Genomic DNA, 144,179 nt, shown 5'->3' on the forward strand with positions numbered 1-144,179 from the left:
CTCCAACCTATCCCTTCCAAAATCTAGTTTCAAACCAGGTGTCCTTCAAAAGATTTCTAATCTTTCCTAAAAGAAAGCCTTAAGTTTGTGGGGGAGAAGGGGTGGAAAGGGGAAAACATCGGTTGACAGCTTTTAATTTCTGGTGTTGATTTTGCTAATTGCTTTGTCGTCAGGGGTAGAAGAACCTATACCTTTAATTTCCCTGCCCACGTGACAATGTTTTTGTTTTAGGGTAATTTTTACTGTACAGGAAATTCTCAGAGAGCTTATGTCACCGCCAACAAGTTACAGCAATTACCGTATTGACGCTACTTGTTTACAAAGCGTGGAAACTCGAGCTGCCGCCAGGGGACAATTTTAGTTGACTTTAGAGTTCAGACTTAAATTATTATTTTTCTGTGACTTAAGTTTTAAGCAGTGTTGACACTGGGAGCCTGAACAGAGCTAGTTTTTTTTGCTTTTTGTTTTTAAATCTCTATTGATATATTTCCCAGGTTGTGCCCAGGGCGTAAACCACAGAATACATTACATTCACTTTCCTTTCTGGGGAACTTCAGGAAGCAGTTATTGCAGTAGTGCGCCTGCGCAGTTGCTCTCCACCAACTCGCCCGCGTTCCCCCATCCGGCTAGCAGGGGGCGCTAGGAGGTAATGACTAGTCTTTTCCTCGGGGCTCTGGAACGTAGCATAAAAGGGTAGGAGGCGAAGCGGGCTGAGGGACGTTCTATCCTCGACTGCCCTGGTCTCTATCACCCTTTGTCCTCCAGCCTCCCCCGGGAGCTGGGCCTGCGGGCCCGGTTGCTAGGCGGAAGCGGGGCGCGGCGGTGGCCGCGGCGGCTGCCCGGGCGTTTGAAAAGCTACTACGTAGGCGGCAAAAGGTCCTCAGGCGGCGGGCTCGCGTCTCCTTGCAAACAGGCCGGGCCGGGTGTCTGAGCTGCCTTTGCGTTGCGTCGGGGCCGGGTTGCGGGTGGCCTGGCGGCCGGGGCCCGGGGAACCGGGCTCGCTGCAGGTGGACCGCAGAGCGGGGTCCGGGCGTCCCGGGCTGCAGGCGGGCGGCTGGAGCCTCGCCGGGAGCCCCGCCGGGGGTCGCGGGCTACCCGGCACTCACCCCGGCCCTTCTTCCTCCCAGCAGACCCTGCCTGCGGGCCGCCGACCGCAACCATGGTCTCCAAGTCCGACCAACTGCTCATCGTCGTGTCCATCCTAGAAGGTGAGCGGCCCGGGACTTGGCGTTTGCAGCTGCTGCTTTCTGAATTTTAACAGAGTATAGTGTGGGACTGAGGCTTTGTTAACCTGAAGAACCCTGTCATCTTTGCTTGTGCCGTCCCCAGAGACTTGTTCAAAGTTCCAAGTAGTGAGATCTGTTGGGCAGTTGATTTAAAAATCCCCCAAGGGAGTATGAGAACTACTAGGGGTAGGTGAGACTTAGCGTGACTAGCCGTAGACCCAGGGAATGTTGGAAAAACGATTTCCATCGGAAGCAGCATGTCGATGACTTTTGTATCATGAACTGAAAGTGTGCTTGGAAAGCACGTTCTGTTCAGCGACCTCCTAAGTAATACCATTGGTGAGAACTTTGCTTTGACTCAAATACATGTTTCCTGCGTTTTCAGAAGTGTTGCGGTGGCCATTTCCTTGACAGGTGTTGACGGGCGCTTAAAGGAATACAACTGTCGGGAGGGTCTGTTACACGTCTCGAAGTTTGGTTTGTTGCGTGACATTTGTTGATTTGGAGACTCATTGAGTGTTAGGCACTGTGCTGGCAATGTAAGAGTAAAACAGTCCTGGTTCTAAAAGCTAAGGGTGTAGCATGGAGAACAACAGATAATTCAATTAATTCATCATGGTGTGGAAGAGAGAATGACCACCTCTGTCTGGGGAAGTTGGGAAAGGTTTCCCAGAGGAGGTGACATTTATTTAGGTCCTAAAAGTTGATTAGAAATTTGACAAGTGAAGAAAAGGAAGGAAGGGCATTCTGGGCAAAGGGAAGAGCCAGTGGCATGTTTAAGGTATAGAAAAGCAAGGCATGTTCTTTTCTTAAGGCATGTTCTTTGATTGCTTGAATTCAGTGTGGTTGGAGAGCAGCTTGCAGGAAAGTGAACGGTATAGGAGTTGATAGGTAAATTGAGGATGGGTTTTGAATAACATGACAAGAAGGGAGGTGTCTTGTGGAGGCTGGCACCATTTGGGTGGTAAGAGGAAAGAAAACATCATAAACCCAATTTTTGAGTTTTGTAAGAGAAGAGTGACCCGAAGCCATAGTGTTGGCACATTTAACTGTTAGGTTACTGACTGTTTAAAGACTGACATCTCATTGTAATTTGGTGAACAGAAGCTTTTGGAGTTGGAACTGTGCCCCATGCTATGAGATAACAGAAACATAAGACACTCTCCTTCCCTTCACGGTTGTAGGGTTCTGTCTCCTTGGGGAGGTCAAATTAATGTGCAGGACATACTATTTTGGGATGTAATATAAATAAAATAAAAATAAGTGATACAGGCCCTACACGCAGGTTTTTGAGGTGGGTGAGGATTATGGCTGAAGTGCCTTGAGTGGTAGGTAAGCTGTAGATAAGCGAGGATAGAAAAAAGTCATTCCAGGTGATTATAGACAACCCAGGCCACTGTGGGATTGAGCATGGTGGGTGGAACAGTGAAGAGGTCAGCACGGTGACCAGAACCAAGGAAGGGGAATATTTAGGAATATTGTAGTAAGAAATAAACTTGTATAGATAGAGTGAATAGGTTTTGGAGGATCTTGAAAGCTGAGGAATTTAGATTCAGTGTTTTAAAAAGTAAGGAGCCAGCATGTATTCCTAAGTAGGAAAGCATTTTTTTGCACATATAGTTTAGTAGCAGCATGCAGGAGTCAGGAAAACCTGGAGTCAGGCAAGTCAGTTAGATGTTGCTACAAACAATATGTAAAACTGGTGTCTGGTGCTCTAAACTGTTCCTCCTCTTCTGTTTATATTTCCATTCATCATAACCACGCTGTTGCCTAAAGCCAAGACCCCAGGAGTCATCATCTTCCTGGGTTCCCTCTCCATCCCCAACTTCTAAATGGTCACCAAGTGTTGATGTTATTTTTAAAATAATAGTAGGTGCTTCATGTAAACTTTTAAATGAATGAGTTTCCATTGTGGGTGCCTTGCTTTGGGGCCCTCATTATCCACCAATGTACTGTAGTCATCTTGTCAGAAGTCTGTTCCATACGTGTTTTCTTTTCAGAAAACACTATCCACCTTACTGTCTGGGGATAACCTTTCTGAAATGCCATCGGATTTTCTTGAAATCCTTCGGTGTGCTGAGGGATAAGATCTATACTTAGAATGGCATACGTGGCCCTTTATGGTAGACCTGTTGCCTACCTTTTCAGCCTCAGCTCCCCTCCTGCCATATGTTTATATGTTCCCAGTCCTTCAACTATATTGAGCTGCTTGCAGTTTCTTGACTACATTTCTAGAATGCCCTTTATTCAAAAGAAAATGATTGGGTTTCTACCATGAGCAAACTTTGGGCAATTTACTGGATTTCAAGGATGAAAATGACAGGGCTTTTGTTCTCAAGATATTGGTTGTCTTTGGGTTGAGGCAGGCACCTGTTTGTTCTACTGCTTATCCTCTCTTTTCAAGCTTATTGGAGGCTGTAGTTAGGATAGTCTGAAAATACAGGGTTTTTTTTTTTTGACATATATGAAATTCATTTGGGAAACTTAGTGATCTCTTAGAGCAGCTGAAAGCAGCTCCAGCGAGAGGCCTCCGTGAATGCTAATTGCGAGAGCCTGCCATATGTGGTAAGACTCTTTATAGGGAGTTTGAAATGAGAACTTCAGGTTGAAACTCACAGGTTTGCAATCAAGGTCTTTCTGGCCAGCTAATTCCTTACTAAGTAGCTTGTACCAGGGCGAGTAGCAGCAGGGATGTATTTACTTAATAGTGGTTAAAACTCCCCTCACTGAACCCCCCTCACCAGACCTGTAGACATGTGGGCTGTAAGGTTGTTAGTGCTTCTTTTTTAGTTTTTTAGCCTTCTGCTTTCAGTGTTTTGTCTCTTCCCACTAGACTCTCACTGACAAGTACTCTTGTTTCACTCTTTTTGCATCCCATTTTCTGGCATAATACCTGACTCTCAGTATGCCTTCAATAAACAGTAAAGGGATGAGGTCAGGCAGTGCGAATGAACAGTAATGTGTAGATAGAATATTTTAATATTTCTTGAGAATATACAACGTTGTCCTTGAAAATAACTAGAATGAATAAATGTGTTTATTTTCCTTTGGCTAATTTGTAAGGTATTCTTAACTGTGTTAGCAGGAAAATTAAGATGCAGGTAAATTTGTTTTTGCTTATTTATTTCTCAACTCTCCAGATGATTTAACTGTTCTGTATTAAGTAATGGTATCATAATATCTAAAATTGGTGTAATCATCAATTTTTAACTTTAATTCTAAATGTTATTGAGATCATTGTTGCTCAAACTGTGAACCAAGGACAACACCATGGACATCTCCTGAGATCTTGTTAGAGATGCAGACTCTCGGGCCCACCCCAGACCTGCTGAACCAGAATCTACATTTTAACAAGGTTCCTGAGTGATTCATTGCACATTAGTGTTAGAGAAGCACTAATTAATTATGGCTTTCAATTTGATTAATGTTTTTTATGAATCATGAATTTGAGTGTATATATGACTATGTGCTAGTGAGGTAGTTTATGGAATGTATGTCAACCATGGCTAAAATATGTCAGTTTTTAAAACACATGCTGAGTGGAACTTCCTAGGTGGTGAGTGGTTAAAAGTCCGCCTGCCAATGCAGGGGACACGGGTTCAATCCCTGCTCCAGGAAGATCCTACCTGCCTCAGAGCAGCTAAGCCCATGCGCCACAACTATTGAGCCTGTGCTCTAGAACCTGTGAGCTGCCAACTGTTGAGCCCATGTGCCATAACTACTGAAATCCACACACCTAGAGCCTGTCCTCCACAACAAGAGAAGCCACGGCAATGAGGAGCCCGTGCACCACAACGAAGAGTAGCTCCTGCTTACCACAACTAGACAAAATCCGTGTGTAGCAACAAAGACCCAACACAGCCAATAAATAAATAAATAAATAAATAAATAAATAAATTTATAAAATAAAATAAAACAACATGCTAAGTGATCATATTTGATTTTTGTACACTTCCGGTTAACCTGTATAGTCTTTTTTCCTAGGTCGCCATTTCCCCAAACGTCCAAAACATATGCTTATAGTAGAAGCAAAGTTTGATGGAGAACAGTTGGCTACTGATCCTGTGGACCATACTGACCAGCCAGAATTTGCTACTGAGTTAGCCTGGGAAATTGACAGGAAAGTGCTTCATCAGCACAGGTGACTGTTATTTTCAATTTGTTCGGCTCTTTTTGTCTGTCGTAAATAAATAGATATATGTCTCTAAGTAGATAATATTTGTTGAGTGGTTTTAAATTTGCAACAATAATTCATTTAAACAGCAGAACAACCCTATGAAGTAGGTATTATTTCTCCCATATTACAGATGAGAAAACTGAGGCCTGAGAGGTTAAGTAACTTGCCTTAAGTCAGTCAGCTGGACAGTGGTAAAGCCCAGGAGCCAGTTTAACCACTACACTTAGCTTAGCTTGCTTTTTTTCTTCCTTCCTTCCTTCCTCTCTCTCTCTCTCTCTCTTTTTTTTTGCTAATGTTTAAGGGAATAAATATTCTAGAAGTGCCATTATGAAGCCTACCCACTTTTAAATATGGGTTGAAATTGATTGTAATTTCTATTAGTAAATTTATTGTATATTTTACTTGGCTTGCCAAAGGGGGGTGTGTGTGTGTGTGTGTGTGTGTGTGTGTGTGTGTATAGTAATTATACAAGGGATTCTTTCTAATTTTACACTTGATTTTAGACCTTTAAACAATTTATTGGTATATAAAACATATTTAAAGTTATAGCTTCTTCTTATTTCATGAACTCTGATGACCAGAAGCAGGCAAGAACACTAATACTTTTATTTTAAAAAGAATTGAACATATGTTTCCTCTGGGGAATATAGAGTCTCTTCAATATTTGTTCTTTCTTAGCACTAAATCAAAAGTACCAAGTTAAAAAAATGAAAGCAAGGAGAAATTTAATTTCTTCTATTGTTAGAAGAGTCCATGGACCTATTTGAAAGGGTATTAAATTCCTAAAGGATATTAGAATTTTCCACTTCATCTCTGTGACTTCTGGAATACCGGCTTAGACAGTCTTGATATATTACTGCCTGCATTGGTGGTTGTGTATATAATTGTGTTAGTGCAGAGTGGTACCACTGTATATTTTGTAGGCTGAGAAAATAACGCAGATAAATTAAATATATAAATGATGATTTTTGTGCCAAGTGCAGGTTTCATAGTTATTCCATTAGATGACAGTAATGGCCAAATCCAATCAGCTTACTGTATGAGTGAGCCAGTGTAGGGTTCCAGACTCAAAAGAAGCCATGTTATACCAGTCAAGGTCATACTTACATGACCTTATCATGTATTACATTGAATTGTTGTTTACTTAATTTTAATGCTTTATGATATTATGGCATTTAATTCTTAAGTTTATTTTTTTTAGCAACAGAAAGAGCTGTAAGCATATACGTATGAGTATTTGAAGCTTTATGTATATTGGACAGTCTAAGAAAAACAATTTAAAATCAATCTTGAGGATTCACAGCAATTTTTAACTTTAAAAGAGTTCTATATGTTATAGAAGCTTGCGAAACATTGACATAGATGTTAGCTTCTTAGATGAGAGAGACTAAAATTTTTGACATGTTTTGTATATTACTTAGTTGGTGTATAGATAAGCAGACATAATTAATAGTTCATGCCAGTTGAAGAGTTTTTCAGAAAGTATAGAATAGGTACAGGTTATTCAACAAAATTATAATTGTCTTGATAGTAGTAGGCGGCTTTTCCAAACCTAATAGGAAGTTCAGTATTAAGCAAAAGTGATTTTATTTATCACATAAATTGTTATGTTACAGGCTACAGCGTACTCCTATCAAACTCCAGTGTTTTGCCTTGGATCCCTTATCTTCAGTCAGGGAAACTATAGGTTACATTGTTCTAGACTTAAGAACTGCTCAAGAAACAAAGCAGGTATGGACCTTTTGATGTTTTATTACTGATTATGTGAAACAGTTGGTTATTTTCAATAGGTATCAGATTGATGGAAAGGACGTGGAATATTGGACCTAATAGCTTGAGCCAGTATAGTTCTTAGTTCTTATGATGAACTTAATTTAGAAAATCCTGACCTTTTGGTCATTCTTTGGGCCTAGAACTAACTTTCTCAAAGAAACTCCCCTCTGAGTTCAGATCTGTGTTCACGTTGCTATTACCTTTAACATGTTCAGCTCCTACACTTCGCTTTCAAAGGTGCTCCTCTTTTTGAGTTTCTTGCTTCTGTGAATGGTCACCACCCTCTTTCCAGTTAGGTGAGCTAAAAATATAGAAGTCTTCCTTGACGCCACCCTTTCCAGTTGGTTTTCCTTCCTGATCCAGTGACTATTCTGCATTTTCACGCTGCGGTCTCAGCTTAAGCCACTATCATTCTTGGCTATCATAGTAGCTTTCTGATTGGTTTCCCTGCTTCCTGCTTCTTGCATTCCTTATGTAGTAGACTAAGGGAATTTCTTGAAACACACTTATTATGTAAATAGTACTTCCACCGTGAGAAAGAAGAACTCAGGGTTTTGATTCATGTGCTTTTTGTTATTGAAAATGCTTATGTCTTTTAAAATATGTTACAACCTTTTTTGTATGTTATCGATTTTAGAAATTCTTACTTTCAGTTTTTTTTTTTTTTTTGGGGGGTACACCAAGTTCAATCAGTTTTTCTTAATGACTTTTTTTTGGTCTAACTTTCTTAAGAAAATAAAGTAAAAAAAATTCTTCTCTTTTATTTTAAAGTCCTTGATTGGTTTGAATCTTAAATTAGGATTCTGTGAAGAAAAATTTATCTGTTACTAACATTTTTGCTGCTGATAGCAATGATAGAGGCATACCTCGTTTTATTGCACTTCACTTTTTTGTGCTTCACAGATACTGCATCTTTTTTTTTTTTTTTTAAACCAGTTGAAGGTTTGTGGCAACCTTGTGTCAAGCAGATCTGTTGGGGCCGTTTTCCAGCAGCATTTGCCCACATTTTGGTATTTCTTGTAATATTGCAGCCTTTTCATTGTTATATTTGTTATGATGATCAGTGATCTCTGATGTTACTAGTGTGAAAAGATTACGACTCACTGAAGGCTCAGATGATGGTTAGCATTTTTTAGCAATGAAGTATTTTTTAAATAAGGTATGTACATTTTTTTTGGGCATAATGCTTCTGCACACTTAATAGACTGCAGTGTAGTATAAACATAACTTTTGTGTGTACTGGGAAACCAAAAAACTTGTGTGCCTTGCTTTTTATTGCAATAGTCATTTTATTGTGGTGGTCTGGAAATGAACTTGCAATATCTCCAAGGGTTTGTGTGTATTTGCAAATGAGCCAGTCAGCCTGGCCCAAATTTTGAATTATTCAAAAGAAACTGAAGTGCCTTAAAAGAGCACTTATTTCTCCTTCATTCTTGGGTACTCATCAGGTCTCTGCCCCCAAGTCCTGAAAAAGGTTTTCCTTCTTTAGGCTTAGACATGAATACTTCTGTAGTCACTTTGGTTAAAGAGAAGGTAAATCCTCTTAGGAGGAGGATATCTGAGCTGAGATCGTGTCTCCAAATGCTCTTGGCATTCCTTTTCCCCTGTCTCGTCCTTTAGGGCAGTTTGTCATCATGTTGGTGAACAAAATTAAGGAGAAATGTGTCAAAATCATGTTAGTTTTGGGAAAACCAAATATTGTCTTGTTTGATGTCTTCTGTTTGCCAGCAGAAATATTTGAAGTTGGATAGTAGAATATTTGAATTTCAAGATAAATTGATTCTCTGTAAATAAACACAAACAGAAGAACCGAGGTTTATTTTTCTGAGTTAATAACAGAAAAATATATCATAAATCCTGTGAGCAGCTAAAAATCTTTTTTTTTCAGGCTTATGCTTAAAATTAGAAAATATCTGTCATAAGAAATACAGCAACAAACTATGAGTTTTTGCCTTTGAAAAAACTTGGTTGTGGATTTTTTAAAATACGTATGGCCTAGTTGACCCTGTTTACTTACAAACATAATTTGAATATAAAGCTGCAGTTTTTGATTTTGATCATATTATAAGCACCAGTTCCTATGCCTTTGTATTACAGTGATCAGAGTAAGAATGCTGTTTATGGGTATTGAAATGGTGCCCCTGCACTAATGATACACGTGGTCTGGACCATGAGATTTTGCAGGCTGATTTGGGTATAAGAATTCTTGAGGTTACCTTGGGGTTAATTCAGGTAGTTTAGAATACCTCATTCTGTGAGAAAGCCTTTATATTTCAATATCAAATACATGATGCATATCCCAGAACTCTACCATTAGACCTTACTTTATTATTTCTTTAGTATTTTTATTAACACTAAGCTTTTCTTTTCCTGATTTGATATAAACAGAACAAAGCAGAAATGTGGCAGGCAGAAAAGGTATAACAGAAAAAGTGAAAAATTAGGGGTTAAGAAGTGGAGAATTGAGAGTCTGTGGTGTTGTTGTTATAAGGGATGAAGTGAGATTGGGGGTGTAAGAGTGAAGGTAGAAAGAAATACTCGTATTGCGTTTCCTCCTCTTTAATATGTTGTTACTTGTTGAAGCACAGGAGTAGAAACAAGGAAGGCAATCTAAACTTTTACCTGGTTTTTTCAAGAGGAAATTCAGTTAGTTTCTTAAGCAGGGTTAATTTCTTTTGAGGAAATTGTGGGGGAAAAATACTTTAAAAGAGGAGGAAGTATTGAGAAACTATAGGAAATATATTTAGAACCTTACAGAACATTTCCCACTGCTGTTTATTTCCTATTAACTATTAAGAAGTTTTGCTTTTGTTTTGTTATTACTCTCTAGGCACCAAAATGGTACCAGTTGCTGAGTAATAAATACACCAAGTTCAAGTCTGAGATACAGATAAGCATTGCTTTGGAAACAGATACAAAGGCACCAGTGGATAGTTTTAAAGCAAAGGGAGCGCCTCCCCGAGATGGAAAAGGTTTGTGTATCATCTCTAAGGTTATTCTCTGAGAAGTTAAATCTGTGGACTAGCACTTCAGGAAGGGAGGGGAGAGGAGGTATTAGAGGAAGGTAAATGCACCAGTGTAAACAATTTTACTGTAGAGCAGCCGCAGCCGACAAATGTGACATTGCTACACATGAACACTTGTTGCTCTTAGCTCTTGTTTATAAAAGTTACAAATAGGGAAAGATCGTCTTTGATAGTTAACAGAACAAAGCAGAATTTCACATTGTTTATAAAAATTGCTACTTAGGAAAATTTTCTTCCTTGGATGAGTGCAGGAAAGCCAAAAATGCTTATACTGGTCTGTATTAACTCAGCTGTAATTTAAGAAAACCCTCATTTTTTTTCATTTTTTAATTAATAAACCTTTTTTAGAGTGTTTTTAGGTTCACAACAAAATTGAGTGGGGGGTACTAAGTTTTGCTGCCCTAAAAATCCTCTGTATTCTGCTTGTTCATCCCTCCTGCCTCTCTAACCCTTGGCAACTACTGACCTTTTTACTATCTCTAGTTTTGCTTTTTTCAGAATGTTGTATTGTTGGAATCATGTAGCATGTAGCCTTTTCAGATTGGCTTCTGTCACTTAGTAATATGCATTTAAGTTTCTTCCATGTTGTTTTGTGGCTTTATAGGTCATTGCTTTTTAGAGCTGAATAATATTCCCTTGTTTGTATGTACCACTGTTTATTTATCCACTCAGCTACTGAAGGATGTCTTGGTTGCTTCCAAGTTGGGGCAATTAGGAATGAAGCTGTTACAGATATCCCTGAGCAGGCTTTTGAGTGGACCTAAGTTTGCAATTCATTTGGGTAAATATGAAGGAGAATGATTACTGAATCCTAGGGTAAAAGCATGCCTAGTTTTATAAGAAACTGCCAAACTGTAAGAGTATATGGTTAAGAATATATTTAATTTTGTGAGAAACCAATACACTGTCTTCCAAAGTGGCTGTACCATTTTGCATTCCCACCAGCAATGAATGAGAGTTCCTGTTGCTCCACATCCTTGTCAGCATTTGGTGTTGTCAGTGTTTTCGGTTTTGTTCATTCTAATAGATGTGTAATGGTATATCATTGTTTTAATTTGCATACCCTAGTAATAAATGATGTTAATGTCTTTTCATGTGCTTACTTGCCATCAGTATATCTTCTTAAGTGATGTGTCTGTTTAGCTCTTTTGCCCATTTTTTGATTGGTTGTGTGTTCTCTTTTGCTGCATTTTAAGAGTTCTTTGTATATTTTGGATAACAGTCCTTTATCAAATGTCTCTTCTGCAGATATTTTTTCCAGTCTGTGACTTGTCTTCTCGTTCTTTTGACATTGTCTTTAGTAGAGCAGAAGTTTTTAAATTTTAATGAAATTCAGCTCATCAGTTCTTTCATGCATCATACTTATGGTGTTGTATCTATAAAGTCATTATCGTACCCAAGGTCATCCAGGCTTTTCCTATATTGTCTTTTATGATTTAATAAAGGTTTGTGCTTTACACTTAGGTCTATGATCCATTTTGCGTTAATTTTTGTGAAGGTTTTGAGGTCTGTGGCTATATTCATTTTTTCACATGTGGATGTCCAGTTGTTCTAGCACACTGTTGAAAGACTATCTTTGCTCTATTTTCTTTGCTGCTTTGTCAAAGATCAGTTGACTGTATTTATGTAGACCTATTTCTGGGCTCTCTATTCTATTTCATTGATTTTTGTGTCTGTTTCACCAGTACCACACTGTCTTGATTACTGTAGCTTTATAGTAAGTCTTGAGGTTGAATAGTATCAGTCTTCCAACTTTGTTGTTCTTCAATATTGAGTTGCTTGTTCTGGATCTTTTGCTTCTCCATGTAAACTTTAGAATCATTTTGTCCATGTCCATAAAATAACTTGCTAGGATTTTGAATGGGATTGCATTGATTGTATACATCAAGTTGGGAAGGACTGACATCTTGACAATATTGAATTGTCTTATTTATGAGCATAGAATATTTCTCCATTTATTTAGTTCTTTTTGATTTTGTTTATCACATTTATAGTTTACGTCATGTAGATCTTCTGCATATTTTGTTAGATTTATTCCTAAGTATTTGTTTTGGGTGCTGATGTAAATGGTATTTTATTTTATTTTTTGATAGTAGTTTAAAAAAAAATTTTACTTTATATTGAAGTATAATTGATTTACAATGTGTTACTTTCAGGTGTGGAGCAGAGTGATTGCGTTGTATGTGTATGTATACCTGTTCTTTTTCTCTTTTTTTGTTTTTGTTTTGGGTTTTTTGTTTTGTTTTGTCTGCACTGGGTCTTTGTTGCTGCGCGCAGGCTTTCTCTAGTTGTGGTGAGCAGGGGCTACTCTGTTGTGGTGTGTGGGCTTCTCAGTGCAGTGGCTTCTCTTGTTGTGGAGCACGGGCTCTGGGTGCGCAGGCTTCAGTAGTTGCAGCATGTGGCCTCAGTAGTTGTGTCATGTGGACTCTAGAGCACAGGCTCAGTAACTGTGGTGCACGGGCTTAGTTGCTCTGTGGTATGTGGGATATTCCCGGCCCAGGAATTGAACCCGTGTCCCTTGCGTTGGCAGGCAGATTCTTAACCACTGCACCACCAGGGAAGTCCCTCTATACTTTTTCAAATTCTTCTCCTGTTTTGGTTATTGCAGAATATTAAGTAGAGTTCCCTGTGCTATACAGTAAGTCCTTGTTGGTTATCTATTTTATCTATAGTAGTGTGTATATGTCAATCCCAAACTCCCAGTTTATCCCTCCTCCCCACCTTTCCCCTTTGGTAACCATGAGTCTGTTTTCTAAGTTTGTAAGTCTGTTTCTGTTTTGTAAATAAGTTTATTTGTATCATTTTTTTTTTTAAGATTCCATGTATAAGCTGTATCATACGATATTAGTCTCTCTGTCAGACTTACTTAGTATGATAATCTCCATCCATATTGCTGTAAATGGCATTCTTTCATTCTTTTTTATGGCTGACTAATATTCCATTGTATATATGTACCACATCTTCTGTATCCATTTATCTTTATCTTTCTATGTTTATCTTTATCCTTCACCTGTTGATGGACGTTTAGGTTGCTTCCATGTTCTGTCTATTGTAAATAATGCTGCACTGAACACTGAGGTACATGTATCTTTTCAAATTATAGTTTTCTCCAGATATATGTGCAGGAGTGGGATTGCTGGATCATATGGTAATTCTATTTTTATTCCATTGGTTTATTTTTGTTTTTATTTCCATTGCTCTAGGAGATTGATTGAAGAAGATATTCCTGTGATTTATGTCGAAGAGTTTTTTTTCCTATGATTTCCTCTAATAGTTTTATAGTATCTGGTCTTACATTTAGGTCTTTAATCCATTTCGAGTTTATTTTTGTGTATGGTATTAGAGAATGTTCTAATTTCATTCTTTTACATGGCTGTCCGGTTTTCCAAGCACCACTTATTGAAGAGACTGTCTTTTCTTCATTGTATATTCTTGCCTCTTCTGTCAAAGATTAATTGACCATAGGTCTGTGGGTTTATTTCTGGGCTTTCTATCCTGTTCCATTGATCTATATTTCTGTTTTTGTGCCACTTCTATACTGTTTTGATTACTGTAACTTTGTAGTATGGTCTGAAGTCAGGGAGCCTGATTCCTCCAGCTCTGTTTTTCTGTCTCAAGATTGCTTTGGCTGTTCGGGGTCTTTTGTGTCTCCATACAAATTTAAAAATGTTCTGTTCTAGATCTGCAAAAAATGCCATTGGTAATTTTATAGGTATTGCGTTAAATCTGTAGATAGCCTTGGGTAGTATAGTCATTTTGACAATATCGATTCTTCCAATTTAAGAATATGGTATATGTTTCCATTTGTTTGTGACATCTTTGATTTCTTTCACCAGCATCTTAATATTTTCAGAGTACAGGTCTTTTGTTTTCTTAGGTTGGTTTATTCTTAGGTATTTTATTGCTTTTGATGTGATGATAAATGGGATTGTTTCTTTAATTTCTCTTATGATCTTTCGTTGTTAGTGTATAGAAATGCAAGAGATTTCTGTGTATTAATTTTGTATCCTGCAACTTTACCAAATTCATTATTGAGCTCTAGTAGTTTTTTGGTAGCATCTTTAGGATTTTCTTTGTATAGTATCATGTCATCTGCGAACAGTGACAGTTTTACTACTTCTTTGCCAATTTGGGTTCCTCTTATTTTTTTGTCTTCTCTGTTTGCCATGGCTAGGACTTCCAAAACTATGTTGAATAGAAGTGGTGAGAATGGATATCTTTGTCTTGTTCCTGATCTTACATGGAATGGTTTCAGCTTTTCACCACTATGAATGGTGTTAGCTGTGTGTTTGTCATATATAGCCTTTGTTATGTTGAGGTAGGTTCTCTCTTTGCCCACTTTATGGAAAGTTTTTAATCATAAGTGGGTATTGAATTTTGTGAAAAGCTTTTTCTGCATCTCCTGAGATGGTCATATGTTTCTTATTCTTCAGTTTGTTAATGTGGTGTATCACACTGATTGATTTGCAGATATTGAAGAATCCTTGCATCCCTGGGGTAAATCCTGCTTAATCATGATCTTTGACCCTCTTAATTTATTGTTGGATTTGGTTTGCTAGTTTTTTGTTGAGGATTTTTGCCTCTGTGTTCATTAGTGATATTGACCTTTGTTCCTCCTTGGGTTTATCCTGCCTGGGACTCTCTGTGCTTTCTTGAGTGAGTGTTTCCTTTCCCATGTTAGGAAAGTTTTCAGCTATAATCTCATCAGATATTTTCTCTGGCCCTTTCTCTCTCTCTTCTGAGACAGCAATAATGTGAATGTTTTTGCCTTTAATGTTGTCACATGAGTCTCTTAGACTGTCCTCATATCTTTTCATTTTTTTTCCTTTATTTTGTTCTGCAACACTGTATCTACCATCTGTCTTCTGGCTCACTTATCTGTCCTTCTGCCTCATTTATTTTGCTTTTGACTTCTTCTAGTGTATTTTTCATTTCAGTTCTTGTATTGTTCATCTCTGCTTGTTCTTTAGATCTTCTAGCTCTTTATTAAATCTTCTACTCTTTCTTATATCTTTTTCAGTCTCTGCCTCCATTCTTTTTTTGAGATCTTGGTTCATCTTTCCTATCATTACTCTGAATACTTTTTCATGTAGATTGCCTATCACCACTTTCTGGGGTTATCTTGTTCCTTTGTCTGGGACATATTCCTCAGTTGTGTCATTTTGTCTGTCTTTTCTGTGATTGCCATTTCTGTTCCACAGTCTGCAGGGTTGTTAACTCTTCTTGCTTCTGCTGTCTGCCCCCTGGTATCATGTCATCTGCGAACAGTGACAGTTTTACTTCTTCTTTTCCAGTTTGGATTCCTTTTATTTCTTTTTCTTCTCTGATTGCTGTGGCAAGGACTTCCAAAACTATGTTGAAGAGTAGTGGAGATGGTGGACATCCTTGTCTTGTTCCTGATCTTAGAGGGAATGCTTTCAGTTTTTCACCACTGAGAATGATGTTTGCTGTGGGTTTGTCGTATGTGGCCTTTATTATGTTGAGGTAGGTTCCCTCTATGACCACTTTCTGGGGAGTTTTTGTCATAAATGGGTGTTGAATTTTGTCAAAAGCTTTTTCTGCATCTATTGAGATGATCATGTGGTTTTTATCCTTCAATTTGTTAATATGGTGTATCACATTGATTAATTTGTGTGTATGGAAGAATCCTTGCATCCCAGGGATAAACCCCAGTTGGTCATGGTGTATGATCCTTTTAATGTGTTCTTGGTTTCTGTTGGCCAGTATGTTGTTGAGGATTTTTGCATCTAAATTCAACAGTGATATTGGTCTGTAATTTTCTTCTTTTGTAGTATCTTTGTCTGGTTTTGGTGTGAGGGTGATGGTGGCCTCATAGAATGAGTTTGGGAGTGTTCCTTCCTCTGCAATTTTTTGGAAGAGCTTGAGAAGGATGGGTGTTAGCTCTTCTCTAAATGTTTGATAAAATTCACCTGTGAATCCATCTGGCCTGGACTTTTGTGTGTTGGAAGATTTTTAATCACAGTTTCAATTTCATTACTTGTGATTGGTCTGTTCATGTTTTCTATTTCTTCCTGATTCAGTCTTGGAAGGTTATACCTTTCTAAGAATCTGTCCATTTCATCCAGGTTGTCCATTTTATTGGCATATAGTTGCTTGTAGTAGTCTCTCATGGTGCTTTTTATTTTTGTCGTGTCCGTTGTAACTTCTCCTGTTTCATTTCTAATTTTATTGATTTGAGTCCTCCCCCTCTTTTTCTTGATAAGTCTTGCTAGAGGTTTATCAATTTTATTTATCTTCTCAAAGAACCAGCTTTTAGTTTTATTGATGTTTGCTATTGTTTTCTTTGTTTCTATTTCATTTATTTCTGCTCTGATCTTTATGATTTCTCTTCTTCTGCTAACTTTGGGTTTTGTTTGTTCTTCTTTCTCTAGTTGATTTAGGTGTAAGGTTAGGTTGTTTATTTGGGATTTTTCTTGTTTCTTGAGGTAGAATTGTATTGCTATAAACTTTCCTCTTAGAACTGCTTTTGCTGCATCCCATAGGTTTTGGGTCATCATGTTTTTTTGTCATTTGTTTCTATTCAATTTCCTCTTTAATTTTTCAATTTCCTCTTTAATTTTTCAATTTCCTCTTTAATTTCTTCAGTGATGTCTTGGTTATTTCGTAGCGTATTGTTTAGCCTCCATGTGTTTGTATTTTTTATAGTTTTCTTTTCACTGTAATTGATTTCTAATCTCATAGCATTGTGGTCAGAAAAGATGCTTGATAGATACAATTTTAATTTTCTTAACTTTACTATGGCTTGATTTGTGACCCAAAATGTGATCTATCCTGGAGAATGTTCTGTGAGCACTTGAGAAGAATGTGTATTCTGCCACTTTGGAGTAGAATGTCCTGTAAATATAAGTTAAATCTGTTTTGGTCTCCTATGTGATTTATAGATTGTGTTTCCTTATTTATTTTTTGTTTAGATGATCTGTCCATTGGTGTAAGTGGGTGTTAAAGGTCCCCCACTATTATTGTGTTACTGTCAATTTCTCCTTTTATGGCTGTTAGCATTTGTGTTATGTATTGAGGTGCGCCTATGTTGGGAGCATAGATGTTTACAATTGTTATATCTTCTTCTTGAATTGATCCTTTGATCATTATGTATTGACCTTCCTTGTCTCTTGTAATAGTCTTTATTTTAAAATCTGTCTTGTCTTATATGAGTATTGCTACTCTAGCTTTCTTTTGGTTTACATTTACATATAATATCTTTTTCCATCCCCTCACTTTTAGTCTGTATGTGTCTCTAGGTCTGAAATGGGTCTCTTGTAGATAGCATATATACAGGTCTTGTTTTTGTATCCATTCAGCTAGTCTGTGTCTTTTGGTTAGAGCATTGGACCTGAGTCTTGACCCTCTCAGGGGGGTCAAGGGCAGGGCTGTGTAAAGGGTTGTGTTTAGTTGGAAGCTGTGGGCTCAGAGAGACTTTAGACAGTCTGTCTGCTGATTGGCTGGGCTGTGTTCCTGTCCTGTTGGTTGCTTGGCCCAGCACTGGAGCCTACAGTCTGTTGGGTGGGGCCAGATCTTGGGGAGAAAATGGCAGCCTCCAGGAGGGCTCACACCAATGGGTACTCCCCAGAAATACTGCCACCAATGTGTTTGTCCCTGCAGTGAGCCACAGCAGCTCCTCGCCTTTACTAGAGACCCTCCAATACCAGCACGTAGATCTGCCCCAGGCTTCTGTGAGATCACTGCTTTTCCACCTGCTTCCTTGTGCGCATGAGACCTTGTGTGCACCCTCCAAGAGTGGAGTTTCTGTTTCCTCCAATCCTGTGGATTTCCTGTGATCAAACCCCATTGGCCTTCAAAGTCACTTTGCTCTGGGGTCTCCTTCTCCCCATGCCAGACCTTCATTCTGGGTATTCTGACTTGGGGCTCAGAACTTTCACTCCTGTGGGAAAACCTCTGTGACATAAGTATTTTCCAGTTTGTGGGTCACCCACCCAGTGGGAATGGGATTTGCCTTTATCGCTTTTGTGCCCATCCTACCCTCTCTTTGTGGCTTCTTGTCTTTGGATGTAGGATTTCTTTTTTGGTAGTTTCCAGCAGTTTTATTGTCAGTGTTTGTTCATCAATTAATTGTGATTTTGGTGTTTTCTTGAGAAGAGGTGAGCCTACATCCTCTACTATGCCATTTTATCTCTGTGATGGTTAATTTTCTGCACATGTCTTTTTTTTTTTAAGAACTTTTATTGAGATATAATTGACATACAATAAACTGCATATATTTAAAGTGTACAATTTGAGATGTTTTTCTTATTAGTAATGTATATATGGCAATCCCATTCTCCCAATTCACCCCCCCAGCTTTCCCCCTTGATGTCCATATGTTTGTTCTCTACATCTGTGTCTCTATTTCTGCCTTGCAAACCAGTTGATCTGTACCATTTTTCTAGATTCTGCATATATGTGTTAATATACAATATTTGTTTTACTCTTTCTGACTTTACTCTATATGACAGTCTCTAGGTCCATCCATGTCTCTACAGATGTCCCAATTTCGTTCTTTTTTATAGCTGAGTAATATTCCATTGTATATATGTACCACGTCTTCGTTATCCATTCATCTGTTGATGGACATTTAGGTTGCTTCCACGACCTGGCTATTGTAAATAGTGGTGCAGTGAACATTGGGGTGCATATGTGGTTTTGGATTATGGTTTTCTCTGGATATATGCCCAGTTGTGGGATTGCTGGGTCTTATGGTAGTTCTGTTTTTAGTTTTGCAAGGAACCTCCATACTGTTCTCCATAGTGGCTGTATCATTCCCACCAACAGTGCAAGAGGGACCCCTTTTCTCCACACCCTCTCCAGCATTTATTGTTTGTATATTTTCTGATGATGCCCATTCTAACCAGTGTGAGGTGATACCTCATTGTAGTTTTGATTTGCATTTCTCTAATAATTAGTGATGTTGAGCAGCTTTTCACGTGCCTTTTGGCCATCCATACGTCGTCTTTGGAGAAATGCCTATTTAGGTCTTCTTCCCGTTTTTTGATTGGGCTGTTTGTGTTTTTGATATTGAGCTGGATGAACTGTTTATATATTTTGTAGATTAATCCTTTGTTGGTTCATTTGCAAATATTTTCTCCCTTTCTGAGGGTTGTTTTTTTGTCCTATTTATAGTTTTCATTGCTGTGCAAAAGCTTTTAAGTTTCATTAGGTCCCACTTGTTTATTTTTGTTTTTATTTCCATTACTCTCAGGGGTGGATCAAAAAAGATCTTGCTGTGATTTATGTTGAAGAGTGTTCTTCCTATGTTTTCCTCTAGGAGTTTTATACTATCTGGCCTTACATTTAGGTCTTTAATCCATATGGAGTTTAATTTTGTGTATGGTGTTAAAGAGTGTTCTAATTTCATTCTTTTACATGTAGCTGACCAATCTTCCCAGCACCACTTATTGAAGAGGCTGCCTTTTCTCCATTGTATATCCTTGCCTCCTTTGTCATAGATTAGTTGATGGTAGTTTATCTCTGGGCTTTCTATCCTGTTCCACTGACCTATTGTTCTGTTTTTGTGCCAGTACCATACTGTTTTGATTACTGTAGCTTTGTAGTATAGTCTGAAGTCAGGGAGTCTGATTCCTCCAGCTTCGTTTGTTTTTCCCTCAAGATTGCTTTGGCTATTTGGGGTCTTTTATGTTTCCTTACAAATTTTAGGATTTTTTGTTCTAATTGTATAAAAAGTGCCATTAGTAATTTGACACGTAGTGCATTGAATCTGTAGATTGCTTTGGGTAGTATAGACATTTTCACAATGTTGATTCTTCCAAACCAAGAACATGGTATATCTCTCCATGTGTTTGTGTCATCTTTGGTTACTGTCATCAGTATCTTACAGTTTTCTGAGTACAGGTCTTTTACCTCCTTAGTTAGGTTTAGTCCTAGATATTTTATTCTCTGTGTTGCAGTGGTGAATGGGATTGTTTCCTTAATTTCTCTTTCTGATCTTTCGTTGTTAGTGTATAGGAATGCAAGAGATTTCTGTGTGTTAATTTTGTATCCTGTAACTTTACCAAATTCATTGATTAGCTCTAGTAGTTTCCTGGTGGCATCTTTAGGATTTTGCATGTATAGTATCATGTCATTTGCAAAGAGTGACAGTTTTACTTCTTTTCCAATTTGGATTCCTTTTATTTCTTTTTCTTCTCTGATTGCTGTGGCAAGGACTTCCAAAACTACGTTGAATAGTGGTGGAAACGGTGGACATCCTTGTCTTGTTCCTGATCTTAGAGGGAATGCTTTCAGGGTTTCACTGTTGAGAATGATGTTTGCTGTGGGTTTGTCATATATGGCCTTTATTATGTTGAGGTAGGTTCCCTCTGTGCCCACTTTCTGGAGAGTTTTTATCATAAATGGGTATTAAATTTTGTCAAAAGCTTTTTCTGCATCTATTGAGATGATCATGTGGATTTTATCCTTCAATTTGTTAATATGGTGTATCACATTGATTGATTTCTGTATATTGAAGAATCCTTGCATCACTGTGATGCCATTTCTATGTGATTTATTAAATTGAAGTCAAAGGAAACCTTACTGAGATATTACCTGTGTTTGTGAAAACTGCCAAGTAAATTAAAAAGTGTAACCAGCTTTCTAAATATTATAATGGTTTATGGTAAACTACAATGTAGTTTGTTTTTTTTCCATAAAGTACCTGCCAGCCTATCTGGACTTGACCCAAAGGACATTGTGGCAGTGCTGAATGAGGAGGGAGGCTACCATCAGATTGGACCAGCAGAGTATTGTACTGACTTCTTCATTATGTCTGTGACCATCGCATTTGCCACCCAGTTGGAACAGGTGAGATTTGTGATTCACAAAGAACTTGAAAAACATTTTATTTTTAAAATCTGTCTTTTAGATATTAAAAAAAACTTCCATGTGGACTTAAAAAATAATTTAGAAAAATGTTTTCTTTCATATCAGAAAGCATTTTTGTTTTAGGAAAAGAATAATTTGGGGTGATCTTGATAGTGAGATAATAAATTAAGTCAGAGTTTAGAAGAAAGACTATAAATAAGCATTGTTTCACATTGTATTGTGTGACATTATAAAGACTGGTATGAAATGGTTTTTTTCTAAGTATTAAAAACTTTACTTTTTGGAGAAATATACAATATTGGGAACATTATCTCAGTCATACCTTAATAGCTATCAGGTCTGGGGTTAAATTTTACTTTATTTACATACTAACAAATTAGCCTGCATGCTGCCAGAAGACAGAAGATTCTTGGGTCAGAGACAAAGGAGTATATTACTCAGCACAGCAAGCAACATGAATATCAGCATATTTCTTTCAGTTCCCCCTACTCCAAGTCCCATGGAGGCAACATGGAGGGGCCAGGTGGTTGTTCCATACTCCACTGGGCATGTGTCACAGCTGAGGAACACAGAACTTAAGGAATGTACCACTTTTACTACGAGCAGTGTTGGTATTTGGGAAGACACGTTACCTTATCAAAGTTATGAGCTGCATAAACAATGCTGGGAGATGGCCTGGGTAAGAGTGGTCAGAGCCTTGCAGTCTTGGTACACTTAAGCACAAATGTACAGGGATGCTCAGGGCCCATGGCCAATTGCCTCTTCCCAGCGATAGCTCAGCACAAAAGTAGCTGGTATTTCATTGTCCTTTTAAGGATCAAGTCTAGTTTTTTTTGACATTATATCGACCTGTAGCACCTGAAATAAATTAATACTTTTAAAAATAGAGAATATGACATGACTTTAAAATTTTTATCAGACTAGTCACTTTCTTAGAGGTATATATTTCCCAGATAATCCACATTCATAAGTGAAATAAGAGTTAGTCACCACACTAAATTTTAGTAAGATTTAGCAGGTAAAGATTTTTCTCAGAAAATATGTTAAGCTTTGTCACACTGAATTCATGTCCACTACAGAAAGTACTTTTTGTATATACATATTCTTTGAGCTTTATTTTTTCTCTCCCAATTTGGTACTGTCATTTCCTCACTGACAATATATATGTGCTTTTTTCTTTCTCCATCAGTTTCCTTATTTTTTTCCTTCTCTTCATAAAGCTCTTATTGTGGATTGCCCTGGCTTTATATGCCTTGCTGGTTGCAGGGGGAAGCTCTGTGTCCACTGTCTGTTCATTAACCACATCAGAACGTACATTAGATAATGAGTCTACTGTGTTTTTGCTATGTTGTTAAATACCTGCAAAGTATTAAAATTTGCTACTTTATTTTTAAAATATTTTTTCAACTCTCTAGAAAGGCATAATTGTTTATTAATCACTTGTGTTTTGTGAAATAGGCGTGTGCTAACTACTTTGTGTCCTAGGAATTTCTGGCCTTATGGTCACTCTCCATATTCTGTTTTTCCTATATTTTACTCTCTTGCCTCTGAAGGGGTTTTGGAGTCAGATCAATTTGAGTTGGACTCTTATTCTCACTACTTGCTAGCTTCTTTAATTTAGGCAACTCACTTAACATTTCTTAGGCTTGAACTTTCTCACTTGTATGGTGGCAACAGTACCAGCTTTGTGGGTGTGCATGAGGAATGAGAGAAAACTAACGTGCTTAACATGTAGTTTGTATGTGTGAACCTATATTTATACTGTGAAAGCTCATTGTAGGTAATTCACCTACTGAATCCACAACTAAAACTAATGTAGTTCTTGGCAATACAAAGTAACTTATTAGGACAAATCACTCGGTTTAGTTAAAAATAAAAAACAGATTGATGTCTGCTAAGTTATTTTCTATCTCAGATAAAAATTAAGCCAAGTAGGTTCCTCAAAAGACTAAACAGGGGCTTCCCTGGTGGCACAGTGGTTAAGAATCTGCCTGCCAATGCAGGGGACACGGGTTCAATCCCTGGTCCAGGAAGATCGCACATGCCGCAGAGCAACTAAGCCCCATGCACCACAACTACTGATCCCGCGCACCTAGAGCCTGTGCTCTGCAACAAGAGAAGCCCCTGCAATAAGAAGCCTGTGCACTGCAATGAAGAGTAGTGCCCCCTCCACAACTAGAGAAAGCTTGCGTGCAGTAATGAAGACTCAGTGCAGCCAATAAATTAAAAAATAAGTAAATACATAAAATTTTAAAATCAATAAATAAATCAGTTTATTAAAAAAAAAAAGACTAAACAGAATTACCATAGAACCGAGCAATTTCAGTACTGGGTATTTATCATAAGAATTGAAAACAAGGCATTCAAATAAAAACTTGTACATAAATGTTCATAGCAGTACTGTTCGCAATATCCCAGAATATCACAGAAATAACCCAGATGTCCATCTATGGGTGAATGGTTTAACAAAAAATATATATATACACACACACACAGTATTATTCAACTATGAAAGAAATGAAGTACTGATACATGCTACAACAAGGATGAGTGTTGTAAACATGCTGAGTGAAATAAGCCAGACACAAAAGGTGACATACTGTATGAGTCCATTTATATAAAATATCCAGAATAGGCAAACCCATAGAGACAAAAAGCAGATTTATGGTTACCAGGGGTGGGAGAAATTGTGGGGGAGCAGGATGGGAGTGGCTGCTTAATAGTTCTGGTGTTTCTGTTTGGGGTGATGGAAAAGTTCTGGAACTATGTAGTGGTGATGGTTGTACACATCGTGAATATTCTTAATGTTACTGAACTGTATAGTTTTTAATGGTTAAAATGATAAATTTTCTTTTACATGTATTTTACAATAATTTTTAAAAACACAAAAAATTAAGCCCAACAGTTTATTCATCCCTTGATACTTGTTTGCTTTTTTCATTTTTTATGGACAGGCCAAGGATTTTTAAAAATGGCAATTTTGTTTTGTTCTTTTCAAGCTACTCAAAGGCAGTGTGAGAAAGCATCTAGTGATAAACAAACAAACATACCTTTCAGATACAAATAAGTGACTTAGAACATTAATACTGTAAAGTGGTAGAATGCAAGAGTGAGGTTAGAGTAAGAATACTGGATGATGATAATCTTGCTTCCTTTTTAAATATTGAAATCAGGGCAAAAAAACCTGTTTCTAACTCCAAGGATGATAAAGGATTTTTAAAAGCATTTCTTCTCTTAAGTGGGAATTACTTAGAATTAAATGTACTATGAAATATAAAAGGGCTATCTTTATTTCTTAAAATTTTTGTTGCTTTCTGACTATGGAAGAAAGTAAATGAAGTCTTTTAATTAAACACCTCAGAAACAGTTACCCATAAAGGCAGTATATTTTTTTCCTCGGGTATCTTCCCATTCACATAATAGCTGTGTGCTAGGCAGAATTGTAGAGCTGAACATATATTATCTCTTTTAATCCTTCCAATAAACCTAAGAGAAACAGAGGTACAGAGTGATTAAGTACTTGTCTAAAGTCTCATAGCAAGCCATTGGTGGAACCAAGGTTGAGGGTTGAGGCTTACTCCAGAATTTGTGCTCTTAACAACTACAGGTACATAGGTCCTGGCTCTCAATAAATATAAATCTACATGATTAAAGTCTAATCAATTAAACAAATACATTTTGAAGTATAGGATTAAAATAACTTATTTTATGTAAGTTATTATTTAATACAAAATAAGTAACTGTTGACTAGTATGCACTCAGTAGTACTGCATTGTTTTAATCTAAGTGGTTAGTACTTTTATTTCCACAAATGATATAAACTGTCATGTAAGGTTTTTTTGACCTAAAAATGTCTTAGATAACTTTTATGTCAGTATATCATTATTTAGCAGCCATATCGTATGATAACTATAATATATTTAAGCCATCTCCTGTTGATGAACATGTCAATTACTTATAGTTTGTTACTTTTAACAATGTGCTAGCAAACATTAAAGGTCTGTTAGAAGGTATTTTGCATTTTGTGGGACAAGAATCCCATGTTTTCATGTCATGTGGCCATGAAACTACCAGCTTTGAGAAGTAACACTCCTAGTTTGGAAGACATCCCCCCCCCTTTTTTTTTTAATTTTATATTGGACTGTAGTTGATTTACAATGTTGTGTTAGTATCAGGTGTACAGCATAATGACTCAGTTATAAATATACATATATCTATTCTATTTTAGTTATTACAGAACATTGAGCAGAGTTCCCTGTGCTATACAGTAGGTCCTTGTTGCTTATCTATTTTATCTATAGTAGTGTGTTTATGTCAATCCCAAACTCCCAGTTTATCCCTCCTCCCCACCTTTCCCCTTTGGTAACCATGAGTCCTTTTTCTAAGTTTGTAAATCTGTTTCTGTTCTATAAATAAGTTCATTTGTATCATATTTTTAAAGATTCTGCATATAAGCTATACCACATGATATTTGTATTTCTCTGTCTGACTGACTTCACTTAGTATAATAATCTCTAGATCCATCCATATTGCTGCAGATGGCTTTATTTCATTCTTTTTAATGGCTACTTCATCTGTTGGTGGACATTTAGGTTGTTTCCATGCCTTGGCTATTGAAAATGGCACTGTGATGAACATTGGGGTGTATGTATCCTTTCAAGCCATGGTTTTCTCTGGACATATGCCCAGGAGTGGGATTGCTGGATTATATGGTAGCTCTGTTTTTAGTTTTTTAAGGAACCTCCCTACTGTTCCCTTCTGAACAGATTTGTGTGTGTACCTTTATTTTATGTTTGCCTTTACTGGTGAGCTTTCTCATTTGTAATTTTCTTGTTTCTAGTTGTGTCCTTTTCTTTTCTGCCTAGAGAAGTTCCTTTGGGATTTGTTGTAAAGCTGGTTTGGTGGTGCTGAATTCTCTTAGCTTTTGCTGTAAAGGTTTTGATTTCTCTGTCAAATCTGAATGAGAGCCTTGCTGGGTAGAGTATTTTTTTTTTATTAATTAATTTATTTGGCTGCATCAGGTCTTAGTTGTGGCACATGGATCTTCATTGCAGGATGCAGGATCTTTCATTGCGGCACGTGGCCTCTTCGTTGCAGCATGTAGGCTTCTCTCTTGCTGTGGTGTGTGGGCTCAGTACTTGCGGTGTGTAGGCTCTCTAGTTGTGGCATGCGGGCTCCAGAGCATGTGGGCTCAATAGTTGTTGTGCACAGGCTCTCTAGTGGTGGCATGCAGGCTCTCTAGTTGTGGCATGCAGGCTCCAGAGTGTGCAGGCTCAGTAGTAGCAGCACGCAGGCTCTAGTGGCACGTTAGCTCTAGAGCACGTGGGCTTAGTTGTCCTGTGGCACGTTGGATTTTAGTTACCCAGCCAGGGATCAAACACTCATCCTCTGCATTTGAAGGCAGTGTCTTAACCACTGAACCACCAGGGAAATCCCTGGGTAGAGTATTCTTGGTTGTAGGTTTTTCCTTTCATTACTTTAAATATATCATGCTACACCTTTCTGCTGAAAAATCAGCTGATGACCTTATTGGGATTCACTTGTATGTTATTTGTTGCTTTTCCCTTATTGCTTTTAATATTTTCTCTTTGTCTTTAATTATTGTCAGTTTGATTAACATGTGTCTTGGCATGTTCCTTCTTGGGTTTGTCCTGCCTGGGACTCTGTGTGCTTCCTGGACTTGGGTGACTATTTCTTTTCTCACGTTAGGGATGTTTTCAGCTATTATCTCTTCAAATGTTTTCTCAGGTCCTTTCTCTCTGTCTTTTTCTGGGACCCCTAGACAGTAAGTCCCTTACACATGAACGAGCTCCATTCTAAGAGTGCATTTCTAAGTCCAATTTGTTCGTAATCTTATAGTACAGTACCTTGAAGAGTACAGTAGTACAGTACAATAGCTGGCATACAAGGGCTGGCATCGAGGGAACAGGCAAGAAGAGTTACTGACTGGAGGAGGGAGAGGAGGTGGGAGATGGTAGAGCTGAAGGATCATCAACAGTAGGAGACAGAGGGCAAGCTGCAATTTCACTCATGCCTGACGTTGATGGCACAGGTTCTGGTTCCTTGCTGGAACCAGATGCATATTTGCATCTTTGAAAGTTCGCAACTTGAAGGTTCATATGTAGGAGACTTACTGTATTGAGAACGTTGGTGTGCTTAATGTTGTCCCAGAAGCCTCTGAGACCGTCCTCATTTCTTTCCATTCTTTTTTTCTTTATTCTGCTCTGTGGTTGTGATTTTCCCCATTCTGTCTTCCAGCTCACTTATCTATTCTTCTGCCTTGTTTATTCTGCTATTGATTCTTTCTAGTGTATGTTTCTTTTCAATTCTTGTTCGTTTCTGTTAGTTTGTTCCTCAGATCTTCTAGCTCTTTGTTAAACATTTCTTGTATCTTCTCAGTCTGTGGCTCCATTCTTTTTCTGGGATCTTGGATCATCTTTCCTGTCATTACTCTGAATTCTTTTTCATGTAGATTGCCTATCTCCACTTCACTTACTTGTTCTTCTGGGGTTTCATCTTGTTGCTTCATCTGGGATACACTCCTCTGTTATGTCATTTTGTCTATCTTTCTGTGATTGCATTTTCTGTTCTGCAGGCTGCAGGGTTGTAATTCTTCTTGCTATTGCTGTCTGCCCTCTGGTGGATAAGGCTGGTCCAAGGGGCTTGTATAGGCTTCCTGGTGGGAGGGACTGTTTCCTGCGCACTTGTGGGTAGACCTAGATGTTGACCCTCTGGTGGGCAGGGCTATGTCAAGGGATGTGTTTAGTGGGAAGCTGTGGGCTCAGAAAGGCTTTAGGCAGCCTGTCTGCTGATGGGTGGGGCTATGTTCCTGCTCTGTTGGTTCCTTGGCCTGAGGCATCTCAGCATTGGATCCTACAGGCTGTTGGGTGGGGCCAGGTCTCAGTGAGAAAATGGCAGCTTCCAGGAGGGCTCACACCAATGGGTACTCCCCAGAAATAGCGATACCGCCACCAGTGTCTTTATCTCCACAGTGAGCCACAGCCACCACCTGCCTCCGCAGGAGACCCTCCAATTCTAGCAATTAGGTCCAGGCTCTTATGAGGTCACTGCTTTTTTCCCCTGGTACCTGGTGTACAGGAGACCTAGTTTGTGCTTTCTAAGAGTGGAGTTTCTGTTTCCCCCAGTCCTATGGACTTCCTGTGATCAAATCCCTCTGGCCTTCAAAGCCAGGTGCCCTGCGGGCTCCTCCTCCTGATTCCAGACCCCCAGGCTGAGGATTCTTACATGGGGCTCAGAACTTTTACTCCTATGGGAGAACCTCTGTGTTACAATTATTTTTGAGTTTGTGGGTTGCCCACCCAGCAGGTATGGGATTTGATTTTATCACGATTGTGTCCCTCCTACCATCTCATTGTGACTTCTTCTCTGTCTTTGGATGTAGGATTTCTTTTCTGTTAAATTACATGTTTTTTTTTTTTGTTGATGGTTGTTCATCCGTTAGTACTGATTTTGGTGTTTTCTTGAGAAGAAGTAAGCTCACATCCTACTCTCCCATCTTATTCCACCCCAGTAAACATTCCATTGGTAAAGGGCTCCATGTTCCCCCTGCAGTGGCTCCTTACAGTTGGTGGAAGACAGCCTTTTGTAACTGTTAATTTATAGGTATCCAAGTTTTGTAAGAGTAGCTAAAAAGCTTTTTTCTTTTTCCCATTAAAAGCCCCAGACTAAGAAGTTATAGTAAATAGCCTGGATTAAGATTTTTTAAAAACCTTCTCTCATTTATGGAAAGGATGGTTGTGTAAGGATATGTGGAAATAAGGAAAGCTCAGTGTAAAATATTTGACCACTTTCTTATAAAAGAACTTTTATGGGCTCTTCACTGACTAATTGAATGAAATGTAAACTTTAAAACAACATTAATTGTATAAAAATATTTTAGTCTCTTTGTGCTTGTCTAAGATAAACCTTTAAAAATTAAGCTAGTAATTTGGCATAGATTAGAAGTTTCAAGTTATTAATTTAAGGCTTGAAATAAAAAATAATTTTAGCAAATATTTTTGTAGTTTATCAGACATTTGTAAGCACATTTAGTAGTTTATAAGGTAATAATCTTATTTTTTTCCTTAAATGTTTAGTTAATTCCGTGTACCATGAAACTTCCAGAAAGACAGCCTGAGTTTTTCTTTTACTATTCTTTATTGGGAAATGATGTTACAAATGAACCCTTTAATGATTTGATCAACCCAAACTTTGAGCCAGAGAGAGCATCTGTTCGAATACGCAGCAGTATAGAAATTCTTCGTGTTTACCTGGCTCTTCAGTCCAAACTACAGGTAGGTATGGTAGAAAATTTTTTCTTATGAGATGATTTTTTAAACATTAAACAGGTACCTAAACTCTGTCTTATTTCTGAAGTGGGTATCATCTTTCTGCCACATCTTTTAATTTTTTAGGAATTATCCTGACTTGTAAAGTCATAGCATGGCAGTTACTTCAGAATTTTAGGAGATACACCTCCTTACTTAGTTACTGTGGAAAAAGGTAGATCAGTTATCAGTCATTTATAATAAAAAATTGTACCTGGAGTTTAAAGCTGTGGGCACCAGGCTGGTTTTATTGTTAGTGGAGATTATCTGTCACCACACAGATTACACTCTGGATTTCAGAATTTATACACCTTATTGCTATTAAGAGCAAAGAGATAAAACAACTTTCTGAAACCTTTTCTTGAAATCAGTAGTTTTGTAAACCAGTTTTAAACTGGACTTTATTTAAAAGTGAACCTTATCTAGTCCAGAATTACTTTTCTGTTTGTTGTGATTGATTTTAATGAGACTGAAATGGGTGGTGAAGTAGGGTGGGGTAGTCCTTTGTTTTTATAGTAAAATGATCATTCATTACACTTTGCTTGCGTTTTGCATGGGTATTGAAAGGAGGCATTAAGAAATTGTAGGGGAACTAAATTTTAAAGGTGGTTCTGCTAAATCCAAGGTATTTAGAAAGTTGAAGGTTATATAAAATGATGAAATGCAGGAAAAAAGCACTTTGAATTTTATCTTATATCTAACATACCATTCCTTACCAAAACTATTGACTTACTTATTAGTTTGATTCTCATGGACATTTAAGTCATAAAAATCCATTCTCTCCAGCCCATTAAAAACATCACACCTAATACGTTAAGGCTGTTATAGGTCATTGCTGATACTAGAATTAAAAATATTTTTATATAATGATTGCATATTATTCATATGAATACTAGGTTGCTGAGGCCCCAATGTAGTAAGGGAGAAGAATAGTTATGTAGCACATACCTGAAACAGCCTTTTTTTTTTTTTTTTTTGGTAGTTGCAAAGGGTGGTAATGTCGAAGTTTTGATAAGCTAGCAGTGATTAATGGTACATTCCACCACCCCAGAGGTATTCTCTTTTACCTTTTACTGTTAAGCACTCTGTTTTGTATATGAAGTTGGAAGAGCAAGAAAAAAGAGAAACATTCATAGTGTTTTATGGGTGAATAAAACAGAATTATTTGAGGTTCTTTAATTTCCAGATAGGACTGGATTCACTCACTTATTTTTTAACAACTGTGTTTAATGTTATAATGGAAATAGAAAAAGTGCTTGAAGAATTTGTTTTCTGTTTAAATTCATGTATTCATGATACAATTTGCATATGTAAGATAGCATAATAAAATATTAACCATAGCTCACCAAAGACACAGAAAAGAGAAGGTGATTACATAGGAGTATACAGTACTGAAAGGAAGAATGGAAAGAATAACTTCATTGTTGAGTTCTGGGTAAATTTTGTGCTTTATCGACAGTTTTAACAATCTGTGTGAGTATCTTGCTTAGTCACTGCAGGTCAGTAAGCTAACCTGCATTCTGTTTTCCTTCTGTGGATAATTTTATAACTTTGTTAAGTTTGTGTGTTTAGGATAAAGGAGAAAATATAAAGCCTGATTTTGATTTTCCCTTTCATATTAGATCCATCTTTGCTGTGGAGACCAGTCACTTGGAAGTACAGAAATACCCTTAACCGGATTACTAAAAAAGGGTAGTACAGAAATCAACCATCGCCCAGTCACAGTTGAGGGTGCTTTTACCCTTGACCCTCCTAACCGAGCCAAACAAAAGCTTGCACCTATTCCTGTGGAGCTAGCCCCCACTGTGGGAGTGTCTGTGGCTCTGCAGAGAGAAGGCACAGACGCCCAGGCAAGTAGTGACCCTCCTTCCTCTCCTCCAGCTTCTTTGACATCACTCATGATTGGTCACAAGAATTGAGCTTCAGAAGCATTACCCCACATAAGAAAGTGTTTATTGCTCTTAATTAGTGGCCTTCATTATATGATAACCTCCTCTCCAAAAAGACCCTTCTCAAAAGTGCTGTGGCTTCTGCCGTGCTTCTTAAGTGACACTGTCCAGAGCCTATCATTTCAGTCTTCTTGTCTAGTGGAAGCCATTCCCCACACCCCCGCCTCATGGTCAGTGACTGTGGCAGAAAAGGGACTCCTGTAGAAGAGAACATTTTTAGACCTAGCTTCTGGTAGTCTGCATTAATGGATCTTTTTTGGTTGACTCAACCTTAGCTAAGATAAGGTTCTTGGCTCAGTAGTGCTTTATAGTCCTCATACTGTCTGTAGGCAGTAGAGACATTTATTTGAAGATGTGTTTTTTGATTACATATAGCCCCAGAATCAACTTTAGTGTCCTGTTCTTTTAAAGAACTGATTTTTATGTAGGTTGTGAACTAAAGTGAGAGTTTAGAAAGACATATATATGTATTTTTAGAGGATGGTGGAGCAAAGGAAGAAAATTGTACTAGACCTCTGGGTTTTTTGTTTTTTGTTTGTTTTTTAGTAATACAGACCTCCTTTGTAATGCCTTGGTAGGAATAACCATTCCCAGGGATACCTATGCCTGACTTCTTTTATCGAATATCACTTCTTATGCATTAGGGTTGCATTTTGATACTGAGCTCTGGATATCATATTTCCTTCCTGTTCATCTTCCTTTTTCTGGTCCTAGATGCTATAAGAACATTTGCAAATTTTGAAGAAAAATAGACTAGGAGTATCCAAACTGGGAAAGGAAGCTAATATTTTTTAAAAACAACATCACGTTTTTTGCTTAATTATGAAGGAAAGTTCTTTGCAAATTATGCTTTATTTAAAAATTGTTTTTAGTCTTTAATTGAATTAAAGACCCAGAATGAACATGAACCACACCATTCAAAGAAGAGAGTTTTAACCCCTGTAAAGGAGAAGAGACATACTGGGCCAAAGTCACCAAGCGTGTCCCCTGTTCCACCTCACAACCAGTCACCTCCAACAAAAGATGATGCAACAGAAAGTGAAGTGGAAAGCTTACAGTATGATAAGGACACAAAACCCAATTCAAAGGGTAAGGTATTCTTTTCACAGATCCTTTATGTATAGATTTTTCAGCCATCTAATAAATGCTTGTGACAGTTTTCTTGAGTGCTAAGTAAAAATTGAGTTTTTTAAAGAGCCAATGTAAAAAAAAAAAGTCAGTTTAAAGTAACTGCAATTTATTTAACTGTCATAGTAGAATTTTCTAAAAAGAGAATTTTTCATTTACTTTCATACTAGAAATAGTAGCTTATTCAAAAGAAATAAAATAATATAGTTCTTTCAAATAGATTTTTAGCAAACTCTTCAATATCTCAAATTTATTGGAATTTTAGAGAAGAGATAGTAACTGCTTCTTATATAGTAAACTTAAAATAATCATTTTTGATCCTAAAGTTGAGACAGTCTGAGAAAGCATATTTATCTGCTATTATAAAAATTTTCCATCTGTTATGTAAGAATCTACAGTTATATTTGATAGTATAAGTTGTAAGAACAGTGGTGGATTAGGAGTTAGACGTTTAGGTGCAAGTTATAGGTCTGTCACTGAGTAGCTACAGGACTTGGGACATTCATTAAACATCTTTGGTGTATAATAAGATCAGAATAGATATCTCTATCTTTTTAAGTTTTAGGTTTTTTGTTTGTTTTTAATTTTTATTGGAGTATTGTTGATTTACAATGTTGTGTTAGTTTCAGGTATACAGTAAAGTGAATCAGTTATACATATATCCACTCTTTTAGATTCTTTTTGCATATAGGCCATTACAGAGTATTGAGTAGAGTTCCTGTGCTATACAGTAGGTCCTTATTATCTGTTTTATATATAGTAGTGTGTATGTGTCAATCCCAATCTCCCAGTTTATCCCTTCCCTCTGGTAGCCGTAAGTTTGTTTTCTACATCTGTGACTCTATTACTGTTTTGTAAGTCCATTTGTACCATTTTTTTAGATTCCACATGTAAATGATATCATATGATACTTGTCCTTCTCTGTCAAGTTTTAGTTTTTTGTTAGACTCTGTCATATGTGCCTAAAATAACCAAACTATTTTTTTAAAAGTGATGGAATTATATCTGCAGTAAGTCTCAAAATACAGCCCTTGAAATGATAAGTTATATTCACCTGCCTCTTAGAAATAAGTTAGTGCCTGCCAGGCTGCTATCATACATTACTGCATCGGTACTGTATGCTTTTATGTTTTGCAATATATGTTGAGGGTGAGAGTAAGCTCTTTTTTTACACAGTTCTACAGTGGGAATTAAAGCCTGCATAATGTTGGACAAGTCACTTTAAGAAGTTTATGCCTCAATTCGTATGTTTATAAAATCAAATAGTCTAGTCTGCTTGAAGGTAAATGAGATGATATCTCTAAGTTATCTGAATAACTTAAGAGAAATTGTTAGCAAGTGGAATTTTTTTTTTTTACATATTCATTTCAGCTATCGGTTCTTCTGTACCTGCTTTATTGGCCCAGCCAGTGACTACATCCATTGCTTCAGAAACAGCTTCAGGACAGAAGATTGCTGTTCCTGCAACATCACATCATTTTTGCTTTTCACTAGACTTAAGGAGTATCCATGATTTGGAAGTTGGTTTTCCAGTCAACTGTATATTAAGGTATGGTTTGATTTTGTTTCTAAGTATTATTTTCTGAGGAGAAATGCCTTTCCTCTGTTTGAGGTTTGCAGAGAAATGTCACCAAAGAAGTTATGACACTTGCTAAATCAGTAGACTAAAAGGGTGTAAGGCTATTATGTCCCAATGACTTTGAACTTAATTGAGGGTGGCATTGGTAGTATGAGAGGTGACAATCTTGCCTATTCTGATATAATAATTGTAAGTATTTATAATAATTTGTTAATGTTCCTTTATAAAATACAGTGATTCTTGAACTAAAAATGTATTGTTTCTGGGAAAGGTGCCATAGGTCAAAATAATGAAAGTATAGTATCTGATTTTCCTATAAAACTGTATTACGAGGGTGAGTCAAAAATTATGCACACTCTGGCTGTAGAATTTATTTTAATTAACTTTCAGGAAAGACAAATACTTTTTTGTTTTTTACATAATCTCCATGCTTTTCAATATACTTTGTCCATCTGTCAACAAGCTTTCATATTCCCTCATTAAAAAATGTTTCAGGCTGAGCTGTGAGCCACAAATGCACAGCTTTCTTCCCTTCTTCATCAGAAGTGAATCTTCGTCCTTGTAGGGCTGCTTTCAGGGGACCAAACAGGTGAAAGTCTGATGGAGCAAGATCAGGACTATAGGGAGGATGCTTTAACACCTCAAAACAAAGTTTTTGCAGAGTGTTGACAGTGTGGGCAGAAGTGTGCGGACATGCATTGTTATATAAGATCACAACGACATTGGATAGTAGTCCTCTGCATTTTATCTGAAATATGGGCTTCAGCAAAAACTTTTCAAAACCTGAGTCTGTCGTGGATTATTTCATAGGCAGAGCCATGGCTGATTTGCAAATGATTTGCCACATAATCCACTGTCACTTGTCTATTCACCAGAATCACTTCATGCATATGCTCAATGCTGTCATCAGCCGTGGACATGGCTAACACTTGTGCAACCTTCATTGAACCTCTCTATCCATTCATACACACTTCTCCACGACAAAACACTTTCTCCATACTGTGCACAAAGTCTTCAATAAATAATGGCACCAGGGACTTCCTAGGTGGCACAGTGGGTAAGAATCCGCCTGCCAATGCAGGGGACACAGGTTCAAACCCTGCCCCAGGAAGATACCACATGCCGTGGAGCAACTAAGCCTGTACGCCACAACTATTGAGCCTGCTCTCTAGAGCCCGTGAGCCACAACTGTTGAGCCCATATGCCACAACTACTGAAGCCCACACGCCTAGAGCCCGTGCTCTGCAACAAGAAAGGCCACCGCAGTGAGAAGCCCATGCACCACAACGAAGAGTAGCCCGCGCTCACTGCAACTAGAGAAAGCCCGTGTGCAGCATCAAAGACCCAACACAGCCAATAAAAGTAAATAAATAAATAAATAAATAAATAAATAAAATAATGGCACCAGGGTACACCCTTAGACCACAAAAAAGGAAATCACTGCACACTGCTCTTCTTTGGTGCATTTCACAAGTGGGGCATCCATTTTTGCTTGCATGGCAGTTATAAATGAACTGATGTAACATGTTCACACCTGCACAGCAGTGACTGGGGAGCCAGTAGCCTTGAACAGAAAGCACTGATAAGACAGTGGGGCCAAGAGAAGTTTTACTAGAACCAGAATGCAGATAATTTTTGACTCACTCACGTATAATAGGAGGTTATATTCCTAATATCTACCTTTTATATCTATGAATCTAAAAACCATACCTAATGAACTGGAAGTGGAATGTGTCCACACTGTTCAGTTTAGAGAATTGAAATACATATTTTAGTCAGTTGAATGGCTTTACATAGTAATGGCTTGTTTTTAATAATATTACATTTTCATAGACTTTTTGGCTGAGAAATATATTAAATGTAATATTATTATGTGTTTTAGTTTGGAGTCTTTAGGTCCTCATAAATTACTTTGTAGCAAACATTAGCATTTGTAATAAAATCTTTGGTCTTTATGTGATTAAAATGAGAAAATCAGAAAATCTTTCCATCATCTTGGATTGCCATTCCCAGGAATGTCAGCAACTGCTCATTGCTTCCTGCTGTTATTTGAGGCATATCTGCCTTTCAAATGCATAAATCAACTCCTACTTGTATCTCATTTTTTAGTTCTTTGATTCCTTATCAAGTTGTTTCCAAAGTCCTCTGAGCTTTGGTATGAATAATGGACAGAATCAAAGGGACCCAGCGCTGAGTGTGATGGTGAAGTCATAGAATGGAAATCTGTCCTCACAGCTTAAGTTCTACATCTTAGCTCATGTTAGAGGCTAAGAATCATGACTGAATTGTTGTTTTTATTTAAAAATTGAAAGCCAGAAAAGGTTTTCTCCTATAGACATAGCTTTTCTCACAGGGCTTATATAAGAAAGAACTATTTGTTTTTTTCTTTGCTGTTGCTGGAGAAACTGATCTTAGGGACTTAGAGATGATGTTGGCCAGAAGCACAGGAATGATCTAAAATTGGATGCTGGGCTTCCCTGGTGGCACAGTGGTTAAGAATCCATCTGCCAATGCAGAGGACATGGATTCAAGCCCTGGTCTGGGAAGATCCCACATGCTGAGGAGCAACTAAGCCGGTGGGCCACAACTACTTGAGCCTGTTCTGTAGAGCCTGAGAGCCACAACTGTTGAGCCCACACACTGCAACTACTGAAGCTTGCAAGCCTAGAGCCCATGCTTTGCAGCAAGAGGGAAGCCACAGCAATAAGAAGCCTGTGAACTGCAATGAAGAGTAGCCCCCGCTCTCTGCAGCTACAGAAAGCACGTGCACAGCAATGAGGACCCAATGCAGCCAATAAGTAAAAAATAAAATAAATTTAAAAAAATATGGGACCCTCAGTTAAAAATATTTTTTTAATAAGAAATAAAACAAAATTGGATGCTGTGAGTAGGAAGCCTTGAACAAGCCCACTTAGAAAGCACATATTAGTTTTTTTATTCCTGCTTGCCATAGGGCCATTTGTTTAATCATTAAGTGCCTACAATATGCCAATAGTTTGCGCAGCATTAGGGCATGGGGCATATAAACAGAGAACTCAACTTATTGAAGAAGACAGATTCAGAAATATGTCAATACATGAAGGAGGCTGTAGTTCACTTGACAAAGAAAAGGGGAATGAATATTCTACCCCAAGGAAATAGTTATGATCCACTTAATATTCTATAGAAATCACTTGATGATAAGGACTGCTGCTTCTGTCTTTGATTCATTTTAAGGCAGTTTTTTAAACGTTGGGCATTTTTTGTTTGATGCTCTGCATTGATATGAAACTGTAGTGTGTAATTGTCTAATGGAATTTGTGAGATAACACTGATATTAGGAAAAGTTTGTATTTGCTTTTTTTTTTCCTTTTAAATCATTACATCTGTAGTAGGGGGTTAAATTTTTAGGGGATGAACTCTCTGAGATGACCTAAATTCAGTTTACGTAATTGTGTAGGAATTGAGTGTTTGCACAGGATTCTTCTTGTAGGAAAAGCAATTTCCTCTAGTAGAGTTTAAATTCTAGTTTTATTAACAACAAATTATAAATGAAATTTAAGTGAGCATTACAATGTCTTTATATTTGGCTTTACATACAAAAGAAGTTCAGCAGTAGTCAGACATTGTATTTAATCTGGTGTGACTTATGTTGAAAGAAATAGTGTTATATCACTCTTTGATTCATTTGTAGTATATTTGAGTTGCTTTCATGGTTGATTAGTTCATAGACAGAATGCTATGAAGGTGGGTCAAAACTTATCCACACGCTGGCTGTAGAGTTTATAGAAGTTTTAATATAACCAGAGTGCAGATGGTTTTTGACTCACCCGTATATGGATGCATCCTTTGGAGTTGACTAAGGGTTTTTTTACCTCATAAAAAATCAGGACATTATTATTATTAAGAAAAATAAGTTTAGAAATTAAATTTAGCAAGCATTTCTTGACAGTTTACTATATGACAAAAACTGTTTGATCCTGGGAGTGCAAAGATGAAAAAGATAAGACCCATGCCCTCAAGGAACCCTTTTTTTCCCCCACATTTAAGTTTTATTATTTTTTTCATAAACATATTTTTGTGTGAATTTAATGTGTACAACATGTTAACTTGCTACATTTATATACCTCAAGGAACTCTTAAATGGCAGGTCTTTGTTTAGTGGAGTAATTTTCACTTCTAAACCTTTGTCTTATTTGGGATGTGTCAAAATAACTATCTCTTCCTTATTTGGTATATTGCCTTCAAAATACCAGTATTCTCCTCATTTCCCAGAGGATCATTGGAAGATGACTTGTAATGCAACTTTGGAAACTAGTGCTATGCAGATAATGCATTTTCTCTATAATTTCTGTGATTTTTATATCAACACTGAAAATATTTGTATAATTTTGAAGTTGGTGATAGGAGTAAAACCATAATATATTTGTACCATTTATTTGTCTATTAAAAAATGTTTATTTGCTCATAATATTCATATTACACTTACTTTTTTTTAAACTGACTGTAAATCTCATCTGTAAACTGTAGGATTTTGTTTTTCTTAAATTCTAGGTATTCATATCCTTTCTTTGGAAGTGCAGCTCCTATTATGACTAATCCTCCCGTAGAAGTTCGGAAAAACATGGAAGTTTTTCTTCCCCAGTCTTACTGTGCATTTGATTTTGCAACTATGCCTCATCAGCTGCAGGATACCTTCCTAAGGTAATGTATACATGGTGTGTATGATATTTTCTCAAATCAACTCTTGAAAATTTGTATCTTATTAACAAGAGGAATTCCTATATTTTTAAATCTATGGCAGCTTATGCATTTGAGAATCTAGAAACAAACTTAAAATCTGTGACACTTGTGCTTCCACTATAAAGTTTTATGTGGTTTTGAGGCTCTTTTCACATTTTCTTGTTTGCCTGAATTGAGATGTTAGAACTTACTTAAAACAATATATGAACCCATATATATACTGTCTACAAGAGACTCACTTCAGACCTAGGGACACATACAGACTGAAAGTGAGGGGATGGAAAAAGATATTCCATGCAAATGGAAATCAAAAGTAAGCTGGAGTAGCAATACTCATATCAGATAAAATAGACTTTAAAGACTATTACAAGAGACAAGAAAGGACATTACATAAAGATCAAGAGATCCATTCAAGAGGAGATAACAATTATAAATACTATGCACCCAATATAGGAGCACCTCAATACATAGGGCAAATGCTAACAACTACAAAAGAGGAAATTGACAGTAACACAATAATAGTGGGAGACTTTAACACCCCACTTACACCAATGGACAGATCATCCACACAGAAAATTGATAAGTAAACACAAGCTTTAAATGACACAATAAATCAGCTTGAGTTAATAGATACCAATGGGACATTATTTCCAAAAATAGCAGATTACATGTTCTTCTCAAGTGCACATGGAACATTCTCCAGGATAGATCACATTTTGGGTCATAAATCAAGCCTTAGTAAATTCAAGAAAATTGAAATCGTATCAAGCATCTTTTCTGATCACAATGCTATGAGATTAGAAATCAGTTACAGGAAAATGTAAAAAACACAAACACATGGAGGCTAAACAATACGCTATGAAATAAACAAGAGATCACTGAAGAAATTAAAGAGGAAATTGAAAAATACCTAGAGACAAATGACAACAAAAACACGAGGATCCAAAACCAATGGGATGCAGCAAAGGCAGTTCTAAAAGGGAAGTTTATAGCAATACAATCCTACCTTAAGATACAAAAAAAAAATCCCAAATAAACAATCTAACCTTACACTAAAGAAACTAGAGAAAGAAGAACAAGCAAAACCCAAAGTTAGTAGATTGAGAGAAATCATAAAGATCAGAGCAGAAATAAATGAAATAAATACAAACAAAGAAAACAGTAGCAAACATCAATAAAACTAAAAGCTGGTTCTTTGAGAAGATAAATAAAATTGATAAACCTCTAGCAAGATTCATCAAGAAAACGAGGGAGAGGACTCAAATCAATAAAATTAGAAATGAAACAGGAGAAGTTACAATGGACACGACAGAAATAAAAAGCACCATGAGAGACTACTACAAGCAACTATATGCCAATAAAAGTCCAGGGCCCGATGGATTCACAGGTGAATTTTATCAAACATTTAGAGAAGAGCTAACACCCATCCTTCTCAAGCTCTTCCAAAAAAATTGCAGAGGAAGGAACACTCCCAAACTCATTCTATGAGGCCACCATCACCCTCACACCAAAACCAGACAAAGATACTACAAAGGAAGAAAATGACAGACCAATATCACTGATGAATTTAGATGCAAAAATCCTCAGCAACATACTAGCCAACAGAATCCAAGAACACATTAAAAGGATCATACACCATGACCAAGTGGGGTTTATCCCTGGGATGCAAGGATTCTTCAATATACACAAATTAATCAATGTGATACACCATATTAATAAACTGAAGGATAAAAACCACATGATCATCTCAATAGATGCAGAAAAAGCTTTTGACAAAATTCAACACCCATTTATGATTAAAAACTCCCCAGAAAGTGGGCATAGAGGGAACTTACCTCAACATAATAAAGGCCATATATGACAAACCCACAGCAAACATCATTCTCAGTGGTGAAAAACTGAAAGCATTCCCTCTAAGATCTGGAACGAGACAAGGGTGTCCACTCTCACCACTACTATTCAACGTAGTTTTGGAAGTCTTTGCCACAGCAATCAGAGAAGAAAAAGAAAAGGAATCCAAATTGGAAAAGAAGTAAAATTGTCACTGTTCACAGATGACATGATATTATACAGGCAAAATCCTAAAGATGCCACCAGAAACTACTAGAGCTAATCAATGAATTTGGTAAAGTTACAGGATACAAAATCAACACACAGAAATCTCTTGCATTTCTGTACACCAACAATGAAAGATCAGAAAGAGAAATTAAGGAAACAATCCCATTCACCATTGCAACAAAAAGAATAAAATACCTAGGAATAAACCTAACCAAGGAGGTAAAAGACCTGTACTCAGAAAACTATAAGACACTAATGAAAGAAATCAGAGACGACACAGACAGATGGAGGGACATACCATGTTCTTGGATTGGAAGAATCAACATTGTGAAAATGACTTACTACCAAAAGCAATTTACAGATTCAGTGCAATCCCGATCAAATTACCAATGGCATTTTTCACAGAACTAGAACAAGAAATTTTACAATTTGTATGGAAACGCAAAAGACCCTGAATAGCCAAAGCAATCTGAAGAAGGAAAGACAGAGCTGGAGGAATCCGGCTTCCTGACTTCAGGCTATACTACAAGGCTACAGTGATCAAGACAGTATGGTACTGGCACAAAAACAGAAATATAGATCAATGGAACAGGGTAGAAAGCCCAGAGATAAACTACCATCAACTAATCTATGACAAAGGAGGCAAGGATATACAATGGAGAAAAGGCAGCCTCTTCAATAAGTGGTGCTGGGAAGATTGGTCAGCTACATGTAAAAGAATGAAATTAGAACACTCTTTAACACCATACACAAAATTAAACTCCATATGGATTAAAGACCTAAATGTAAGGCCAGATAGTATAAAACTCCTAGAGGAAAACATAGGAAGAACACTCTTCAACATAAATCACAGCAAGATCTTTTTTGATCCACCCCCTAGAGTAATGGAAATAAGAGCAAAAATGAGTGGGACCTAATGAAACTTCAAAGCTTCTGCACAGCAAAGGAAACTATAAGCAAGATGAAGATTAGAAATTTTCTCCTCAGAATGGGAGAAAATATTTGCAAACGAGTCAACAGACAAAGGATTAATCTCCAAAATATATAAACAGTTCATCCAGCTCTATCAAAAAACAAACAACCCAAGCAAAAAATGGGCAGAAGACCTAAATAGGCATTTCTCCAAAGACGACGTATGGATGGCCAAGAGGCACGTGAAAAGCTGCTCAACATCCCTAATTTTTAGAGAAATGCAAATCAAAACTACAATGAGGTATCACCTCACACTGGTTAGAATGGGCATCATCAGAAAATCTGCAAACAGTAAATGCTGGAGAGGATGTGGAGAAAAGGGGTCCCTCTTGCACTGTTGGTAGGAATGTAAATTGATACAGCCACTATGGAGAACAGTATGGAGGTTCCTTGCAAAACTAAAAATAGAACTACCATGTGACCCAGCAACCCCACTGCTGGGCATATACCCAGAGAACTCCATAATTGAAAAAGACACATACACTTCAGTGTTCATTGCAGCACTATTTACAATAGGCAGGTCATGGAAGCAACCTAAATGTCCATCAACAGATGAATGGATAAAGAAGACATGGTAAGTATGTACAATGGAATATTACTCAGCTGTAGAAAGCAATGAAACTGGGACATTTGTAGAGACATGGATAGACTTAGAGACTGTCATACAGAGTGACGTGAGTCAGAAAGAGAAAAACAAATATTGTATATTAACACATATATGTGGAATCTAGAAAAATGGTACAAATCAACCGGTTTGCAAGGCAGAAAGAGAGACACAGATGTAGAGAACAAGTGGACAGCAAGTGGGGAAAGCGGGGAGGATTGGGGGGGTGTGAATTGGGAAATTGGGATACCAAATAGTACACTCTAAATATATGCAGTTAACTGTATCTCAATAAAAGTTCTTAAAAAAAACAAAACAATATATGAATAATGAAGGAGCTGTGAAAAGTAATCTTTTTCCTAATATATGTGAAGATAAATAGAAATCGTTTAGTTTTTTATTATTGATTCACTTAATGACTCTAATGCATTATTTCCTTTTTCTGTTTTTTCATCCATATAAAATGGCATTGTTGATCAAGCTATCTGAAATGGATTTGTGCAGAAAAGTGACATGTGAAATGTCTTTTTATTTTCTCAGAGTATCACAACTCAAGAATTTTAAAAGAAAGAATGAAGAGTAACTAAACATTATGTAACTATTTGTGGGAATGGTATGTTTGAAGGGTTTTCTTTTTTGCACAGGAAGAGGTGTAAAAAAAAAGTGTAATAGTATTTTCTATTTGTTACCTGTGGAATTGAGCCTTTACGTTCCAGGTAACAAAAACATCTTTGACTACATTAAAGGAATTCAAAAATTTTAGAACAGAAAAGCCTTAGTTCTTTGTTAGGTATGAGAACATGTTTTTCTTTTCCTTTCAGGATTCCATTGCTGGTTGAATTATGGCACAAGGATAAAATGAGTAAAGATTTGCTTCTGGGAATTGCCAGAATCCAGCTTTCTAACATCTTGTCTTCGGAAAAAACTCGCTTTTTAGGTTCTAACGGTGAACAGTGTTGGCGACAAACTTTCAGTGAAAGTGTGCCTTTTATAGCAGCACAAGGGTAATGCATTTCCTTTAGTTGGTCTTGGCTTTGCTTTTTATTCTCTTTAGCTAGCTACAACCTCATCCTTTCATGTCATTTTCTTCTGATCTTTTTCCTTTGACCAAGGGGTGGAGGGGCATTTCCCAATTTGCTCTTTAGCTTTCTGATACCTACCTCACAGAGTGAATCTGTGCTCCTATAATACTGTAATACTCAAAGTGTTGAGTAAGTATTTCTCTCCCCTCTCTTTAGACTGATAATTTTAAGTTCAGGATTTTTTTTTTTTTAATAATTCAAGGTCAAATTTATAATGCATTTTTACATTATTTTGAATTTTTCTACTTGAAAAATATTTAAACTTTGCTACAGTTGGAGAATGTTACAAATGTGACACTTTAAAAAAAAATGAGTATTCTTTTTTTGCCCTGAAATTCATTGCCACAGTGAAAAACTAGAGTTCACATATTTTAGACAAAACCATTTAACAAATGTTATATTTTTATATGTAACAATAGAAATTTAAATTGGTTTTAACCTTATATATCACATTCCTTTATTTTTAAAGCATAGTAAGAATGTATAAGAAAATCAGGCCCAGTAAAAAGCTGAGATATAGAAGTATTATTGGAATTTTTTCCCTTACCTTTCCTCGTCCATGCCACTTCCAGTGAGCGAAGGGTTTAGTAAACCTTATTGACTTGGAGTTCTGGGAACAGGTTTTTAGAGAATCAGTTATTCTGGTTAACTGAAAATTCTTTTAAAAATCAGCATTCTTTTCTCTTATTGTAAGTATAATATAATGAATAATCATTACTTGTTGGAAGTTATTTTAATGCTTATTGCTTTGAATATTAACTTTTACTGCCCTGCTCTGTACACAGAAGTTTTAAGAGATTTACCTAAGTGAAAACTTGATATGATAGTGCCTCATTTTACTTTATTCATTTGTTCTAAAATCTGAGATTAGAAGAAAATGTAAAAGTTGACAGAGAGTTCTAATTGTGTGGGATCCATTCATTAAAGTTTCATTTGATGTAAACAAAGCCACTTTTTTTTTGTTGCCAAAATTTTATTTTCTTCTAACATTTTGTCCTTTTATTTAATGATAAATGCTACATGCAGGTTCTGTGATATAGAGAGGTATTCATTATGATAAATATAACATAATTATACTACTTTTTGGATTTAATCCTGAAGCAGTGCTCATATCCAGTAAAAGATTTATGAACAAGTGTGTTCATTCCAGGAAAAGTAGAAACAGAGTTCAGAATAATCTGTATATAATTGAGTAGGGGAATTAAGTTTTTAAAATTTTACTGTAGAAATTCAATAGTATGTTTTATAGGCATTAGAAATTACATTTTTTAATGAATGCTTGTCATTGCACAGGAGAAAATACTCCTATATAAGTGGGGGAGAAAAGGACAAAACTGTGATTTTAATGTGCATGAGTACATGTGTATCTACATATCTAAAAAAGAGCAGAAGGAAATGAAATTTTAGCAGTGATTGTGATCAGTGAGATTTAAAATTTCTCTTTTATACTTCACAGTTTTTTCAAAATGATAACTGTTGTAGGTCATTTTGTAGTGAATATAGGTAAGTACTTCATACTGTGTTTGTGACCACATAAAATCAGATTTATAGAAGGTCTTGAAGTTTGTAGAAGCTGCTACACTTCCAGCAGCCAGTGTCAGATGCAAGGCATGCTGCCTACTGAATGCTAAAATATTTCTGATTTCATTTGTAGGTCAAATAACAGGATAGTCGATCTTTCTTACACAGTGACTTTAGAAGATTACGGACTAGTGAAAATGCATGAGATTTTTGTCTCTGATTCATCTCAGGTACATGTCATTGAATATTATGAAATTATTCTTTAAAATGGACCTAATGTGTATATGTGTGTGTGTGTTTCAATCTGCTTTTTTCATTCATATCTTAGGGTTTATCTGCTGTACAGCAGAAGCCAGCTTCTGTTCCTCCAGCACCAGAAATCCAGACAGAGCCTCGTGAAACCTTAGAATACAAAGCAGCACTTGAGCTGGAAATGTGGAAGGAGATGCAAGAAGACATTTTTGAAAATCAGGTTGCTTTTTAAATGTTACTTAAAAAGTACTTTTGTCTATTCAGTATATTTTTCCTTCACCATAGTAGGCTTTTCTCTCTTTTCCATGGGTACCCTGTCTAGTCCCTTTGAATTCAAGAATGCCTTACTCTTTAAAAAAATGAATTAAAAAATACTGAAAATGTAATAGCTTCATAGAAGCCACTCAGAAGGACTCTCCTGAACTTGCTCTGTGATTTGTGGGCAAAATTAGCGCTGAAGGTGAGAATTCAGAGGTTAAGAACTTGAAGGTTCTTTTTATTTATTTATTTTTTAATCTTTAATGGAGTATAATTGCTTTACAGTATTGTCAGTTTCTGCTGTACAACAAAGTGAATCAGCCACACGTATACTTATATCCCCATATTCCCTCCCTCCCGAGCCTCCCTCCCAAGCTCCCTATCCCACCTCTCCACTCCAGGTCTTCACAAAGCATCAAGTGGATCTCCTTGTGCTCTGTAGTAGCTTCCTACTAGCCATCTATTTTACATTTGGTAGTGTATATATGTCAATGCTACTCTCTCACTATGTCCCAGCTTACCCTCCCCCCGGTGTCCTCAAGTCCGTTCTCTATGTTTGCATCTCTATTCCTACCCTACCACTAGGTTCATCAGTACCATTTTTCTAGATTCCATATATATGTGTTAGCATACGGTATTTGTTTTTCTCTTTCTGATTTACTTTACTCTGTATGACAGACTCTAGGTCCATCCACCTCACTACGAATAGCTCAATTTCATTCCTGTTTATGGCTGAGTAATATTCCATTGTATATATGTGCCACATGTTCTTTATCCATTCATCTGTCGATGGACATTTAGGTTGCTTCCATGTCCTGGCTATTGTAAATAGTGCTGCAGTGAACATTGGGCTGCGTGTGTCTTTTTGAATTATGGTTTTCTCTGGGTATACGCCCAGTAGTGGGATTGCTGGGTCATGTGGTAGTTCTATCTTTTTAGTTTTTCAAGGAACTTCGAACCTCCATACTGTTTTCCATAGTGGCTGTATCAGTGTACATTCCCACCAACAGTGCAAGAGGGTTCCCTTTTCTCTAAGATCTCATTTAGCATACCCTTCTGGAAACTGGAATCATCAGTTGTTAAAGAAGAGAGGTAGAAAACAGCTTACTATTACCTTTATACTGTCCTGAATTATACTCATATGGGCATCTCAGGCATCCTCTGTTTTATTTTAAATAAAATAGACTGTCTGAAAGAAATGTATCAGTGCTCTGTGTTAATTATTTCACTGAAAACAACTGGTTTGTTTATTTGATATATTTAGGGTTTCTTTTTTTACTTTATTTTTCTTACTTTGGCAGCTAAAGCAGAAAGAACTGGCTCATATGCAAGCTCTTGCAGAAGAATGGAAGAAAAGGGACCGAGAGAGAGAATCACTAGTAAAGAAAAAGGTAATGACTTGTATTAAAAATTGCAGGAGGAAAGAAAGGATATTAATGATAGTATCTTTTATATACATTAAAGAAAATCTCTGGGATGAATAATTAATTATAGTGGTTATGTATTGGCCTGGATAGAGTGAATGAATGGGTCAGGGATAGGAAGAAGGGTTTTCACTGTAAGGTGTTTTGTACTCCTTAGATTTTGAACCCTGCAACTTGTTTAAACAGTAAATAAATATAAGCTCATCTCTATATTTAAAAAGAAAAAAGAACACTTAAGTATATATAAATATTACATTATAATCTATTAGTTAATAAAAAGCACCAAAAATTTTTAAGTTGGTTTAAAAGATTGAATCATGAAATATTATAAATCACATCTTTTAAAATGATAACATGAGACCACCTGATCTTATTCCAGAAAGCCAAAATTTAATATTTACCTACTTATACTCAAGTTATTGAGTAAAACAACCCTGAAAATTAGACTTGTCTCAGATATTCCAAATTTAAGTCTTTAAAAATACTCTCATATTAGTGGTTAATGAAATGTCTATAAGTGGGAGAAGACAGTGGCAGGGTAGTTTGCTATACTAGATCAAGAGACAGGACAGGGTATAGACTAGAAAATTCTTTAAAATTTTTTCAAGTCTGACTTTCAGCCATTTACTGGTACATTTAACTATTGATGTTCTTGTGTTTAAATCTACTGTCTTACTCTTGGTTTTCAATGTATGTCACATTTTTTGTCCTTTTCTCTCTTTTCCTGCTTTCTTTTGTATTCAATGAATTTTTTTTTATGATTCCATTTTATTTCTGCAGTTGTCTTATTAGCAATATCTCTTTTATTGTTTTATGTTTTAGTGATTGCTCTAGGGCTTACAATATGCATCTTTAACTTATCCCAGTATACCTTCAGATGGTACAGCACATTTAGCTTTTAAAACAGGTTAATCTTTGAAAAGCCATTTTTTTTCATGTGATTGATGAGTTTTTCAATGTTGATGCTTATAATGTATATAGAAGCAAAATATATGATGATGATAACACAAAGTATGAAAATGAGGAAATGGGTAAACACTGTTGTAAAGTTCTCATACTATTTCACTAGTTTAAGCAATCACGATCTCTTTCCTAGATTACTACATTTACTTCTTTTTTTATTTTATTTTATTTTTTTTATTTTTTATTTTTGGCCGTGCTGTGTGGCATGCAGGATCTTCCCCAACCAGGGATTGAACCTGTGCCCCCTGCATTGGGAGCACAGAGTCTTACATTTACTTCTTAACTTGATATCCCGCCCTCCATTCCTGACTCCTGTAGATTGCTATACCCATATCAGCCGAGAGCAGAGGAAGTCAGATTATGTACTCCTCTGCTTAAAACCCATCATACGCCTCATCACATTTAGAATAAAACTCAAAGTTCTTACTGGGACCTACAAGGCCTTATGTGATCTGTCCCCTTGCTTCCTCTGTGACCTCATCCTCTGTCCGCCTTCTATTCACACAGTCTGTTCTAACCATCTTGGCCTCTTCGTATTTCCTCAAACATGCTAAGCCACCTCTCTCCTCAGGATCTATAGAGTGCTTTTCTTTTTATTTATTTATTTATTTATTTATTTATTTATTTTTTGGGGGGGAACACCAGGTTCAATCATCCATTTTTATACACATATCCCCATCTTCCCTCCCTTCCTTGACGCCCCCCCCCAAACCCCCCCCACCCTCCCCGCCCCAGTCCTCAAAGGCATCTTCCATCCTCGAGTTGTACTCCCTTTGTTATACAACAACTTCCCACTGACTATTTTACAGTTGGTAGTATATATATGTCTGTGTTACTCTCTCGCTTCGTCTCAGTTTCCCCTTCACCCCCCGCCCCCTCCCATACCTCGAGTTCTCCAGTCCATTCTCTGTATCTGCATCCTTGTTCTGGTCACTGAGTCCAACAGTACCATTTTTAGATTCCGTATATGTGAGTTAGCATACAATATTTGTCCTTCTCTTTCTGACTTACTTCACTCTGTATGACAGACTGTAGTTCTATCCACCTGATTACATATAGCTCCATCTCATCCCTTTTTATAGCTGAGTAATATTCCATTGTATATATATGCCACATCTTCTGTATCCATTCATTTGTTGATGGGCATTTAGGTTGCTTCCATGTCCTGGCTATTGTAAAGAGTGCTGCAATAAACATTATGGTACAAGTTTCTTTTGGGATTATGGTTTTCTTTGGGTATATGCCCAGGAGTGGGATGACTGGATCATATGGTAGTTCTATGTGTAGTTTTTTAAGGAACCTCCAAATTGTTTTCCATAGTGGCTGTACCAATTTATAGTCCCACCAACAGTGCAGGAGAGTTCCTTTTTCTCCACACCCTCTCCAACATTTGTGGTTTCCAGACTTTGTGATGATGGCCATTCTGACTGGTGTGAGGTGATACCTCATTGTGGCTTTGACTTGCATTTCTCTGATGATGAGTGATGTTGAGCATCTTTTCATGTGTTTGTTGGCCATCTGTATGTCTTCTTTGGAGAAATGTCTATTTAGGTCTTCCGCCCATTTGTGGATTGGGTTATTTGCTTTTTTGGTGTTAAGCTTCATGAGCTGCTTGTATATTTTGGAGGTTAATCCTTTGTCCGTTGTTTCATAGGCAATTATTTTTTCCCACTCTGAGGGTTGCCTTTTAGTCTTGTTTATGGTTTCTTTTGCTGTGCAAAAGCTTTTAAGTTTCATGAGGTCCCATTCATTTATTCTTGATTTTATTTCCATGATTCTAGGAGGTGGGTCAAAAAGGATCTTGCTTTGATGGATGTCATATAGTGTTCTGCCTATGTTTTCCTCTAGGAGTTTGATAGTGTCTGGCCTTACATGTAGGTCTTTAATCCATTTGGAGTTTACTTTTGTGTATGGTGTTAGGAAGTGTTCTAATTTCATTCTTTTGCATGTTGCTGCCCAGTTCTCCCAGCACCACTTATGGAAGAGGCTGTCTTTTTTCCATTGTATATTCTTGCCTCCTTTGTCAAAGATAAGGTGCCCATATGTGTTTGGGCTTACTTCTGAGTTCTCTATTGTATTCCATTGATCTTCCTTTCTATTTTTGTGCCAGTACCATACTGTCTTGATCACTATGGCCTTGTAGTATAGTTTGAAGTCAGGAAGCCTGATTCCACCAACTCCATTTTTCCTTCTCAAGATTGCTTTGGCTATTCGGGGTCTTTTGCGTTTCCATACAAATCGTAAGATTTCTTGCTCTAGTTCTGTGAAAAATGCCATTGGTAATTTGATCGGGATTGCATTGAATCTGTAAATTGCTTTGGGTAGTACAGACATTTTCACGATGTTGATTCTTCCAGTCCAGGAACATGGTATGTCCCTCCATCTGTTTGTGTCGTCTTTGATTTCTTTCATCAATGTCTTAAAGTTTTCTGCATACAGATCTTTTGCCTCCTTAGGCAGGTTTATTCCTAGGTATTTTATTCTTTTGGTTGCAATGGTGAATGGGAGAGTTTCCTTAATTTCTCTTTCTGCTCTTCCATTGTTAGTGTATAGGAATGCAAGAGATTTCTGTGCATTCATTTTGTATCCTGCTACTTTACTAAACTCATCAATGAGTGCTAGCAGTTTTCTGGTAGAGTCTTTCGGGTTTTCTATATATAATATCATGTCATCTGCAAAGAGTGACAATTTTACTTCTTCTTTTCCAATTTGGATTCCTTTGATTCCTTTTTCTTCTCTGATTGCTGTGGCTAAAACTTCCAAAACTATGTTGAATAATAGTGGTGAGAGTGGACACCCTTGTCTTGTTCCTGTTTTTAGGGAGAATTCTTCCAGTTTTTCTCCATTGAGAACAATGTTGGCTTTTGGTTTTGCATATATGGCTTTTATTATGTTGAGGTAATTTCCTTCTATGCCCATTTTCTGGAGAGCTTTTATCATAAATGGATGTTGAACTTTGTCAAAAGCTTTTTCTGCATCTATTGAAATGATCATATGGTTTTTATCCTTCAATTTGTTGATATGATGTATCACATTGATTGATTTGCGTATATTGAAGAATCCTTGCATCCCAGGGATAAACCCCACTTGATCATGGTGTATGATTTTTTTAATGCGCTGTTGCAGTCTGTTAGCTAGTATTTTGTTGAGGATTTTTGCATCTATATTCATCAGTGATATTGGTCTATAGTTTTCTTTTTTTGTGACATCTTTGCCTGGTTTTGGTATCAGGGTGATGGTAGCCTCGTAGAATGAGTTTGGGAGTGCTCCTCCTTCTGCAATATTTTGGAAGAGTTTGAGAAGGATAGGTGTTAACTCTTCTCGAAATGTTTGATAGAATTCGCCTGTGAACCCATCTGGTCCTGGGCTTTTGTGTGTTGGGAGATTTTTAATCACTGCCTCAATTTCCGTACTTGTGATTGGTCTGTTCATGGTTTCTATTTCTTCCTGGTTCAGTCTTGGAAGATTGTATTTTTCTAAGAATGTATCCATTTCTTCCAGGTTATCCAATTGATTGGCATATAGTTGCTTTTAGTAGTCTCTCATGATGTTTTGTATTTCTGAGGTGTCCGTTGTTACTTCTCCTTTTTCATTTCTAATTCTGTTGATTTGCATCTTCTCCCTTTTTTTCTTGATGAGTCTGGCTAATGGTTTATCCATTTTGTTAATCTTCTCAAAGAACCAGCTTTTAGTTTTATTTATTTTTCTTATGGTTTCTTTCCTTTCTTTTTCATTTATTTCTGCTCTGATCTTTATGATTTCTTTTCTTCTGCTCACTTTAGGGTTTCTTTGTTCTTCTTTCTCTAGTTGTTTGAGGTGTAAGGTTAGGTTGTTTATTCGATCATTTTCTTGTTTCTTAAGGTAGGACTGTATTGCTATAAACTTCCCCCTTAGAACTGCTTTTGCTGCATCCCATAGGTTTTGGGTTGTTGTGTTTTTGTTGTCATTTGTTTCTAGATATTTTTTGATTTCCTCTTTGATTTCTTTAGTGATTCCTTGGTTGTTTAAGAGTGAATTGTTTAGCCTCCATGTGTTTGTCTTTTTTGCAGTTTTTTTCCTGTAATTGATATCTAGTCTCATGGCGTTGTGGTCTGAGAAGATGCTTGATATGATTTCAATTTTCTTGAATTTGCTGAGGTTTGATTTGTGACCCAAGATGTGATCTATCCTGGAAAATGTTCCGTGTGCACTTGAGAAGAAAGTGTAGTCTGTCGTTTTTGGATGGAATGTCCTATAAATATCAATGAAGTCGAGATGGTCTAATGTGTCATTTAAAGCTTGTGTGTCTTTATTTATTTTCTGTTTGGATGATCTGTCCATTGATGTAAGTGGGGTGTTCAAGTCTCCCACTATAATTGTGTTCCTGTCGATGTCCCCTTTTATAGCTGTTAGCATTTGCCTTATGTATTGAGGTGCTCCTATATTGGGGGCATAGATATTTACCATTGTGATATGTTCTTGGATGGATCCCTTGATCATTATGTAGTGTCCTTCCTTGTCTCTTTTAATAGTCTTTACTTTCAAGTCTAATTTGTCTGATATGAGTATTGCTACTCCAGCTCTCTTTTGACTTCCATTTGCATGGAATATCTTTTTCCATCCCTTTACTTTCAGTCTATATGTATCCCTTGGTCTGAAGTGTGTTTCTTGTAGGCAGCATATAGAAGGGTCTTGTTTTTGTATCCATTCAGCCAGTCTGTGTCTTTTGGTTGGAGCATTTAATCCATTGACATTTAAAGTGATTATTGACATGTGTGTTCCAATTACCATTTTCTTAATTGTTTTGAGTTTGTATTTGTAGGTGTTTTCCTTTTCTTGTGTGTCCTACTTAGAGAAGTTCCTTTAGCACTTGTTGTAAGGCTGGTTTGGTGGTGCTGAATTCTCTTCACTTTTGCTTGTCTGGAAAGCTTTTGATTTCTCCCTCAAATCTGAATGAGATTCTTGCTGGGTAGAGTATTCTTGGCTGTAGGTTTCTCTCTTTCAGGACTTTCAGTATATCCTGCCATTCCCTTCTGGCCTGCAGAGTTTCTGCAGAAAGGTCAGCTGTTATCCTGATGGGTTTTCCCTTATATGTTGTTTGTTGCTTTTCTCTTGCTGCTTTTAATATTTTTTCTTTGTGTTTAATTGTTGTTAGTTTGATTAATATGTGTCTCGGTGTATTTCTCCTTGGGTTTATTCTGTATGGGACTCTCTGTGCTTCTTGGACTTGGTTCATTATTTCCTTTCCCATGTTGGGGAAATTTTCCACTATAACCTCTTCAAATATTTTCTCAGACCCTTTCTTGTTTTCTTCTTCTTCTGGGATGCCTATAATTCGAATGTTGGTACGCTTAATGTTATCAGTGAGGTCTCTGAGACTGTCTTCTAATCTTTTTATTATTTTTTCTTTTTCCTGCTCTGTGGCAGTTATTTCCCCCATTCTATCTTCCAACTCACTTATTCGTTCTTCTGCCTCAGTCATTCTGCTGGTTATAGCATCTAGAGTATTTTTAATTTCAGTTATCTTGTTATCCATTGCTGTTTGTTTTTCTGAGTTCTTATGGACTGTTTCTTGTACTTTCTCTATTTTGTTATCGAGATTTTGTATCATTTTTACTATCATTACTCTAAATTCCTTTTCAGGCATTTTTCCTATTTCCTCCTCATTTATTTGGTCTTGTGGGTTTTTTTCTTGCTCGTTTGCCTGCATGGTGTTTCTTTGTTTCTTCATGGTTGTCCAAACTTTTGGGGTTGCTTGTCCTTGGGTTTTTTTGCGTTATTCTGTGACCAGCAGAGGTTCCTTTATTGTTCGTCTGTAAGCGTCGGTGTGTGGGGAGGTAGAGGGTACAACAGTGGCTCCTTCTCCTGGGAGGGAGTGAGCAGTGGCGCACTGATGTCTCAGTCAGGCTTGGAGGTGCCTGTTGCAGAGGGCGCCGGTGGCTCAGGCGTAAACAGAAAGTCTTAGAGTTGGGCCTCTCTCGGGGTTTTTTTCTTTTCTTTTTTTTTTTTTTTTTTTTTCTCTCGGCAGCCTCCCTGCTGCTGGCGTTGCAAGGGGTTTTAATCTAGCCCCACCCGAGTGCCTGAGGGTACTTGTTATCCCTGAGCGCCTTAGGTGGCCCGCAGGGCATCTCTCCACTGCCTGTTGCAGAGGCGCGGAAAGAGAGAGAGAGGCTATGCACGTGGCTCCTCCCAGCCGCCAGTGAGCCTGCAGCCTCCAGCCGCCATCATGGCCTGGCAGCTCTCAGGAACGGGCACTCCTCTCCGCGGGCCTCCTCCCTCCTGTCCTCTCGGTCCGTCACCCTACCGGCAACAATGTTTCCCACACTGAACCAGCTCTCCTGCTCCCACACTCCCGCTCCTGGACCCTCCGTTCAGCCGCGGATCGATGTCTCGGTCCGGGAACGCTGAGCTGCGCTGCGGACCCTCCGAATGTTTCTCACTCCCTCCCGTCTGCCACAGCTCCGCCGCTTCACCCTCTTTGAGCCCTCGTAGATGCCTCCCTACCGGCTATGTCGGGCTCCCCGCAGTCCCATCCGGTGTCCGAGGCCGTCTGCTGGTGTTCAGCTGGTTCTCTGTGAGAATTACTGCGTCCTTCCGTGCGTTCCCAATGCATCTGTGGGGAGGGATGCACTCCACGTCTCTCTACTTTGCCGCCATCTTTTCTGGAATCTAGAGTGCTTTTCTTTCAGAGATACTTTCTGATTTCTGCTCAGAGTAATCTGAGCAAGGCTGCCTCTGACCACTGTATCCAAAATAGTGCTCTCTTCTGCTGCCCCCAGGCTTTATTTTCTTCATAGCATTTGCCTACTATTAAGTTAAACATCTGCTTCTTTGTTTATAGTTTGTCTTCCCTCAGAGTATAGGTTCCAGGTGACTTTGTTTTGCCTAGCTTCTGCTCGGTATACAATACATATTTGTGTAAATTAAAAGGAGACTGATTTCAGGTTTTATACAGTTTTGAGTTTGAGATTTATGGGGGCTATTGGCATGTTCAGCAGGTATTTGGATTTACAGATCTGCAGCTCTAGAAGGGGTTTGACTTTGTCATATGAATTTGGGAGTTCTTCATATCTGTGATGGTATGTAGATAAGATCACTCAAGGAGGTCATGTAGTTTGAGAGAAGACATCCTGAGACAGAACTCTGGGAACACAGATGTTTGGGTTGCCAGAGGAAGAACATATGGTTTGAATACTCCTTCACTGCCCTGTTTACCTGTCTTTCTGTAAGGCTTTTTCACAGGTGGCACTCAAGAAATTGACACATTTATATTAGTGATTTGGATTAAGGATTTAAAGATGAACCAAAAGTCAGTGGTAGAGTTAATAGAATTAATAAGTAAATGATCTTGGTTGGTTAGTATGTTGGCTAAATCATCAAAATAAAGTTTAATAAGGACAAATGCCAAATTCTGTAGTCAGAGTGAAACATTGCCTTGGACAATGGGTATATTTATTCCAGGTTTAAAAACTAAAACCTTGGAGATTATCTTTGACATAACAAACAGTGTGACTAGGATCTCCAGATAGCAAATGCAATTTTAAATGAAGCTAGTAGACATGTGTTGACCTGGTCTTTGGCAGTGCACATTCTTTAGTCTCTGATCTAGTGAGATCACATCTGGGTACCATATTTTTGAAAGGACTTAGTTTAGACTATAGACTCCAGATTAAATCCACGATATTAGAGGATGTGGAAATAATAACATGTGAATAATAGTTGATGCTTGTGTTTATCTTGGAGAAGAAAAAAGACTAGGAGGATATATGATGGCTATCACTAGAGTCAATTATGTGAAGATACTTTTTTTTTCTTCCCAAGGGATAGAAACAGGATTAAAGGGTAGGTTTCTAAGGAGCATCAAACCAGGGCTTTATTGGCCGTAATAAAGAGAAAATCAGGTTGGGACCTGGAGACTAGTTGGCGAGGAGGACAGAAAATTTGGTTCAGAAAGTCCTAATAAATATGATCAGTCTGAACTGAAAGATAGAAAACTGAGACAGGATCTTGTATAGGCCAAGCAGGTAGACCTCTTATCCTTAATGGGACTCACATCCTTAAAGACAGAGCAGAGCAGGACTTTAGGCTTATACAAATTGGAGTACTAGGCTAAGGTCCCAAGCAGGAACTCTAGCTTCAGAAGCAATTAAAAACTCAGTTATGTAAACTGTAATAAAGGACTAGATCTGAACAATAGAACTGACTTGATACTGAGTAGCTGGCCTGTCACCAATATTAGTTCCAGGGAAAGAGCATAAGTGACTAAGAGGGATTCAGAAGAATACTGGAATATTGAGCAAGGCAGATTTTTAAAGCGCTCGGTTTTTACCAAAACACAAGATTTTACTGGTTGTCTAACTTAGTGGGGAACGGCTTCCTCAGGAGACTGAATATTCCTAGAGATACCCAAGCAAAAGCTAGATTGGCTTCCTTCCTTAGGCTGTAGTGGAAAGAATTTCTGCCTTGAATTGGTAGATTTAATTCATGATTTTCCTATTCTCAGAGCCTCTGTTTCAGTAAAATCATAATACGTGTATTTTAGAATTTGTGTTTTGAATTTGGGGAAAAGATAAGGTAACTTTTATTATATTTTAGGTGGCTGAGTATACAATTCTCGAAGGAAAACTTCAAAAAACCCTAGGTGACTTGGAGAAGCGAGAGCAGCAGCTTGCCGTTGCAGAATCAGAGGTACTGTATTCATTTATCATATGTCTTCATTTCACAGAATCCATGTATTAAATTCATACCTTTGTACTTGTATAAAGTCTATTTCATGGAAAGCGTCTCTTAGACGTTATGGAGAAAACTGCTAGTCAACTGGGTAAAGCATGTTTTATATGTTAGAAGGTGAGGAATAGGTAGAAAACTGTTTATTTGAAATGGTTAACTGTTATTCAGTCAGCTTTGGCTGACTTCTGCAATAGTGGAGATTTTTGATTACCTTTGCAATTATGTGGAAGGAAGGGATAGTTGCATTACCTAGAGAATAGAGAAAATACAGCACAGGCTCAGGGGCCTAGAATCATGATTTTGTTTTCAGTAAGAAGGGAATATACCTCTTTCTTGCCCATTACAGATTAGATCTGTAAGGATAACTTATGTTAGTGCTATGCCTAGTGAGCATTATTGTTAGGTCTTATTAATTGGACCCTACATACTTTTTTTAATTACTATAAAGTTTACTTCAAATTATTGGAATTTCTTCCACGTGAAATTTATATGCCCTTTCCTTACCCAAATGTTTCTTAAAATTTTCTCAGCATTATTACCCTAAACTTATCTTTACACATTTTCTGAGATTTCTAAATTGATTTAGATGGTTAAACCTGAATATAATGTGTATTTGTTCATAATACTAAGGCTCTGTTATCTTCTATGTGATTAGGTAAAATATAAGAAGTTTCTAAAGAAGAAAAGAAACTTTGGCATATTTGCGTATATAATCCAGTGGGTTTATTCAAATAGGGGTTTTAAGCAGTTAGGGCCTTTTCAGTTGAATTTATGCATTATATATGGATTTGGGGATATACTTTGTAGTTTAGTAGTAAATGATGATTGAAAATTTATAATTTCAATATGCTTAAACATTAACTCTCTAATACCTGAAAATGATATGAAAATCAATTTGTAAAATATTCTGAACATTTGACCATATATAAGGGTAATAGGATATTGAATAGTATAATGCAGCTAGTAATAGGTCAGCCTCTTTAAAGATGTGCCTGTTTTAAGCTTCAAAGGGAAAGAAGGGAACTGAAATCAGAACATGAACGGAACCTGCAAGAACTCCAGGATTCTATCCGTAGGGCCAAAGAAGATTGTGTTCACCAAGTAGAACTAGAAAGGTTGAAGATGAAGCAACTAGAAGAGGATAAACACCGACTTCAGCAGCAGGTAAAGATACCTGTCATCTCTTTACACTTAGAGTTTATTTGCATTCTAAAAATAATAGAAATGATTCACTAAAGCGTTATAAACATTCCCAGTAATTTGGACTATTAATCATATTAATTACACTGAGATTCAAATGTAAGTTGGATCTTCTTTTCCTGAAAAGCTAAGGACTATATTGGAATAATCTTACTTTCCTCGTAATTATTTGCATGAGATTATGCTATATTTTAGTTAACTCTCAACTTAAAATATTTTCCCAATAAATCTCCTTTGAGCAAATGTAGATATTCTTCATATATCACTGGACCAGGTTCAGTTACGGACCACATTTCATGAGAAAATTGTCTGTGTTCCTTTCCATTTTCACACCTCTCAACCCATCCCCCTCAGCTTTCCATCCTCATTGCCCCAGCCAGCCAGTTGTCAGAGAAGCCACCAGTGGCTCAGTCACTAAGTTCAGTGGGCGTTTTTCATTTCTCATCTTTCTCAAACATATTGACAGCATCAATACTATTGTCCTTGTTTTTGTGTATTTTCTTCTCTCAACTTTTATAACACCACTCTTGTTTTCTCTACTTTTCTGGCCATGCCCCAGGCCCTTTGCAGGCTTATTTTCCTTTATTTAGCTATTAAATGTTGGACTTCCTCCAAGCTCTGGACTTACACTGTGCTAAACAATCTTATTCATGCCTGTGGTTTCAGAGACAGTCTGTATCTCTGAGACTTGCACATTTATATCCCAAATCTTTCCTTTGTACTCTAGACCCATTGATCTCACTGCCTTTTAGACCTCTCTACGTGGGTGTCTTAAAGGCATTTAAAACCCAACATGATCCTCCTATCCATACTTGACCTTGCTGTAAGTATTCTTTGTGTCAGTAATGGACCCCTGTAACCTGTTGCAGCCTGAGTGATATTTTTGAAATTTGGGAATCATGATACCTTCCTCTAAAACCGTTAATTCTCATAGAATAAAGATCAGAATTATTATCTTGCCTTGCTAGCCTTTCCATAGTTTGGACCCACCCTACCTCTCTCACCTCGTCTTCCACTCTTTCACCTTGCTATATGCCCTCCAGCCACACTGGTCCTCTTCAGGCACGCATGCTTCACCAGTAGGATCTTTGTGTGTGCTGCTTTTTCTTGGCCTAGTGAACTATACTAATCCTTCAGTTTCCAGCTGAGGCATCGCTTTCCCAGAGAAATCTTCCCTGACCCCTGCTGTCCAGGTCTAGGTCAAGTTTTTGTTATATGTTTTCTTGGGGTATTATTCTCTTATCCTATTTCTTTATGATATGTTATAGCAGTTTGTTTTTATTTTCATTAGTGTGATAATTTGATCAGTGTCAGATTGTTAGTTCCATAAAACTGTTTTGGTTTCTATCTGTATGCCTGGAGCGCAGCCAGTCTTTAGCACATAATAGGGTCTTAATAAATATTTGCTGGAAAAAGGAAGGCTCAAGCTGTTAAAAATGAAGCTTATCTGTCTTGAAAAATTTCAGTGTAGATTAGATATGTATGATGAATGCCTCTGAAGTCTTTAGTAAACATTCTGGCGTGAAGAATAGTTTCCATAGCAGTTCAGGGTCAGTTAAGATCATATTATTTAGGTGGTTATAAATATAAATTTGATTGTTATTATGGTGGTCTCATGTAAATTTATGAAAGATAGAGTTGTAAAAGTGGGCAATTGTGATGGGATTCGCCAGTAATGCTTCTCTTCTACCACTTATCAGGAAGATTCAAGCATCTAGAACAAAGGCTTCTAACATGTATTAGAATCACCAGGGGAGCTCATGAAAAAACCATGTCTCTACCCTGTCCCAGACGGGTATAATTAGCTTGCAACTTTGTGGGAAGAAATGGTAGTTTAGAAAAATTCCCTGGGGCACTCCTAAAACATAAGCCAAGACCTGTGGAGAAAACTGTGGTGGGCAGCAGAAGTTTCTGGAATGCCCAAATTGCTAAGTTCATGAATGTAAACATTTCCTCTTTATATAAGAAAACTATTTAGGCCCTTACTGTGAACCAGGTTACGTGTACTGTACACACAATGGTAACTAGACAGGTAGAAGGGACAGATATACTATCAGTGCAAGGTGATGAAAGTATATATATTCAAATATATAAGAAAAAAAAAAAAAAAAAAGTAGTTTATGGACCACTTAGCAAAGGAAAAAGAACCCAGTATGCCTAGCAGCTTGATTAATAATACCTAATAGTAGGTTGATAATGTCCCCGAATGGTCAAAAAAATGCCAAATATTAAATTTATTAGTTTTTGTTTAAAACAAAAATGTGAGAGGGATTCTTTAGAGAGGTTTCTATTCAACTTTAAAAATAAAATTTACATGTTCAGAGAGCTAAACTTCAGTTATATGGAAAATTTCCATGTATGGAATACTTAGTACCTAAAGATGCTAGATAAATCCTAATTAGAATTGTTGATAATTCTTAGCATAAAACAAGAATTTATTATTGGTAATTTGTTCCATTTTTGCCACCAATTTTCTCAGTATTTCACATTTAGTTAAGTTTTATTTCTTAAAGAAATAATTGGTTTATCTAATGATGGTAGTCCATATTGGTGCATGTTTTCGGAAAGCATCTTTAACAGTCCTTATTTGCATTTGATTAAAAAAATCTCAGATTTTAAAAGAACACCTTTATATCTTTTTTTCTTGGTAGTTTTGAAACTCTTCTAAGGGAAATTACAGTGCTTAGTCAGTCTTTTTTTTTTTTTTTTTTAATTTAAGGAACTATTTCTCTAACTATTCATTAGATCATCTCTGTGGGATGAAAAGATCTGAATTCTGTTCATGTGTCTGCTACTGACCAGCTCACTAGCTCTTTGGCACTGCCTCAGTAATTTAGCTCTTTGATCCTCAGTTTTCTTACCTATAAATATGAAGGGACTGGGCCAAATAATAGTACTGGAATTATGAAATTCAGAGTATCAAATTATAAGAACAAATAATGCATTAAAATTAAACTTACTTTCATCAATAATCAGGTATATCTATAATGCTCAATTTTACACGTTTTAAAAAATTTTCAGTGTTTTTATAAAATGACTTTTTCATTTGCCACCCATAGCTTAACAAAAATGTTCTCAAGATACTGGTTTTGTAAGAAATTTCATACTCCTAAAAAGTTTTTGTATATTATTAATCAATTGATTTCCTGCATTTTTAAGATTGAGACCTCAATTTTCTACATTATACTTTATGTATTTTCTAAGTTTTCTAAATATGAACATGCCTTAAAGGAAGAAAAAAATGACACTATTTAATTGAGTTCTGTAATATTAAACTTTTCATACTACTGTTTTAAAGTGACCGTAATTTTCTTTTAATACAGCTCAATGATGCTGAAAATAAGTATAAGATCTTGGAAAAAGAGTTCCATCAGTTCAAGGACCAGCAAAGCAGCAAACCAGAAATTCGACTACAGTCTGAAATAAATCTTCTCACTTTGGAAAAGGTACCCATGTCAATTTATGACAATTTAAATTGCCCTTATGATAAATGTTATTGCATCGTATATGCAAGTACCATTTTTGATTTTATAAATGTAACTAGTATTCTGATACCAAATGAGAACGCATCAGAGAATCTGAGGCACATGACATTGTCAGTACTTGAACTTCATAGCTTTTATCAGTTATAACCTATGCTAGAGTCCGTGGTTGCAAACAACAGAACTGAGTAACTTTTGGACTAATAGAATTCACAAACATGTCAAGAAAGCTAAAAAAACAGTTTCAAAATAGGGCAAGAACTGGGGGAAGCAAGTCATGGGCCCATTCTGTCACAAAACAGTCTGCTCAGGATGCTACTGTTGGTGCCATGAGTGCCATGCCCCTGGATTCTGTTTCCTCTGATTCTAGTGTTATGTTGTTGAACTCTCATTTTTGACATTGTAAATACCCTCTCTCCATATTGCTACTCTTTATATTCGGTGTCTCATGTAGGAGCATGCATTTAAATCACAGGCCTTGACTCTACTCTTAGTTTGGAAGACGGGATAGCCATCCTATTTTGCTTTCTATGGTTGGAAGCCTGACTCTCATTTATATTGGGATTCCCCACAAACAGAATTGTTCAAGTTCTAGGCATTAAAAAATGTATAGTACCCAACAGACAATCTAAGTTTGACAACTTGAGCTCTTGCATTTTAGAGTTTGATAAATTTTAGGCATTATTTAAAAGAAATAGCATACTCAAAAAATAACAGAGTATGGGCTTCCTAGGTGGCGCAGTGGTTAAGAATCCGCCTGCCAATGCAGAGGTCATGGGTTCGATCCCAGCTCCAGGAAGATCCCACATGCCGTGAAGTAACTAAGCCCATGTGCCAAAAAAAAAAAAAAAAAAAAAAAAAAAAAAAAAAAAAATAACAGAGTTAATAATAAACAGAAAAATAAGCTTTAGAAGTTTAAGGATTTAATTGTTGTGTCAGCCATTGCCTGTCTGTTCCCACTCAGCTTTGTATTGAAGGCTTCCTTGCCCTTTCTCTTCTATAGATTCAGCCGCTAGGGAACACTAACAGAAGATTGGTAGATGGGAGTTGGGAAGATGCCAGGGTAGTTCTTTCTTCTCTCTCTCTCTCTCTCTTTGCCTCTCTACTTCCCTTATTTTCTCTGGTAGTAGTTACATCTTTTTATGGTTCCATCCCCACCAGGCAGCCCTTCTCTCCAGCTTCCTGTAGGCAGTCTTCACCGTGGTTCTAGCCCACTGAAAGTTCCCAGTTTGTGGGCTGCTTGTATTAAGAACTACTACTGCTTGGTACCTTTTTGTAGTCCTCCTACCTAGGAGAGGTGGGGGCTTCTTGCTGCTGCTGATCACTAGATTGCCTCACCGTATCCTCTTTGGCCTTTCTGCTCTTGCTTTATCTATTGTTTCCTGTATTAAATTACCTCTGATTTCTAGATTCCTGGCAGGACACTGATTGATGCAATCAGTTTTTCATTATTCAGCAAAGATGTATGCTATTTATGATACCATGCTAAATACCATTATGAATAATTCAGAAATATTCAGGGTACCATCAAGTAAATAGCAAGTTACAAAAGGAGACAAGGAATGTACCCAAATAATTATAGCGAAAGGCAAACAAATAGCAGATATCATCTTTCTCTTACTAAATGCCATGAGTCCAAAGGGAAAACAGTCAAGTCTACTGAAATCAACACACTAAGTATAAAGAAGGAAGGAGATAGTATATGTAGCCTAAGAATAGGTGAAACTTTAAATTGGTAAATATATGGGTGAGGTTATTCCAAAAAGAGATATTGAACAAAAGTATAAAAAAGATTAAGAAGTCTATTGCATATTTGGATAGTTGCTTGACTAGAACCTAGAGTTTAATCATTATAGTAGTATGGCTTACCCGTGAACAACATGAGTTTGAACTGTGAGGGTCCACTTAAACACAGATACTTTTCAATAAATACGTTCCACAATACCACATGACCCGTGGTTGGTTGGTTCTCAGATGTGGTACCACATATTCAGAGGGCCAACTGTAGAGTTATAGGCAGATCTTTGACAGCATGGAGGATTAGCATGCATACCTCTGCGTTGTGCAGATGTCTGCTGTAGTTTTAAAATAAATATAGGCCTGATGAGAGAATACTGGAAATAAAGGTAATTTTCAGCCATGTGGCAGAATACCTTAGATGTTTGTTTAAAAACAATTCCTACTTCATCTGGTAAGAAAAATCAGAGGTTACTCTCAAGCTTATGAGAGTGGCTTAATGGATGTTAATATTAATAGCAATGAAGATTTTTGATGAACTTTTTGGGGAAATGGAAGTCGTAGAGAATTCAGATTTTAGACATATTACTTTTGAGATGCTAATGGAATAATCTAAGTGAAGGCGTTCATGAAGTGGTTAAAAAAGAAAATACAGCAAGGAGAAAAGGGCCAGACAAATGGATTTGAGGGTCATTTGAGTAAAGTAACAGCTCTACAAGTAGATGCAGTTGCTTAAGGAATGTTTAGGAAGGCTAATTGACAATAAAACTTAGGGGGACATTCAGCTTTGAGAACAAGCAAGAGTTAGGGAAGGAGGCGAATGAGATTTAGAGAAGTAATAAACACAGTCTAGTACTGTGCCTAAAAGGAAAGGGGGAGTTTTAACAATGAGGAAGTAAAAGTAATCTCTCATGATGGGCAAGTCAAGAATGGTTGAGGAAAGACCATGTGTTTGCCAGTTAAAGGTCACTGATTTTTAAGAAGACAAATTACAGAATGTTATAGAAAGCTTGGCATTGAAAAAGAAAACAAGAAAAAATGTAGCCGAAGGGCCTAAAACTCTTGAGAAAAGCTTATTTAGAGGGAGGAAAATCAGAGAATATTTTTAGTTTGAGGAGAAGAAATTAACAGCAAGGAGAAATTGAAGCTTTAAGAGAGGAGGGGATGATTGGAGCATAGATATAAAATTTAGCCCTTGATATAACTATTCAGGAGGCAAAAAGGGTGTGTATAGAAAATTTGGAGACAAGAATAAGAGTGGTTAAACAAAAACTGAGTTGGAAAGGGTATCAACTGATTTCTTCTACCGTTTCTGAATTCATTAAATGTTTCTGCAGCTTGTCAAATGCCATGGTATTTTTGGGTGTTCCTCTTCTTACCCCCATATCTATTTAATTGCAAAGTCTTGTTGATTCTGCTTCTTACATACCTGGACAGTCTCTTCCATTCTGTTTTTGGCCTTCTTCTCATTTCTCTGCCAGTGACTTTGAATTTGAACAAGCTGGACATTTCCCACCCCTTCTAATTAAACTGTTTGTTTTTATCTTATGAATTCTGTGGCCTACCAGAGAGCATTCAGACAATATCTCAGCAGTTCTCACAGGCTCTTTTAAGTAGGCATCAAAAGTATTTCCATTTTACCTTGGGGAAATTCAGAGCCAAATATCTCAAAATTGGAGCAGAGGCATTATCATATTCATCTTTTCTGAATATATACTAGATGACATCACCATAGAAGTAAATTGTAAGTGATTTTAAAAGTTCCTTCTTCCAATTACACTTCTACCTAAAGGATAAAATCACCAGACATATTATAAGTATAAACAATACCATGAACTTGTTGAGATAAAAAAAGCATGATTGAAGTGCCTTTATATCAGACCTAATGCCTAGTGTTTAAATGCCTAGTAAAACAAGGCTTCTTAGCTCTTTTGAAATTTTTTTGTAAGTTTCTCTGGAGCCAGAAGAGGGCAGAATCTTATTTCTTAAATAGCAAGGACATAAAAGCACAAAAAGACAAGACTTAAGTGAAAAAGTACCTGGTTTAGTCTACAACTTTTGTATGTCTGATTGAGAGCTTTTTTCTTTTCTATTTACTCATCTCTTCAATATAACACAAATATTCCCATTTTTTACTGAAATGGTCTAAAAAATAAGTTAACATTAAGATACAGTTTTACCAAATGCAATTCTTGATTCCTTTTATTATGTAAGAAGTGAATAATAGTTTGATTTGCTTTTAGCTAGGAAATGATTTTTAGATGGCTTAAAAATAATTGGGCCTTTTAAAAAATAAAAGCATTATAATTTAGTAGGGCATACAGAAGGTTAGGACAGAAGCTAAAATTTGTGTGTTTAAGAACATTTGGTGAGTTTCTACTGTGTGCCCACCCCGTCTTAGGACAAAGGGAAAAATGAAAGAGAAGAGTAAGAGCAAGAAGTATTGTTATCCCTTTAGGACCTCACTTTTTTTGATGTGGACCATTTTTAAAGTCTGTATTGAATTTGTTACAATATTGCTTTTGTTTTATGTTTTGGCTGTGAGGCAGGTGGGATCTTAGCTCCTTGACCAGGGGTCGAACCTGCCATCCCCTGCATTGTAAGGTGAAGTCTTAACCACTGGACCATCAGGGAAGTCCCTGGGACCTCACTTTTAAAGAGTTTGTGATATAGTTGGGGAGATGACTCAGAGAACTTTAAATGACCATATATAGTCAAATACCAGGGAATGTGATAGGAACTCTTTGCAATTCAGAAAGGAGAAATCATTTGGTGTGCAGAATATAGTTTTAAGACAGTTCCATGCAGAGGTAGAATTTGAGCTGAACCAGAAGTTTTAAATGAGCAACGAAGAAAAAGAATCGACAGGCTCAGGAAGCAACTTGGACAAGGTGGGTGTAGGGGGGACAAACCTGGCGGTTGGAGTAGAGGGTTTCCTGTTGAGGAATACCAAAAAAGTAGTAGAACAAGTAGGATGGAAATTATACTTTGGGGTACCTTGACACCTAGGCAAAGTAGTTTCGGCTCAATCATGTAGCAAGTAGTAGCTGTTGTAGATTTTTTAGTTTTAAATTGATGTAATAGTGATTTGCAGGATTTGTAGATAGAATACATTTGAGACTGAGGAGACGAGAAGATGAGATGAGCCTGAGCTTAGGAAATGGTAGTAAGAATATAAAAGATAAAAGCAGGAAAATATTTCAAGGGAGAAATCTATAGTTCCTTGTGACACATTGAACTGGGGAATAGGTGATTACAGGCAAAGACAATGACATGCCTCCATTAGAATTAGACTTGTGGGTTTATCAAGGATTGAAACAGGGACATTGAGAATCAGTGAAAGTTGGTGCTTGGTCTTCATTAGCCTCTGAATGAACTCTAGCTCCTGAGTGGAGTTTTACTTTGAGTTTATAACTTGGCTTATGATTTAAGGGCAAAAAGGGCTTCCTGCAGTCTCATATCTACCCACAAAAAGGCCTCTTAACTCGAGATGTTTGAATGCACTGAAATTGTGTCAGAACTTTGGTTGTGTACATTTTTCTGGGAATTCGGGCCATATATTTCTTTAGAATCACAGAAGCATCTGTATCCTTAAAAAGGTTAGGAATCACTAATTTGGTAGTTTGGGATAAATTAGAAATATGATGTGTAATGTCTCAGATTTGAATACTACTTTTTGTTTAAGAATAAATTATGTTTTGATTATATATGCATTTTAAATTAGTATGAACTACTGTGTGAATATCAATGCAAATGTGAATTATTTTGATAATCATGGCAAAACTGATGTAACCTACCCAGCTTTTTCTGTTAGTTCAGTGGGTATAAGCGAGCTTTCCAGGTTGTCCTAACCCTCATCCTGGGGCTCGTCCAGAATAGTGTACCTTCTCCAAGACCCAGGGACATAATCACTTTTATAATTGAATACTACTCTTTTATCACACAGTTATAAACAGATTTTTGCTTTTCCTCTGACATATGTCCTATTGTTAAATTACCAAGTAATATGTATAAATCTTTAGGGCATAAATGGAAGAGATCATCTTTGATAATCTCAGAGTATTATTCAACTTAAGAAGTATGAGTCTAGTTGTGAAATGTCAACACATTCAAATCCAAGCACTAGGGATTTGTAAAGCAGAAAAGACCTTGACTCCATGAAGTCATATATTACTGCAGAGAATGTTCTGGCCTTTTGTGAAAGGATTTTGGCAATCTGCTTTTCCTTTCATTTTATTTCCTTCTCAGTTTTCTGAAGTTTGAATTTTGGATAGTGTCTTCTGTTTTATTTTTCTGCAAAACATTAGGAGTTGTGTGTATGGAAAAAACTAGACTTGATATAAAAAAATTAGACCAGTTTAGATTAACAGTATTTTACTGTAATTCAGCCATATTATTACCTTATCACTTAAATAGTAAAACTGTCTGTTGGCTACATGAATTTGTTTGGTACTTGGTTTGAAACTTTGAGAGAGTACATTCCAAAACCTAGCCAAGTTGGCTTCAGTTCATGCACAATAGATTGCCTGCTGCAAGTATAAATAACCATATTTTAAAAATTAAATCTTTCGTGTTTTTCTTTATATATTTGAGGAAAAATAGAAAATAAAAGATGCGTGTTTTTAGGAGCATTATTTTTCTTACTCTTGGGTTTATTTTAACATTCTTAAAATATTTTAGACTTTGTACTCTTAGTAACTGCTTTCTGATAAAACAGTTCACTATTTTCAGCATGCTATGATTTTTGCCAAAATAGAGTTACAAAAGTATCTCTACAAGCATTCTTCAATGTAAGACAAAATTCCACATAATGATAGGTCTCCAAAAGGAATAATTTGGATTCAAGGTTGAGAGTGTCAGCTAAATTGGAATACTAACAACTGCTTTTTGTTAAAAAGAAATGTATATGAACGTATTTTTCGCTCTATGATCTTTATGTAATATATACGTTTTAAATACATTTATAGTAACTGTCTGGAGGTTAAGACTGATTCAGTTCCTTTTAGTATAGGCTGTTAGGCAGTAAAAATACAACTATATTTTAAACAAGAAAATGTTCACGTGCCATAATATTTACAGTAAATTATATAACAGTTTTAGATGATGTCGTATGTTACACTATATAAACTCTTTTCTTAAGCCAGAGTCTTTGTATATATTATCTTTCAGTGATTGTACACAGTGGTATAGTGTTTCACTTGATATGATTTTAATCACTGTTAGGTTGAACTTGAAAGAAAGTTGGAATCTGCAACTAAGTCTAAACTGCATTACAAGCAGCAGTGGGGACGAGCTTTGAAAGAACTTGCCAGACTTAAACAGGTATGTAGTTTATAGCTGATGATGGATTATTCTTTTTATGTCTTTTTCCCTTGATTTTTTACAAGTTTGCATATTTGGCAATATTGGTCATGTTCAGATGTCTGTATTTAAATCTCTAGTTCTGTATTTGAAATTAGCTTCCCTCCCCCTCCCCCCGCCTTTTTAAATATAAGATCCTCCATTTAAAAACTAAAATTTGTAGGTCCTTTTTCTTTTTCTTTCTTTCTTTTTTTTTTTTAAAGCCAACTATTCTCTTCCTCATAGAAAGTTGGGAATAATTTCTTTTACTTTCATTTATAAAACTACCATCCTTTTCTCCTTAGTATTAATTTCCTTCCATTGGGAGTGCCTTTGCGGGGAGAATTTTAAGAACATTTTAAATGTCATTCCTAGGAAGACACAGTAATTTATTAAGAAAAGGGATTGTAGGGGATTTTTGCATAATTTTACAACAATTTAAAAGTGATAGTAGTTTCCTAAATTCTTTACATTCCTTTTTTTTTTTTTCCTTCCTGGTACTAGGTCACAAATGTTGTTAGCTTCCTGAGAAATTAATTTTGGCTATAATTTTTAAGACCAAATAAAATATGATCAGGATTTTTATTTTGAATCTCATGTATTTGACCTAAATTTTTAAGGATCATTAGTGGTTAGTCTATTCTAAGTTTTACTTTTCTTAAATGTGTCCATTATATTCTAAATGTAATTTGGTACAAAGGGTCTCTCAGATTTGTATTTTTTTAAAATGTCTCCCAAACCATCAAATGCTATTGAACATCTTGTGGTATTGTACTAAATGCTTACCACCTTTATAGAAGAGTATGTACTAGACTGCTTGAGAATAAATAGTACAGTTTGCCTTAACATAGCTTGTAGATGAATTGAGATTGTAGGCATAAGTATAAAATAACATTACACACAGTGAATATGTTTTATAAATGCTCACAAGACTAAGGGTAGATGAGTGAATAATCATATATAGTACCGAGGGCCTCCTATATTCAAGGCACTGCCCTAGATTTATAGATAAAATAAAACATAGGTCTTTGCCACAGGGAGCTTGCAATTTAGTAATAGGGAAGAAAACTATAACATTTACTGCCTAATAGTAAAAGCCCTGAAAAAAACTGTATAGCGTACTCAGGAGAGGAAATACATACATTTAATAGACCTTAGGAAAGGTGTCATAGAAGATGAGGTATTTGAGATGGACCTCTGGACAACTGGTTTTGATTTAGCAAAGTTGTGGGGAAAATGTTGTAAATAAAATGAATAGAATGATTATAGCAAAGAGACACAAAGTCAGAAAGCGTAGACTCTCCATGGAGAACAGAGGAGGTCCCATTTTAGAGTTCATTTCAGGAGGTAAGGGCTAGGTAGCAGTGGGAACATGATAAGGAGATTATTTTAAAAGACATGGTGTTGGTAGATTCTATACAGTACACTAAACCTAATTGGAATGCAGAGTGGAAAGTCAAAGATGATGTTGAGCGTTCAAGGCTTAGTGTCTTGAAATAGAGTTTTCCAGTATTGGAATTACGATTATTAAGACAAGAAGCTGATTGAGGCATGGGAAGGAGATAGGACTAGCAGATTTGAACATTTTAATTTTCACAGAAAGAAATTCAGCAAGCAGTTAGAAATGTGGACTGATGTTGGGAGGATGATTGAGCTTAGTAACAGATGAATGAATCCTTTGCAGAGGTGATAATTGAAGATGTCGCAGATAGAACTTAGAATTCTTATGTTTAAGGAGGAAGGAAAGCAGATAAGTGCTAGGTATTGTGCTTATAAGCTCTTGATATGTTTTTGTTTGATTCTAACCAAGATCCCTATATAGCAGGTAGTATTTTCATTTTATAGATAAGAGAAACAGACAGAGAAGTTAAGTAAGTTTTGCATGATCACACAGGTACTAATGATAGAGCTAGGATTATTTGACTGGAGTGCAGGCTTAGGCTTTTTCCGCTTTATAATGTTATGGTTTAATTTCATAGAAGCCACATAATGAGAGAATTTCAGATAGAACAAAGTGAGCCATGGAAGACATTAGGGATTTCTGACAGAGTGAGTATTGAAGCAGAAGTAGTCATGATTTGGCCTATCGTAAGCAAAGAAAATGGCATCATTGACTGTTAGATAGGGTAGCTCTGGTAACGAGAATTAAAGTGACTTTGCAAGAGAAGAAGCTAATGTAAAGTCATGATGGCAAGATATTTAGATTACATTTAGTACCATAGGGAGGAGTCCCTGTGGAATTGGGAGCAAGGAAATAATGTTGTGAGAGTGGCTATTAAAAATAACAGGAAACAAATTCTACCAGAGGCAGCATACATAGCAGTTTAGAACATGGCCTTGGAGTCAAGAGCTGGACTGAATCTTGGCTGTATTTCTTAACTACCTCTGTGACTTAGGGAATTTAATTTCTCTGATTAGTCTCATCATTTGTAAAATGAAAAATCTCTCCTCACAGGTTGCTGAAAATTAAATGAGTGGTCTATAAAGCTTTTAACACAGTGTTTTGTATATAGTATATGCTCAATAAATGGTAACTTGTTAAAAAGGACTTGAGCCATAAAGCTTATTGTGTAGTATTCTTAGCTTCAGTCAGTGGGGACCTAATCAGATATTGATGAACAGAACAAATATTAGAAAGATTTGTGACAGAGTAGTTAAAAGATAAATGACAGACACCAGCAAAAATTTGAAAATTTTTAAGTCTACAAAATTTGGAGGATGTTGTTATATAATAATATAAATAGCAATAGGGAACTGGGGTTTGATATAGTTTGAGTTATAACAGTACTTTGGGCGGTAGATTTAATATACATGTTCTATAGAAACTGACAGAAGGGGAAAAACCTGTGTTAGGGCTAATTGTGCAGATATGCAATACTGTCCATCAGTAGGTGAACTTCCTAAAGTTAGGTGTAAAGAGATGAGAGTGCACTGAGTCTGAAGAAACATCTATAGTTGTTTTATTTGTTCATTTTTCATTCATCAAGTACTTATCGAAAACCTACTAAGCGCCTTGCACAGTGGTAGATGCTCTAGATACAGCAGTTCTCTCCCACAGGAAACTTTAAAGTTCAGCTGGGAGGGCTGATATTTAACAAGAACATGGCAGGGTGGTAAGAAATGCAAATGAAGTTAGCTAAAATAATAAAAAATAAGTATTAGAAAAACAAGAGAACAGTGGGGTTATCATTGTATTTTTCATTGAAAGCTAAGGGAGAAATGGTTCAAAAACAATGTTTCAAATATCAGTATTAGAAAAAGGAGTCCAAATTGGAAAAGAAGTAAAATGGTCACTGTTTACAGACAACTTGATACGATGCATAGAAAATCCTAAAGATGCTACCAGAAAACTATAAGAGCTCATCAATGAATTTGGTAAAATTGCAGGGTACAAAATTAATACACAGAAGTCTCTTGCATTTCTATACACTAACAATGAAAAATCAGAGAAATTAAGGAAACAACCCCATTTACCATCACATCAAAAAGAATAAAATACCTGGGAATAAACCTACCTAAGGAGGCAGAAGACCAGTACTCTGAAAACTATAAGATGTTGATGAAAAAAATTGAAGATGACACAAATGGAAAGATATACCATGTTACTGAATTGGAAGAATCAAAATTGTGAAAATGACTATACTACCCAAGGCAATCTACAGATTCAATGCAATCGCTATCAAATTAGCAATAGCATTTTTCACAGAACTAAAACAAAAATTTTTTTGATTTGTATGGGAACACAAAAGACCCCAAATGGCCAAAACAATCTTGAGAAAGGAAAATGGAGCTGGAAGGAATCAGGCTCCCTGACTTCAGACTATACCACAAAGCTACAGTCATCAAAAAAGTATGGTACCAGCACAGAAACAGAAATATACATCAGTGGAACAGGATGGTAAGCCCAAAGATTAAACCCACACACCCATGGTCACCTAATCTATGACAAAGGAGTCTGGAATATACAATAAAGCAAAGATGGCCTCTTCAATAAGTGATGCTGGGAAAACTGGACAGCCACATGTAAAAGAATAAAATTAGGACATTCCCTAACACCTTATACAAAAATAAACTCAAAATGGATTAAAGACCTAAATGTGTCGGGGATATGTGTATAAAAACAGTTGATTGAACCTGGTATACCCTCAAAAAAAAAAAAAAAAAAAAAAGACCTAAATGTAGGGCCAGATACTGTCAAACTCTTAGAGGAAAACACAGACAGAACACTTTTTAACATAAATCATGGCATTATCTTTTTGGATCCACCTCCTAGAGTAATGAAAATAAAAACAAAAATAAAGGGGACCTAATCAAACTTAAAAGTTTTTGCACAGCAAAGAAAACACAAACAAAATTAAAAGACAACTTACAGAATGAGAGAAAATATTTGCAAACAGAGAAACCAACAAGGGATTAATCTCCAGGATTTACAAACAGCTCATGCAGCTCAATATCAGAAAAACAACCCAATCAAAAAATGGACAGAAGATCTAAACAGACAGTTCTCTATAGAAGACATAACAGATGGCCAAAAAGTACTTGAAAAGATGCTCAACATCACTAATTATCAGAGAAATGCAAATCAAAACTACAGTGAGATATCACCTCACACCAGTCAGAATGGTCAGCATCAAAACATCTACAAATAGTAAATGCTGGAGAGGGTGCAGAGAAAAGGGAACACTCCTCCAGTATTGGTGGGAATGTAAATTGGTACAATCACTACAGAGAACAGTATGGAGATTTCAGAAAATGCTAAAAATAGAACTACCATATGATCCAGCAATCCCACTACTGGGCACATACCCTGAGAAAACCATAATCCAAAAGGAAATATGTACCACAATGTTCATTGCAGCACTGTTTACAATAGACAAGACATGGAAGCAACCTAAATGTCCATCAGCAAAGGAATGGATAGAGAAGATGTGGTACATATACAATGGAATATTACTCAGCCATAAAAAAGAATGTAATAATGCCATTTGCAGCAATGTGGATGGACCTAGAGATTATCATACTAAGTGAAGTTAGACAAAGACAAATACCATATGGTATCACTTATATGTGAAATCTTTAAAAAAAAAGATACAAATGAACTTATTTACAAAACAAAAGACTCACAGACTTCGAAAACAAACTTATGGTTATCAAAGGGGAAATGTTGGGGATAGGGGTAAATTAGGAGATTGGGATTGATGTATACACACTACTACATATAAAATAGATGACCAACAAGGAATTACTGTATAGCACAGGGAACTCTACTAAATATTCTGTAGTAACCCATATGGGAAAAAAATCTGAAGAATAGATATATGTATAACTGAATCAGTTGTACACCTGAAACTAACACAACATTGTACATCAACTGTACTCCAATATAAAATAAAAATTAAAAAAATAGAAATTGATTTTAAAATAGAGAGTAGATTGGAAGGAAGTGGGAGAGAGTGCCTACCACTGAAGAAGTTTATGCAACTTATGAAGGATAAGAGGCTACTGCAATGGTAATTAATTATAAGGCATTACCAAAATCAGTAATGAAAAGATGGAAATCTGTTAGCTGTGGATTAGGGTATTTATTCTGGAGATGTAAGTAATTATCAGAGCAAATTTCATTATAATTGTTATGTTTCTTACTAAGAAATATCCATACAAAAATTTATTACTTTGAGTAAATTTATTTTTAAGTTATGTGTATGTTGATAGATGACATCGTTTTCACTGTGGTGGTTTTTAAAATGTAAGAAAATACTGTTCCGAATAAACCCCCCCCAGTTCATGGACTGAGATAGACTCTTAAAAAAAGGTTCAGTTTAAAAGGCTCCCACCCAAGCACCCCTCCTTCCTAACATATGCATCTCATACACTTTTGCTGTCTTCTGGAGTTTTCCTTCAATTCATTGTTTTCTGTTTACCCTTTTTTCCTATGTGTTTTCTACCCTCTTGCCTAAAAACCACTGGCAAAGTAATTTTAGCTATTTGTGCCTAATAACAGAGGATAGCACAAAAGTTCAAATGTCTCTTAAGTTACTGTAAGTGAATTAAGAAGAAAAGAAAACGTAGTATTAAATTACTGGTTCAACTCCAAACTTCTACTTCATGAAGAAAATAGTCTAATTCTTTGACTGTGGTAGTCTTCATTGCAGACCACTTCTATTCCTTATCCCACAGACTTTCTGCTTTAGAAACAACACTCTCAACAAATTTCAAGGTCACTAGGAATCACTGGTGTTCTATAGACCACATTTGAGATGCAGCACTTTAAGAAGAAATGTAATAGACCTTGGGATTACCATAGTGAATTGTGCTCTGCCACTGACTGTTTTTGGAAGATTAAAATTAATATCTTCATTAAATAGGCACGATTTATATGTGTGAAAATTACTTCAATTTTTTTCTAAAAGTTTTTATTAAAAACAGTTTTTTTGAATATAAAATTGGAATCCTCTGTCTGCTTTTGTTCAGAGGATTGTTTGTGCAACTTCTTGTTTAAATTGGATTAGTACCATGATAATTTTACATTGCCTCTGGTGAATAGCCACGGGGCTATAATCTCTGCCAGTAATTTGTCACAGCAAAATCCTCTGGAGGGCCATACAAAACATTTGTGTAGTACGGATTAGACGGCGAAAGCCATATCTTAGATTGTTAATAAATGTTAATGACAAAACCCAGCTGGTAAAGCTTGGAAATAAGACCTAATGCTCAGTGCCTATTGCCAAAAGAATGTTTAAACAGAGATTTCCATTACTCAAAGGTGACCGAGTGTAGTCAATTTGTGAATTTAAAAAATCATAATCTTCCAGTTATTTAGAAAAAAATCTTTTCTTCTGATTCATAAGCATAAAAGCCTGTGTTTCTGTGTTGTAAACTTTTTTGTTTTTGGGTAATGGAGTAGGCGACAGCTGTAAAATATAAATAAGTGTAACATAAAATGGGTCCTAACTTAGAAGACAAGGAAATGATATCCATACATTCTGAATTTGCTATCTTTGGTATGATGTATAACACTCACTTTAAAGAGTTCTAGTTGTTGGACATTTAAGGGGTAATTTGGTTTCTTTTTTTCCCATCTCCAAGTTAAGATTATTACTTTATTGTGTTCTAAGTACCATATTTACTTAAAAACATTTCTTGACACATTAGAATATAGTTATGGAGGAAGAATAACAGCCATTACTTTTTAAAAATAAATGAATCATTGTTAAGAGGTATGAATTTGTTGTTCTGGGAAATTTAACATTTTTATCATGTCTGATACATTAAAACTAGGTATGTGTGTTCACAGGACAGGAAACAGAACTAAGATTTTGGGTAGGATGTGAGTCCCTTACCATATTTGTGCACAGTAGATCTGTTTAAAACTAAGCTGATATATTTAGTTAAAACAACACAGACTTCATTGGCTGACATCAGCACTATCTTGTCCAGCCTCCTGCTTATCCACTCAGAGTAGTTAATTTGATTAATTTATAAGTAATTTAGCCAAGGATGGGATGTAAATCTTTGTTTAAGAAAACAGTTGGAGGTCCAAGTCTTGGTTAAAAACTGTGTCTTGAAACCATCCAGGCCCTCCTACTGACTTGTCAGCTCTGGGTTATTTTCAGAAAACTTGACTTGAGTTTCTTAGTTTAGTTGTAAGTTTTTTCCCACAGACTTACATGGTATGTGTGAGTGGGAGAGTAAGTAGTGGCCACATTTTAGCCGCTGTTTAGTCTAGTGTATGTATGTTTACATCTTCTCTCTGGATTTATAGGCAGCCAAGGCAAAATAAAGATTATACTCACTTGATTGAGGAGCCTTTAACCCAGAGCACCTGGCAGCGGAGAGGATTTCTTCCTCTAACCTCTAATTTTTGTGTGTGCATGTGTGATTATTATTAATGCTGTATACTTGATTAAAAATTCAAGGCATTTAAAGGCATATATTTATAATTAAAATGTTTCAAGTTTTATAAAGTTAGTTTTACAAAATAACCTAAAATTAAATAATTGACCATTTTTTTCCTGTTTGCAATTATATTTGCTCACTGTAAAAAAAAAATCCAAATTTTGCAACATCATAACAAAGAAAACTAAAAGTCACCAGGTAACCTTATCACCTCCTCAGCCAGAGATAACAGTTTGGTGTATGGATTTCTTTTCCTTTCTTTATTTTTTAATAATTACTTTTTAAATGAAATATACATTCCAAAGAAGGAAAAAACAAGATTCTTATGCACCTGAACCCCCTCACCTTCTAGTTTAAGAAACAGCATTATCAGTGCTCTGTGTGCCTTTTCTCACCTGTATCCTCTCTACAGGCGAATACTTAGCTGAATATCGTATTTATTATTCCTTTGCTTTTCTTTATAAAGTTAATAAGATATTAAAAATATCAGTAAACAGTTTAGTTTTGTATGTTTTTAAACTTTATATACATGGAAATATTCTCTTTGAATCATTCTTCTGGGACTACCTTGTGTGATTCAAAATGGTTTTTGCAATTTAGCTATTTTGATGTAGTAGCTAAAGTTTATTTTATTGCTTTATGAAAATTAAACATGAATATTCCAAGTTTTCTCATAGTAAGACAACATTGAAAATTTTTCTACATGTAAGAGTTTCTCTAGTGTTTATATCTAAAAGTAGAACTTCTGGTAATAGGCTTCGGTCATTTCTTCTGCCTCACTAAATGTTGCCAGATCACTTTCCAAAGTGGTTGTACAAATGTGTAGTTCCCAAGAGTGGTGTATAATTGTTGTTATTCTTCACACCATTTCTAACACTTGGCTGTTTTCAGATGTATTCGTTTTTTCCAGTTTGGTGGGTGTGAAGTAGTATCACTTTGTGGCTTAAATTTTCATTTCCCTGATTATTGACTTTGAACATCTTTTCATTTGCTTTTTAGACCTTATTGTCTTTTGCTCAATAGTAATAAATCAACAGATTTTGGAATCACCAGACGCAAAGTTAGGAATAATTACTAGAAAACAGGTGATATGATGGAGAAATGTATTAGAGAAGTAGAACCTTTTCAATCATATGAATTTTAAGAATTCAATAGATGAATTAACAGCAGAGCCAAGAATATGTGAACTGAAGATAAGCCAATAAAAAGTATCCAAACTGGAACAGAAAAAAGGGTGGAAAATACAACAAAGAACATAAGTGACATACAAGATAGGGTATATGAAACTGGCTACCTTTTGTGTAACCATAGACCCCTGTGTTAGTCTGTTTGGGCTGCTGTAACAAAATAGTACAGACTGGATGGCTTATAAACAACAGAAATTTGTTTCTCACGTTTCTGGAGGCTGGAAATCTGAGATCAAAGTGTGCACACGGTCAGGTCCTGTGTCTGGAGAGGGCCCACCTCCCAGTTCATAAATGACCTTCTTTCCACTGTCTTCACATAATAGAAAGGCTAGAGAACTCTACTGGGTCTCTTTTAATTTAAAATAACCAAACTGCTAGAGCTCATCAATGAATTTGGTAAAGTTGCAGGATACAAAATTAATACACAGGAATCTCTTGCATTCCTATACACTAACAACAAAATATCAGAAAGAGAAATTAAGGAAACAATCCCATTTACCATTGCATCGAAAACAATACCTAGGAATAAACCTACCTAAGGAGGCAAAAGATTCATACTCAGAAAACTATAAGATATTGATGAAAGAAATCAAAGATGACACAAACAGATGGAGAGATATACTGTGTTCTTGGATTGGAAGACTATATTGTCAAAATTACTATGCTACCAAAGATAATCTACAGATTCAATACAATCCTTGTTAAATTACTAATGGTATTTTTCACAGAACTAGAACAAAAAAATTTTTAATTTGTAGGGAGACACAAAAAAAACCCAGATAGTCAAAGCAATTCTGATAAAGAGAAATGGAACTGGAGGAATCAGGCTTCCTGACTTTAGACTATACTACAAATCTACCATCATTAAAACAGTATGGTACTTGTACAGAAATATAGATCAATTGAACAGGAAAGAAAGCCCAGAAATAAACCCACTTACCTATGGTCAATTAATCTATGACAAAGGAGGCAAGAATATACAATGGAGAAAAGATAGTCTCTTCAATAAGTGGTGCTGGGAAAACTGGACACCTACAAGTAAAAGATTGAAATTGGAATGTTCTCTAACACCATACACAAAAATAAGCTCAAAATGGATTAAAGACCTAAATGTAAGACCAGATACTATAAAACTCTTGGTGGAAAATATAGGCAGAACACTCTTTGACATGTATCAACAAAGATCTTGCTGCACTTTACCTCCTAGAGTAGTGGAAATAAAAACAAAAATAAATGGGATCTAGTGAAACTTAAAAGCTTTTGTACAGCAAAGGAAACCATAAAATGAAAAGACAGTCCACAGAATGGAAGGAAATATTTGCAAATGAAATGATGGACAACAGATTAATCTCCAAAATATAGAAACAGCTCACGCAGCTCAATATCAAAAAACAAACAACTCATTCAAAAAAATGGGCAGAAGACCTAAATAGACACTTCTCCAAAGAAGACATATAGATGGCCAAAAAGCACATGAAAAGATGCTCAACATCTGTAATTATTAGAGAAATGCAAATCAAAACCACAATGAGCTATCACCTCACACCAGTCAGAATGGCCAGCATCAAAATTTATAAACAATAAATGCTGGAGAGGGTGTGAAGAAAAGGGAACCCTCCTACACTGTTGGTGGGAATGTCAATTGTGGGTACAACCACTATGGAGAACAGTATGTAGGCTCCTTAAAAAAACTAAAAATAGAGCTACCATATGATCCAGCAGTCCCACTCTTGGGGTAAACCATAATTTGAAGAAATCTTCATGTCTGGAGAAAACCATAATTTGAAAAGATACATGCACCCCAATGTTCACTGCAGCACCATTTACAATAGCCAGGACATGGAAGCCACCTAAATGTCCACTGACAGAGGAATGGATAAAGAAGATGTGGTACATATGCACAATGGAATACTACTCAGCAATAAGAACGAACGAAATCATGCCATTTGCAGCAACATGGATGGACATAGAGACTGTCATACTGAGTGCAGTAAGACAGACAGAGAAAGATATATGATATCGCTTATATGTGGAATCTAAAAAAATGGTACAAATAAACTTATTTACAAAACAGAAATAGAGTCATAGACGTAGAAAACAAACTTAAGGTTACCAGGGGAAAAGGGGGAAGAAGGGATAAATTAGGAGTCTGGGATTGACATATACACACTACTGAATATAAAATAATTAATAAGGACCTACTGTATAGCACAGGGAACTCTACTCAATACTCCGTAATGACCCATCTGGGAAAAGAATATAAAAAAGAGTGGATATTTCTATATGTATAACTGATTCACTTTGCTGTAGAGCAGAAACTAACACAACATTGTAAATTAACTATACTCCAAAAAAACCCACTCATTTAAAAAAATAAATAAAATAGCCCTAAAGCAAAGAAAAGCTTAAAAGCCATGGATGAAGAAGAGAACATTTCCTTCACAGGGGCAACAATGACTTAGATGAACTTTCAACAAAAGTAAAGGAATTCATAAAATAGTGGAATAGCATCCTTAAAGTACTGAAAGGAAATAATGGCCAACCTGACATTCAGTATCCAGTGAAAATGTCCTTCATTTTTGAAAGCTGTGTAAGACTTTCAGACTAACAAAAATTGGGAGAAAATAATCACAGTATTTGTTGGGTTTAAAGTATATAGAGAATTAAAATTCAAATACTAGTACAAAAGATGTGAAGGGATAAATAGAGTTAAAATGTTGAAAGTATGTTGCCATTATCTGTGAAGTTGTAGAGGTCCTAATTTCTGTTATTTCTAAAAGAAGAGTAAAAATGAATAACAAGCTGATAGAAGGGAAAAATAGAATGACATAAAATATCAGATTAATCTAAAAAAGGACAAAAGGAGAGAAGCAGAACATAAAAATAGATGGGAGAAGTAGAAAATAGTAGTATGTAAAGATTTAAACCCATATATATGTGTGTGTATATATATATCACCCATTTCTTTAAATATAAATGGACTAAATACCATCACTAAAGACATATTCAACTAAAAACAATTAAAAAAGCAACAGTATGTTACTTAAACATAAGGACGCTTTAAATATAAGAGTACAAAGTGGTTGAATTTAAAAAGGGGAAATTATACACTACATTAATATTAACCCCAAGAAAGCTTAGACTTTAGGGCAAGAGGCATTACTGTAGATATGAGAGTTTGCATAATCATAAAAGGGTCAATCACCTGGAAGATGACAACAATTCTATATTTTAGTGTTACTGGTAAGAGCCACAAATTTATATAAAGCAAAAGTCAGTATAACTTAAAGAGAGAAATAGACAAATTCACAATTAGATTTTACCATAACTCTCCTGGGAACTGATAGAGCAAACCAACAACAGAAAATAAGTAAAGATTTCAGTGACACAGCCATTGGTATATATAGAATACTTCATCAGAAAAATCCCAGGATACACATCATTTTCCGATGCACTGGAACATTTAGCTAAATTGCTCGTGCTGGATGGAACAGCAGTTCTAAACAAAGTTCAGAGGATTGTAATTTAGAATATGTTCTCTGAGCACAGTGAGATTAAGCTAGAAATTACTAATAAAAAGATAGTAAGTATCCCCCATGATTGAAATAGTACATTTCTAATAAGCAAGGGCTAAACTGGAGACCACAAATGAAATTAGAAAATATTTTGAACTAAATAATTAAAATAAAACATATCAAGATATGAGCTTTATTTAAAATTGTGCTTAAGGAAGTTTATAGCCTCAGGTTCACTTGGAAAATATCAATAAGAAAAGCATGAAATCTATTCTCTAAATATCCCTTTCAAACAGTCAATAAGCAAACAGGAAATTAGGAGGAAGGAAATAATCAAAATGAGTAAAAATTGATGAAATATGGGGAAAATGTACAGCAAAATCAGCAAAGTTGACAAAGAGCGTTCAAGGACCGAAACAGAATAGGCAGTAACTCCTAATATCAAGGATTTAAAAAAATGGGACAGGGCTACAGATCCACAGACATTTAAGGAGATAAGAGAATGGCATGAAATTTTTATGTGAATTTGAGACACAGAACTTACAAAATCGACACACACATACACACACAAAAAACAGATAATAGAAGTAGTCATATAGCTATTAGAGAAATTGAATACATAATGAAAAACCTTCACCAGAAGAAGACTCCAGACCTAAATGGCTTCACATTTCCATTTAGTAAACATTTTAGAAAGAAATAACACTAATCTTACACAAACTTTCAGAAACTAGGAAGAGAGAATACTTCCCACTTTTTTAGAAAAATGAGACCAGCATTATCTTGATCCTAAAATCTGACAAGAACATTATAAGAAAATTAAGTGGCCAATCAGTCTCATGAACATAGATGTAAAACTTGTAAGCATTACAGCTAAGTTTATTTATTAAACAAAGGGGAAGTTGACTGTCTACCCCCTTAAAAAGATAGAGAAGAAATCAAATGCTCTTATCAAAAATGTAGAAAAAGTCAGTACCCATTCATAGTAACAGTTCTTAGCAAACTAAGAATGTAGGGAAAATTTCTTAATCTGATAAAGAAAACTTATATAAAACCTACCAAAAAATATTTCTTAAAGTTTTTCTCTGAGATCAGGAATGAAAGATGCCCTCTATTATCATTTCTTAACAACGTTGTACTAGAGGTTCTTTTTTTTTTTTTTTTTTTTAATTTGGTTGCATCAGGCTTAGTTGCAGCAGGCGGGCTTCTCTTAGTTGTGGCTCACAGTCTCCTTAGTTGTGGCATATGAACTCTTAGTTGCATCATGTGGGATCTAGTTCCCTGACCAGGGATTGAACCCAGGCCCCCTGCATTGGGAGCCTGGAGTCTTAACCACTGTACCACCAGGGAAGTCCCTGTACTAGAGGTTCTATCCAGTATAACAGGCCAAGAGAGAAAGGGTCTGTCAGCTGGAAAGGAAAAAACGAAACTGTTGTCATTTGTAGATGACACTTGTTATGTATGCAGAAACCAAAAAGTATCTACAGATGACCTATTAGAATTAATAAGTGAGTTTATTAGCAAGTTTGCTGGAAACAAAATGAGTATGTAAATATCAATTTAATTCTCTATACCAGAGACATGGAAAGAAAATTTTAAAACTCTGCCATTTGCAGTAGCATTTATAAAAACTTGAAATTCCTAGGTGCACATTCAAAGAAAGCTGCTACTTTTAATGTAGAGAAGTATAAAATATTATTAAATAAAATTAAAGAAGACCTGAATAATCGGAGAGGTAAACTATGTTCACTGCTTGAAGAATTAATATTGTAAAGATAATAGTTTTCGCCAAATTGACCTGTAGAATCAGCATAATCATAATAAGTTCCAGCAGGCCTTTTTTTTTAATCCTAGAAATTGAGATTTATATGAAAATACAGGAGTCAAGAATAACTAAAAGAATTTTGAAGACAGAATACATACTATCAGATATCCAGAGTTATTATTACAAGAGTTACAGTAATTAAGACAGTAAAGTTTAACGGAAGGATAGAGAATCCAGAAACAACCTATACATAAAAGGACAGAGGTGATGTATAACAGGTGACACTGCCAAGCAGTGGGGGGAAAAGTTGTTTTCCAGTAAATGGTTCTAAGTCAATTGGAGCTGTATATGGGGAGAAGAAGAAACTTGATTTCACCATACACAGAACCAATTGCATATGAATTTTGATAAATGAAGCTTCAAGAGGGTAACATAAAAGAGTATCTTCAAAACTGAGGCAGGCAAAAATACAGATAAATTTGGACCATATTAGAATTAAGTAAAAAACACCTTTAAAGGAAAGGGCAAGACAAAGACTAGTGAAAAATATTTACAATTTAAATAATTGACAAAGGATTTATCTAATATATGTAAAGAACCACATAAATATCAGTAAGGAAAGATGAATAGCCAGGTAGAGAGCAAAGGGCCAAATGGTTGAACAGGAACTTTACAAAATAAGAATGCCATTAAAAAAATTAAAACATGTCCAGCCTTGGGACTTCCCTGATGGTGCAGTGGTTAAGAATCCACCTGCCAGTGCAGGGGATGCAGGTTAGATCCCTGGTCCAGGAAGATCCCACATGCCTCGCAGCAACTAAGCCTGTGCACCACAACTGCTGAGCCTGTGCTCTAGAGCCGATGAGCCACAACTCTTGAGCCCACGTGCCACAACTACTGAAGCCCATGAACCTAGAGCCTGTGTTCTGCAATAGGAAGCCACCACAACAAGATGCCTGCGCACCACAGTGAAGAGTAGCCTCCGCTCTCTGCAACTAGAGAAAGCCCGCGCCCATCAATGAAGACCCAACACAGCCAATAAATAAATAAATTTATTTATTAAAAAAAAAAGTTCAGCCTCATTAGTATTTGAAAAAATACAAAATAAAATCATGAGATACCACTACATAAGTTATCAGAATGGTTTAAATGAAAAAAAAAAAAAAAAAAACATTACCCAATATTGGCAAGAACATAGAGCACTGGAATGCTTACATGGAAGTGTAAATTAGTACTACTACTTTGAAAACTGACAATATTTACTAATATTGAAATTCTCATACCCAGTGACCCAGCAGTTTGAATCGCAGGTATATACTCAATGGAAATGCATACAAATGTACATGTATGTACAATAATGTTCACATGAAATTTATAATACAAAACTGGAAACTAACACAAATGTCCCTCAGCAGTGGAATGAATAGATTGTATATTCATCCAGTAGAATGCTATATAATACTGTGTGAGTCATCAACTACCCAGAATACAAATGAGTCTGAAAAACAATGTTAAGCAAAAGAAGCCAGACATAAACTAATATACATTGTACAGTTCCTTTTACACAAAGTTCAAAGCACTGAAAACTTATATGTGGTGTTAGAAATTAGAGTAGTTATATCTTTGGTAAAGGATGAGTGGTTAGTGACTTGGGAGGAAACACAGAGGGACTTCTAGGGTTATGATAATCTGTTTCTTGTTCTGGATAGTGGTTATGTGAGTAGTTCACTTTGTAAAATTTGATCAAAATGTATACTTATGACTTGGCAGTTTTCTTATTATTTAGTAAATACTTCTTTTTTAAAAAAGATGACATTACCTATTGATCCAAGCTTTCCCATTTTGGGGTTTGTCCTAAAGAAAGAGAAGCATTTTTCCCTAAAGAAATATGTAGAAAGATTCATGAGCTAACTATGTTAGATGATAGGATGTTTTGCTGCAGCATTCCAAAGTGTCTGTTATTGAGAGAGTGGTTGACTAAATCATGGAATATGCATTGTGTGGAATGTTACACGTTTATATGAAAGAAATTTTATCATGTGCATAGATTTTTTGTGAGCCTAGAAAATAGAATGGAAGGGCATATTTTCTTGAGGTAGGAGTGGAGTTAGTTACTATTGCAGGGACAGTTATTGAATTTTTCTTGGTACCTCTTTGTATACTTTGTATTTTATATAATTAATTTGTATAATTTACCATACCTTTATATAATTGTAATTTTTTAGATAATTTTGCACAATTAACCATTTCTTAGATGCTACTCTTACCATTGGTCCTGTGGCAACTCGTGTTGACAGCAGACTCTTTCTTGCCTTTAACTTCTGTTAGATCTTATGATATTCAGCTAACCTCAATCACTAATTGGGTCATGAGTGGTCATGGCTTATGACAAGAAGGGAAGTCACGGAAAAGTTTGTAAAGAGAACCTGGGCATTTCTAGATAATATGTGACTCAGAATCTGCAGTGTGTGGCTATATCATGGGTACTGTCAAGTAGGATTATAATCACAAGTCAAAGTCATATAAGTATATTTATTGCTAACATTAGAGATCTGGCTTGTTTCTTTTCAAGCGGGAGCAAGAGAGTCAAATGGCTCGTCTTAAAAAACAGCAAGAAGAATTGGAACAGATGAGACTACGTTACCTGGCTGCTGAGGAAAAAGATATAGTAAAAACCGAGAGACAAGAATTGTTGGATATAAGAAATGAACTGAACAGGTATTTAAAAAAATTGCTTTTTTTTCCCACACAAAAACAAAAGTTCAAATAGGACAACTTTTTATTTAGTCATTGGTCCAGGGAAAGTACAACATCAGGTCTTTCAACAGTAAGGTACATCATATATAAAATATAGCTGAGTTATACAATAGAAAAATCTTTGTTAAAGACCATTACTCTCATCTTTTTTTTTGCCATGAATGTAGCTGTACTTAGCTTTTTTGTTTCTACTCATAGCATTAGTACTTTAAATTTTATTCCTTTGTGACTGTTTTAGGGTTATTGCTACTATTTCAAGGTAATTGATTATACTGAATTTTTAATTATATAAAGCATAAGAAATTTCAAATATTGCTGTATTATTAATGTAAATAATATAGAATAGCTCTTAATTATTGTCCTTACTGTGTGTCAGCAGCTATTTTAAATGTCTCATAGGCCTATCTCCACTTTTTTTAATTCTCAAAGCAGCTTTTTGAGGAAGCTATTATCCCCATTTCGAGATGTGGAAACCGAGGATTAAAGAGATTTAAGTACGCTTTCCAAAGTCACACAGCTAGTAAATCAGGGAGCCAGAGTTCAGATCTGATTCCAGAGGTTGTATTTTTAACTACTGTGCAACACTGGGCCTCTGTATTGTCATGTTCATATTAGTTACAATTTCAAGTATTTCATAGTAGAAAAGTAATCATTAGGAAGCAGTATTAGAACAAATTACTGTCGTTTTGGAGGGGAGTGTACAGGAAGACTTTTTAACTTAGTTTATCAAGAGACTAGTATGCAGCAAAGCATACTTTCTTAGCTCAGGCTGGCGTAACAAAATATCCTAGATTGGGTGGCTTAAACAACAGAAATTTGTTTTCTCACAGTTCTGGAGGCTAAAAGTTCAAGATCAAAGTGCCAGCATGGTTACTTTATGGTAAGGACTCTCTTCCTGGTTTGTAGACAGCTGCCTTACCACTGTGTCCTCAAAAGCTCTCCTGTGTCTCTTCTAATAAGTGCATAAATCTCACCATTATGGCCCCCTCATGATCTCATCTAAACCTAATCATCTCCCAAAGGTCCCATCTCCAAATACCATCACATTGGAGGTTGGGGCTTCAACATGTGAATTTTGGGAGGACACAATGCAGTACATAGGATATACATTTGACAGAATATCCCATGATATATCCCTATATAAACTGAGACAATTCAGTCACTATATTAGGTGGGTTTGGAGTTGAATTACACAACTGCATGTAGGATATTAATGTATAAATATTAGTTGGAAAAGGTCAAGGTCTATAGTGCATGCTACAGGGCTCAATTCACGCTATCATTCTCTTTTTATTCAGCAAATACTTATCTGGTGTCTACTATGTCATAGATTTGGAAGATGTTACAAATTAATTTTAACATGCCCCTTTCCTTCCAAAATTTTGCTATTATATATAGCAGTTTGTTTTAGTTTAGCAAATACATATTAAGCCCCTGTTTGCTAAGCACTCTTTTGGTGGTTTAAACGAAGAGAGCCATTTGCCTATCATGTGTAGGTCATACAAAATTAAATTTTATTAATATCTTAATAAATTAAGATTTAGGGAGAAGTGAAACCAACAACATTAAATACATTAGAAACAATAGCAGAATTCTCTGTATTAATAGAAAAATCTCTTAAGTGATGGGCAAGACATAATAAAACAGTTGGTGTGAGGAAGCCTATGAGGATTTAAGTGACTACTACTAACAGTGTGTCTTGGCTGCCAAAGAGCCAGTGTAGTTAGGGACATTCATAGCAGAAGCATTCAGTACACATTGTGGTAGAACCACCTCTGGATTGTTATTACCAAGGTGCAGCAGACCTTAGGGGAAATCAGCTACCTAGAGAGCTGCCAAAGGAATTTGACCAGAAAGTGGTTAGGAGAGTGAGGGATATTGAACTTGTAGAGAAGTCTTGGGCAAAGTATTAGAAAGCTCTCTTCAGATATATAGAGGGCTGCCATGTTAAAAATAATTCAGTAGGCTATCCTCTTGAAAAGAATCATAGCCAGTTATTGGAAAGTATAAAGGTGCATACTGAGTTCAATATTAGAAGGAACTTTCTAACAGAGCAATTCTAAAAATAGTAGGTTCCTAGTGACACGAACTTGGGTGAGTGGAGTCTATACATAGTGTTTGTCAGGGAAGTAAAGTTTCCTTTGATAACTTAATGGATTTTTCAGCTGCAGGGTTCTAAAATCCTATTGTGATCATGAATGTTGATAGCATTTTAGTAAAGACTTGGTAGGGATAATCTCTCAGTTGTATAAAAATTCCATTTGTCCTTCATAAATAAACAGATGAACAGGGAAATGGTTGAACTTCTGGTACATAGTTTGGCATTGTGTGTCATTAACCTACCAAGAGGACCTCTTCTCCAAGAGAGCTGTAAGAGTTAGAGTAGGGGAAACAATTATTCAGAAATCTTCTTACTCATTCCCATGTACTGCTCAGCTTTACTAGTGTCCCATTAATCACTTGATTTCCACTCCAGTCCCAAAGCACAGGGCCCTCACTATTTAGATTTTTTTTCTTGGAATATATGGAGGTATTTGGTGTCCTTTTTGGACTGTATACCTCAATTTCTTGTTCTTTTGTGGGGAATCTTAGGAGTCAGTTCACGTTTCAGAGAGGTATATGAACAAACAAAACTGTACACTACCAATGATCCTGCACCCTTTGCGGGGCCTAGTGCTCCTTGTCTGTCAGGGCAGGACACGCTCCTCCCTTGCTCTTCCTCCCTCTCTCCCACGCCATGTGTAATTTCAGAAGTAGACTTGGTTCTCATTGGCTTACTTACTGTGAAGACCATCTAGAAGCAGGGGCTTAGACTCAGCTGCTTGTTATCTTATTTATAAAGACAGAAGTTAGGAGTAGTTGCAAATTAAAATATTTTTATAGCCAGTTACATAGAGGAGTATAAAGTTATATCTTAGTTGTAGATTCCAAATTAACTTAAAAGCTACTCCATGTCCAAACTTGGTGTACTTACGAAGTGATAGTAATGCCAAGTATACTCCCCATTTTCAAGGTAATGTGATTGTTGATGTTCCATTGGAAATATCCAAATCCCAGGCTGGCACCTGCTCCCCTTTCTTCATCTGTTAAATAAGATCATCATAAACTTAATTTGAAGCTATCCATACAGACTCTTAAAATGTACATGCCCTTTGAACCAGGCATTCATATCTATACAGTATCAGTTTCTACAAACACTTAGTGTTATAAGCTCCATAATAACAGGAACTTTTCTTCTTGATAAACTGCAGTATCCCCCAAATCTAGTACTGTTTAGTACGAGTAAATATTTGTGGAATGAATTTAGAAGAAAATTTTATGTTCAAAAAACAATAACACAAGTATAATAACAACCTGAAGATCAATAATAATGATGTGGGAAGAGACTCATTATATTAGTAAGTGATAAATATAATGTACAGTATTGCATATGTAATTTTCTAAAAAGTTAGCAATACTATGTGATTGAAATACATGCATTTTTTTTAATTTAGAAGAGACGGAAAATTATTACTCAGATTGGTTATATCTGGTTAAGATTATGATGATTTTCTTTTCTATACATTCCCAGAATTTCTAGTTATCATGTATTTTATAGTTAGAAAAACAAGTATTGTTTTTAAAACTGTCTTTTGTAAGTGTGCTAATTCTGGCTAGTCAAGTGGTTTTTGTTTTCTTCTTGAAAATGTTACTAAAAACGTATTTTACCATTAAATCATTTTGTTTTTAAGTGGTATTGTTAACCAAAAACCAAAGCAGTGTTTGTTGCCTGCTAGAGTGGCATGTGTTTTTGACTTCTCAGGATAAGGCAACAAGAACAAAAACAGTACCAGGATTCCAGAGAGATTGCGAGTGGAAAAACGGATGACCCACATGGCAGTGCATTGGAAGAAGGTTTGGATGATTATTTGACTCGCCTCATAGAAGAAAGGGATACTTTGATGAGGACGGGTGTGTATAATCATGAGGATCGAATAATAAGTGAACTCGACCGACAGATCAGAGAGGTTTTGGCAAAAAACAATGCCAGTAATTAATAACATTTGGAAAATCTTTACGGAGACTCTGGGTCTAAATTTTAATTGTAAAGCCCTTAAAAGAAGGGAAAATGGATATTTTAGAATACAGTTTTCAATTTTTTATAAGCAAAATTTTGTATGTTATTGTATAGTATTTATTCGATTTTATTTACTTTATGCTACCTCTACCACTCTGGTTTATTTGTAATGCATTTTATATACTCATTTTTAATGACTTTTCAGTGTTTCTCATAATTTATAATTTCATGGCTAACTTTCAAACAGCTTTTCACTAAATTTGTTCTCAGAGAAATGACTAGTAATTTCCAGTTATATATATACCTTTTTATGTTGAGTCAAAAGTATATGTTGCACTTTAAAAATGCTGTCCTGTTGGTTTGAATAGAGATGTCTTAAAAGCCGAAACCACTTGTAAATGCAGCTAGTTTTATTTAATTCACTTTAGATGAATCTTTTTTAACTTGTAACATTTGCAAGTGACAAGTTTGAAAACAGAAAGCAGGATCAGTGCAGAGAAGCCATATGTGATCTACTGAGTAACATTAGTCATTTAAATAAAGTTAATACAGATTAAACTTGTTTCAACAGCTATTGAATTTTCAAATTTTTAGTGCAATCTTAACTTTTAAGAGTATGAAGTAATAGCTTAGTAAGTCTTCTCTGTCAGCCTCCTGCTCAAGATTGCATTATTTTGTTGAAAATAGAGATTTCATTTTCTAGTTAATAGTAATGTTAGTTGTTAATGTAAATCCTCTGTAGTAAAACATGGAAACAGACACACAAACGCTTTAGCTAAGAAAGTAGAGTGAAAACCTACAATTTTTGATTCCCCCAAGTTTAATCAGTCTTTTACAAAAGTACATGAGATTGTCATTGGATTTACGTAGTGCCACATCAGTATAAATTTTTAAGAATTCCTTTACATCGTATTCTTCAGAGCCAGCATTTGCCCTCCTCAAAGCAACACTTTCCACTTCCTTTTACAGGGTACTGAAAAGGTTTAATTAGCAAATTCACAGATTAGGTGAACTTTGAAATATATGTACTTTAAAATTTCTTATTCCCAAATATAATAAATTTAACTATGTACTTTGTAAAGTATACACTATTTACTGATAACTTCCACAAAAGCAGAGTAGGCTCTTTGGTAACACTAAATTTTCTGTTGTTTTCCAGGAGGTATATTTCTTATTTGTGAAATTAAAGTCCCTACACACTTTGTATTTTTCCCCCTTATTAACAAGTATTAATCTAAAAACAACCCAACAGTAAATAGAGAAATTACTGAGAGAATAATGAATATGTGAATTATAGCAAGAATGTGAGATACTAATTATGGCTAGATATTTTCTCTCATTGATTTTTGTGCCACATGAATGGAACAGAGGTATTTTTATTTGGGAAGGTCTCGGGTAAAATATTGTGACTGTGTCTTCAACTGCATTGTGTGCTGCATTTGGCTGTTTTCAAACACTAGAGGGGGCCTTTGATTTAAAGAAACAAAAAGGACGTTTCTAAAATGGATGTGTGGTTTGCCTTCTCTAAGGTAATCTTTTGGCTGTGTATTTTATCAAATAAAAATCATAATTGTGTGCATCCTTGAGTTTCTGAGCAGTCTGCTAATTTTTAATTAAACAGATTAAGCAAGTGCTTGGCACTTCCTATATCAAGTCACTTTATATTTTTGATTTTTAAGTGCTTATATTGCAGATACTTTTTATATGTTGTAAAATTGACTGGGAGAGTCTAAAATTTTAACACCTTTCTGTGATCCTGTAGCAACAGACATTTCATTTGTAAGTGGCATTTAATATATTTACACTGATTGCTTTACTAAATTAAATTATCATCAGTGCCTGGGAGCTGAGTATGACCACAGTAGATAGATGAATGAATGAGCCAATGCGCAAGTGAGCAGGTGAGTGAATAAAAAGCTTCCTCAGTACTATATGTAACAGCAGACCTTTCATCAGATATTCTCATGTGAAACAAAATTTACCTTTAAAATGTTTGTGATTCCTTTTCATGGAGAAAGCCTAGTTTCCGTGTCTAAGGCTAGCACATACTGCACGGGAGGTGTATCACTTCTTCCAGGTATGTGTGGTGCCAGGTCTGCATAAATTGGAAGAGTTCTTTTACAGGTATATTCCAGTGATTCCTATATAGACCTGGAATCCTGTTGCTTTCAGCATGTGTGGGAATTTTGAGTATGATTTAAGGATGTATTAAGGCACTGTATGAACAACTTAAAGAGTACAACCGGCGAGTCTGCCCAGAGGACTTTCTCATCCACTTACTGCTCTGTCCAGATAACTTTCCAGCCCAAATCTGAGTCCTTAGATCACCCCAGTGCATATTGCTTGTCCTCAGCCACCTCAGAATGGACTGACCTGGTTCTTACAGTCTATAGAAAGGGTTCGCTGGTAGCTATGGATGGAACTTTTAAAATTTGGCCTTTCACTACCATTGTGTCTGGCTTGACTGAATACCTAACTTGACTTTTTTATTGATATAATTCACATACCATAGGAGTCACCGTTTTAAAGCACGCACTTCAGTGGTTTTTAGTATAGTCACACGGTTGTGCAGTCACCACTGCTATCTAATACTGAAACATTTTCATCATCCCCCAAGAAGACCACACTCATTAGCAACCATTCCCCCCTTTACCCCTCCACTCAGCCCTTGGCAGCCTCTAATCTACTTTCTGTCTCTGTGGATTTGCCTATTCTGGACATTTCATATAAAATGAAATTCCAAAATTGATATTTAAAATTGAGAACCTGATGTATTTTTCTATGCCCAGTTTCTAAGGCATATAGCATTTTCTCAGATGTTAAATGATACAGAGATGCAGTCGGCCCAAATAAGGGTATAACATTTATCAATCAGTTAGTACTGCTCAGCTGTTCTATTATCCATTACCTAGTAAAGCAGTGACCCAAAATAGTGAATGGAAGAACACCTCTGGTCAGTCGTCTGGTGCTGGAAATCGGTTATAGATACAAGGCGTGTGTAGTACCACTGGTATCCTATCAAAATTGCACACTTTCCCACATGATTCCTAGAGTGGGGAGGAGAAGCATGGTTAACTAGAATATAAGGTTCACGAGGACAGAGGTTAAGTCTATCTTACATTCTCCGTTTGCCAGGACAGAAATAGTGCCTGCCCCATGTAGGCACTCAATAGTCCCTGCATTCATGAAGAAATACATGAAGAAAAAAATTGTGTATGGTGTGCCAGTCAAAATAGACGTAAAAATTAATGATGACTGAGGTACTGGGAGAACAGGCTTTCCTGGCCTCACCTCCAAGCCCTGTTGTAACTGAAGGATTTGTTTGTGGGATTGTTTGGCTTTTTAAAAGTATGCTTCAATTACATGGAGGAAGAAGGTAGAGAGCGGCTACCTGGGGGAGGGGTGCAGGAATGGAGAGTTACTGAATGGAGAGTTTCTGTTTATGATGATGATAGTGGAAATGGTTGCACAGCATTGTGAATATATGTAATGCCATTAAATTGCACACTTAAAAATTGTTAAAATTTTGTGTTATGTATATTTTACCACAATTAAAAAAAAAATGTTTGCTTCAAATCTGCCTACCCAGTGTTTAAATGCTAAAGGGTTTTTTGCGCATGAGTCTCTTGGCAAGCCATTTTTAAAGATACTATCTTCTCATTCCTTGATTGTAGGAATGGATCAGAGACTTCATTTTATGTTTGTAGTACCTTTGCTAGCAAAATCTGAAATTAGTGAAAATTAAAATTACTTTTTATTATTTATTTATTTTATTGGCTGTGTTGGGTCTTCGTTGCTACACACGGGCTTTCTCTAGTTGTGGTGAGTGGGGGCTACTCTTCATTGTGGTGCGCGGGCTCCTCATTGTGGTGGCCTCTCGTTGCAGAGCGTGGGCTCTAGGCACATGGGCTTCAGTAGTTGTGGCACATGGGTTCAATAGTTGTGGCTCATGGGCTCTAGAGTGCAGGCTCAACAGTTGTGGCATATGGACTTAGTTGCTCTGTGGCATGTGGGATCTTTGTGGGGCAGGGATCGAACCCGTGTCCCCTGCACTGGCAGGCAGATTCTTAGCCACTGCACCACCTAGGAAGTCCAATGGCTTCTTTTTCATTCCAGCTTCTAAAGGTAAAGTTGAAGCATCCTTGAAACTTGGAATTGTAATGCCTTCATGTATTATAAAGTTAATAAAGGTCTTATTATGCTTTTAAAAAAGAATAATGACAAAATTAAAACAATACTGGTTATTTAACTTAGCAGATAGTTCAAACCATGAATATAAATGTGAGTGATAATTTTTCACAATGGATTTCTAGTTCCCTAAATTAGGCTTAATATCTTTTTGTTTGAGGTGGTCGTATTGTTGGTTGGTGGTCTTATTAACTGATGAAATGGTTTGTGTGGGAGTGCTGAATAAAGTCTGGGTGGATAATTTTCAACTTGGTATGACTTGAAAATTCAAATCTGTCTTTGATATTTGTGTTTTGGCAACTGGGACAAAGGCCCTGGAACCCAGACTTTCCAGCATGCACTTCTGCCACCTGTCCTAGAGCACAATCTATGCATCTTCCTATCCGATGGGCCCTCTGCTTCTGTGACTTAGCAGACAAAGATGTAACTCCTCCATCCTGGTGTAAATGTGGAAATACAGACAGAATTGTTTAAGCACCTAAATTTTTCACTGAAACCAAAAGAACTAGAGTGCTCACTGATTTTGTTATATAACCTCTATTTGGCATCAAATTAGAAACCACTATTGTTAGGAATGTAACTGTAGAAAGGCTGTTATATACTTAAATCTCATTTTATTTGCTTCTCTGGGGGTTGTCTTCATGTTTTCATTAGAAATGTTTTTACAGATGTAGGCTCTTCTGATATAAAGTTGCTGAAATAGAGATTCAGAAGTTTAGCTTTCAAATTGAAGGGGGGGTGGAAATCTATTTAGAAAGATTAATTTATAGGTAAATAATTTACTGACTCTGATACGTTAATGTACAATAACCCCTAGAGGCTTTTAAAGATGTAGTCATATTCTTAGGGTTTCTAAGAATGTTAAACCTGTCATTCATAATAGGAAAGAACTAAAATAGGGCCCATTTATAATTTCTTCTTGGAAACATTTCATCTACAAATTCATAGACAAATATTTTTTCTTTTTCAAATAGCTTATCTAATAGTTGGACAGCACAACCCTTTTCCTGATTAACATGTTAACTAGTCAAAAGCATGCAGATACATTGGATGAGTGCTGAATTTTCCTCAATATTTTAGGTTAAAACTTGGCCAGAGCAAATGAAATATTACTGCAAAATCCTACTTTGACATTATTGTAAATTTTAGTGAATGCCAACCCAATAGTGAGAGAGTCTATGCCTAGTAGATTTGCTCAGTTTTTTAGCACATTCTCATATTAATGAATAGATGGACCAAAATTAAAAGCATCAAAGAACTGGTTTCATTTCTATGACTTCTTTCTGTAATCTGAAAAATTGAGAAAGATTTGGTTACATGAAATTGCCATCTGTTTTCTTGAGAGAAATTCTGAATTTCAAGCAAGGCTATTATTGCATTACTTGAGTTCAGTTCGGATTGTGTGCAAAGATGCCCTGAAGATGGGATGTCAGATCAAGAATCTGAGGTATTAATATTCAGCACAGATCTTGGGTCATCCTGTTTAGATTGGATGAGACAGTATAGCAGACTGGTGTAGTTGTCTGTTGTTGCCTCAAGGAAGGAACTTTCAACTCCTGATTTAGCTTTGTTGTTGGCAATTGAGATTAATGGTCTTTTCTTGGTTTCTGGCAGAAGTTTATTTAGGTAACCAACTGAAATTTGTAAAATTTGTGCAAAGAAAATAAAGGTACCAAATGGGAAAGTTTTATAAATAGTCTTCAGAAGTAATTTAGCCCACAGACTTTTTTCACAAGTTGTAATAGCCAGCCCATGTTTGGCCCACCACCTCTTTCCCTGTTATCAGTCCACACTTCTCTCTTATCTCCCTATGAATGTGTGTTTACCAGGGACAAAATTTGTCTCTAAAAGATTCTTTATAAACCCCTCAAAAAAGAAAAGGAAGAAAGAAAGGAAGAGAAAGGACAAAAAAGGGGGAAAGAAAGAGAGTGGAGAGAAGAGCTCACACCTCAGTTTTCCTTTGGCCTACCTTTTTCTAAGGTCTGTAAAACTGTCAGGTGGTTTCACTGGTTCGATTAATCTTTACCCCTTATATTATCACTTGAACCTCAGTGTCACTGTCTGGATCTCTCTGAATATGTCTATGAATCCAGCAGTATACATTTGCATGAGAAGCAATTGTCAACCTAGTATATTCTGGCAAGAATCCAAACTTAAAATTTGGAGCACATGTGCAGTAGTTATTTCAGTGCTCCCTTCACTGTGTTTACATATTTAGCAATTGCCAGTGGCATGCTGTTCTACCAAGTGAAAGAATAATCTGCCCATTCCAGTGAGGTCAAATAAATTATAACATATAGATTTATTATGTATAATATTTATACACACATATACATACACACATATGCACACACTATATGTGAGTGCTTTATGTAGTATACAATTCTACATACAGTTAATCCTTGAACAATGCATGTGTTAGAAGTGCCAAACCTGGCAGTCAAAAATCCACCTGTAACTTTACAGGTGGCCCTCTTATCTGTGGTTCTGCATCTGCAGATTCAACCACAGAGCACACAGTTCTATAATTCATATTTGTATAAGTGGACCCATACAGTTCAAACCCATGTTGTTCAAGGGTCAGCTCTAGTTATATATAAAGTATTATTTTGTTCTTCCTATTATGTTATCTTGGAAAGAGATTATAACCTTCATGGTTATCAGTAAAAACTATAGGTGACAGTGGGCATCCAATCCCTTCATGCAGTCTACAGCAAAGAATGACCAAAATAGCATTTCTGCACTTTCCTTCTCATCCTTTATCTACACTAATTTTTCTACTGTTTCTGATAGGTTCTGTTACTATAGAGTATGCAAAAAAGTTTCCAACCACAGCTTTATTAATAAAAGCTCTGCTCATGCAAGCTAATTATTTTATGGCAAGAGACTTTTTCTCAGATTTTGTAAGAGTACGTAGATACTAAATTTGATATTAAAAGTAGTATCAAACTTGTTTGAACCAGAGGAACAATTTATGTCATAAACTACATCACAGTAGCTGCTAGTCACACTAAAACTTCAGAGGTAGGTATAGGGGGAGAATGAGGAAACAAACAAAACCCCAAACAAACCAATATGTTTATAAGCCTGTGCTCCCAAAAATTTGCTAGCAAAGGGAGGTTTGTATGCAGGCAAACTCAATTGGAATCTAAGATGGCCTTAAAAGCATTTCCATAGAATGTGGTAATTGCCAATTTTGGGTGCAAGTGATAACAGTGGTCAAGTGAGAAAAAGCATTTGTCAAAATCCAACATCCATTCCTGATAAACACTCCCAGCAAACTAAGAATATAAGGGAACTTCTTCAACCTAACAAAGGACATCTACAAAACCCTGCAGCTAACATACTTAATGGTAAAAGACTGGGTGCTTTCCCGAAAGATCAAAAACAAAACAGTATCTGCTCTATCTGTGTTCAAGATTGTATGGAAGGTTTACAGCCAGTGAAATAAGGAACAAAAGAACAAGATAATGGAGTAGGAGATACCAGCCTTCATCCCTCAAGAAAATATAACAAGTATGCAACTATGCATGAGTGAAAACAGCAGTGGGAGGACTCGAGTCCAATTAAGAGCCTATGGCAACACAGTGGAACCAAACTGGAGAGTAACTGCACTTAAAAGGGATCTCTGGGGAGATCAGCATAGCTGAGGTGTCCAGAGACAGCTAGGCACCAAAAAATAAAAAAGGTGAAGGTTCTCAGTATCAGCCACATGGCAAAGGCCACCACATTCCCCATGGCATGCTCTGTGGAGGATCCCAACAGACCTGGCCACTGAAGAGCTCAACAGCCCCCATGACAGTGTGGACTACATTGTGTTTGCTCGTATGAATCCCGATGGCCTGCTCCACAGAGGATACTAGCAGCTTTCACTACTAAGGTAACCAATAACCATTGCCATCGTGGATCCCTAAGAGGAGATACTACAACCACTCAAGGAGGAACTTTGTGGTGTCCTGGGACCAAGGATGCTACCCCTCCCACCAAGCCCCATACTTGCCCCAGACCTCAGAGCCACAGCTGCTCTGCATGTACCAAAACTTCAGACCCTGACTATGCATGTGCTCTGTGTGTGTGCCTTTTTCGTGTGTACCCACATCTCAGGCACTGGAGTCAACACCATTGATGGCTAGGTAGTGCCTCAAATTCTCAACTTAGTGTCTCTATGAATGCACCCACTCTCCAGTTCCCAGCTCTGTGGCTGCTCAGCTTGCACCCACATCTCGGGACACCAGAACAACCACCACTGTGGGCAGCCAGTGCCCCAAACCCTGAAACCACTTTTGCTCTGTGAGCATACACACTCCAGAGCCCAACTTCATAGCTGTTCCATGGTGTCTATGCATCAGACGCCAGTGCCAACTCTATCACGAGGGCACTCATGAGCTGGACATGGATCCAAAAGGGATACCCTCTGCCATGACACCCCCAGCAGGAGTTTCCCAGAAGTCTTTACCAAAGACCCCATCAGACCCCACCACTGTTTCAGACAACCATGGCCCTGGCCAATGAAGACCCCATCAATCTTTGTGAACAGTGACCTCAGCTGATGGAGCTGCATGAAGCAGCACCACCAGAACTCACCTGGAGCCAGAACTACCACACTCCACTCAGCCACTGCCCTTGTACCACCTACTGATGGTCTTTTCCCACCAAAACCTCTGCATAAAGTCTGGAAAAGATGACTGTTCCATCAAATGCAGAGATATCAACACAAGAAAGGTGAAAAATCAAGGAAACATGACATGACCAAAGAAACAATAATTTTCCAGTAATCAACTCCAAAGAAATAAAAACTATGAATTGACAGAGAATTCAAAATAATTGGTTTAAGGAAGACCAGCAAACTATAAGAGAACACATATAGACAATAAAATTAGGAAAACAATACATAAACCAAATGAGAAGCTCAACAGAGTGAGAGAAATCATAAAAAAGAACCAAACTTATTCTAGAGCTGAAGATTATAATGAATGGAATGAAAAAAAAATGCAAGGAGAACATCAACAACAGACTTGTAATGATACAGAAGAAAGAATTTGTGAACTTGAGAACAGGTCATTTGATATTATCCAGTCAGAGGAGAATAAAGAAAAAAGAATGAAAAACAGTGAAGAAAGCCTATGTGAATTATGGGATACCATTACATGAAACAATATTTGTACTATGAGAATACCAAAAGAGAAAGGGGACAGAAAGATTATTTAAAGAAATAATGACTGGAGAGATCAAGATCATGGAGTAGGAGGATGCTAACCTTGTCTCCATACATGAATGCACCAAAAAATACATCTACATGTGGAGCAATTCTCACTGAAGACAAACTATAGACTGACAAACTATAGAAAGACATAAAGGCTACAAAGAAACCAAAGCTATAAAGAAAGAGCCACACAAGTCAGGTAGAAAGGAAAAAGAAGTGATCATGTCAGGAGCTGCACCCCTGGGAGGGGACACAGAAGGGGTATTATGCAGGCCTGGAGATACTTCCTGGGGAGTGAGTGGTTCAAGACACATATTGGACGTGCCTGAACCTCGGGTCCAACACCAGGAAGATGAGTCCCCTTGGCTGGTTTGAGGACCAGTAGGACTGGCAGAGGGGCTTTGAGAAACTTGGACTCCATTTGTGAAGTGCATGTACATGCCTCCTTCTTCCCCAAACAAGGCTGAGTAAGCAGTTTGAGACTGCCCAGGACTTTGGCTAGTTTCCCACAACCACCCTACCATGCATCCTGGCCCACAGTGAGTGCCCACTCTGGCCCCTCTTGCTCTGTGGGGAAGCACCCCACTAAGATGAAGGCTGCTGATGCCAGGGGGAATGTGCAGTTGTGGGAGATGGAGCTGGCTTGTACCTGGAACTACATCTCAATGGGGTGGGGGTGGCCCTTGCTGGCATTCTTGGAGGCAGCAGATCAGGAGTGCTCTGGAACTCTGTATGGTATATGGGGCCACCCTGCCCTGACCTGTACTGACTGCCTGATCTGGCCCCTCTTGCTCTAGTTCTGCTTCCATCTGGAGCTAAGGTGCCAAGGCTGGGGGAGTGGAGAGCACACACTTAGAACAGAACCAGCTTGGATCAAATCTCAGGGCATCTTCTTCAGCACCTTGGGACCTGAACCCACCCCCAATAAGCACTTAACATAGGAGAAGCCCCAGTTCACACCCAGCTCGGGCTCTAGCTCTGCCATCTCCATGTCCTACCTCAGTGATAGCTGCCAGCATATCCTGGGTGAAGATATGACTTGTGTTCTCCCACCAGAAGCCACTAGACAGACACAGACTGTAGACAGACACACTCACATAAGGAACACCCCTTCAAGACCAAGATGGGTAACTATTTTACCTAATTTCATAGAGACAGAGAAACTTATGGAAAATGAGAAGACACAGGGATTTGTTTCCAATGCAAGAACGAGAAAAAAACCTCTGCACATGGCCAGAGCTGATGTGTCAGCACATCCATTTCTCACCAGGAACTCTGCCTGAATCACCAGGTTAAAGGCCTCTGCCCACAGCACTTAAGAATAAATGAAACTAGAGAGAGCACAAAGGAAAACAAAAAGCTTTGTAGGATCTAAGGACAAGAAGGCAGAGTAGAAGGAACTGAACTCACCTGCTCTCACAAAAACAACAAGATCACAACTAATTGCTAAACAACCATCAACAAAAAAGACTGGCACCTACCAAAAAAAATCCTACTTCCAAAAACAAAGAAGAAGCCACACCAAGATGATGGCAGACACCAGAAGCAGGAGAAACTAAATTCCTGCAGCCTGTGGGACTGCAAGCACAGAAAGTTAGATAAAATCAGACAGCAGAGGAATGTTCCAGACAAAGGAAGAAGAGAAAACCCCAGAAGAACAAGTGAAATGGAGATAGGCAATCTATCTAAAACATAATTCAGAGTAATGGTAGTAAAGATGATCCAAAATCTCAGAAAAAGAATGGAGGTACAGGCTGAGAAGATACAAGAATTGCTTAACAAAGAGCTAGAAGATATAAAAACAAAGAGTTGAAAAGTAAAATAACTGAAATGAAAAATACACCAGAAGGAATTAATAGGGGAATAAATGAGGCAGAAGAACAGATAAGTGAGCTGGAAGAAAGAATGGTGGAAATCACTGCTGTGGAATGGAAAAAAGAAACAAGAATGAAAAGAAATGAAGACACTTTAAGAGACCTTTGGGACAACATTAAATTCACCAACATTCACCTTACAGGGGTCCCAGAAAGAGAAGAGAGAGAGAAAGGGCCTGAGAAAGTATGTGAAGAGATAATAGCTGAAAACTTCCCTAACATGGGAAAGGAAACAGTCACCCAAGTCCAGGAAGCACAGAGAGTCCCAGGCAGGACAAACCCAAGGAGGAACACACTAAGACACATATTAATCAAATTGACAAAAATTAAAGACAGAGAAAATATTAAAATCAACAAGGGAAAAGCAATAAACAACATTCAAGGGAATTCCCACAAAGTAATCAGCTGATTTCTCAGCAGAAACTCTGCAGGCCAGAAGGAAATATATATATACACACACACACACACACACACACACACACACACACACACACACACACACACACACACATATATATATTTATAATACTTGAACTGCTTGCAGTAAGCTTAGATCTGTTTTTCCTTTTAAATGATCAACTATAATAGTTTTAACACCTTATTGGATATTTTGTTTTTACTTACTTGAAAAATAATTTCTTAATTTTTTCTTAACTTTCACCATTTGTATGTTTTATCAATATGGTATACAGTGTTATTGATATATGTTAACTCTTAGCAATTAAAACAAATAAGCAAGCAAAAAATAATGATGACTGCTCTAGGGATTAGCTTTCAGTTTTCTAGTAAACTAAATCTATAAAATGATACCCTGTGGCACATTGTAAAATGCACTTGGGGACAGAGCTGGGACACATGGTGTTTGTGATGATACTTGTCTGTCAGCAAGTGGGTAAGTGAGTGAATGCAGTATAACTGTATTTTAAGCATAGTCTCAAGGACAGTGTGTTTGGACCTCCTACCCCCAAGTGATCAAACGTTTTTATTACACGTGGCACAGTATATTTAAAGTGATGCAAGGGAAAAACCTACAACCAAGGATACTCTACCCAGCAAGGCTCTCATTCAGATTTGACAAAGAAATCAAAAGCTTCACAGACAAGCAAAAGCTAAGAGAATTCAGCACCACCAAACCAGCTTTACAGCAAATCCTAAATAAACTTCTCTTGGAGGAAAAGAAAAGGTCACAACTAGAAATCAGAAAATTATGAATGGGAAAGCTCATTGACAAAGGCAAATATAAAGGTAGTAAATCATCCACACACAAATATGATATCAAAACCAGCAATTGTGAGAAGAGAAGGGTACAAATGCAGGATATTGGAAATGCATTTGAAATTAGGAGACCAGCAACTTAAAACAATTGTGTGTACACACACACACACACACACACACACACACACACACACTGCTAAATCAAAACCTCCAGGTAACCACAAACAAAAGTCTACAATAGATACACACACAAAAAAGAAAAATTAATCCAAACGCAATACTAAAGATAGTCATCAAATCACAATAGAACAAAAGAGGAAGGGAAGAAAAAAGACCTACAAAAACAAATCCAAAACAAAATGGCAATAAGAACATACATATTGAAAACTACCTGAAATGTAAATGGAGTAAATGCTCCAACAAAAACACAGACTGACTGAATGGATATAAAAACAATACCCATATATATGCTGTCTAAAAGAGACCCACTTCAGATCTAGGGACACACACAGTGAGGGGATGGAAAAAGGTATTCCATGCAAATGGAAATCAAAAGAAAGCTGGAATAGTGATACTCACATCAGACAAAATAGACTTTAAAATAAGGACTATTACAAGAGACAAAGAAGGATACTACATAATAATCAAGGGATCAATCCAAGAAGAAGATATAACAATTGTAAATATATATGTACCCAACAAAGGAGCACCTCAATATATAAGACAAATGCTAAAAGCCAGAAAAGAACTTGACAGTAACACACTAATTTCTATGAGATTAGAAATCAAATATAGGTTAAAAAAAAAAAAACAAAAAACTGTAAAAAACACAAACATGTGGAGGCTAAACAATATGTTACTAAACAACCACTGAATCACTGAAGAAATCAAAGAGGAAATAAAAAATCCCTAGAGAAAAATGAAGATGAAACAGGATGATCCAAAACCTATGGAACACAGCAGAAGCAGTTCTAAGAGGGAATTTTATAGCAATACAATCTTACCTCAGGAAACAAGAAAAATCCCAAATAAACAACATAAACTTACACCTAAGCAGCTAGAGAAAGAAGAACAAATAAAACCCAAAGTTAGCAGAAGGAAAGAAGTCATAAAAGTAAGAGCAGAAATAAAAGAAATAGAGATGAAAAAAACAATAGAAAACATTAATGAAACTACAAGCTGGTTCTTTGAAAAGACAAACAAAATTGATAAACCTTTAACCAGACTTATCAAGAAAAAAAAGAGGGCTCAAATCAATAAGGTTAGAAATGAAAAAGGACAAATTACAACAGATACCACAGAAATACAAAGAATCATAAGAGACTACTACAAGCAACTGTATGCCAAAAAACTGGACAACCTAGAAGAAATGGATAAATTCTTAGAAAGGTACAACTCCCAAATCTGAACCAGGAAGAAATAGAAAGTATAAATAGACTGATCACAGCACTGAAATTGAAACTGTGATTTAAAAACTCCCAACAGACAAAAGTCCAGTAACAGATGGCTTCACAGGCGAATTCTATCAAACATTTAGAGAAGAGTTAACACCTAATCTTCTGAAACTATTTCAAAAAATTGCAGAGGAAGGAACACTCCTTAATTCATTCTATGAGGCCACCATCATCCTGATACTAATACCAGACCAAGATACCACAAAAAAAGAGAATTACAGGCCAATATCAGTGATGAACATTAACGCAAAAATCCTCAACAAAAAAACAAAACTAGGAAACTGAATCCTGCAAAGATTTTTCAGTATCCACAAATCAATCAGTGTGATACAGCAGATTTACAAATTGAAGACTAAAAACCATATGATCATAATTGCTTTGGCACCACACATACTAAAATTGAAATGATACAGAGAATATTAGCATGGCCCCGGTGCAAGAATGACAAGCAAATTCATGAAGCATTTCATATTTTTAACAGACATAAAGGGAGAAATTGATAGGAATACAATAAGAGTAGGAGACTTTAACACTTTACTCACATCAATGGACAGATCTTCCAGACAGAGAATCAATAGGCCACTAATTAATACAATAGAACTAAATATTACTAAATGATACAGTAGAACAGTTAGATTTAATTGAGATTTTTAGGACATTGCATCCAAAAAAGACAGAATACACATTATTTTCAAGTGCACATGGACCATTCTCTAGGAGTGACCACATACTAGGGCACAGAACAATCCTCAACAAATTTAAGAGCATAGAAATTATCTCAAGCATCTTTTCTGACCTCAACAGCATGAAACTGGAAATTAACCACAGAAAAAGGAATGAGAAAAAACTATTACATGGAGACTAAAAAACATGTGACAAAAAAACCAATGGGTCAATGGTGAAATCAAAGAGGAAATTAAAAAAATACCCAGAGACAAATGACAATGAAAACACAACCATACAAAGTCTATGAGTTACAGCAAAAGCAGTTCATAGAGGGAAGTTCATAATGATACAGGCCTTCCTCAAAAAACAAGAAAAATCTCAAATAAACAACCTAACACACCACTTAAAAGTATTAGAAAAAGAACAAAGTCAGCAGAAGGAAGGAAATAGTAAAGATCATCAAGGAAATAAATAAAATAGAAATTAAAAAAAATAGAAAATTTCAATAAAATGAAGAGATGGCTCTTTGAAAGGATAAACAAGATTGACAAACCTCTGTCCAGGATCCCCAAGAAATAAAAGGAGAACCCAAGTGAACAAAATGAGAACTGGAAAAGGAGAAATAACAACTGATACTGCAGAAATACAAAAAACCATAACGGAATACAGTGAACAATTGTATTCTGACAAATTCGACAACCTAGAAGATATGGACAAATTTCTAGAAACATACAGTCCACCAAAATTGAATGAAGAAGAAATTAGATAATTTGAACAGACCAATCACTAGAAGTAAAATAGAATCTGAAATTTTAAAAATCCCTACAAATAGGGAAAAGTTCAAGACCAGATGGCTTCACAGGTGAATGCTGCCAAACATACAAAGAAGAAATTATACCAACCCTTCTCAAGCTCTTCCAAAAAACTGAAGAGGAGGGAACACTCCCAAAGACATTCTATGATGCCACCATCTCCCTGATACAAAAACCAAAGACACCACCAAAAAAGAAAATTACAGGCCAATATCTTTGATGAATATAGATGCAAAAATTCTCAACAAAATATTAGCAAACCAAATCTGACAACACATAAGAAAGTCATACACCATGACCAAGTGGGACTCATCACAAGTTCACCAGAATGGTTCAAAATATGCAAATAAATCAATGTGATATACCACATAAATAAAAGACAAAAACAACATGATCACCTCAGTAGATGCAGGAAAAGCATTTGACAAAATTCAACATCCATTCATGATAAAAACTCTCACCAAAGTGGGTACAGAGGGAATATATCTCAATATAATAAAAGCTATTTATGACAAACCCACAGCCAATATAACATTCAATGATGAAAAGCTGAAAGCCTTCCCACTAAAATATGGAACAAGAAAGGATGCCCATTGTCACCTCTTCTATTCAACATAGTTTTGGAAGTCCTAGCCACAGCAATCAGACAAGAAAAAAATAAAATAAAAGATATCCAAATTGGAAAGGAAGAGGTAAAATTTTCATTTTATGCAGATGATATGGTATTATATACAGAAAACCCTAAGACTCCACATAAAAACTACTAGAACTGATAAATGAATTTAGCAAGTTAGCAGGATACAAGATTAACATACAGAAATCAGTTGCATTTCTTTACACCACAATGAAACATCAGAAAGGGAACATTTAAAAAAAAGAGAGAAAGAAAAAAAAAAAAAAAAACCTTTTAAAATCACAACCCCCAAAGTAAAATGGGGATAAACCTCACCAAGGAGGTGAAAGACTTTTATGCTGAGAAGTATAAAACATAAATAAAGAAAACTGAAGATGATTCAAGGAAATGGAAAGATTCCCATGCTCTTGGGTTGGAAGAATTAATATTGTTAAAATGGCCATACTACCCAAAGCAATCTACAGATGTAACATGATCACTATCAAATTACCCATGACATTTTTCACAGAACTAAAACAAATTATCCTAAAATTTACATGGAATGATAAAAGACCCATAATTGCCAAAGCAATAATGAAGAAAAAGAACAAAGCAGGAGGCATAACTTTCCCAGACTTCAGACAATATGACAAAGCTACAATGATCAAAATAGCATAGTATAGGCACAAAAACATGTGTATGGATCAATGGAACAGAAGAGAGAGCCAGAAATAAATGCACACACCTATGACCAATTAATCTTTGACAAAAGGGGCAAGAATATACAATGGGAAAAAGAAAGTCTCTTCAGCAAGTGGCACTGGAAAAGTTGGACAGCTTCATGTAACTCAATGAAGTTAGAACACACATTCTCACCATACACAGAAATAAACTCAAAATGGCTTAAAGACTTAAACATAAGACACAACACCATAAAACTCCTAGAAGATAACATAGGCAAAACATTCTCTGACATAAGTTATACCAATGTTCTCTTAGGTCAGTCTCCCAAGGCAACAGAAATAAAAACAAAAATAAACAAATGGGACATAATCAAATTTACAAGCTTTTGCACAGCAAAGGAAACCATAAACAAAATGAAAAGACAACCTACAGAATGGGAGAAAATATTTGCAAACAATAAAACTGACAAGGACTTAATTTTCAAAATATACAAACAGCTCATACAACTTAATCCAACAGGAAAATGGGCACAAGATCTAAATAGACATTTCTCCAAAGAAGACATACAGATGGCCAATAGGCACATGAAAAGATGCTCACCATTGCTAATTATTAGAGAAAAGCAAATCAAAGCTACAATGAGGTACCACCTTAAGCCAGTCAGAATGACCATCATTAAAAAGTGTACAAGTAACAAATGCTGGAGAGGGTGTGGAGAAAACGGAACCCTCCTACACGGTTGGAATGTAAATTGGTGCAGCCACTATGGAATACAATATGAAGGTTCCTCAGAAAACTAAAAATAGGCTACCATATGATCCAGCAATCCCACTCATGGGCATGTATCTGGAGAAAACCACACTTTGAAAAGATACATGCACCCCTATGTTCATAGCAGCACTATTCACAATAGCCAACACATGGAAACAACTTAAATGTCCATGAACAGATGAATAAAGAAGATGTGGTACATATATACAATGGAATATTACTCAGCCATAAAAAAGAATGAAATAATGCCATTTGCAGCAACACAGATGAAACTAGAGATTATCATACTGAGTGAAGTAAGTCAAAGACAAATACCATATGATATCACTTATATGTGGAATCTAAAATATGACACAAATGAACTTATTATTAAACAGAAACATAATCACAGACATAGAGAATGGACCAGTGGTTGCCAAGGGGGAAGGGAGTGGGATATGGTTGGACTGGGAGTTTGGGATTAGCAGATGCAAACTGGCATATTTAGAATGAATAAACAACAAGGTTCTACTGTCTCACACAGGGAACTATATCCAAACTATATCCAAAGGATACAGTTTATGGTGATAAACCATAATGGAAAAGAATATATATATATGTGTGTATATACATATATATATTCAGAATATATATATAACTCACTGTTGTACAGCAGAAATTAATACAACATTGTAAATCAACTACACTTCAATTAAAAAGGAAAAAAAACCCCATATGATCATCTCAATAGTTGCAGAAAAAGCTTGACAAAATTCAACACCCATTTATGATTAAAAAAATCTCTCCAGAAAGCGGGCATAGAGGGAACATACCTCAACATAATAAAGGCAACATATGACAAACCCATAGCTAACATCATAATGGTGAAAAGCTGAAAGCATTTTCTCTAAGATCAGGAACAAAACTAGTATGTCAATTCTCGCCATTTTTATTTAACATAGTTCTGGAAGTCCTAGCCATAGCAATCCAAGAAGAAAAAGATATCCAAATTGGAAAAGAAGTAAAACTGTCACTGCAGATGACATGATACTATACACAGAAAATCCTAAAGATGCTACCGGAAAACTACTAGAGCTCATTAATAAATTTGGTAAAGTTGCAGGATACAAAAGTAATACATAGAAATCTGTTACATTTCTATATACTAACAACAAAAGATCAGAAAGAGAAAATCAAGAAACAACCCATTTACTATCGCATCAAAAATAATAAAATACCTAGGTATAAACCTACCTAAGGAGGCAAAATACCTGTACTCTGAAAACTATAAGATGCTGATGAAAGAAATCAAAGATGCAACAAACAGATGGAAATGTATACTATATGCCTGGAATGGAAGAATCAAAATTGTCAAAAAGACTATACTACCCAAGGCAATCTAGAAACTCAATGCAATTTCTATCAAATTACCAATGGCATGTTTTTGCAGATTGAGAACAAAAAAATCTTAAAATTTGTATAGAAACACAAAAGAGCCTGAATAGCCAAAGCAATCTTTAGTAAGAAAAATGGAACTGAAGGAATCAGGGTCCCTGACCTCAGACTATACTGTAAAGCTACAGTAATCAAAAAGTATGATATTAGCACAAAGACAGACTGATAGATCAATAGAACAGGATAGAAAGCCCAGAAATAAACTCACACATCTATGCTCAATTATCTACAACAACAGAAGCAAGAATATACAATGGAGAAAAGACAGGCCCTTCAATAAGAGATGCTGCGAAAACTGGACAGCTATATATAAAAGAATGAAATTAGAATATTCTCTGACACCATACATAAAAATTCAAAATTGATTAAAGACCTAAATGTAAGACCAGATACTATAAAACTCTTAGAGGAAAATATAGGCAGAACACTTTTTAAAAAATATTTAAAATTTTGGCTGTGTCGGGTATTAGTTGTGGCACACAGAATCCTCTGCTGTGGTGCGCAAGCTCAGCAGTTGTGGTGTGCAGGCTTAGTTGCCCCACAGCACATGGGATCTTAGCTCCCTGACCAGAGGTAGAATCCACATCCCCTGCACTGGAAGATGGATTCTCAACCACTGGACCACCAGGGACGTCCTGACACTCTTTGACATACAATGCAGCAATATATTCTTGGATCCATCTCCCAGAGTAATGAAAATAAAACCAAAAATAAACAAATGGGACCTAAGTGAACTTAAAAGGTTTTGTACAGCAAAAGAAACCATAAACAAAACAATAAGAAACCAAACCAAAATAAAAAACCCACAGAAGGAGAGAAAATACATGTAAATAATGTGACCAACAAGGGATTAATCTCCAAAATATACAAACAGCTCATGCAGCTCTATGACAAAAAAAAAAAAAAAAAAAAAACAATTAAAAAAGGGGCAGAAGATCTAAAAAGACATTTCTCCAAAGAAAACACACAGATGGCCAAGAAGCACATGAAAATATTCTTAACATAGCTTATCATTAGAGAAATGCAGATTGGAAATATAATGAGCTATCACCTCACACCAGTCAGAATGGCCATCATCAAAACATCTACAAACAGGGCTCCTAGGTGGTGCAGTGGTTAAGAATCCGCCTGCCAATGCGGAGAACACGGGTTCGATCCCTGCTCCAGGAAGATCTCACATGCCATGGAGCAACTAAGCCTGTGCACCAAAAAAAAAAAAAAAAAAAAAAAATCTACAGACAATAAAATTCTGGAGAGGATATAGAGAAAAGGGAACCCTCCTACAGTGTTGGTGGGAATGTAAATTGGTGCAGCCACTAAGAAGAACAGTATGGAGATTCCTTTAAAAACTAAAAATAGAGCTACCAGATAAGAAGCAATCCCACTTCTGGGCATATATCCAGAGAAAGCCATACTTTGAAAAGACACATGCACCCCAATATTCACTGCAGCACTATTTACAATAGCCAAGACATGGAATCAACCTAAATGTCCATCAGCAGAGGGATGGATAAAGATGTTGTACACATATATGATAGACTATTACTCAGCCATAAAAAGGAATGAAATAATGCCATTTGCAGCAACATGGATGAACCTAGAGATTATCATACTAAGTGAAGTTAAGTCAGACAAAGACAAATATCATATGATATCACATATATGGAATCTAAAAAAGATACAAATGAACTTATTTACAAAAGAGAAACAGACTCACAGACTTTGAAAACAAACTTATAATTGCCAAAGTGGAAATGTTGGTGGGGGGGATAAATTAGGAGTTTGGGATTAATATATACACACTACTATATATAAAATAGATGATCAACAAGGATCTACTGTATATCACAGGGAATTCTACTCAATACTCTGTAATAACCTATATGGGAAAAGAATCTTAAAAAGAACACACATATGTATAACTAAATCACTTAGCTGAAACTAACATTGTGAATCAACTATACTGCAATATAAAATAAAAATTTTAAAAAGAAAAAAAAAGCATACATCTTGGAGATAACATAAACTGGTAAAACATCATGAGAAGGCAATTGGCCATTAACATATATCTATGATATATTTAAAGGGAAATCAGCTTACAGAGCAATATGTGTAATATGATACCTATAATGGGTAAACCACATATGTGTGTATATATGTCTAATGTATATAAATGCACAGAAACACATATTTTGATAAATGTATAGAAATGGGTTGGGAAGGATATAGTATACCAAGTCATTAACAGTGTTTATCTCTGAATGAGGAAAGGGGTATTACAGAAAAGGAATACAAAAAGATCAAATGTCACTTTTCTCCTTTATCTATATGTATGTTTTTGCATTTTGATAATGAACATGTTTTCATATTGGGAAAAATTACACTATAATAAATACACTACTTGAAAAAAGAAAAAGCCTCTGAAATAAACAACTAATGAAACAGATAAATAATTTACCAGATACACAGTTCAAAGCATTAGTAATAAGAATGCTAACTTACCTAGGGAAAAGAATAGATGAACATAGTGAGGATTTTAACAACAAGCTAGAAAATTTTAAAAAGAACCAATCAGAGCTGAAGAATACAATAACTGAAATGAAAAACACACTAGAAGAATTAAAAACAGACTAGGTGATAAAGAAGAACACATAAGTGATATGAAAGATAATAGAATACTGGAAATTGTCCAATCACAACAGCAAAGAGAATTTAAATTTTTAATAAATTAGAACAGTTTAAGGGACCTATCGAAAAACATCAAGCATACTAACATTTGCATTATAGGGGTCCCAAAAAGAGAAGAGAGAAAGGGACTGAAAATGTATTTGATGAAATTATATCTAAAAACCTTCCAAACCTGAACAAGGAAACAGATATTCAACTACAGGAAGCAGTGTCCCCGAAAAAGATAAACCCTTAAAGACCCACAGCAAAACATATCATAATTAAAATGGCAAAGGTAAAAGAGAATTCTCAAGAGAGGAAGAGAAAAGCAAAGAGTCACATACAAGGAAACCCCCATAAATTTATTAGGTGATTTTTCTGCAGAAACTCTGCAGGCCAGAATGGAGTGGCATGATATATTTAAAGTGCTGAAAGGGAAAAACCTACAGCTTAGGATACTCTACCCAGCAAGATTACCTTTCAGAATTGGAGGAGAGATGAAGAACTTCTTGGATAAGCAAAAACTAAGAGTACATCAATACTAAACTGACCCTAAAAAAATGTTGAAGGGTCTTCTCTAAGTGGAAAATAAGAAGTAAAAATTTATAGGAAAGGAAAAATCCCACTAGTAAAGGCAAATAAATAGTAAAGGCTGTGGAACAACCACTTAAATGAGCTAGTATAAAGATTAAAAGATAAAAAACTAAACTATAACTACAATAAACAGTTAAGGGATAAACATGAAGATATAAAGTATGACATCAAAAACATAAAATATGGGGGAGGGGAGTAAAAAAATGCAGATCTTTTAAAATATGTTTAAACTTAAATGATTACCAGTTTAAAACAAGTAGATACAGTTATAGGTCAACATATATGAACCCCAAGTAACCACAAATCAAACACTTACAAAGAAAAGTGGGTGGGGGGTGGGGGAGATGAATTGGGAGATTGGGATTGACATATATAAACTAACGTGTAAAACAGGTGACTAATAAGAAAAAACCAAATTATACACTTTAAATATATGCAGTTTATTGTATGTCAGTTATATCTCAATAAAACTTTTTAAAAGGAAAAAAAAGTCTACAAAGATATACAAAAACTAGAGAGAAAGAAACATAAGCATACAACTAAAGAAAATAATCAAACCAGAAGGGAAAAAACTGAAAGAAGAAACTAACAGAAGAACTACAAAAACAACCAGAAACCAAGTAACAAAGTTGCAATAAGTACATACCTATCAATAATTACTTTAAATATCAATAGACCAAATGCTACAATCAAGACACAGAGGGGCTGATTGGATTTTTTTTTAAAGATGCAGCCGTATGGTGCTTACAAAAAACTTCAGAGCTAAAGACACACACAGAATGACAGTGAGAGCAAAGAGAAAATTATTTCATGAAAATAGAAATGACAAGAAAGCTAATGTGGCAAATTCATCAGACAAAATAGACTTTAAAACAGTCTATTAAAAAAGACAAAGAAGGACATTATATAATGATAAAGGGATCAATACAAGAGGAGGATATAACACTTGTTAACATGCATGCACCTTATATAGGAGCAACTAAATATAGAAAGCAAATATTAACAGACATAAAGGGAGAAACTGACAATAATACAATAATAGTAGGGGACTTTGATGTCAGTGAGATATTAAAGGACAGATCATGCAGACAGATAATCAATAAGGCAACAGAGGTCCTAAATGACACAATAGACCAGTTGGACTTAATAGATATCTATTGAACATCCCAAAATGGCACAATACACATTCTTTTCAAGTGTACATGGAATGTTCTCCAGGATAGATCACATGCTAGACCACAAAACATGTCTCAATAAATTTTAGAGGATATAAATTATATCGAGTACTTTTTCTTCCCACAAGGGTGGTTGGAAAATGGTAAAGAAGGGGAAAAACACAAGGAAGAAAAATTGGAAAAACACAAACATGTGCAAACCAAACAATATGCTACTAAAAATGGGTCAATGAAGAAATTGATGAGGAGATCAGAAAATACCTCAAGAAAAATAAAAACAATAATACAGCCTTCCAAAATTTACGGGATGCAGCAAAAGCTGTTTGAAGAGGAAAGTATAGTGATACAGGCCTACCTCAAGAAACAAGAAAAATACCAAATAAACAACCTAACCCATCCTCTAAAGTAATTAGATCTAAGAAAGAACATACAAAGCCCAAAGTCAGCAGAAGGAAGGAAATAATAAAGATCAGAGAGGAAATAAATAAAATACCTTCCCCCACAAAAAAAAGACAAAAAAGAAAAAGAACTTATCAGACAAATCAAGAGCTGTTTTTTTTAAGATAAAGAAAATTGATAAACATTTAGCCAGGCTCATCGAGCAAAAAAAGAGGGGACCCAAATAAACAAAATAAGAAATGGAAGAGGAGAAATTACAAGTGCTATCACAGAGATACAAAAAATCATGAGACTACTAAAAATAGTTATATGCCAAAAAATCGAGTAATGTAGAAGAAATGAATAAGGTTCTAGAGACACACAATCTTCTAAGACTGAATCAGGAAGAAACAGACACACTGAACAGACCAATCAGCAGTAGTGAACTTGAATTTGTAATTTCGAAACTCCCAGCAAAGGAAAGTCTGGGACTAGATAGGTTCACATTAGAATTCTACCAAACACAGGAAGAAAAGCTAATAGCTATCATTCTCCAAGTATTCCAAAAAATTGAAGAGGTGCGAACACTCTCAAACTCATTCTACAAGGCCACCATTACCCTGATACAAAACCAGACAAAGATGCAAACCAGAAAAAGAAAATTACAGGCCTATATATGATAAATAGATGCAAAAGTCCTCAACAAAATATTAGCAAACTGAATTCAACAATATATAGAAAGGATCATACACTATGATCAAATGGGATTTATTCCAGGGATGCCAAGGTGGTCCAATATCCACAAATCAATCAAGGTGGTAAACCACAGTAACAAAACAAAGGATAAAAATCAACTGGTCATCTCAATAAATGCAGGAAAAAGTATTTGATAAAATTTAACATTCGTTCACAATGAAAACTCTCACCAAATCAGGAAAATGAGGGAACACATCTCAACATAGTAAAGGCCATTTATGACAAACCCACAGCTAACATCATATTCCATGGTGAAAGGCTGAAAGCGTTTCTGCTAATATAAGGAACAAGACTAGAATGCCCACTCTCACCACTTATATTTAGCATAGTATTGGAAGTCCTAGACATAACAGGGAAGAAACAGAAAAGGCATCCAAATTGGAAGAGAAAAATTTAAACTGTCACTATTTGCTGATGACATGATACTGTATACAGAAAACCCTAAAGTATCTACCTGAAAACTATTAGAACTAATAAATGAATTTCAGTAAAGTTTTAGCATACAAGATGAATACACAAATCTGTTGTTTTTCTGTACACTAATAATGAACTCTCAGAAAAAGAATGTAAAAAAAAACTATTTAAAATCCCATCAAGAGTAAAATACTTAAGAATAAACTTAACCAAGGAGGTGAAAGAGCTATACTCAGAAACGTATAAAACACTGATGAAGGAAATTGAAGATGACACAAAGAAATGAAAATAGAAACTGTGTTCATGGATTGGCAGATTTAGTATTGTTAAAATGGCAATATATCCCAAAGCAATCTACATGTTTAATGAAATCCCTATCAAAATATCTTGACATTTTCCTCAGAACTAGGACAAATAATCCTAAAATTTACATGGAATCACAGAAGACCCTGAATTGCCAAAGTAATCTTTAGGGGGAAGAAACAAAACAAAACAAAGTTGGAGATATGCTCCCTGACTTCAGACTATACTACAAAGCTATAGTCATCAAAACAGTATGGTACTGGCACAAAAACAGACATATAGATCAATGAAACAGAACAGAGAGCCCATAAATAACCCCACACTTATATGGTCAATTAATCTATGATAAAGGAGGCAAGAATATACAATGGGGAAAAGACAGTCTTTTCAAGGAATAGTACTGGGACAACTGGACAGCTACATGTAAAAGAATGAAATTAGAACATTTTTACAAAAATAAACTCAAAATGCATTAATGATCTAAATGTGAGACCTGAAACCATAAAACTCCTAAAAGAGGACATAGGCAGAACACTCTGATGTAAATTGTGGCAATATATATTTTTTTAATTATTTTTTGGGGGGTACACCAGGTTCAATCATCTGTTTTTGGCAATATATTTTTTTTATCTGAGTCATAAGGCAAGGAAAATAAAAGCAAAATAAATAAATGGAACCTAATTAAATTTAAAAGCTTTCGCACAGCAAAGGAAACCATCAATAAAATGAAAAGACAATCTATAGGCTGGGAGAAAATATTTGCAAATGATGCAACTGACAAAGGGTTAATATCCAAAATATACAGTTTGTCATAAATGGCCTTTATTACGTTGAGATATAAATTTACACTGAAATACAAAGGACCTAGAATAGCCAAGGAAACTTACCAAAAAGAAAAACAAACTTGAACAATGAACACTACCCGATTTCAAGTTTTATAAAGATTCAGCAATAAAGACCACATATATACACAGAACTGATTTTTTACCAAAATGTAAAGTCAATTCAGTGAAGAAAGAACTGTCTTTGACAAATTTTTCTGGAAAATGTGAATGTCCTTAAGTAAAAAACTGAACTTCTTTTCATACTTCACACCATATACAAAAATTAACTCAAAATGTTTCATGGATCTCAATGTAAAATATAAAACTATAAAACTTTTAGAAGGAAACCTTGTGGTTTGGGGTTAGACTAAAATGTCCTCCAAATAATAGCAAAAGGACAATCTGTAAAGGAATTGATAAATAGAACTTCACCCAAATTAAAAACTCACTCTTCAAAGATATTGATAAGGAAATGAAAAAACAAGCTACAACTTGGTAGAAAAAAATTGCAAATCACATATCTGATACAGAATTTGTATTCAGAATACATAAACAATGCTTGCAAGAAAATAATAAAACAAGCCACTCAAATTTTAGAAAGATAAACTTTTGAGCAAATGCCTCACTAAAGAAAGATATGTGACTATCCAATAAGTACATGAAAAAATACTCAACATTAATAGTCATTAAAATGCAAATTGTAACTACAATGAGATATTACTATACAACAATTAGAATGGCTAAAATTAAATACACTAGATAGACTAAATACACTAAATAGTCCATTCCTTTCCTAGGTGTTTATCCCCCCCAAAATAAAGTATACGTCCATAAAAGACTTGTAAGTAGGGACTTCCCTGGTGGTCCAGTGATTAAAGAATCCGCCTTCCAATGCAGGGGACATGGGTTCAATCCCTGGTTGGGGAACTAACCACATGCCATGGGGCAACTAAGCCCATGCAACTCAACTAGAGAGCTCACATGCTCTAGAGCCCATATGCCACAACTAGAGAGAGAAAACCCACATGCCACAACTACAGTGAAGCCTGCGTGCCACAGCGAGAAACCCACATGCCACGATGAAAGATCCTGAATGCTGCAACAAAGATCCTGCATGCCACAAATAAAACCTGACACACTCAAAAAAAATTAAAATAAATGAATAAATATAAAAAAAGACTTGAAAATAAATATTCATAGAAGCTTTATTTGTAGCCAAACTGGAAACAGTCCAAATGTTCATCAGTATGAGAATGGATAAATTATGGTATATCCATACAATGGAATATTAGTCCCCATTAAAAAGGAATGAGTTAGAGATATATGTAACAAGGATGAATCAAAATAATTATACAAAGTGTATTCACAGGTGAAAGAAGTCCAATCAAAAAAGAGCACTTAATGAATGATTATACTCAGCGATTTCTTAAAAATGAAAATTAATCCATAGTAACCAAAAGCACATCAACAGGTGATTTTGTATTAGGATGTAAGGTAAGGAAAGGAACAGTGTGGAGGAATTATAAAGTGAATCTTCTAGGGGTGAGGGATGTTCACGATCTTGATTAAGGTGATGATTTCAGAGGTTTATACATATTTCAAAACTTTTTGAATTGTATACTTTCAATATTTACTATTTACTTTTTGTCTTATATGCCTTAATAAAGCTGTTAAATTTTAAAAAATAGCAGTATTAAAACAACTGCTGCCAAGGCATTCTTGATTGTTTTTTCAACTGTACTGTGTTTTTAATATACTTTTACTATAGTGATAATGCTTCTGTTTCCCATATTAGGGCATAAACAGTTGACCTTGAATAACATGGATTTGAACTGTGCAGATCTACTTATATGTGGATTTTTTTTCAATAAATACATACTACAGTACTTACTACATGATGAACAATTGGTTGATTCCATAGATGAAGAATATTGGATACAGAGTGCCAAATGTAAAGTTCAATTGTGAGGAAGGTCAGTGCCTCTAATTCCTGCATTGTTCAAGGATCAGCTGTACTTTTCCATGTAAGTGGATTTTCCAGATAACTGAGGCTTAGCATTTACAGCATTGAAAATTGCTTATTCTAACCATTTAAAAGATAAATCCTTATTTAATGTATCTCAGTCATCTTTGCTTTTTGAAACAGAGAATACAGAAACCAAGTGATCTTTTCTTTATGTCACAGACTAACATTTTGACAGCTGCAGTAGAGGTGGAAAAGTACTCTATTTGAAGTTATTTGATATTATGAACAGGTTTATATTTGCTGCCCTTACCAAGGAATTTCAGATGATTTACAAAATTAAATTTAATTCAAAAGGAAATAACAAATAATTGAAGGAATCAGTATAAGAGAAAAACAGACTGGCAAATACTAATGCCAGAGAAAATATTAGTGAGGAAGGACATTGTCATGACTAAGTCTCTTTCTGTAAGTGACAGAAGATCCAGCTTGAAATTGCCTGGGCACTAAAGAGGATATAATTGCCAAAAAATACAGCAGTAATGAAATGGGAATAGCCTTGAGATTAACATCATTAGGATTCTCTCTATGTGTTGTTATCTTTGCTTCTCTGTGCATAAAGTCTCCTTCCTTCACTACATTAAAGGGTGAAAAAAATAAGGATGTAAAATATCTAAATATTATTAATTAGATAGATATAATTTACATATATGCATTTTATACTCAGAAAACAGTAAATAAACCTTTACAAGTTCACTTGAAATATACAGTCTGTATTTTGTTTCAACAAAGATCTCAAGTCATACAAAGAAAGAAGGAAATATGGCCCATTCAAAGTAACAAAATAAATCTCCAGGAACGAACCCTACATAAACACAGGTTTCAGATTTCCCAGACAAAAATTTAAAAACAATTATACTTAAGTGACCAACTATACTGAGCTCCTAAGTACATAAAGCAAAAAATAACAGAGCTAAAAGGAGAAATAAACAGCAATAGCTGAAAACTATAATACCCCACTCTCAGCATATATCATCCATACAGAGAATCAATAATGAAACAGTGGATTTGAATAACACTACAGACCAAATTAACCTAAATGAACCTAACATATATAGAACATTTGATCTGACAACCAGCAAAATACACATTCTAAAGCACACATGGAATGCTTTCTAGGATAGACCAAATGTTAGATTACAAAAGAATAGAAAGCTTGAGAGAATATCATACACATATCTTCTGTGACCACAATGATATGAAACTAGAAATCAATAACAGGAGGAAAACTAGAAAAGTCATGACTGTGGAATTTAAACAACACTCTCCTGAACAATCAAAGGATCAAAGAAAAAAAATCAAAGAAATTAAAGTTTCTATAGATAAATGAAAATGGAAATACAACATACCCAAACTTATGGGATAAATTAGGAGTTTGGGAATTAACATATACACATTACTATATATAAAATAAACAACAAGGACCTGCTGTATAGCACAGGGAATTATATTCAATGTCCTGTAATAACTTATAATGGAAAGAATCTGAAAAAGAATATATATATAGTATTATTAAAATGTAAATATTAAATATTATGTATATTATTTTTCAGATTATATGTATATATGATTATATATGTGTGTGTGTGCATATATATATAAACTGAATCACTTTGCTGTACACCTGAAACTAACAACATTGTAAATCAACTTCAATTAAAAAAAAAAAAAGAGAGAGAGAGAAAAGATGGCGGCGAAGTAGAGAGACATGGAGTGCATCCATCTCCACAGATGCATTGGGAATGCACAGAAGGACGCGGTAATTCCCACGGAGAACCAGCTGAACACCAGCAGACGGCCTCGGACACCAGAAAGGACCGTGGGGAGCCCGACATGGCCGGTGGGGAGGCATCTACGAGGGCTCAAAGAGGGTGAAGCGGCGGAGATGTGGCAGATGGGAGGCAGTGAGAAATATACGGAGGGTCCGCAGCGCAGCTCAGCATTCCCAGACCGAGACCTTGATCTGTGGCTGAACGGAGGGTCCGGGAGCAGGAGCGTGGGAGCCGGAGAGCTGGTTCAGGGTGAGAAACATTGTTGCCAGTAGGGTGACGGACCAAGAGGACAGGAGGGAGGAGGTCCATGGAGAGGAGTGCCCGTCCCTGGGAGCTGCCCAGCCATGATGGCAGCTGGAGGCTGCAGGCTCATGGGCAGGGGGGAGGAGCCATGCACGTAGCCTCTCTCTCTCTTTCGACGCCTCTGCAACAGGCAGTGGGGAGATGCCCGTGGGCAACCTAAGGCACTCAGGGATAACAAACACCCTCAGGCACTCGGGCGGGGCTAGATTAAAACCCCTTGCAATGCCAGCAGCAGGGAGGCTGCCGAGAGAAAAACAACAACAACAACAACAGCAACAACAACAAAAAAACCCAAGAGAGGCCCAACTCTAAGACTTTCTGTTTACGCCTGAGCCACCGGCGTCCCTCTGCAACAGGCACCGCCAAGCCTGACTGAAACAGCAGTGCGCCACTGCTCACTCACTCCCAGGAGAAGGAGCCACTATTGTACCCTCTCCCTCCCCACACACCGACGCTTACAGACGAACAATAAAGGAACCTCTGCTGGTCACAGAATAATGCAAAAAAACCCAAGGCAAGGAGAAGGACACTTACAGCTGAGACACTAAGGAAACAGAAATAGTAGTATCAACACCTATTGAACTGGTCCATTCTGGGATCAGTTCTGGATTTTTTTTTTCTTTTTCTCTCTCTCTCTTTTTTTTTTTCTTTATTAAATACGATCTTAGCCCTAAGGGATCTACAAGTTTTATAACATAATTTTTTAATGATATTTTTTATTCTTTTTTTAAATTTTTTTTTTTTTGCCTTTTTATCTACTTCTATACCTAGCTAAGTTTTTGGTAGTATGGACAATATATCTCTCATACTTTCCTTTCATCCCTATCTTTTATACATTTCTATTCCTTTCTTTTTATTTGCATATTTCCAACCACATTACGCTCTTCTGTTCCCCTTTCTTCCAGCCATTTTAAGTTTATTTTATCTTAACGTACTTATAAGAAACACTATCGGTCCGCTCAGACTCCTTGCTCTATTCTCCAGATGACGCACTGCCTTGGTATTTAATATTAGGCTTTTGTCTTTAGCTTAGTTCTTAGTACAGTTGTCTAATTACATTCTGAGAATCTCCATTCTGTCTGGTGGTACTCTGGCTCTTTTCTATATTTGATCCTAGCTTACAAAATCTCCCTGGATTAATGTTTGTATGTGTAGGGTGTTATTTGTTTGTTTGTTTGCTTTTGCTGTTGTCTCTGATTTGTTCTGTTTCAGTTGTCAATTTCTGTTGGGTTTCTCTTTGAATATCTGATAGCACACTGGGGTTCTGTCAGGTCTTTCTAGAGCCTTATGTCCTAATGGATTCAGTAATTGTGTGTCTTATACATGTATGTGTTTCCTGGACTTAATATTTGTTTAATCCAATACTTGAACATTAGTCTGAGGCTTGGACAGTCTTCTATAAACACCTCTATCACCAGGACAAGCAACCCCAAAAGTTTGGACAACCATGAGGAAACAAAGAAACACCACGCAGGCAAAGGAGCAGGAAAAAAACCCACAAGACCAAATAAATGAGGAGGAAATAGGAAAAATGCCTGAAAAAGAATTTAGAGTAATGATAGTAAAAATGATACAAAATCTCGATAACAAAATAGAGAAAGTACAAGAAACAGTTCATAAGAACTCAGAAAAACAAACAGCAATGGATAACAAAATAACTGAAATTAAAAATACTCTAGATGCTATAACCAGCAGAATGACTGAGGCAGAAGAACGAATAAGTGAGTTGGAAGATAGAATGGGGGAAATAAACGCCACAGAGCAGGAAAAAGAAAAAAGAATAAAAAGACTAGAAGACAGTCTCAGAGACCTCAGTGATAACCTTAAACGTACCAACATTCAAATTATAGGCATCCCAGAAGAAGAAGAAAACAAGAAAGGGTCTGAGAAAATATTTGAAGAGGTTATAGTGGAAAACTTACCCAACGTGGGAAAGGAAATAATGAACCAAGTCCAAGAAGCACAGAGAGTCCCATACAGAATAAACCCAAGGAGAAATACACCAAGACACATATTAATCAAACTAACAACAATTCAACACAAAGAAAAAATATTAAAAGCAGCAAGAGAAAAGCAACAAACAACATATAAGGGAAAACCCATCAGGATAACAGCTAAGCTTTCTACAGAAACTCTGCAGGCCAGAAGGGAATGGGAGGATATACTGAAAGTCCTGAAAGAGAGAAACCTACAGCCAAGAATACTCTACCCAGCAAGAATCTCATTCAGATTTGAGGGAGAAATCAAAAGCTTTCCAGACAAGCAAAAGTGAAGAGAATTCAGCACCACCAAACCAGCCTTACAACAAGTGCTAAAGGAACTTCTCTAAGTAGGACACACAAGAAAAGGAAAACACCTACAAATACAAACCCAAAACAATTAAGAAAATGGTAATTGGAACACACATGTCAATAATCACTTTAAATGTCAATGGATTAAATGCTCCAACCAAAAGACACAGACTGGCTGAATGGATACAAAAACAAGACCCTTCTATATGCTGCCTACAAGAAACCCACTTCAGACCAAGGGATACATATAGACTGAAAGTAAAGGGATGGAAAAAGATATTCCATGCAAATGGAAGTCAAAAGAAAGCTGGAGGAGCAATACTCGTATCAGACAAATTAGACTTGAAAGTAAAGACTATTACAAGAGATAAGGAAGGACACTACATAATGATCAAGGGATACATTCAAGAAGAACATATCACAATGGTAAATATCTATGCACCCAATATAGGAGCACCTCAATACATAAGGCAAATGCTAACAGCTATAAAAGGGGACATCGACAGGAACACAATAATAGTGGGAGACATGAACACCCCACTTACATCAATGGACAGATCATCCAAACAGAAAATAAAGACACACAAGCTTTAAATGACACATTAGACCATCTCGACTTCATTGATATTTATAGGACATTCCATCCAAAAACGACAGACTACACTTTCTTCTCAAGTGCACACGGAACATTTTCCAGGATAGATCACATCTTGGCTCACAAATCAAACCTCGGCAAATTCAAGAAAATTGAAATCATATCAAGCATCTTCTCAGACCACAACGCCATGAGACTAGATATCAATTACAGGAAAAAAACTGCAAAAAATACAAACACATGGAGGCTAAACAATTCACTCTTAAACAACCAAGAAATCACTAAAGAAATCAAAGGGGAAATCAAAAAATATCTAGAAACAAATGACAACGAAAACACAACAACCCAAAACCTATGGGACGCAGCAAAAGCAGTTCTAAGAGGGAAGTTTATAGCAATACAGTCCTACCTTAAGAAACAAGAAAATTATCAAATAAACAACCTAACCTTACACCTAAAACAACTAGAGAAAGAAGAACAAAGAAACCCCAAAGGGAGCAGAAGGAAAGAAATCATAAAGATCAGAGCAGAAATAAATGAAAAAGAAAGGAAGGAAACCATAGCAAAAATAAATAAAACTAAAAGCTGGTTCTTTGAGAAGATTAACAAAATGGATAAACCATTAGCCAGACTCATCAAGAAAAAAAGGGAGAAGATGCAAATCAACAGAATTAGAAATGAAAAAGGAGAAGTAACAACGGACACCTCAGAAATACAAAACATCATGAGAGATGACTACAAGCAACTATATGCCAATCAATTGGATAACCTGGAAGAAATGGATACATTCTTAGAAAAATACAATCTTCCAAGACTGAACCAGGAAGAAATAGAAACCATGAACAGACCAATCACAAGTACGGAAATTGAGGCAGTGATTAAAAATCTCCCAACACACAAAAGCCCAGGAACAGATGGGTTCACAGGCGAATTCTATCAAACATTTTGAGAAGAGCTAACACCTATCCTTCTCAAACTCTTTCAAAATATTGCAGAAGGCGGAACACTCCCAAACTCATTCTACGAGGCCACCATCACCCTGATACCAAAACCAGGCAAAGATGTCACAAAAAAAGAAAACTACAGACCAATATCACTGATGAATATAGATGCAAAAATCCTCAACAAAATACTAGCTAACAGACTGCAACAGCACATTCAAAAAATCATACACCATGATCAAGTGGGGTTTATCCCTGGGATGCAAGGATTCTTCAATATACGCAAATCAATCAACGTGATACATCATATCAACAAATTGAAGGATAAAAACCATATGATCATCTCAATAGATGCAGAAAAAGCTTTTGACAAAGTTCAACATCCATTTATGATAAAAGCTCTCCAGAAAATGGGCATAGAAGGAAATTACCTCAACATAATAAAAGCCATATATGACAAACCAAAAGCCAACATCGTTCTCAATGGGGAAAAACTGGAAGAATTCCCTCTAAGACCAGGAACAAGACAAGGGTGTCCACTCTCACCACTATTATTCAACATAGTTTTGGAAGTTTTAGCCACAGCAATCAGAGAAGAAAAAGAAATCAAAGGAATCCAAATTGGAAAAGAAGAAGTAAAATTGTCACTCTTTGCAGATGACATGATATTATATATAGAAAACCCGAAAGACTCTACCAGAAAACTGCTAGCACTCATTGATGAGTTTAGTAAATTAGCAGGATACAAAATGAATGCACAGAAATCTCTTGCATTCTTATACACTAACAACGGAAGAGCAGAAAGAGAAATTAAGGAAACTCTCCCATTCACCATTGCAACCAAAAGAATAAAATACCTAGGAATAAACCTGCCTAAGGAGGCAAAAGATGTGTATGCAGAAAACTTTAAGACATTGATGAAAGAAATCAGAGATGACACAAACAGATGGAGGGACATACCATGTTCCTGGATTGGAAGAATCAACATCGTGAAAATGACTGTACTACCCAAAGCAATTTACAGATTCAATGCAAGCCTGATCAAATTACCAATGGCATTTTTCACAGAACTAGAGCAAGAAATCGTACGATTTGTATGGAAACGCAAAAGACCCCGAATAGCCAAAGCAATCTTGAGGAGGAAAAATGGAGTTGGTGGAATCAGGCTTCCTGACTTCAAACTATACTACAAAGCCATAGTGATCAAGACTGTATGGTACTGGCACAAAAATAGAAAGGAAGATCAATGGAATAGAATAGAGAACTCAGAGGTAAACCCAAGCACATATGGGCACCTTATCTTTGACAAAGGAGGCACGAGTATACAATGGAAAAAAGACAGCCTCTTCAATAAGTGGTGCTGGGAAAATTGGACAGCAACATGTAAAAGAATGAAATTAGAACACTTCCTAACACCATACACAAAAATAAACTCCAAATGGATTAAAGACCTACATGTAAGGCCAGACACTATAAAACTCCTAGAGGAAAACATAGGCAGAACACTCTATGACATCCATCAAAGCAAGATCCTTTTGGACCCACCTCCTAGAATCATGGAAATAAAATCAAGAATAAACAAATGGGACCTCATGAAACGTAAAAGCTTTTGCACAGTGAAAGAAACCATAAACAAGACTAAAAGGCAACCCTCAGAATGGGAAAAAATAATTGCCTATGAAACAACGGACAAAGGATTAACCTCCAAAATATACAAGCAGCTCATGCAGCTTAATACCAAAAACGCAAATAACCCAATCCACAAATGGGCAGAAGACCTAAATAGACATTTCTCCAAAGAAGACATACACATGGCCAACAAACACATGAAAAGATGCTCAACATCACTCATCATCAGAGAAATGCAAGTCAAAGCCACAATGAGGTATCACCTCACACCAGTCAGAATGGCCATCATCACAAAGTCTGGAAGCAACAAATGTTGGAGAGGGTGTGGAGAAAAGGGAACTCTCCTGCACTGTTGGTGGGACTGTAAGTTGGTACAGCCACTATGGAAAACAATTTGGAGGTTCCTTCAAAAACTACAAATAGAACTTCCATATGATCCAGTAATCCCTCTCCTGGGCATATATCCAAAGAAAACCATAATCCCAAAAGAAACGTGTACCATAATGTTTATTGCAGCACTATTTACAATAGCCAGGACATGGAAGCAACCTAAATGCTCATCAACAAATGAATGGATAAAGAAAATGTGTCATATATACACAATGGAATATTACTCAGTTATAAAAAGGAATGAGATGGAGCTATATGTCATGAGGTGGATAGAACTACAATCTGTCATACAGAGTGAAGTAAGTCAGAAAGAGAAGGACAAATATTGTATGTTAACTCACATATACAGAATCTAAAAATGGTACTGATGAACTCAGTGACAAGAACAAGGACGCAGATACAGAGAATGGACTGGAGAACTCGAGGTATGGGAGGGGGCGGGGGGTGAAGGGGAAACTGAGACGAAGCGAGAGAGTAGCACAGACATATATATACTACCAAGTGTAAAATAGATAGTCAGTGGGAAGTTGTTGTATAACAAAGGGAGTCCAACTCGAGGATGGAAGATGCCTTAGAGGACTGGGGCGGGGCGGGTGGGGGGGACTCGAGGTGGGGGGAGTCAAGGAAGGGAGGGAATACGGGGATATGTGTATAAAAACAGATGATTGAACTTGGTGTACCCCCAAAAAAATAATTAAAAAAAGAAAAAAGAAAAACCATTATTAAATAAACAACTTAACTTTATACCTCAGGGAACTAGGGTAAGAATATCCAACCAAGCCCAAAGTAAGTTGAAGGAAGGAAATAATAAAGATTAGAGCAGAATAAATAAAATAGAAAAGAGGAAAACAATAGAAAAGATTAACCAAACCAAGAATTGGTTCTTTGAAAAGATAAACAAAATTGACAAATCTTTAGCTAGACTAACCAAGGGAAAAAAAAGAGAACTCAAATCAACAAAATTATAAATAAAAAAGATTTTACCAACTGACATATCAGAAATACAAAGGATCCTAAGAGGCTACTATGAACAAACATATGCCAACCTAGAAGAAATGGAAAAACTCATAGAAACATACCAAGACTGAATTAGGAAGAAATAGAAAATCTGAACAGACCAATTACTAGTAGGAAAATTGAATCAGTAATCAAAAATCTCCCAATAAAGAAAAACCCAGAACCAGTTGGCTTTACTGTTGAATTTTACCAAATATTTAAAGAGGATTACCAATCTTTCAAAGTCTTCCAAAAAATTGAAGAGGAGGAACTCTCCCAAAGGCAGCATTACCCCAATAACAAAACCAGAAAAGGACATTACAAGAAAATTATAGGCCAAAATTCTTGAAGAATATAGATGCAAAAATTCTCAATAAAATACTAGCAAATTGAATTGGGCAGCACATTAAAAGGATCCATTGTTATGATCAAGTGGGATTTTTCCTTAGGGTGCAGAATGATTAAATAAATATACGCAAGTTAATAATATGATATATCACATAAATAGAAAGAAAAATCATATGATCATATCTAAAGACAGAAAATCATTTGAAAAATTCAACACCTATTCAAGACAGAAAATCTCAACAAATTACGTACAGAAGGAATGTATCTCAACATAATAAAGGCCATGTATAACAAGTTCACAGATAATATATTCAATGATGAAAGGTTGAAAGCTTTTCCTGCAAGATCAGGACAAGACAAAGGCTCAACTCTCACCACTCCTACTGAACACAATACTGGAATTCTAGTCCAAGCAATTAAGAAGTGAAAAGAAATAGAAGCTATTAGAATTTGAAAGTAAGAAGTAAAATTTGCTCTATTTACAGATGACATCATTTTATAAATAGAAAATCCTCAAGACTTTACCAAAAAAAAAAAAAAACCCTCTAAGATCTAACCAACAAATTTGGTAGTTTCAGGACACAAAATTAACATAAAAAATCATCAGTGCTTCTATACACTAGAAACTAATTATATGAATAGAAATAAAGAAATTGATTCCACCTGTGGAACAGAATCAGACTCACAGACATAGAGAACAAACTTGTGGTTGCCCAACGAGAGGTGGGATTGGGGAGAGATGGACTGGGAATTTGGTAATAATAGATGCAAACTATTTTATATATGTATAACTCAATCACTTTGCTGTACACCAGAAACTAACACAACATTGTATATCAACTATATTTCAATAAAATAAATTTTAAAAAAGGAAATTGATCCCATTTCCAATAGCATCAAAAACAATAATATTCTTAGGAATAAATTTAACACAGAGGTGAAAGATCTCTATACTTAAAACTATAACACACTGATGAAAGAAACTGAAGATGACACAAATAAATGGAAAGATAATCCATGCTCATGCACTGGAAGAATTAATATTGTTAAAGTATCAATATTACCAAAAGCCAATCCAATCTCTATCAAGATTCCACTGGCAATTTTTACAGAAGTAGAAAAAACACTCCTAAAATTTATATAGAACCACAAAAGACCCCAAATAGCAAAGCAATCCTAAGAAAGAACAAAGTGATAGGCATCTCATGTCTTGATTTCAAGCTATATCATAATGTTTTATTAATCAAAACATTATGGTGTGGACATAAAGAAGACACATAGACCAATGGAACAGAGTCAAGTGCCTAGAAATAAACCCATCACATACAGTCAAATGAGATTTGACAATGGATCCAAGAATACTCTGTGGGGAAAAGACAATCTCTTCAGTAAGTGGTGCTGGGGAAACTGGATATTCACACTTAAAAGAATGAAACTGGATGCATATCTTACACCATTCCTCCAAATTAACTTGAAATGGATAAAAGACTTAAATATAAGATGGAAAACCATAAAACTCCTAGAAAAAAATCACAGGATAAAAGCTCCTTAACATGAGTTTTGGCAATAATTTTTTGGATATGACAGCTAAGGTCAATGATATGAAAAATAAACAAGTGGGATGATATCAAAGTAAAAACCTTCTACCAGCAAAGGAAACAATAAAAAAATGAAAATACAATCTACAAAATGGGGGAAAATATCTTCAAGCCACATATACATGATAAGGGATTAATATATAAAATATAGAAATAACTTGTGCAACTAACTTAACAGCAAACAAACAACCCCCCAAAAAATCACCTCACAAATAATTCAATTTAAAAATGGGAAAAGGATCTAAATAGACATCTTCTCAAAGAAAAGAAAGGGCAACAGGTACAAAAATAGGTGTCATACATCACTAATAATAAGGAAACCAAAATGAGAGAGCAAAACAGTGCCTATTAGACATCAGAAAGACCAGAGAAAACATATGCTGGCAAGACATAATGGGAACCCTGTGTACGGTTGGTGGAATGATGCAGCCACTATGGGAAACAGAATGGGGGGGTTCCTCAAAGAATTTCAAAAAAAATTACCATGTGATCCAGCAATGTCAACTCTGGGAATATATGTAAAGAAAATGAAAATACTATATTAAAAAGATTTCTGCAACCCATTTTCATAGCAGCATCATTTACAATAGCCAAGACATGGAAGAAATCTAAGTGCCAATTGATGGATGAATGTGTAAAGAAATTGTGCTATGTATACACACCAGATATTATTTAGCCATAAAAAACTACTGTCTACTACAGAAGAAACAACTGTCTTTTTGGCAATATGAATGGACCTTGAAGAAATTATGCTAAGTGTAATAAGTCAGAAAGATAAAAACGAATACTGTATGATCTCACTTTATGAGAAATCTAAAAAAGAGAAATAAAAACCCAATAAAACCATAGAAAAAGAGATTAGATATATGGTTACCAGAGGCAGGAGTTGGGGGAGGGGAAATTGGAGGAAGGTAGTCAGAAGGTACAAGCTTCTAGGTATAAGATAATTAAGTACCAGGGACATAATGTACATTATTACTATAGCTAACACCGTATGGTATATATGAAAGTTGTTAAGAGAGTCTATACTATGAGTTCTCATTACAAGGAAAATAAACCAGTTTTTTTCTTTTCCGTTTTGTATCTATGAGATTATGGCTGACAACTAAACTTATGTGATAATCATTTCATAAGATATGTACGTCGAATCATTATGCTATATACATTAAACAGTGCTTTATGTCAATTATATATCTATAAAACTGAGGAAAAGGATAAAATATTGAGTAGCTGCAAAGAACCTCAAAATTATATTAAATATGCTTAAAAAGCTAAAGAAGAACATGAGCAAGGGACTAAAGGAAATCAGAAAACAATAATCAACATAATAAAAATATCAACAGACAGAAATTATCAAAAGGAAACAAAAAAAATTCTGGCCTGAAAAATAACTGAATTGAAAATACACCAGAAGGGTTTAACTGCTTACCCAAACATGCAAAAGAAAGAATCAGGAAGTTTAAGACAGGTCATTTGAAATGATCAATTCTGAGGAGGAAAAAAAAGGTAGGAAAATAAACAGAGCTTATGTGATAACATCAAACAACTCAATACGCACATTATAGGAGTCCAGGGGAATAAAAGAAAGACAGAATGGGACAAAGATTTAATTTGAAAAAGCCATAGCTGAAAACTTCCAAACTTGAGGAAATACATAGAGATACAAATAAAAAGAAGATAAAAGACCTCTAAGTAGGAAAAACCTATTACAGTCAAACTGTTGAAAATCAACAACAAAGAAAAATGTCTTGAAAATAACCAGAGAAATGTGACTTAACATATACAAGAGATCCTCTGTAAGAGCATAAGCAGATTTTTTGACAGAAACCTTGCAGGCTAGAAGGCATTAGGACAATATATTTAAAGTGTAAAAAAAAAAGAAAAAAAAAGTAAACAGTTCATCAAGAATTTTATATGCAGTAAGACTATCCTCCAAAAATCAAGGAGAAATTATGACATTCTGAAACAAACCAAAGCTAGGGAGTTCATCCCCAATCTGCAATAAGCATGTGCTAAAGGGAGTTCTTTAGCTTGAAATGAAAGTATACCAGACAATAACCTGAAGACATATAAAAATATAAAGTTCTCCAGTAAAAGTAAATATATGAACAAAGGTAAAACTAGTATTTTTAAATAGAATTAAATTATTATTATTATTATTATTTAAAAGATAAAAACATAAAATTGTATATCTATATTAATGGGTAATAACATACAAAGATGTAATTCATGACCAATAGCATAAAGCTGGGTGGGAGTAGCTGTAAAGCGTAAAGCTTTTTCCCTCCAGCTTTAATGGGTAATAGTTGACAAATAAAGGAACAAAGTTTTTGTATGCAATTGAACTTAAGTTGTTATTTGTTTAAAATATATTATTATAACTTTATAATCCCCAGTATAACTGCAAAGAAAATATCTATAGTATGTACACAGAAAGGAAATGAGAAGGGTATCAAGATGCATCACCACAAAAATCAACAAAACACAAAAGGCAGTATGGAAGGGAATAATGAACAAAAAAACCTATATGACAAACAAAAAGCAAGTAACAAAATAATAATAAGTCTTTTAAATAATTCAGTAATTACTTCAAATGTAAGTAGATTAACTCCCCAATCAAAAGACATAGATTGTCAAAATGTATTGAAGAAAAAGGACCAACTACGTGCTGTCTACAGAAGACTCAATTTAGATCTAAGGACACACAGATTGAAAGTGAGAGGATAGAAAAAGATACTCCATGCAAACAATAACCAAAATAGAGTAAGAATGGCTATAATAATATCAGACAAAATAGTTTACGTCAAAAACTGTTATGAGAGAAAGAATTTATATAATCATAAAAGGATTGATTCATGAAGAAGATATAACAATTATAAACATTTTTACATGGCACCCTAGAGCTTCTAAAAAACATGAAGCAAACTTTCAGAACTGAAGGGAGAAAATATTTACACAATAATAGCAACACAATAATTGTAGGAGATTTCAATACTCCACTTTTAATAATAGGTAGAACACTGAAACAGAAGATCAATAAATAAATAGATGACTTGAACAACACTACAGGGCAATTTGAGCTAACAGACATATACTGAATACTTCATCCAACAACAACAGAACATATATTCTTCTCAAATACACATAAAACATTCTCTAGGATAGGCCACATGTTAGGCCAGAAATCAAATTAACAAAAATTGAGATTATTCAAAGAATCTTTTCAAAGATACAATAAAATGAAAAAGAAATCAACAGCAGAAGGCAGACTGGAAAATTCATATATATGTGGAAATTAAATAACACACCCTTAAACAACCAGTAGGTCAAAGAAGAAATCACAAAGAAAATTAGAAAATATCATAAGACAAATGAAAATCAAAACACAGCATACAAAAACTTACAGGATTAAAAAAAAAACTTACAGGATGTAGTGAAAGCACTGTTAAGAGGAAAATTTATAGTTGTAAACACACTAAAGAAGATTATCTCAAATCAACAACCTAACTTTATACCTTAAGTAACTAAAAAAAGAATAAACAAGACCCAAGGCTAACAGAAAAAGAGGAAACAAAGGTTACAGCAGATAAACAAAAGGAGAAAAACAGAAAAAAATTCAAGAAATCAAGAGTTGATTCTTTAAAAAGATCAAAATTGGCAAAACTTTAGCTAGAATGACTAAGAAAAAAAGAGAGAAGATTCAAATAACTAAAATCAGAAATGAAAGAGAGGATATTACTACTTGTTTTACATAAATAAAAAGAACTATTAGCATGATAAATAGCTACATGCAAATAAAATTGGATAACCTAGGTGAAATAGGCAAATTCCCAGAAACACACAGCCTACCAAGACTGCATCATGAACAAAAAGAGATATGAATAGACATATAACTAGCAAAGAGATTGAATCAGTAATGAAAAATCTCTCAATAAAGAAAAGCCCAGGGCCAGATGGCTTCCAAATATTTATAGAAGAATTAAGACCAACCATCTACAAACTCTTCCAATAAACTGAAGTGGGTGATAAACTTCTAAACTCATTCTGTGAGGCAGCATTAACCAGATAACAAAACCAGACAAAGACAATGCAAAAAAACTACAAACCAATATCCTTGATGAAAAATGATACAAAAAATTCTCAATAAAATACTAGTGAACAGAATCAACAATACATTAAAAGGATTATAAACTGTGACCAAATGGGATTTATCCCTAAATACAATGATACCTACTTTTATCATGTCAACATAGTAATGGAAATCCTGGCCAGGGTAACGAGTCAGGAAAAAGAAAAGGCATCCAAATTGGAAAAGAAGAAGTAAAATTATCTTTCTTTGCAGACAATATGATATTATATGTAAAAAACTCTAAAAACTCCACAAAAACCCTGCTAGAACTAATAAATGAATTCAACAAAGTTGCAGGATACAAAATATACAGGCAAAATCAATTGTGTTTCTATACACCAACAAACAAAGGAAATTAAGTAAACAATTCCATTTACAGCAACATTAAAAAGAATACTTAGGAATAAATTTAACCAAGGAATCAAAAGCCTTGTACACTGAACACTATAGAATGTTGCTGAAACAAATTAAAGATGACACCAATAAGTGGAAAGACATCTTATGTTCATCAATTATGATTTAATATTACCAAGCTATCAATACCACTAAAAGCACTCTACAATAAAGTCCCTATCAAAATCCCAGTGACCTTTTTTCTAGAAATAGAAAAATCTACCCTAAAATTCATACGGAATCTTAAGGGATGCTGCATAGCCAAAACAATCTTGAAAAAAAGCACAAACTTGGAAGTCTTAACTTTGATTTCAAAACTTACTACACATCCACAGTAATCAAAATAATGTGGTATTGGCATAATGACAGACTTTTAGACCAATGGAATAGAATAAAGAGCTCAGAAGTAAATCTACACATATATGGTCCAATGATTTTCACCAAGGATACCAAAACCATCAATGGAGAAAGACAATTTTTTCAACAAATGGGGCTCAGAAAACTGGATGTTTACATGTAAAAGAATTAAGTTGGACCCATACTTTACACCATATACATCAGTTAAATCAAAATGGGATCAAAGGGCTTCCTAGGTGGCACAGTGGTTAAGAATCTGCCTGCCAATGCAGAGGACATGGGTTCAATCCCTGCTCCAGGAAGATTCCACATGCCATGGAACAACTAAGCCCGTGTGTTTAAAAAAAAAAGAAAAAAAAGGGATCAAAGGCCTAAATTTTAGAAGAAAAAACTCTTACAAGAAACATAGAGAAAATCTTCATAACACTGGATCTGGCAATGATTTCTTGGATATGACACCAAAAGCAAAGACAACAAAAGAAAAAATAGATTAATTGGAATATATCAAAACTAAAAACTTTTATGCAAAGGACACAATCAACAGAGTGAAAAAGCAACCAATGCAATGGGAGCAAATATCTGAAAATCATATATCTGATAAGGGTTAATATCCAGATATATAAAATACTACAACTCAACAACAATGACAAAATCAAACAACCCAATTAAAAAATGGCTAAGAACTTAAATAGACATTTCTCCAAAGAAGACATATGAATGGCCAATAAGCACATGAAAAGATGGTCACCAACACTAAACATTCACATCAAAACCACAAAAAGATATCACCTCACACCCACTAGAATAACCACAACACACAAACAACCCCAGAAAATAATAGGTGTTGGCAGAGATGTAAAGAAATTGAGAAACTTGTGCTCTGTTGAAGGAATGTAAAATGGTACAGCCACTATGGAAAACAGTATGGCATTTCTTACAAAAAAAGAAAAAGAAAAAAGAAATGATCATATTATATTAGGGTTCTTCAGAGATAAAAAACCAATAGGGTTCTTCAGGGAAACAGAACAATTTATTATGAAGAATTGGCTCAAGTAGTTATGGAAGTTATGAGATCCCAAGATCTACTGCCTGCAAGCTAGAGACACATGAAAGGCAGTGGTGTAATTCAGTAAGTCCAAAGGCCTGAGAACCAATAATTCCCAGTCCAAAGTCAGGAAAAGATGAGATGAGATGTCTCAGCTCAAACAGTGAGGCAGGAAAAAAGAAACAAAATCCTCCTTCTGCCTATTGTTTTATTCAGACCCTCAGTGGATTGGATAATACCCACTTTAAGAAGGACAATCTACTTTACTGAGTCTACCAATTCAAATACTAATTTCAGCTGGAAAAAGAAATTCTGACCTATGTCACAACATGGATGAACCTTGAGGACAGTATGCTAAGTTAAGTAAGCCAGTCACAAGAGGACAAATAGTATATAATTCCACTTATATGAGAGAGCTAAAGTAGTCAAATTCATAGAGAAAGTAGATTGCTAGTTGCCAGGGCCCAGGGGGAGGGGGAACATGGAGTTACTGTTTAATGAGTATGGTGTTTCAGTTTTGCAAGGTGAAAAAGAGTTCTGGAGATTGATGGTGATGATGGTTACTCAACAAAATGAATGTATTTCATGCCACATGACCATACCCTTAAAATTGGTTAAGATAGTAAATTTTACATTATGGGTATTTTACCACAATAAAAAAGTTTTTAATGCAGAATTTCAGACCCCACTTGGATTTCCTCAATCTGAGTTTGCATTTTAACAAGATCACCAGGACTTGGACTAGAAAGGCATCCCACAATGAGATGCCACCCCCAACAAACACTCAGGAACAGTTCACATGCGGTTATATACACAAAGGCATTAGTAAGAATTAGCAGAACTGGCCCTATAGTACCTAGCTCAGGCATTCTATGTAAGAAGATTGGGGAAATGAGGAGGAAGAAATTGTTGGAGCTCTGAGTGATCTATCTAGAGGAGTGCATTGGGTCTTTTCTCTCCCCTCCCTTTCCCTCTAACTGGGGATCCCAGTGTGAAGAAGAGTTCTAAGGCAATTACTCATCAAGTTTGATAATGCCTGCAAGAGGAGAGATTGTCATCTCATTCCTCTATTGACCAACTGCTAAGTCACATTTAGATTTGCTGAATGTAACTTCCTAAGCAGGAAGGAGAGACCTGATGAGAGAGTGTAGGATGAGAACAAAGAGGACAGCTTGCCTCTCTACCAGATGTGTGAGGATCTGAGGTAGGAGGTAGATGGGCTCCTGGTCTGAGCAGTTGGAGTTTGTCAAGCAGAATAAACTGGAGCTTTGTTTTCCCTGACACTTCAAGGACAAAGTTATGGCAGGAGCTGAGCTCTGCTGGAGTAAAGAGATAAGATGACCACATCTATCACTCCTGAGGTCAAGGAGACCTCCCCGACTGCACATGTAGAAGAATCTGAACATGCTGTTTTGACCTCCCAGGGGGTCAAAAAGGGAGGGGGCACCACCCCATAACAGGTGTTGTCAATCTCCCATAGGCCCCCATGCTGAAATTCATCTTGGCAAAAAGATGGGCATGCATACCAAGAAGGGCCCTGAGACAGGTCAGATGTGGGAAAAGAGGCAAGGTAATTGGCAAGAGGAAAACAAAGACCCAGAAGAACTGCTCCATAAAGTGATTTAAATCACCTCTCTGGCATGCTCCTCATCAGGGAAGAAGACTTCACTCTTCACTGGGTATGTATTTCTGCCTTCCTCTGCTCTAAATAAACTGCTTCTTAGTTCTCTTTGCACATACTGTGTTTCCAATAAACTCTGTGCCTGCTTCACAATGTCTTTTTGTGGAATTCTTTCTCCAATAAAAGATAAGACCAAGGTCCTCTCACCTGCCAACAGATCCTATGGGTCAGGGGGCATTACAAAAGGGAGATGGGCCTGAGTTAACCTTGCTGGAACCTACAGATAGGCTCACAAATGAGAGGCTACAGGTTGTACCCCTAATCCCCACCCCAGGTATTAGAGCTGAGGAGGGTAAAAAGAAGTCAAGCTGGAACTGGATGTTCCACATTAGACAATAGTATGGGGAGAGGCTCCCCATGTTCCTCACCCTCCATCCCATAAAAACCTCATGTGACCCAGGAGAGAGGTGCCTTTGGACCTGTCCCAGAGAATGCAACCAAGGCCAGCCATATTAGAGAAACTACAACAACCCCAAAAGAGAAAGACACAAAGACAGAAAGATAAATCTGTCCCTTTCATCCTCTCTTTCTTTCTTGCCTCATCCAGCCAATGAGAAGAGCTAGAGGCAGGAAGAGGAAGGAGGTGGAGGTTCCCAGAAACTAATCTGGCCACACTCTAACATGTTACTGGGTGACTAACAACTGGAGTAAAAGGGCAGAAAGTGCCTCCTCCCCACTTAGCATCCCTCAACTCACAAGCCTGATCTGAGCTGGGAGCAGGGTACAGCTTTATTATCCACTGACTAATTGAGTGATTTTAAAAATAATTTCATTTTTTCAGTAGGTACAACATGTACATGGTTCAATATTCAAAAGTAACTAAAGGTTGCAGGGGAAAACATATACCTCCCACATCAGTGCCCCAGCAAAATAGGGGCTCACCAATCCTCACCAAAGAAAAACAACCATGTTCAGATTCTTCTACATCCTTCTAGAGATATCCTGTGCAGGTACAAGCAACAGTAACTGTTAACCATGTTTTTTATTCTCCCATTTAAAGATATAGAAAAATGACCACAATAAGATACTTCTATCCACCTACCAGAAAGGATAAAATAAAGATTGACTTCATGAAGCGTTGACATAAATGTGGTAACTAGAGTCATCATATACCATGGTTGAGAGTGTAAAATGTGACAACTACTTTCAAAGTGTTTGGCAGTTTTTAACAAAGTTAAACATATATAATCCTATGACTCAGCAGTTTCACTTGTAGGCATCTACTCAAGAAAATTGAATGCAGATGTCCAAAAGACTTGTACAAGTTTTTCATGGCAGCTTTATTCATAATAGCTCAAAATTAGAAATAACACAAACCCATCAACAGAAGAATGGACAAGTTACAAATATTCACACAACAGAATACCACACAAAAATACCAAAAAGGATGAACTGCTGATCTATGTAACAACATGGATGGAATTCAAAAACATTATGTGAGTGAAAGAAGCCAGACATTATATGGTATGATTCCATTTATATGAAACACAAAAATAGGCAAAATTGATCAATGATGTCAGAAGTCAGAATAGTGGGGGTTTTTTTATTTTAGGAGGAGGGGAGGAAGGGATATTGCCTAACTTCTGGGAGTGAGGAATGTTACATTTCTTGATCTGAGAGGTGGTCACATAGGTGGATACAAGTGTAGAAAGGTATTTATAAATACAATTTACACACAATATTGTGTAATCCATTGTACAGTGAAATTATCAATTTTCTTGATATAATCATTAATATTTTTGGACCTTACTGTATATAAATTTATCTTAATAAAGTGCCATAAAACATAAGAGTTAAGGTTTAAATAGGATGAAATTAGAATTTTAAGCAGAATTTTAATAACCTGAAATAACTGGAAAGTTCTGACATCTGTCTAAGATGTAGTTAAGCATAGGAGAGATTTAATAGAGTAAAAGGAATAAAGAAAAATGACATGGATTTATTCTTGCATCTTATTGATTAGAGACTGCTCAATAAACCAGCTACAATTCCATTATGGAACATTCAGTTACATGTAAAATGAGGCTATAAGTTGCTTATGGAACACACATATGTAATAAAAGTTAAAAAGACAACAACAACAGGCCAAGAATGTGAACAGCAATGGAAACATTTAGGAGAATGGTCAAAAAGGAAAAGGAAGTGGGGGTAAAAGAGAATAAGAGAGATACGAAAGGGTCTTCAACTTTTCCTTAAAATGTAAAGATTAAAAAAAGAATAAAATGTTAATATTTGTTAAATTTAGGTGATGTCTTTAAGAGTGCTTTTTAGATATTTATCTGTAACCATTATTTAAATATTTCATATTGAAAAACAAAATGAGATAAATCTTTATATATTAATAGAAAATTATCTCCAAGATTTACTGCAAGCCATCACAATTTTATAGCTGGCTTGCATTGGTGCTGTTAAATGAGTTAAATGTATGCTTGTGTACAGAAAAATTCAAGAAGAATACTCAGGAAGCTGTTATGAGTCATTGTCCCTGAGATAGGAAAGAAACTTAACTTCATTGTATATTATTTAGTAATAACTGAATATTTCTTTTCAGTGATATTTATTAATAAACAATGTAATTGAGTGATTTAGATTATAAGAACTTTAAGGTATTTATATGTTCTAAAATGTTATTTAATCATAATTTTCCAGAAAGGACTTTATGCTAATAACTGAAGACATAATTTTGAGATCACACATATTTTGAGTTGGAACATTTTATTAAAATTACCTGATGGGAAAAGCATAAATATTGTCTTCAAACTTTAATTACCATTATGTCTGTACACCAGTCTATTTTAAGTTATTGAATATTAACATATATGCATTGTGTTGCCATTGCATTGAATTTTTCCCCAGTTTTATTGAGAAGTAATTGATATATATCACTGTATAAATTTAAGGTGCACAGCATGATGGTTTGATTTATGTATATTGTGAAATGATTACCACAATAGGTTTATCTAACACCTATCACTTCAGATAAAATAAAAAGAAAAAAGAAATTAGGACTTACTCTTTAAAATTTTTCCTATATATTATACAGCAGTGTTAACTATAACTATCATGTTGTACATTACATCCCTAGTACTTATTTCTCCTATAACTGGAAATTTGCACCTTTGGACCACGTTCATTCAATTCCCCCTCCTCCACCCTCCACCTCTGATAATAACAAGCACTCTGATCTCTTTTTCTATAAGCTTGTTATTTTATTTTTTAAGATTCCACATATAAGTTAGATCATAAACTATTTGTTTTCTCTGATTTATTTCACTTAGTATAATGCCTTCAAGGTTCAACCATGTTGTTATAAATGGTAGCATTCCCCCATTTTTATGGATAATATTCAATTGTGTGTGTGTATACATAAGTATACATATATATCACAACTTATATGTGATATATATATCAGACTATTTATCCATTCATCCATCAATGGACACTAGGTTGTTTCCATATCTTGGCTATTGTAAATACTATGAATATGGGATTGTAGATATCTTTTCAAACTAGTGTTTTCATTTCCTTTGGATATATTCCCAGAAATGGAATTGCTGAATCATATAGTAATTCTATTTTCAATATTTTGAGGATCCTCCACACAGCTTTCCATAGTAGCTGTGCCAATTTACATTCCCACCAGTAGTGCACAAGTGTTCCTATTTCTCCACTTCCATACCAGCATTTGTTAGCTTTTTGATGATCATACTAACAGGCAAGGGGTAATACCTCACTGTGGCTTTAATTTGCATTTCCCTAATAACTATTTTGTTGAACATCTTTTCATGTATCCATTGGCCTTTCTTAGGTCTTTGAAAAACTGTCTATATAGAACCTCTGCCCAATGTTTAGTGAGTGTGGTTTTATTTTCATATGTTTGTCAATTTTCCAATTTTCCTTGTTATTAATTTCTAGTTTCATGCCATTGTGGTCTGAGAAGATATTTTGTATTTCAATCTTCCTGAATTTGCTAAGACTTGTTTTGTGGCCTAACATTTGGTCTATCCTAGAAAACATTCCACTTGAGAAGAATGCGTATTCTGCTATTGTTGGATAGGATGCTCTGTATGTACTATTAGGTCTATTTAGTCTATAGCATTTTTCAAATCTGCTGTTTCCTTATTGCTTCTCTGTCTGAATAATCTTTCAGATGATGTTCAGAATGAGGTATTAAAGTCCCCAATTATTATTGTATTACTGTTTATTTTTCCTTTTAGCTCTGTTAGTTTTTACTTTCTTTAGGTCCTCCAATGTTGGACACACAAATATTTACAACTATTTTATCCTTTAGATGGACTGACCCTTTGATCATTATGTAATGACCTTTTTGGCCTATTTTTCCCATTTTTAGTTTAAAGTCTGTCTTGTCTGATATAAATATAGCCACCACTGTTTGTTTGCTTGTTTTTGGTTACCATTTGCTTGAAATGACTTTTCCCATCCCTTCACTCTCAGTCTATGTGTGTCTTTATGGCTAAAGTGAGTCTCTTGTAGGCAGCATATCATTGGATCTGTTGTTATCCTTTCAGCTATCCTGAGTCTTTTGATTGGAGAATTTGATTCATACTCCATTTATGTTTAAAGTAATTGTGTACAGGTGAGGACTTACTATTGCCACTTTATTTGTTTTCTGGGTTTTTTTGTAGATCCATTGTTCCTTGTTTCTTACCCTGCTGTCTTTTATTGTGTTTTGATATCAGTGTGTTTTGACTCCTTTACAATGTTCTGCATAATCACTACATATTTTCCCTTGTGGTTACTGTAAGGCTTACATAAAATATCTTAAAATAATAACACCTTACTTTTTAAGCTGATAATTTAACTTCAATAGAGCTCCTAAACTTTATATTTTTACTTCTCCTCCCTGTGGAATGGATTTTTGTGAGTAAAGTTACTGACCTTGGTATCAAGGTTTTAAAATCTTAAAATATTACTGGAGAATATGTATTAATTCACTTACAGAAATTTCATATAACCATAACTTATAGCACACATCCTGTTTCTACCATAACAGATTTAGTATTCTGTCCCTGGCTATATTTTAAAATATTTAAATTGTCCTTTCTATTTTAGAACCAGCTTTAAGGTAGACTTGCCTTCTGGTTTGGCTTGCACTATATATTAACTGTATATCCAATAAAAGCCTTAAATTAAGTCTTATGTGTTTTTTTCCCCCACTATTTAAACTTTGATTGCCTCTTGTTCAATTTAACATTTTGTACCAGGCAACTGGCTAGATATGGGAAGAAAGAGAAGACTAAGACATGGGGATTTTAATCTAAATAGTCATGTGCACAAATCACCTGTACAAGGTATACTTTGGGATTAGTACTATAATGGAATGTTAAAAAATATTATAGTGGTGTTCAAAGGATAGAAATACTTCAGAGTAGGAAAGCTACAGAAGAGATAGCATTTAAACAGGCCATGAAAAATGAAAAACTTAGTAATGCCCTTATATTATTTCCTTTAAAATTATTCTTCTTTTCTGGGAAATGCTCAGAAGTTGCTGCTTTTAATGCAGTTATTGAAAAATTCCTATTTTTCTACATAAAGAAAAATAATCTTTGTGTAAACTGTATCACTACCAAAAAAATGAAGTTAGTTATAATGAAATGTTAAAGCATCATATCTGTAATGATATATTTACTGACAGCATATAAAGTAATTTTATATTATGTCTTCTCAAGAGACATATTCAACAGAAAAGTCCAAACTATATCATTGATTCACTAAAGGATGGACTAGATAAAAGAATACCTATAATGTTTCTTATTCAATATGTGCAATAAAGTATCAGATGGCCTAGATCACTACAGTAATGAGAATTAAAACACAGCATATTCATTGCTTAAAAGGTCAGAGATGGTTAGATAATAACAGCAACAACAACAATAAGTCATAATACTTTGAGATTTGGATTAAAAAAAATTCCCCAGTGTGGAGGTCAAGGGAAGCATTGATGGCAGAGATAGGAGTCATGGTTATAAATCCCAGCTCTACTACCTAACCTCTTAGCACATCTCTTTTCTAAGCTGTGCAAACGGTAATGACCTGGACCACATATGGTAAGCATCAACTCTCCTGGGTGAATGTGCTTTATAAAATATAAACAATTATCAAATGTAGTTGTTACCAGTTATGTGTGACTAAACTAGTTCAAGATTTCCAAGCACATCCTGGAGAAGGGAAGTTGGAGACACCATATGATGTATCTAATTAGGATTTTCCCTCATTTTCTTATTTTTACTACTGCATTGACTAAATTTTGCTGAGAAATAGTTTAGGAGTACATTTTACACAATCAACTAACTGCATGACCCTGGAAGTTTTCTTCTATCTCACTCAGCCTTTGTTTCCTCATCTATAAAGGAGAGATCATGACAGTATCTCCCTTCTAAAGTATTTGAGGATTAAATAAATACCACATGTGAAGTACTTGGCACAGTGCCTTGCATGTAGTAAGATCCCACTAAATGACAGCTCTTGTTATTATTATATTCCCCACATTCTCAGAGCAATGAGAGTGTATGCACTAATACATTATATAAGTCCTAATGGGAATGCTAGCTTCCCAATTTCTGAATCTACAAAGGTGTTTTGAAGTTCGGGGTTATAATTATTAAAGACTTCTTCTGGAATTATGCATTATTTCCTAACATGTCTTATTAAAATTCAAAAAGTCTGTGTATCTATTTGTTCTCCTTGAAACACTCTTGCCCTTTTCAATCCATCAGTTTCCTATGCCCAAGTATGTGAATACATGGAATGTCAGTAGAAGTACCACCTTTGTGCTTACATATGATTTGAAGAAGTATTTAGATAACAGTCCTGACTGACAGAATAACAAAATAAAGAAAAGAAAGGCCTATTGAAGGTTAACCAAGCCATAAGTATTCCAAAAGAAATAAAGTTGGTTTACTAAATGTCATACCATGGGCCAAAATAAATCCCACCAGGGAAAAGAGTTTTTTTAAAAAAATAAAACAAAAAAATTCAGGGTGCTAAAGGATTTTTAAAACCTAAAGGCAATGGAAGAATCCCTTAAGGAAAGGATTGATAGATTTAATTTTTTTTAGTCAAAAAACAACATAAATAAAACTAAAAGCAACAAACCAGGAAAAATATGTGCAATATAAGTGACACATTTATGCTTTTAATTATAGAAGGAAATAATCAGAGTTGTGGGCAAGGATATATGTGAAAAGACTTTATAATACTGATAAATTAGATACTCAGTTGATAAAATGGGGATAGTTTATGGAATAGGTAAAAAAAATGAATCATATATACTTATTAAAACAGATTATAAAAGAATATTTTAAAATAGTACACTGTAAATACATTATAAATCAAATACTTAAAATACTTAGAAAATGTTCACACAAGTGAAAATTATAACAGTGTGTTTAATGTAATACAAACAGTGTATATTTTGAGCAAATATGATTAACTCTGGAAGATGTGATTATGGGTATTTTGGATTTTCTTTTGCTTTTTCTATGTTTTACAGAATTTAAACAATAAATACATGAATTTTAACTGAAATCACAACAAATGATATTTTAAAAACACATCATAAGCAGATTAGAAGTAAATGACAACTGGGAAAACTATTGCAACATATCTAAAGAAAAGTTATTCTTACTTTGATGTTATCTCCTCTTTTCTAAGCTAAATCTTACCTTTATCCTGTTAATTGCAAAAACTGAACAGAGAAGCCACAGATTCATTTGAGTGTATACCAAGAAAAAAACAAGTGGAGTTGATGTAAACACCCAACTATGGGGTTAAAAAATTATTTATAAGATAAAATGATGTGCATCTGTTAAATAAGCATGTTTTAAAGAATAATGATCAAAGCAAATTGCATACTGGGTATTCAAAATGATCCCAGTTAACATCTTTGTTCAAATATCACCTTTTTAATAAGACCTCCTCTAACCATTCCATTTAAAACCACAATCTCAACCCATCTATGTGTTGCCTACAGATGCACACTTCAGATACAAGGACACACACAGCTTGAAATTGAAGTGCTGGAAAAAGAAATTCCATGTAAACAGAAACCAAAAGAAAGCTGGAGTAGCAGTACCCATGTCAGACAAAATTGACTTTAAAACAAAGACAGTAATAAAAGACAA

At 35.8% G+C, this 144,179-nt stretch overlaps 1 protein-coding gene and 1 non-coding gene across 6 annotated transcripts; both read left to right on the forward strand.

Annotated features, from left to right (window-relative positions):
• The first annotated feature begins 705 nt into the window (after nucleotides 1–705).
• Nucleotides 706–93,158, forward strand: CEP120 (centrosomal protein 120). 5 transcript variants are annotated; one of them, XM_057736569.1, is made up of 21 exons: nucleotides 706–876; nucleotides 1,128–1,208; nucleotides 5,211–5,367; nucleotides 7,020–7,134; nucleotides 10,007–10,148; nucleotides 20,866–21,014; nucleotides 29,132–29,329; nucleotides 30,985–31,212; nucleotides 32,184–32,400; nucleotides 33,811–33,988; nucleotides 38,552–38,701; nucleotides 43,196–43,378; nucleotides 45,111–45,207; nucleotides 45,306–45,449; nucleotides 46,789–46,878; nucleotides 56,449–56,541; nucleotides 57,586–57,747; nucleotides 61,107–61,229; nucleotides 68,226–68,324; nucleotides 85,278–85,423; nucleotides 89,265–93,158. In XM_057736569.1, exons 2-21 carry the CDS (start codon nucleotides 1,160–1,162, stop codon nucleotides 89,497–89,499), a joined length of 2,955 nt encoding a protein of 984 aa, XP_057592552.1. In that variant the 5' UTR covers nucleotides 706–876; nucleotides 1,128–1,159; the 3' UTR covers nucleotides 89,500–93,158. The 5 variants fall into 5 exon arrangements, with proteins under 5 accessions (XP_057592552.1, XP_057592535.1, XP_057592545.1 ...); XM_057736552.1 differs by having other exon boundaries at nucleotides 1,131–1,208; XM_057736562.1 differs by lacking the exon at nucleotides 706–876 and having other exon boundaries at nucleotides 903–1,208.
• A 10,668-nt stretch (nucleotides 93,159–103,826) lies between these two features.
• Nucleotides 103,827–103,929, forward strand: LOC130842672 (U6 spliceosomal RNA). Its single transcript, XR_009050508.1, has one exon. It is a non-coding gene; the product is annotated as a U6 spliceosomal RNA (small nuclear RNA).
• Nucleotides 103,930–144,179: the final 40,250 nt, after the last annotated feature.

The sequence above is a fragment of the Hippopotamus amphibius genome, chromosome 1, assembly GCF_030028045.1.
Source record: "Hippopotamus amphibius kiboko isolate mHipAmp2 chromosome 1, mHipAmp2.hap2, whole genome shotgun sequence".
Classification (NCBI taxonomy): Eukaryota; Metazoa; Chordata; class Mammalia; order Artiodactyla; family Hippopotamidae; genus Hippopotamus; species Hippopotamus amphibius.

What these genes read in the sequence shown, in the direction of transcription:
- CEP120 (XM_057736569.1), top strand. Translation starts at nt 1,160, where the DNA reads ATGGTCTCCAAGTCCGACCAACTGCTCATCGTCGTGTCCATCCTAGAA. An exon ending in AAAGTGCTTCATCAGCACAG is followed by an intron (nt 5,368 to 7,019) that starts GTGACTGTTATT and finishes GTTATGTTACAG; the next exon opens with GCTACAGCGTACTCCTATCA. An exon ending in CTGCTCAAGAAACAAAGCAG is followed by an intron (nt 7,135 to 10,006) that starts GTATGGACCTTT and finishes ATTACTCTCTAG; the next exon opens with GCACCAAAATGGTACCAGTT.